Below are 128073 nucleotides of genomic sequence, written 5' to 3'. Positions count from 1 at the left end.
ACGCGTGCGTGCGTGTGGGTGTGCACCTGCGTGCATGCATCCACGCGTGCGTGTGTGTGTGTGCGCATGCGTGCATGCATCCGCGTGTGTGCGTGTGGGTGTGCACATGTGTGCATGCATCCGTGTGTGTGCGTGCGTGTGGGTGTGCGCGTGCGTGCATGCATCCATGTGTGTGCGTGTGGGTGTGCACGTGTGTGCATGCATCCATGTGCATGCGTGCGTGTGAGTGTGCGTGCATGCATCCGTGCGTGTGGGTGTGCGTGTGTGCATGCATCCGTGTGCATGCGTGCGTGTGAGTGTGCGTGCGTGCATCCACGTGTGTGTGCGTGTGTGGGTGGGTGTGCATGTGTGTGCGTGCATCCACGTGTGGGTGTGCATGTGTGGGTGTGCATGTGTGTGCGTGCATCCACGTGTGCGTGCATGCATGTGTGGGTGTGCATGTGTGTGCGTGCACGCTGCACAGTGTGCTCGTGCTCCTGAGTTCTGTCTTTTCTGAAGCACAAGGTGTGAGAGGCTCTGGACAGGAACCCCCCGCCCCCGGGCCGTGGGGGGCTGGGGCAGGTGCCGGACATCCGGACATCCGCAGGTCCCTTGCTCTGTGTGACCGGCCTGGTGCTCTCGCCCCTCCCGCAGGCAAGGTGCCGGGCGACGACTGCCCCCTGGTGTGGGGCCAGTGCTCCCACTGCTTCCACATGCACTGCATCCTGAAGTGGCTGAACGCGCAGCAGGTGCAGCAGCACTGTCCCATGTGCCGCCAGGAGTGGAAGTTCAAGGAGTGAGGCGCCCAAGCCCCGGCCGCGGACTGGCCGGCCGCACTCTCCCCTGGCGACATTCCCCTCTGGGCCGCGACAGGGTTGACACGAGGACTGGAGCTGCATTTGTTTTCCTTCAAATGGTGACGCTTTTATCCAATAAGTAGAACTCATTAAATTACCTGAACCTTGCTGGAGGCCTCTGGTTGCCTGTTTTCTTGGGCCTGGTGCGGCCTGGCAGTGCGTTGCTAGGAAAACTCGCGAGTAAACATCCCGGTGCGATGCCGCCAAGGCTCTGAGTCACAGCCCTGGGAGGAGAAGGAGCGCAGGATCAGCCAGAAGAGCCCGGGGCAAGAGTGACTGGCTTTGGGGGCTGGAAGGCCTGGTGGGGCACATACCCTGGGAGGTGCATGTTTGCCAGCAGGAGAAGCGAAGCGACAGTGGCGCAAAGGCCTGGGGCCCGTCATCTCGCCTCTCACCTGCTCGAAGCTGGGGGCCGCCTCGCAGACGAGGCCATGGGACTCTGATTCGGCGCTCCTGCTGCCGGTGGTCTCAGTCCCTTCTCCCTTGTTCCAGCTAGAGGCCAGCTTGAGCATCTGGGCTGTGACGTACCCAGTGTGGGCCACGTCAGGGACATCTGTGTCCCCAGGTATCTGAGGTCCTCTGCTTAGAGAAGAACAGCCCGTGGGAGGCTCCTTCGGACACCTCTGTTAGTCCACAGCTCCAGGTTGGGGGTGGCCCTGGGGGCCATGGTCCCAGCCCTGGGAGTCTGGGCTACTTCTGGACAGACCGCTGCAGGCGGCATGTCCCTGGGAGCTGCAAGGAGTCACTTGGCACTAGCGCTTTCCTCTCTGTTCCCAAGGGACACCCCTTGGGGGTCACTGCCCTGTGCCTCGCGGGTGGCTAGCTGTCGAGCACTCTGACACTGCTTGTCCTCAGCGCATGGCGGAGGGGGGGCAGACCAGGGAGTTCACTCAGGCTGGCCTCCTGGTCCGTCACTGCCGTGGCACTCTACTTCCTGTCTGGATGTTGTCCCCAGAGGGAAGGAAGCTTTGAGGACCACCACCCTTCCCCAAGCTGGAGGGCCTATGTCCCGTGTCCAGAAACCCAGCTGCCAGGGCGCCCGTGCCGGTGTCTGTCCGGGGGAGGACACGCCTAAAGGAAGACACGTTGTGACCAGGGTGTTTAGGGAGCACACTTCCCTGCCACTTGGACTCTTTGCACTGTGTTTCCTGGGCTCCAGCCTGCTGATCCCTGGGCCTGCTTGGCCTCAAGCTGGCCACGCACTTGCCTACCAGGTCCTGTCCGCATCCAGCCCTCTGTCCCCTCCAGGAAGCTCGGGGCCCCTGCGAGGTCCTCTCAGGCCTGCGGAACCTCAGCCTGCTCTCCTCCCCCCCCCCGCCCCACGCACAGGCTCACACCACCTGCCTTGGCAAACACTCCCCTGCCCCCCCCCCCCCCCCCCACGCAGAGCTCCCCGATCTTCCTGCAGTGGGCTGCGCTGCTTGCCCTCCGGCCAGCTCTGTTTTCCCATTTGGCTGTGGCTTGAGTCAGGGACTGGGTCTGATTCATCTGTTGAACACAGGTGCTCCCGAGAGAAGGCCTGAGGCTCCTGAGGGCACCCACCCCAAGGGCCGAGCTGGGTGGGAGAGGCCTCTGGGTTCCTGTCAACTGTCCCTTGGTGCCATTTCCAGAGGTCAGGCCTGGCCTTGCTGCCCTCTTCTTCCTAAAGGACCCCACCAGTAGTAGCCCTGTGAGTAGAAGCTTCCCCCATGGGTGTGAAACAACGTGGCCCCAGGCCCGCCCAGACTTTGATGTCCCCTCAAGAAGCCCTGGCCCTGGGGTCAGTTTCCCTTTAGGGCAGGAGAAAGCGTCCCCTGGGCACAGTCGTCTCTCCCCAGTCTCCTGAGCACTGAGCACCGAGGACCTCTGGGGGGTAACTGTTAGGGCTGGGACGCCCTGGGCTAGTTGGGGGCTCGGTGCTGCCGCGCTGGCCCGCTGCTCGCACTGAGGCCCTCTCCAGGCAGGACGACGGGCAGGGGGCGCGGCCCGGGCTCCCCTCCCCGAAGGAGCAGGCAGGGGCGGGGAGGGTGGGGGCGCTGGCCCCCGCGCGGGAGGCACGGCTTCTTGCTGCGGGCGGGGGGGCCCCGATGGCTGCTCTGCTCCCGCCCCCGCGCCCCGCGCCGCAGATATAAGGCGGCCGCCGCCGAGGCTCTGAGCCCCGCCGCCCGCCCGCCGCCCGCGTCCCCATGGCCCGGTCCGCGACGCTGGTGGCCGCCGCCCTGGCGCTGTGCCTGCTGCTGGCGCCGCCCGGCCTCGCGTGGTACAAGCCGGCGGCGGGGCCCAGCTCCTACTCCGTGGGCCGCGCGGCGGGGCTGCTGTCCGGCTTCCGCAGGTCCCCGCACGCGCGCCGCTCCGAGCCCCCCGGGAGCGCGGGACCCCCGGGCCGGGCGGGCGCCGTCGTCGAGCCGCGTCCCCGCCTGCGGAGCCTCGTGAGTGCGGCGGGCGGGGCCGGGGGGAGGGTGGCGGGGCGCGGGGTCGGGGCGCGGGGCGACCCCTCAGCCTCCTCCCGCCCCCAGGCCGCGTGTGTCAAGGACGTGTCCCCGAAGCTGCGGAGCTGCGAGCGACTCCCCGACGGCCGCGCCACCTTCCCGTGCCAGGCGGACGTGTTCCTGTCGCTCCGCGCGGCCGACTGTCGCGGCGCCTGAGCCCCGACCCCGGGACCCGACCTCGCCTGGCCCCCGCCGCCCACGCCCAGCGCCTCCCCCACCCCCGCGCCGATCGGCTCCCTGAATAAACGAGAAGCGCAGCTGGACTCCGAGTGGGGGTGGGCGGGGCGCGTAGAGGCTGCGGGGCGGGCAGGGACCGCCAGTCCCCGGAGCCCCTGTGCCCCCGGACACTCCCGAAACAGCCGGCACAGGGGCACCCCAACCCACCCACGCCGTCTGCCCTCCTGGGGCCCCCCAGCCCCCCGGGGCGGGCAGAGGTGGTCTCCTGTCTGGCTTCCGCGCCTGTCCACACCGCTCCGGGGGTCCCCAGGGTCATCCAGGCCAGTTCCATGTTTGCCCTTGGAGGGGCCCCTGACCGCCCCACCCCAGGAGGCCCTCCGGCTGGGAGAGTCCCACTCTGGCCCTGCCTTGCTCACGGGGTTTCCTGAGGACAAAGCTCTTCCTTACTGGGGGGGCCGCTCCTGGGGTCACTCCCTCTTGGGTGTCCCCCCAAACACCTCAAAGTCCCAGGCACAGGGCAGTGAATCCATCTGTGAAGGAGGGAGTGAGTAGGCCAGGCAGGGATGGGGGCGCGGGAGGCAGCCAGACACACGGCTCCGGCTCCGGCTCCGGCTCCGGGGTGACAGGGGGCTGCTCCCCGGCTGGGCACAGCCTCTCCTGAGGCCAGAGCTCTGCACTCACCTCTCCTCTGACCGCAGTGAAGAAGCAGGAGCTGCCCACAGCCATGAGTGCTGAGGCGCGGCCGTGAGGGACCATGGCTTGCCCGCAGTGGCCTCCCCTGCCCCACACTCAGGCTTAATTACCTACTTTGTCCGAGTCTGGGTTCATTCCTGCCCCCCCGCCCCGCTGAGGCTGACCTTGAGTTCCCTTCAGAGCATGAACTGGGGCCTCTGGCAGGGCTAGGTTCCAGAGGGCAGGAAGGCAAAATGAGGTCTGGAGCCTGTCTTGGGGGTGTCCCCCACCCCATGGGGAATGGCTGGCCAGCTGGGCCTCAGGGAGGCCAGGGGAGTTAGACCCACTGGCCCTCTACTCAGAGGCCATCAGGGGGACGCACAATCCCATTGCACCTGAGTGGACCTGTCTCCAGGGGCACTGACTTCCCAGACCCCCAGGCTCTGGGCCTCCTCCAGCCGTGTCCCAGCGGGCTCCCTGGCTGCTGCAGTCCCCACTTAGAAGGACGCCCAGCAGGGGACCCTGGGCAGGGGTAGGGCTGACTCCAGAGTCAGCAGGAACCCCTGGCTGCCCCAGTGTCCTCCTCCTGCTGAGTCAATGCAGAGGCTGGCTGGTCCCTCTTTGTCCCCCTGCTCAGGGGGCCCTGCAGCCCAGGGGTCCAGGAGTCTGAAGTGTGGCAAAGCCCGACAACACCGCGCCCCTGAAGCTGGGGGCCCGGGTGGGGTGGGGGTCCAGGGAGGGCCCTGTGACTCTCAACTTACTACCCCAACTTGGGGAGGGACGGAAGGAAAGCTGGTGGCCAGCCCAGGGTGGGAGGGGGCGCGTTGAGCTTCCACGGTTGTTTCCCTTCCGTTTCCTGCACGGGCTCTTAAGTTAGGCCTCATGAGGAGTTCCATCGGAAGGAAGGAAAGGACAGGCCCACCCACTAGAGGAAAAGGGTGCCAGCCCTCCGCTTCCGCGGGGCCCGGCTACAGGTGCAGGGCCTCACCTGGGTCAGCAGCTGAAGGACGGCAGGGGCTGAAAACACCCCATCGCAGTCCTCACCTTTGGACAAAACCAACCAAACTATTGCCCCCACCCCGTCCAAAACGAAGAGGTCACCAGGGTCAGCAGCCTGCAGCTGCTGGGCTGCTCTCAGGGGGCCCTGCTTCGGGTGCAGCAGACCCTGAGATTCTCTGGACCCAGTCGGGGAGCCTGAGCCAATTCCTTCCCAGAGGCCGGGCAGAGGCTGTGCAGGGCCGGGGGAGCCGGCCTCCCACGGGCCTCGTGACAGACTCTGGGGCCAAGAGCTCACTGGGCTCTTGCCGCCCTCCCTCCCTCCCTCATCAGAGGCTCTAGGGGAGGCAGCTTGAAGCGTCTGGAGGTCCTCGCTGCCAGGCTGCCTGCTTCCCCCTGGCCTCCCCACTGTGTGGACCGCGGGGAGCAGGGCCAAGAGCCGGACACGGACCACCTCCCACCAGGTTTATTTGGTTGCATACCAGCCAGTCAGATAGAAAATCGAAAACAGTCTGTGGGGAGAGCAGCAAGGCTGGCTCGGGAAGTGGGGGGCACAGTGCCCAAGAGCCAGGCCCAGGGCACCAGGGAGCCCACAAAGGAGGTGGCATGGTCTGTGCCCTGAGGAGGAAAGGGGGTGCCCCTTCAGGTCACTGCTCCCCTGAAGCTGGCTTCCAATGAGGCTGGGAAGGCAGAAAGTGCCAGGCGGTAGGGGGCGTCCTGGGTCTGCAGGGGGGGAGGGGAGCAGAAGCCGGGCCTTCGCTGGCACGCAGGGTGACGCCCCCTCTGGCTGAAGGCGCCCACTTCTCCTCTCACCCCCTGGGCTGCTCCGCTCCGCTGTGCCGGACGCCTTCTCTGCCCTCTCTGTGTGGCTTAGTGGGAAGGCCACCTGGTGGGTAGGGTGGGGGGCAGCACCCTCCACTAACCCTTCTGAGACCAGGCCAGGTAGAGAGGGAGCACTGCAGCTTTGTTAAAAACCAGGGAAACCAAACCCTCAAGGCGTGGGAAGCAGAGCAGGGAGGGGGCTGGCCCGTGGGCACGCTGGGTGACCTTCCTCTGCTCAGAAGTCCCAGTCGCTCTCCCTCTCGCGGGGTACCTCCTGCCGCCTCCGGGCCTCCAGGAAAGCCAGCTCCTTGGCCTCTTTCTTCTGGTTCCGGGCCTCATACTCTAGCCTGGGGGCCAGGCTGTGATGAGCTGTGTGCCCAGGCCTGGGGCCTCAGTGGCCGTCTGTGCCCCCGCCAAGCCCAGCCAGGACCTCCCTCACCTGTTCTTGATGATCCGCTGGACGATGAGGTCCGTGGTAAGGTCACTCCCGCTGTCGATCTGGCAGAAGATGCCCCTTCTCTTGGGCTCCTGGAGGCCAGAGGGTAGGGGAGGTGGGGGCCCTCCTCAGGACCCTGAGCTGCCCGGACCTGGAGAGTCCTCACCCCAGGAGGACCAGGACACCGGTACAGTCACTCCTGCTGCTTAGCAACCCGCCTCCTCCTCCTGGGAGACCACTGGACTGGCCGTTACCCCCTCACCCCGGCCTAGCTCCCAGACAGGCACGGTGAGCCCGGGGCGGCGGGGGGGGGGGGGGCACCTGGCTGGGGAACATCACACACAACCATGTCGTGCTCAGCAAAGGCCCAGCACGACCCACCTGGTAAGGATCTGAGCCGTCCTTGTCAGGCACGATTTCGGTCTTCCCGTGACATACCAGGTCCACCTGGGGAGGGAGCAGGGGTCAGGGAGCCTGGCGGCCTGCACTCAGAGGGCCCTCCCTACGACCTGGCCCACCAGGAGCCTCACCTTAAAGTGGTCCAGGAGCTCTGCTGTGACTGCATACGGGGCCCCGATCACCACTTCTGACACATACTATGGGGAGAGGGAGCACAGGTGGTTAGCCAGGACCCTGTTAGGCCAGAAGATGGTGGGGGAAGACCCTAACCCTCCCTGTCCCCTCCAACCCCCCCAGCCTGGGCGGGAGACCCCAGCCAGTGCACCCGCCTCGGCACGTACCCGGCAGGCCAGCACGCTCAGGGTCCGCTCGTGCAGGTTCATGATGGGGTAGTTCTTCCCCTTGTAGTGGTTGACCTCCTAGGGCCAGAGTGAGCTCACGTGGGCAGGCAGCCTCAGGCAGGCGGGGCTGTAATCTCCCCCACAGTCCCTCACGGGTGCCCCGCAGTGTGGGGAAGCCCCGGTCCCCAAGAAGAGGCCTTGGTGTGTCTCCTCTGCCTCCATCAGCACCCCAGGCCTTGCCCCTGTGGGCCACCGGTGCCCAACCTCAACCCCAGGAGCCCCTCAAGGGCCCCCACACCCTTTCAGCAGGCCTGGGAGCGAGACCTGGTCAAAGTGCAAGCCGGCGATGACGTACGGCTTCTCTGCCAGGCCGTGCACCTTCTCCAGGAAGTCCACGTGGCCAATGTCTGCGCCCACATTAAGAAGCAAGTAACAGGAGGAGGAGCGGCCCGCAGAACCAGGGGCTCCGGCAGATTCCCTGGAACTCTGCCCCAGTCCGGGGGCCACGAGGAGTCAGTGAAGCCCCTCCAGGCCCCACGATGGAGGTGCACACAGGGCCAGGGCAGGGGCCACCCTCCCACTCGTTCCCAGAGGATACGGAACAGGTCGAAGGCGCCGGCCACGTAGATGACTGTCTCTCCTGGCTGGGGTTCCTTCCCAGAAGCAAACTGGATGATCTTCTGAGATGTCTGCAGAAACTGCGACACCCCCGTCCAAGGGTTCCGCCCCCCAGGACACTGGAAGCCGAGAGCGCTTTGGTCAGCGACCGATGCCTCACAGGCACGACCTTGACCTGCTCCCACCCCACAGCCCCTCTTCTGGGCCCAGGCCTGCCTGCTTGTCTGGGAGCAGGTATGGGGGTGATGGACCAGAACTCCAAACCCCCAGCTGCAGCCTGCCAGCTCGCTTGGTCCCTTGTGTGCTCTTACCAGGCACACCCCTCTGGCAGGGACACCGTGGGCTAGCCAGCAGGGGCTGGTCCACATTAGGGCCAGGCTGGGGAGCGCCCCGGTGACCAGCGGGTTGTGTGGCTCCGCCCTGTGGCCACAGTGGGCACTGCAGCCTGACAACGGGCCCAGAGGCGGACACTGCCCTTGTGGGGACCCAGCACCGTGAGCCACCTTCTGGTCACCTGGGAGGAGCCTTCTGAGCAAAGTGTCTCCCTGGCGGGTGTCAGGTGAGGGGGCTACAAAGGGAGAGAGGACCAGGCCACCTGGTTAGAGGCCACCTGCTCAAAGGCCGTCCTCGGTCCTCCTCCAGTGGCCATGGTGACTGGCCGGCTTGCCGAGCCTGGTGGGCAGTGCCCCAGCAGTGCTCAGAAGGCAGGGAGCTGGCCGAGGGTCCCTGCCAGCCTTCCCCCAGGGGCAGCGTGGGGGGCATCAGGTATTGGCCCGGCCAGTAAGGGCAACACTCACCTTGCCGAAGCTGTCTGCGTATTCCCGGTACTCGGAGGATATCTCCTGAACGGAAGGGCGGAGGGCGTTGAGAAGCCTCGCCCCCAGGCATGGTCAACCCCAGGGCCTCCAAACTCGCTGTCCTGGAGCCCACAGAGAGGCAAGGACAGGGCGGATCGGGTGCTCCCTCCCTCCCCGCAGTGTCCTTAGCCCGGGACCTCGGGGATCCCGCCCCCGTCCCCCGCAGACTCACGTGCCCACTGTGATGGGCCTTGGTCACCAGCAACATCCGCCCGACGAGGTCCGTGGTGGACACGCCCTGCGTGCGCCTGCACTCTCTGGGGACAGAGGTGGGGTCAGGGCTCACGTCCTGGATATACTCCAAAGTCCCCACCTCCGGCTCATCCCACCTGGGGGCAGCCCTGCTGCGGGCCGGCCCCCCGCCGCGCTGTGTGCACACCAGGCGGCTCCGCGCTGCGCTCGGCCGTGACCGAAAACCAGGACCAGGAGCGTGGGGAAGGCCGCTGAGCTTTTATCCACTGAAGGAAATGACAGAATAGAGGAGAAGCGTTGCGAAGCCCCAGGTGTGCAGTGCTGGGTGGGCGGGCCAGACCCAGGGCGGCAGCAGCTCTGGTCCCCACTGCCCCCGCTGCCCCCACTGCCAGGGGAACGCCAGGCTGCGCTGGCCCAGGCAGGAGCGGCCAGCCACCATGGCTTTCTGAGTTACACAGACCTGCTCCCCGGCCACCACCCCCCCCGCCCCCGTTCTTACCGCTCACCAGCCACCCGCGGCCTGTCACTACCACACAGGACGGCGCGGGTCTAGGTCACACCAAGCCCCACCCCGCGGCACGCCCGCCCCGCTCTGGTCCCGGCCTAGAAGCCGGCCTCAGCCCATTTTCCTCGCAGGCAGTAAGAGCCTGGGGGGAGCTCTGAGCCCCGTTCCTTGACAAGGTGGGACCCTCATGGGGCTCACCTGTACCTCCCGGCCTGCTTCACTTCCTCGTAGGTGTCGCGGCCGTCTACGGTCAGCGTGATGTCATCTAAGGAGCGACACACGTGTGACAATGAGGATTCACCAGACCACATAGGCCTACGGGGCCCTCAACCCTCACCCCAGGCTGGTCCCGGTGCACACGGACTCTTTCTGGAAAAGGATCCAAGGCCTTCTCAGATCCCCGAAAGGCTCGGTGCCGCTCCTCAGAGTGTGAGGAGGCCCCGGCACCCCACTGCCCTCCGGCCCGCCCAGAGGCCCCGGCACTCCGGGCCCCAGCCCCACCCACTCACTGCCATGGACACAGAAGTCGCAGCTGTACTTGTCCAGCGTCTCCAGCGTGGTAACGTAGGGGGCTGCCGGCACCACCTCGTCCACCCACTTGATGGCCTGCACCATCTTGTACCTCTCCTCCTGAGTGAACACCGGGGGCCCCTTGTGCTTGGAGATCTCCTCTAGAGCCAGAGGAGAGAGCAAGGACAAGACAGGTGACCTCTGTAGGGCTGGACCACAGCCCCGAGGACCTCAGGAGTCCCCTCCCAGCACCAGGCAGGGTCTGTAACCACACGTGAGCCCGTGGCGGGCAGCTGTCTCTCTCCCTGGGCCCTCGGCCTGTCACAAGGGCAGAAACACACCCGCGCGGACACCGCCCTGTCTCTATGGGCCAGTACAGGTGCTCGGGATGTGTTTGCTGGATAACTGCATGGTCCCCTCACCCAACCAGCATTCCAGGTAAAGTCCCTTGACAACCAGGAGCTCCATTCTCGAAGGTCCCGGGAACCAGGTTGTGGGGGGAGGGGAAGTGGGCAGCACTGCTCAACCTGAGCTGCCCACCGGGTGGGCTCGGCCGGGTCTGCAGGCGAACCCGCTCAGCTGTGCTCTTTGGAAGGACGGCCTTGGGCCTGGCCTAACCCCTTGCAGGGCCCTGGAAGGTCAGTCCAAGGCAGCAGCCCAGCTTACCGTCGGTGTGCACTCCTACGATGAGGTAGTCGCCCATGGCCCGTGCCTGGCGCAGCTGGTTAGAGTGGCCGTAGTGCACCATGTCATAGCTGTGGAAAACACAGGATGGTGAGTCCCTGTGCAGAGGGTGGGACTGAGCAGCTGGGAGCTGGTGTGTGCGGCGGTGGAGCCTTGCTCCTCTGGGGCTTCCTTAGGAGCCTTTGGAGATGCTGCCACCGGAAATTGCTCCTCAGGGCCTGGCTGAACCTGGGCTTTCAGAGGGGAAGTGGGCACTCTGCTCCCCACACCACTGGTCCCTGGGCCACACTTAACAAGCACGACAGGGGCTGGGCTGTGCCCAGGAACAAGGCCTGCTGGTCCCAAGGGCCGGTGAGCACACAGAACAGCCTCAGCTCCCCGCATGTGCCATGGAGCTCTGCCCTCTGCCCTCAGCCCCTCCTCTCACCAAATGCAAACAGTGGGGGACAGGCCCTTTAATCTGTAAACTGACATTAATTTAAGGGTGGGCTGGACTCTGTGCTACCCTGAGGCAGGTGGACAGTCTTTGGGACCAACAAGAAACAAAGTCCGACAATGAGCTTTGGAAACCCTGCTCATTCCCCCATGGCCTCCAGAAACTCAGCAAGGCTTTGCGCTCTGGGGCCAACAACCGTGCCGGCTGCTTCTACAGCTCTTCTTCTCAAATCTGGGCCTGATTAAGGAGTAACTTCTCAGCTAGAGACCCACTTGCTCCCCGTGTGTGCCGTACAGGGCCCCAAGGTAGCCCCATACCCGCTCTGTTTCCTTCCAAAGCCTAACGTTTTCTCCTGAGGTGACAGTACCCCTGCTTCTCCAGGTGACCCAGGCCCTGTTCCACTCCCTGACACCTGTTACTCCCACCACAGCACACCCAGCACACAAGCCTGTGTGGTCACATGGTTCAGGCCCTGGGGTGAGAGAAGAGGAAAGTCCAAATCCAGCAGCCTGGCTGGCCCTTGAGCTCACTGGATGGGCGGGGCTGGGGGTGCACAGTTCGGACTGCAGGGTGGTGCTCTGTCTGGGGTGTATGCTAGCCACTGTGGTTTTGTGGCCATGGGTGGCCTGCTGGGGTAGGGGCCTGGCCAGACCAGGGCCAAGGTCAGAGTCCACCAACACGAAGCCATGCTCCCTCTCTCCAAGGTGACTCAGGCACACTTGCAAAGGTATGGCAGCCCCCTTCTCTACACCCTTGCTCTCTTCTGAAGCCGTAGCTAGCTAGATAAGGACTGTTCTTTCTCTGATTCCAACGAGCGAAGGTATGAGAAAGCATCACAGGTGGCAAGCTATCAGTGGGAGGTCAGTTTTCCTCTTATCTGCTGACAACCCCAAACTTATCTGGAAACAACTCCAGGTCTTGGCTGGCCAGAGGAGAGAACAGATGGGCACTGTGGCCCTCCTGGGAGGGACACAGGAGCCCGGGGGCTTCACTGGGGGTCGTGGACAGAGGCAATTCCTGCTCCAACGCTTGCCCCGACACCCAGGAGAATCCCTCCGACCTTGCGATAGGCAGGCTGGGGAGCCAGACACGGAGACCGCCGGGAGGACGCGGGCCGGTCGCACGGCTTCCCCGGTACGAGTGATACCGCTCGTCGGGACTCGCGCCACCACTGGCTAGACTCCTGCGGTCCGGCCAGGCGGGCGGCCCAGTGGCTGACCCCGGAGCAGGAGCGCCCGCGTCCCCAGGAGCTCGCCGGGGTCCGGAGCCGCAGGCCCGGCCCGCGTCCGGAAGCCGGCCGCCGCTCCCGACACACGGCCGCCCTGGGGCCCCGGGCGCAGGCCGGTCCACGACGCTTCTCTGGGCGGCGGCGCAGCGGGCCTCGCGGCTCCCGGCCCGGTCGTCCCCGCCCGCCGCCCACCGCCGCCGCGCTCACCAGCCGTCGCACCACACTCGCACGGCGCGCCTGCCCTCCGGAGCCGGCGGCTCTGCGCCGCCTGCCGCCCCGTGCCCGTTCCGGATCATGGCCCCGCAGCGGCGGCGCGGCTCGGCCGGCTCCCCGACTCCCAGCGGCCGCCGCCCGCCCGGCCCCAAACACGCCCCGCCCCGCCCGGCGCACGCGCCGTCACGCGGGCCTCACCCGCCGCGCGCGGCCAATGGCGAGCCCCTGGAGCCCCGCCCTCCACCCGCCGCCAATGGCGTGAGCCGCCAGAGCCGAGCCCCACCCCCTCCCCGTCTGGCGGCCTACCGCGTGCCCCAGGGACCCCGCCCCCCGGCGCGCGGGGCCAGTAGCGCGCGCGCACCTGGCCGAGGGAGCGCGGCAGGACCACATGGGGCTCCGCCCGCTTCCCGCGAGGAGCCTAAGCTGGGCGCTCGCTCCCGCCCCCGTGCCAGCAGGGCAGTCATTCGAGGACACGAGCGAGACAGTGCAGAGATGTTTAATAACAATAAAAAGGCTTGCTGAGAGCCCAGGCTCAAAACCACCCCTCTGCCGCAAACCCAATTCAGAAAAAGGATGCTATAAAGTTACTATGTTTTAGTAAGAAGCAGTAGAAATAGGGTTGAGGCCCCTGAGACTAGCCCGGTGAACGAGGTAAGGCAGCCGTGTGCTTCCTCCTGGCGGGCCAGTTGTGAAATAACCCGAGTTCTGTTCTCGCAGAAAGGCATGGCTGCCACCTCTCTGAGAGGACAGGCGAGGTGTCCTCCAAAGGCCCACACCCGAGGCAGCCACAGCAGTGCAAGGGGGCTCCGCTAGGATGAAAGGCTAAGCAGTCATCCCAGGAGGATGCTCACGGGACCCTGGGGCAGTCCTGGCCTTGCCCCCGAATCAGAGTTCCGTCATCTGCAAAGTGCCAAGCGTTCTAGTCCAGCACCAGGTTACGTTATTTTCCTCCTTTTTGTGCGTTTAGTGCAGCCCCTGCCAAACCAACCACCTAGGATGGGGGCTGAGCTAAGTGGTGCACCCCGGTCTCCAGGCGGAGGTTCCTCTTGGCTTCTGCACAGCGACTTCCGAGTGTGGCTACCTTCTTCACCTGCACGCAGGGGAGTCGCCAGGGAGAAGATGGGGTCCTGCCACCTACCGAAAAGGGAAAGCTAGGTCAGACATGCCTGGGAGCCTCAGTCACAACCTGCCCCAGGGCGGGAAAGCTGACTGAGGAGGTCACCCTGCTTCCCTCCCCCTTGGCCTAACTGGCCAGGCTTTGCTGAGTGGCAGCTCCACTGTTTCTGAGCTACAGAACAACAAGAGAGGGGTAAGTTCCCCAAGTAACTCAAAGGTCAGCACTCACACTAGCTCGGCCTCCGCAGAACTCAGTGTCCTTGCTGGCGATCGAGCAGGCCGTGTATGCCCAGGGTGGGGCGGCAGTAGCCCCAAGAGGGATGAATCACTAGCAACTCTGGGTCCCACCTTTCGCTTGTATGGCCAGGGGCAGGTGGACCAGACCCTCTCCCTCTTCCCAGACTGCAAGACTTGATGGGGGGGGGCGGGGGGGAGGCCAGCTGACTAGGGAGGTGTGGCCTATAGACTACACCATGAAGAGATCATGTGTCTGACTGAGATGTAGAACCACATATTATAAACTTAACATACAGATAAGCACTGATAAAATGAGCTAAGTTAATGTAAAAAAAAAAAAAAATACAGTACACAATAGGCCCACATTACAGAACACCACAAACATAACATACAAGAATTGCCAGGCCCAGAAGGTGAAGGGATCCTTAATTCTTGAACCCTTTGATTAAAAGAAGTTATTGATTTCCCCTATAAGACCCTGAAAATTCACAGAGAAAGAAAGTGTAAACTTTTTACTCAATACATACACCATGTCTAAATTATCACAAATTCTGTATTAAGGTACAGTTTAAGCTTCCCCGAAGTATGCCAGCTCCCCAAACCAAGTGCGCCAAGATTCTGTTTCACTGGAATTGCCGAGACCATGTCCCTTCAAGGCACCTTCCCGTCCAGGCTGTCTGAGGTAGAAGGGGGGCTCTCCAGGCGCACACTGGCACATTCCCTCTCCCCGCAGGGAGTCACACCAGCCAGGGCGCCTTAGCTGATGCCTCAGCCACTCCCTGCAGAGGCCACCAGCCTGCAGTCACACCTCAGACACCATTTGCAACAACTCAGAGCATTCTCTATGCTCAGTTCACGAGAAAAGACAGACACGGCCCATCCACACAGGGGCAAAAAGGGGGGAATGCACCCATGCCCCCCTCACCTGCTATAGAGGGGGATCTCCAGGCCCAACTCATCCATGAGGAGCCGCATGACGTCGTCACACTTCCCGTGAAGCTTCAGGGCAGCCCAGTCATCCTTCGGGGTCCACTGGGGACAGGGGAAGGTGAGTGAGGACACTTCACCTCCTCCCAATGGTCCTTTCTCAGCCGGACCTCTGTGGCCCATGAGTTCAGGATACAAACGTCCCAGGGACTCTCTGGTTCTCCTGTTCTAAGGTCCAGATCTGAGGAGGTCTCTCTCAGTGCACAACGTACCTGCAAGTTCACAATGTAGAGCTTGGGCCGCCGGCTGGGGGGCTTGGTCATGCACCACAGGCGAGGATACTTCTTTAGAACCTGTAGGAATGGACAGACAGACAGAAAGACCACACGCACAATAGGAAGCTAGGGTCTAACACTGAACTGGCAAGATGCTAGCAGGCTCGCTCTCCTCCCATCCCATCCGCCGTGCTGTTCACGTACCTTTAAGCTGGAACCTAAACACAGGATTGTGTCTGCTTTGCTGGCAGCCTCAGTGGCTGCCTCCCAGTTCAGAGGCTGCCCCAGTGTCCCCCTCTCGCCAAAGTGCACAATGGTGTCCCGGAGCTGGGCGCCACACTTGTGGCAGGCCCGGCCTGTCTGGTGCCGGTGCAGGGCAGTGCGCTCAGTCACGTCAAACACTCTCACGTACTCCCTATTGGGAGTGCAGGCTGTACAGACCTGCGGAGGAGAGGGCACTGTGAGCAGGAGCCGCTGGCCCGCACAGGCCCCCGAATCCCAGCGGGACCGCTCACCTCAATGTACATGTTCCCATGCAGCTCCGAGATGGCCGTGCGAGGCAGCCCACTCCGCAGGTGGAGCCCGTCACAGTTCTGAGACACCACATGCTGCACCTGGAGGGGAGGCAAAGGCGAGTCAGCAGGGGGGCAGGCTCTGGGGGACTGTGTTCAGCAGTGACACCATCCTTAACCCTTCCCAGGGCCCCCAAACCGGGGGCGACTCCAACCCTGCATGAAGCCTCAAAGGCAAAACCAGAGGGGCAGGCCGCTCCCAGCAGGACTCAGGAGGGCCCTGGGTGGGAAGGGCCCCAGGCCGCCCACAACAGCTCTGAAGCACTTGGCGAGCAAGGAGGGCAGGTGTTTGCTCTCAGCTGGGAGGGGCCCAGACGGACGCTCCCTTGGCTCTTTATGTTTCAAGTCACTGAAGGACTAGGAGGATGGACCCTTCCCCACTTGGCTGAAATGCTCAGCAGAGGGTCTCCAGAGGTTTCCCACGAGCTTATCCTTTACTTAGGTGGCTTCTGAGATCTGTGGGGACAATGTGATAGAAACACAGAGGGGAAAGAGCCACCAGCAGCTCTGGGCCTGAGGCAGGCCTTATACATGATTACCGAGAGAGACTCAAGCCAGGAGTCTAAAACACTCGGCGGGCGCTCATCCCACAGGTCCAGTAGCTGACAGAGGCACGATGCAGAAGGTGGCCCTCCAGGTTCTGCACCAGGGACCCAGCAAGGACACTAGCTATCCACACCAGGTTCTTACCAGCTTTTGCTCGTGTAAGCGGGCGATGCTCATGTGGGTGAGGGTTGGCTCTGCCTCACTCAGGTCAGCAGCACTGCCAGGTGGAAGGGAAGCACAGGTGTGGGGAGCTGTGAGGTCAGGCCCATGCTGCCTCTGCTCGACTGAGTGGGAAGGCTGCCCTGGGCTGCTTACCTAACGCTTCTCCCTTTCTGAAGCAGTGTCCATACTCCATTAGGGCCCCGGTAATCTGGGATAGAGGCTGCCTGCACGTTCAGAAAGAAAATAAACCCAGTGACAATGCATCACTGTAGGAACTGGCAAAATTTGCAAAAGCGAAAAGCAAGTGTTTCTCTTGATGTTTTCCAGGCTTGTCCATACACTAGCCTCTATTCGTTCCAGAGGCTCAGCACTTCTTGTGTAACCTGCCTGAACCCAGATGGAGTGGCTCCTTCCCTCTGCCCGGACAACTGCTCCCACCCAGTCTAGCTCATCCCTCTAGGTTCCAAGGAGTCCTGCCGCCTCTGGGAACCTCTGCAGCGACACCTGTCCTCTAAACTGACGGAGAGGACTGGTCAGGCTCATCTGTGGGCCCCAGGGCCTAGCCAGTGTTCAGGGAAGGGTGAGCAAATGATGAAACCCTAGGTAGGAGCAAGCATCCCTACCGATTCTTACATCTTGATAGTGTTTCCTGCCCTACCTTCACAAAGATAGCCCATATCTCCACATGAGATAAACGTCACTGAATCTCTCTAGCTCTCAACCCAGTGAAACAAAGTCACCAAGAGAGAACACAGGTGTGCCAGGATCAAGGAATCTTGCGTGCCCCAGGCTGTGAGTGACCTGCCTTCCGAGGAGCCCTGTCTCCTCCCTGCAGCTTAAGCCCGGAAAAATGCCCACCCTGAACAGCGTGGTTCTGAATCACATTGAAGAGAAATGTCGAACAGTAATGCTCAGAGCAAACTACAGAACAGCACTCCCACAGACGACAGGAACACACATGTGACTGCAGGAAGGAGACCCCACTACCAAGGTTCCAGGGTCTGCAAGTCAGGGCAGTCAGTGCCCCTTACACGATGTCACTGCTGGGCCTCTGAGCTCATCCCTGTTTCGAGGGTCGTAGTCTCACCCTTGCCTGTAAAACCTTACTCAGTTTTTAAGGCCTGGCCTCAATGCTGCCTCACACACAAAGGCAACTGGACGGATTTCCAGCTCTGAGGCCAGGGTGTGTGTGTCTGCATTTCCAGTCTAGCAACATAGCACAGCCAGCTTTACCTTAGCTATCTGCTTCCGTGCCATATTCTCATTGCCCATGGGCTTCTTGAGGACAGAGGTCCTCAGTGTTCACCTCTGCGGGGCCTACACATGGGTCGCACTCGATACGCACCCATTACTTAGACGAACGACACTCTCAAAGCTAACCATATTCCACGGCCCAAGACAGCCTCTCAATAAAACGCGCCCAAACCCAACGCATTTCTCTCCTTCACCTGCTGCACTCTAATTCTTACTGCCTTGCTTTCTACTTTTCTTTCAACGTTTAGAAAACACAATAAATGGAGACTCAGGAGATAGTTCTGGGCTCAGCTCTGCCCACATAACCTTGGGATAGTGATGAACTGTCTTGACTTTAAATGAGGAGGTGCCCGCAAATACTGAGGTATTATGTCCTGTTTTATCCCTCTTCCTTTCTTGTATCTAAATAGGTATCACAAAAACTGCAAATATTTAAAAAGGTTTATCTCCCCACTGAAGTTTCAAGTGGAGTCATTTCGAGTTTCTCTAAGAGAGAACACTGGGGGAGAGGGACGCCTGGGTGGCACGGACAGTTAAGCCTCAGACTCTCGGTTTCAGCTGAGGTCCTGATCTCAGCGTGCTGGGATCGAGCCCCGCCTGGCGTCGGGCTCCGCACTCAGCCGGCAGTCCGCTTGAGATTCTCTCCCCCTCTCCCCTGGGCTCCGCACGCTCTCTCTCTTTCAAATAAGTCAAAAAAGAAAGAAAAGAGAAGAATAGAATAGAAAAGAAAAAAAAACCCCAAAACATTAAGGGGGCGCCTGGCCACGTCAATCGGAAGAACGTGAGACCCTAATCTCAGGGTCGTGAGTTCCAGCCCCATACTGGCTGTAGAAATTACTTTAAAAAATAAACAAGTAACTTGAAGAACGAACAGCAGGGCTGTTCGTAAGGTGAGTTTTTAGCGAATCAGTACCTACACTCAAAGGAACCCGCTCGGTCCTGGGGTGAGTCACCCAGAAGGGGGCGCCCCACGTCCGCCCCCTGCGCCTGCGGTCAGCCAGGGAGCCCAGGCGGGGGCGCGGCCGCCCACGCCCGGCGGCCTTACCGTGCTGATCCCAGCGCCGGTGTAGACCACCAGGTACTTGGCGTTCCGGACGGCGCCGGCCAGCTCCCGGACTTTCCTCCGCAGCTCCTCCGGGTCGTCGCACACCTGCCGAGACGCCGAGGCCGGTCGTAAGCCCCGCCCCCGCGCGGCGAGAGGCCCGGCCCGGGCTGTGCGCGGACCGAACCCCACACCGACCAAGCCCCGGGCGCGCCGCGGGACTCGCCTCCTCCTGCCGCCGCTTCAGGCCTTCGCGCCGCCTGCTCCGGCCCTGCAACTCGGTCACCAGGTCCTCGCTCTCGGCCAGGAGCCGGCCCTCCTCGGCGCTGCGCTCGGCTGCCGCCTTCCTCAGGATGCGCGACACCTGCGGGCGCGGGGCGGGCGGTGAGGGCGGCGCGGGCCGAGGGCGCGGCGCGGGGCGGGCGGCGGCGTACCTGGCGGAGGCGCTCCCGTTGCTGCTCCTCCCGCAGCCTCCGGACCCGCTCCGCCGCCTTGCGCTCCGAGCGGCTGGGACCCCCAGCTGCCATCGCTCCCGGGAGACCCACGCTTCCGCTTCCGCCTCCCGGCAGGCCGCGTACCAGCGCATGCGCGCGGAGCCCGCCCCGCCCTTCCGGCCCCGCCTGCGCAGCGCGCAAAGGAAGCACCTGACAGTCTCTTTAAAAGGTGTTTATTGATCATATACAAAATAAAGAAAACCTTATATATCACAAACATACACTATGTACAGCAATAAATACCCGGGGTACGGCCCAGTGCCGCCCCCCCTGGACAATAATTTAGCAATAAATACTGCACAGGGCAGGGTGGGCACTGAGGCCGAGGCCCGCCCCAGGGAGGCCCGTCCTCACCTGGATCTTCAACCACCCTGCCAGCCCTGGCAGGTCCCAGGGAACCTCCCCGGCCCCCCTGGTTTCAGCCCTAGGCAGGACAGGCAGGGTCTGATCAACTCTGCTTGGACCCAGCCTCTCAGCGCCAGGAGAGCACCAGAGCTGGACACACTGGGCAGCCCTTGTCCTGTTGCCCTAAGATGCCAGGAGAAGGCTTTCTGTACCCACTCCCGTTTGGTTAAAGGCTTCAGGGAGTAGCAAAGTGAGGGGATGGGGAGAAGGGAGGGGCTGGGACACAAGGTTGCTGGAGGGGCTGTCCCCTCGCAGTTCATCGGGGGCACACTCTCCTACACTCCAGCTCAGGCTCGCCAGACACCCACGCACCAGGGCTGCTGCTCCAGCGTGGGGCGGAAATGTGCGTGACTGGCCCAAAGGAACAGCACATGCTCAAAACACACAGGCCTGAAGCAGGACAGGCCATACCCCTGCCTCTGTGTGTCCTCCACTTCTCCCCACCTGCTCCAAAACTAGACAGCCAACAGGAAGGCAATAACGTGCCAAAAAGAATTATTCAGTGGCTTCTGGGGGGAAAAAATCGTTACTGTGTTGGTTCCTTTCACCAAACCACAGCCTAAAAAAGTAACTTACAAGATCCCAGAGCGGAAATGGTGCTGCAGGCTGTGGCTTGGGCTTCCCAGCTGTGGACGGGAGCTTTAGCCAACTGGCCACCTCAGAGGGAGGCAACAGGCACAGGAGGGGGCTTGACCACCTTCCCAAAGCAGGCTGCAGCCGGTCAGAGCCATGGGCTCAGGCACTGACCACAAAGCCTGCTACTGACCGTCAGAGTTGCACACACAGACCTGAAGCGTGGACCAAGAGCAGAAGAGCCTCCAGGGGAGACCTGGCATCCAGCAGAAACCAGCACATCACACGGCTAAGCAGCCGTGTCTTCTCACCTGTACAAACAGCAGTGCCACCCAGAGCAGCAGCCAGGGCCATGGGGAGGTCCCTCTGGGGTCACACTCAGGGCAGGAGCTGACCTGTTCCCACAGGGTTCTCCTCTGAAATCTGAGTGTCCGTGTTGGGATGAGGGAGGAGTGTGAGCAAGGGCAAGATGGGAAGGAAGGTGCACATCATGGTTTACTTAGCGGACAAGTTTGGGAGACTTGGCTTCCGCCAAAGCCTTCGATTCGCTGTGTCAGAAAAGTCGAGGAAAAAAAGAACACCACACCCTCACAGTAGGAAAACTGAATTAACAAGAATCAGAAAGACACCAAACCAGTCACGTGTGGACACAGGCTCTACTGTCAAGAAACCAAGGTGAAGGGGGAAAGGGGCAGAGTGCAGAGTGGCCCCAGGGGCCGGCTTGATGGGAACGGGATGTTCCCCCAGACCCGAGGGACAGTTGCTCCAAGTCCAAAAACCGTGGAAGGAAGCATGGCCTCACTAACTCCGAAGCTTTTCCTATTACCTAAACCAGACCTGCAATTTCTCTTCTACCTGTGCCCACCCTCCAACTTGCCTCTCACTTTCCAAACTTGCCTCCTTCCTCTGCTCTCCGGGTCTCCAGCCTGGCAGATGGCCGACTACCTCCCAGCCAGCACCAAAGTGGGGACCGTAAATGGATATGGATGTCACGGGCTTCTCCCCTCTTCAGGGAGGGGTTCTTACGATGCGATTCCAGCTCACTGCTGCTACAACTAGCATCAACAACTTTCGTCTAGACCCTAGGTAGACAAAGCCACACGGCAGGGAGGGGCAGGAAGCCACTAAGTATTGAGTATCAACGGTCAAAACCTCCACTGCAGGCCGACCCGGTACAACCAGGAATGGTGGGGCATCTAGAGCCAAGAGAAGACCATCAACACGACAGAAATTGACAGCACGTCCCTGCTCCTATCCCACGGGCACCCTGGGTCAGACTCGGGGATGAAAACCCCGCTGCCCACGAAGTTATACCCTGTCAGGCCACACTGAGTTTCTCTTCCCCAGCCCACACATCTGTGCTTTACAGGGGTTCGGGGCCTCCAGAGAAGCCAACCAGCGACCTCCAGGAGAAGCCGAGGCCCATGTGGCCAGACACAGGGCAGTGGCCTCTTGAGGGCCGGCACCGCAGGCAGCTCCTGTCCCATGCATAGGAGGAGCTTCCGGAGCCAAGTCTGGAAGACTAGCTGCCTCTGCTGAGGGGCCATGGGGAGGCGGGCTCAGCCCCAGAGAGAAGCACCTCCATGAGCTGAGCAGTGCATCCCTGGAAGACACAGATCCCAAAGGGAGGCAAAGGAAGGCCCGAAGCCAAGTGCTGGAGCATGTTCGGGGCAAGGTGAGGGACAGGACCTGGCCCTGCAGACTCTAGCCCTTGTCTGGCACTGGGGGAAGACCCCCCACCCCGGCCCTCAGGCAGAGTTAGAAGGGGACACCCCAGATGAGCCCCAAGACCACCTGGCTTTGCCTGGGAAGCATTTCTTCACGGCATGGAAGCACTGCTGGGATAAGGAGGCAGCAGGCCTGGAAACTCCCACGTGGGCCCTGGGGTTCCCCTGATGAGGCCCACGTGAAGCCTACAGGAACAAAGCTGGGGTCGGAGGCCACGGCCCACACGTGTTGACTAGAGGCCAAAAGGAAGACACCTGGGGGCACCTAGTGACTCCGTGGTCCCTGCAAATCCGCCGGCCATGGCCAGAGGCAGTGGGCGTAGAAGCAGAGGGGGTGCTCTGGGATGGCCCCTCATTTCACCTACCCTGCCACCGGATCAGCCCAAGCCTTACACAGACATGCGAAACCAAGGCTGTGCGGAGGTGAGAGCGGCAGAGCCCCGTATCTGATCCTCTGGGGTCCTGGGTCAGGCACCGGGGCAGAAGGAGCTGGGCTGGTGGGCAGATCCCCAAGCAGGGGCTGCCCCGCGCCCCAGTCCAGGCCCAGCAAGCCGGCAGAAGCAAAAACACAACCAAATCCAAAAAACAAACACGGGATTAACAGACACAAGAAGTGACACCCACAGGTCAAAGGTCACCAGAAGCACCAGCACGTGACGCGCACAAGACCTCACCAGGCACAGACGACACCACGGCACCGGCAAGAGACGGAAGCAGGAAGGGCAAAGGAGTAAGTCACTTTCGGTACAATTGCAAGAGAGATAGCAAAGAGGACGCCAGGATGCGCCTGTGGTCGCTCGCGGCTTGGCTTTTTTTTTTTTTTTTTTTTGTCTTTTTTAAAACTAAGTTTTATAAATAACGTCTGATAACTCTGTGTATATAAAAAACTAAACTCCAACAGCCACAAAGACTTGTCCATAAGTTTACAAGAAAGGGATTTTTTTTGTTTGCTTTTTTTCTTTTGTTAAACTAGCAAAGTTTCTATTATACTTTCCTTCCTTGTCCATATATACGGTCAAATGTTCTTGCTTTTTTTTTTTTTTTAAAAAGACAGTTTTATAAATACTCTGCAGCTCTTTTTTCTTTAGCTTTTAAACATATAATTTAATAACTTCGTAAAAGGAACTCCTCTCTTTTAAATAAAGGGCTATGTAACCACACAAATAGGTCATGTAAACAGTGACACGGGACCATCGCAGGACACTGGACACACCCTTCACGTATGCTCACAACCAGTGATTTGGTCTTGTTCAGTGCAATGCGTCAGGCCCGAGCTCCATGGCCCCTGGCCCAAAGCCACGGAATGCCCCATCCCTCCCAGCGCCTGTAGCGCCCAGGCTGGTGGCCCGCCCACCCAGGGCCCTCAAGGACACCCTACGCATAGCAGCAGAGCCCATCGATGCCTGCTGGCCGCACTGAGAGTGAATCACAAACCCCTGCCAGCTAGCAGCTGTCAAGGCCTGTGGGCCACCCAGGAGTGCACAGCGGCCCCTCCTGCCCTGGAGCCCTCCCTGCTCAAACACACGAGCCCCAGAGTGCTCATTCGATCTTTCTCTGTTCCCACAGGGCCAACTATGGACTCTAAGCCTGCATGGCCTTGGTACAAAGGGGACTGGGGCAACCCCACGTCACCGCCGAACTGACCAATCCCAACGTACAAAACACACGATGACAACGACGAGATCAAAGGGGCTCAGCCCGGCGCCCCTGGGGTGCAGGTTGTGCTTTGCAGGGAAGGGAGGAGGCAGGAGAGGAAGAAGAGGAGAGGAGAAAGAAGGGGATAGGGCTGCCAAACTCGCCATGCGCCTAATGGCCCCTTGCAGACCCGCCCGGGCAAGCGCGCGTCCCTACGACCGGGCGTCCGTCTTGGACTTTACTATCGTGATGACGCTGGTGGCAGCCACCTTGCCAGGGACAAGGGGCCCCAAGCCAGCAGCGAGGGGGCCCCGGGCCGGCGCCACGGGGCTGCGGGCCACGGTCCTGGCGAAGTTCTGCAGGGCCTCGTACTTGGAGCGCAGGGCGTCGAGCTCCAGCTTCATGCTGGCGTTCTCTGAGGCCAGCTTCTCCACCTCCTGCTGCAGCTCCGCCTTCTGCTTCTCCAGCTCCTCCTTCTGCGTCACGCGCTTGACGCGGCAGCTGGCGGCGTAGCCCCGGTTCTTGAGCGTGCGCCGCCGCTGCTTCAGCTGGACGATCTCCTCCTTGGACAGGCCCCGCAGGTGCTGGTTCAGCTCCCGCACCGACATGGTCACCAGCTCCTCGTCAGTCAGGCTGGTGCCATTCTCCCCCGGCTCCCGCTTCACCTGGGGGCAGCACGGTGCATGAGGTCACGGCTTAGCGGGGGCCCGCCCGCCCGTGCCACCCCCAGCTCGAAACGCGGCCCACTCTGTCCGCTCACCTTCAAGGCCTTGTTTCCTTTATTGGGGGTCGTCATAACCCGGGGGCACAGCAAGCAGGCACTCTGTGAGAAGGGAGCAGAGGTCAGGACCCCGGAGACCACTCCCCTCTCCCTCTCCAGGCCACAGAGAGCCTGGCGAAGGGGCCCAGCGCCCAGCCTTGCCTCTCACCTCACCATTCCCAATACCTGGCCCCAAGGACCACCTGCCACCCTCCGGCTAGGCTGCTCCCTGTCCACCTGGTCCCTAGGGAACCCAGTGGATCTGATCGGGGAAGGGGAACGGAAGGGCTGTTAGAAAGGCAGAGACCAGAAAAGGGCCTTGGGAAGAGATGAGAGGGATGCAGGAAGGGCCAGCATAGAAGGAAGCCAGGAGCTTTAAAAATAACCCCAGTGTGTGCCCCAGACTGTGGCTGTTCCTGGCGAGTCACGCTGACTCAGCACATCGCTCCCGCTCCCGCTCCCTCACCAGCCTGGCCTGGCACTCCCCAAGGCTGCCAGCCAACACAGCCCCAGGGGACCCGCAGCCTAAGCAGAGCACTGCTGGGGCCAGAAAGGCCAGCCTGGCCAAGAGGAGGTGAGGGCTGGGGCCAGTGACCCTGTACCTGTGTACTCCAGGGCCCTACCTCCTACAGCCTCCTCCCCTTAGTGGGCCCTGTCCCCACGAAGGCTTAGGGGCCAGTGGGGACTCAGGCCAAGAGGAGGATGCAGGAGAGTCCTGATTCTCCAGCAGACTTTCCACTTTGAAGAGCTGGACTGTTTTCAGCATTGGTGGAGCTCCCCCCCCCAGGTGGTAGGCACTCCAGCAGAGGCTGGGCTCAGCCCACCTCCACCGCTGATGGAGCAACCTTCCTGTGGTTTTGGATTGCGGCATCCCATGCCCCTGCCCCACCCCATCCATGCTATTTCCTAAGAGTACCCGGTTGGTCACCCGGGGGGCCTGCTCAGGCCGCTCCGGCCCCCCACCAGGGGCCACTGACCATAGCGCAGGGAACAACAACAAAAGGGCTTGGGGGAAGAGTGGACCAAAGGGCCCCCTCGCACCCATTCAGTTGCCCTTCCCACACCGGCCCGTCTGCTTCCTCAAGCCCTGCCAAGGACATTTCTGTGCACCTAATCCAGCCCCTACCACACCCTCAGGCAAGGACACTCCTCTGTCCCCTACTTTCCAGGTTCGGTGCAGAAAGGTTAATGGCTGGAGGGAAAGTTGGACCACGGCCTCCCTGTTGCAGGAGGTCATAGCCCTGCAGGCTTTCTGGGCTGGGGGGGGGGGGGGCTTCTGACGCTCACCGGGAAGATAAAGCACCGGTTAGGGAGGTGGCCGTGCAAGGTGGCTCCAGGGTAAAGCTGCCACTCCCCCCAGCCTTGCCCCGGGACATGCCGGACCACAGCCAGCTAGGTCACCCAGGGCTCTCAGGCAGGCCCTGAGGCAGGAGTCCCAGGATTGTTCCAGAGCAGAGGATGGAGAAGACAGTAGCTAGAGGTTAGAGGATCCTCAGGGTCCCAAACCCACCCTGGGGGCCAGGATCTCACGGCCGAGCTACAGGGGCTCCCCCAGCCTCGCATCTGAGTTGGGTGCAGGGATGATCCCCTGGGTCCTTCCATTGTCAGCTCAAGGGAAAAGCCCTGGCACCAGCTCTTCTCACCAGCCATCCTCCCACCACCCCCAAATGCTGAGCACAACGGTGACTTCCTGAAGAGATCACACAGAAAAGTGCCGAGCGTGGAGGCTGGGAGCTGAAAAGTGCCTCCTCGACAGATTTCACCCTCTGCAGAAGGCCTGAACTCAGCACAAGTGCAGCCACTCGCCTCCTAATCAAAGGTGTAGTGTACATGTGCATGCAGTGGGGGAGGGGCAGGGCTCAGCAAAGCCAGCACTTCCGCCTCCTGACCTGGCGCCCGCCCACCTGGGAACACACACAGATGTGACAGTGATAGCCTTTGGGGATGGACTGTTAAGAGATTGCCCAGGGCACCTCTAGAAGCCAGAAGGAGGGTATCCAGGAGGCTGGATTAAGGAAAAGCTTCCTCTTCTCTGTGTCCCAAAGACGGGGCCAGAGCTGGGGCCCGGTCATCCTTCTCAAGAGGCTGAGCCCCACTTGCAGAGAAGGCATGGACAGTCCCGTGGGCCTCAAGTCACCAAGGTACCCTGGGCCCCCCACTCAGGCTGACAGCCAGCTGGGAAGGGAAAACAGGTTCAGACAGCTCCATCCCCTCTATCTGGGCCCAAACTCTGGGATGTGGACACTTGGCAAGAGGCAAGACAGTGAACCCCTACTCCTTTTCCTGGCCTGCAAACTCCAGTGGCCAAACCTCCCCAACAGCACGGCCCCAGCCTAGCCTGGTCTTCCTCCCACCCTGCCCATCAGAACCACCGCCTCCAAAATCCCTCACCAGTGAAAGCCATTCTGAAAAAAGTTGAAAACTTAATTTCCACCTAAGAATAAATGAGAAGACTGAAAGAAGTACCCCCTTTAGGAATCTGCACTTTCCTAAGGTATAAAATTCCAGGCAAAAGATCAGCTTAAGTGTTAAACGTCTGGCATCTATAAGCCCAAGGCTAAGTCTGTGTGCATACATACAAGAGCGTGTGTGGGCTGGGGGGAAGGGGTATCCCTGAAGACAAACCACAAGGCCAGCCTGACCTAGCCACGAGCCCCTAGGCAAGAATGGTCAGCTCTGGTTGAGACAAAATACCCCCACCCATGGAGGCCAGAACCACCCACACGTTCAGGAAAGGTAGCTCAGGCCACACCACTCTCAGGCTGTCCCCCTCAAGAGGCCTGACACCCACCAGGGCCACAGTGTGTGTTAACACCCACACAGAACGGAGCCCCAACCTCAAGTGGGTCAGGAACTGCATTTCTCCTCTTCATGCCTTCCAAGCCAGCCCACTGGCTGCGCCCCAAAGGCCAGGCACCCTCAAAGCCACCACCACCTGCAGCTTCGCCCCAAACCCCAAGGCCAGGCGGCAAAAGGGGCAGGGTCTGCTCACCAGACACCTCACTCCCCAGATGTCAAAGTCCTGCTGCTTCGTCTCATGGGCCGTTTCCTGGTAGAGCTGCACCTGCGTCCCCTGCCCTGTCCACTGTCCTCCAGGGCTTGAGTACAGGCACCCCTCTTTCTCCCACTGACTCCCTCTCTTGCCCGCCCAGGGGCTGCCCAGCCTAGCCAACCAGACCAGTCACAGGGAAAGCCTGCTTCCCAGCCTGGCAAGCACGGCCCCCCTAAGCTCCTCCCCTCCTCTCACTCAGAGAACTATTTCCCAGTTTGGGGAACTGTCCCAGACGCTGGTCAGGGACCGGCTGCCTGAGAAGATCATGCCTGGGAGGGGATGGGCAGGCCAGGGGCTTCACATTGTGCCCGAAAAGAAAACCTGCACCAAGGCCCCTCCACCTTCTCGCCCACCCTGCCTTCAACTCACACACCAGTCCAAACTTGAAACCGGTGCCCCAGGCCGTGGGGCCTGGCCCCTTCCCCAGTTTTCCTCCTCCTATCTCCGGCCTTTCAGACCCCAGGCCCCCAGCTCAAATCCCCCCTCTACCAGACATTAGAATGAGCATCGAGTGACCTCATGCTGATGACTCAGCAAGTCTCCCTCTGGGCTCTGGCACGCGTGTGACGGAGCGAAGCCGGCGCAAGCAGGGTCTTCCCGGCCCCGCCACGTGCCGCCCCCTCCCCCCAGCCCGCCGAGGACCCCCGCGCCCGGGAAGGCGGACACAGACACCTGATGAATCAGCAGCTAAAGCCGGGGCCCCGAGGCTCTTCCGCGGAGCCCTAGACGCCCCGCTCGACCCCACCCTTTCCTCCCGCCACCACGGCCGCCCCTCCCACCAGGATGCCCGGGGCTCCACCGAGCGAGCCCCGCGTACGCCCCGCCCCGCCCTCCTCCATCCCCCGCGACCCAACCCCAGCACCCCCGGCGCAAGGGCCAGAAGCTGCTCCTGACCCGCGGGGAAACCGAGGCACGGGCCGCCAGGAGGAGCCGGGGCAAACCCGAAGCCAGGAGCGCGCGGCCCGCCCCGCCCCCGGCCCGCCAGGAGGAGCCGCGGCCCCGCCCGCCCCCACCCTGGGCCCAGACCCCCCCGCCTGCCCTCCGCCCGCCCGGCCCGCCGCCGCACTCACCCACCACACTGCGGGCCCGGGCGGGCCGAGGCCGGGGCGGGCGGGCGGGCGCTCCGAGGCCGCGCGGGGGCTCCGGGCCCGGGGTGGGGGCTCGCCGCCTGCGCGGGCCGGGCCGAGCGCACTGGGAAGGCCGGGCCGGACCAGGCTCGGGATCCGCCGCCGCCGCCGCCGCCGCTCTTCCACAGACGTCACATGATGTTTGGTCACGTGGGCTCCATTCATGAAGCGGCGACGCGGCCGGCCGGGGCTTAAAGGGGAAGGAGCGGCGGCGGCGGCGGCGGCGGCGGCCGCGGCGGCGGCGGCGGGGCGCGCCCGCACTGCGCCTGCGCGCCCGGAGCCGTCGCCCGGGCAATGCGCGCCGCGCCCTGCCCTAGCGGGGTCTCGCGGGACTGACCGGGCGCGCGCTCCTCGACGGGCCAAGCTCCGGGCCGCGAGGGGGGGGCTCCGGGGGTCCCGGGAGGTCCGGGGGTCCCGTCTCCCGCTTTCCTGACCCACAGGACCGGCGCGGCCCTAAGGTCCCCGTGCGTCGCGGAGAGGGTCCTCGAGGTGCTTCCGATGCTGCATGGCGGGTACTGCGCGCGTTGGTTACCTCGTGGTAATCGCGGAGCCAAGCTCGGCCCTGCCCGGCAGCCGTGGCCTGGTTCACCGACGGCCCGACGCTTTGTCCAGGATTCAAAGTGAGGACTGGCCAAGGCCACCGCCAAGGTCCTGCGAGGACTGGGGTGTGTCCTCACCACCGCCCCAGACCGCACGTTAGTGACGAGCACTGGCGCAGCTCTAGTGCCCACGCCGTGAACATCTGTTGAATAGCTGATGTATCCGCGGCACCTTTCCTGTTTCATCCACATCTGTCTGGGACTCGGCTCCCACGAGCCCTGGTCTGCGCCTGCCTCTTCTGTCGGGACTTCTCGCTGCTGCTCAAAATTCCCGGGGAAAGAGGCAACCAAGGGGAAGAAGGGGCACTGGAGGGTTCCCATTCGTCCTCCCAAGTCCTGGACTTGCCTTCTCAGGTGTAGAGCCAAGAAGGGTGCGTCACCCCGCGAGGCAGGTCAGTGGGACTCAGGTGGGCCCGCAGAGAGAGCCGTGAGGGACAGGCTGCAGCCGAGTCTGTGGGAATTCAGTGCCACTGACATGAAGGCCGTCCGCGGAGGCCCCCAAAGCCAGGGGCATAAGGGCCCCCGCAGGACCCCCTGCCTGCCTCCAGAAACTTCTCTCTGAATCCCACTGTACCCTGCTTTGTAGGGTTGTGTGTGGTTGTCTATCCCAAGGTGCTCTTTACCGGCAGGGCGTGACGTTGTACTCCAGGGCCTTCATATATCTAGGGCAGGACTCAATTTTTTTTTTTTTTTTTAAGATTTGTAGGGGCGCCTGGGCGGTTCAGTCTGTGAAGCATCTGCCTTCGGCTCACATCGTGATCCCAGGGTCCTGGGCTCTGAGCCCTGCATCCGGCTCCCTGCTCAGCAGGGAGTCTGCTTCTCCCTCTCTCTCTCCCCCAGCTTGTGCTCTCTCTCTCTCTCACCTGCTCACTCTCTCAAATAAATAAATAAAATCTTTTAAAAAATAAAGATTTGATTTGTAAGTCATCTTTACACCTAAGGTGGGGCTTGAACTCACAACCCCAAGATCCCATGCTCTACCCACTGAGCCAGGCAGGTGCCCTGGGGGCATGACTTTTAAAGTCAACTAGATATACAGAATGACAAAGGCTTGCTCCTGAGGGCAAAAATGCAGTCCTGTGGGCTTCAGCTCCTCCAGCCTCGGCCATCACCACACTTCGTTCTCCTGGTCACACTTGGTAGGGCTGTGGGGCCTGAGTTACTGCCGGGCCTCAAGAGCCACTCCACGCAGCAGGACCCTGGCAGCCACATGGGGTTGACTTGGTGCCATGCAGCTCAGGCCAGAACCACGACGCCATCAGGAAACACAGGTGATCGGCCCCGGCGTTGGGGGCCACCATGGATGGAAGGTCACTGACTAGTCCCCTCACGCCCCCACACCCCTGACTCCTCAATCCTCACAGGATGGAGTGTGGCTGCCACTTATACACGGGAGGTGACTGAGTGGCTGATGGATCAGTGGTGGGTCTGCTCTGCTCCTTCTCCCCAAGGAGGCTCCTACTCTCAGGAAGCGTTCTCCTCCTCCTCCTCCCCACTGGGAACACACCTGGCCACTTCTTCCATCTTGGAAGAGGGGACAGGCAGCAGGGGAGATCACCCAGGGCCACCAGAGAGATCTATGGGAAGTGAAATGGAGCCCAATTCACCTGGAGGCCGGTGAGAGTGTGGATGGGAGGACTGCTTCCTACAAAGCGATAGTCTCAGGCCCTAAGGTCAGCCCTCTGGATACGTGATGGGGGTGCAGGGTTGCCCACCTTCTAATCTCCGGGACCTGTGGGGAGGGGAATGTTCCAGGACATAACCCAGGCTCCTTTGTTGCCCCCTCACTCCAGACTCTTCTTCAGAGGTATGGGGAGAGTACACGAACTTGCCCTGATCACCTGCAGAGTAACAGGTATGGGTTTGTTTGCAAGTCTGGGGGAGGCCATCAGGGAAAGGATGCGCCATGTTGAAGCACCCAAGACAGCCAAGCCTCCAGGATCTGTCTCTGGGTCCAGCTAGAGAGCCCAAGAGAGTCTATGGTTGGTCTCGCCTGCCCTAAGTCTGGCTGGCCCCCACCCAGGGTCCAGGACATGTGTCCCTGCGAACAGCACTGCTGCCTTGCTTGGGAGTGATACTGCAAGGAAAGAGGCCCGCAGGTCTCAGCATCCCTGCTGGTCCACGCAGCATCACCATGACCAGCTTCCAGCGCTGCCTCTTGGGGGCAGACGCTGAGACCCAGCTCTCTGGTCCAGCCTGGCCTTCTCTGGGCCTCCAGCACACTGCTTCCCGCTGTAGCTGTCTGCTGCTCTCCTGCTGGCACCTCCTACATGTCCCCCTTCAGCTTGTACCTGTCATGGGCAGATCTGGGGACCCCGCTGGCTTCTCCTGGAGTTCAGCAGGCCCCAACCTGACATTGCAAGGAGGTTCAGGGCACACAGGATGTGGTTGGTGTCCAAAGAGACTGACCAGCCCTGCTGCCACGGGGGTCCAGGCAGGAAGATGGGCCCATGCCAGGGCCTTCCTGGGATGGACTTCTCCCTTCTCTGCCTGGCCAAGGGCTGCTGACCTGTTCGTTCTGGAGTCCCCATGCGAGCTGGGCCCAGGCTCCACACTGGTACAGGAAAGGACTGGCAGAGAGAAGCAGGGCAAGGGCCCTATCTAGGCAGGCAGGAGCCTAGGGCAAAGTTCCAATTAGGAAACTGAGGCAGAAGCTGGATCAAGCAGAGGTAGCTGGTTCTTCCACCAGGCTCACCTGGCCCCCTGGGCAAAGGGCACTAAGTTCATTCCAGCCACTGCCCCATTTGGGGACATCCAGGGCATGGTGGGTGTCGGAGTTCACAGTGACAAGCGCAGGAAGGCATGCCAAACTGACTCTCCCCAGTGGGATCCCTGTGACGGCTTCCCTAATGGTAGCAGTGCAATGCCACCCAGCCGGCATCTGTGGGCCCCGGTCCTCAAGGCCCATCTCTGTGCTCGGCCTGTCCTGGACCCGCGTAAAACAGGTCCCCGTTCCCCCACACGCTGTGCTCATGCTTACAGTGCCGCAGTCAGAGAGGGCGTGGTTCTGGCTGCTCACTGCCCACCCTCATGCCCACCTCTGCCCACACAGAAGAGGGGACACAGGCACTCCAGGCCCAGATACATACACATCTCCTGGTTGTGTGTCTCTGGAGAGCCCTAATACACCTCCCTAGATCCCTCCCCAGACGCCTCACCGGCCCCTGCCTGTGCGACTGGAGGAGACATCTGCCCCCGCTAAGCTCGGAGGTGTGGAGGGTACGGAGGCCGGTGTCCCTCCCCCAGCAGGGCACGCCAAGCCCAGCCTAGGGTGCCAGCTTCTGGTCACGCCTCTAGTGACTGAGGCCCAAAGCACCACTCTCTTCCCCAGAAGCTCCTTCTGCCTTTGCTCACTGAGACTCAGCCCCCTGCAGCCAGAATGCCTTGTGGAAAACGGCTCCAGGACCTGTGGGGCTGGGAGTAGCGTCTAAGATGACACTCAACAAGGACCCTCTAGGGCCGCTGGGGCCCTCCCTCCACACATGCTGATGAAGTTAGAAACAAGGCACCAGGTTGCAAACCAATGTATTTCAGCTAAAGGGTTGGGGAGAGAAGTGACAGGCTCTGTAAGCTGGGTGGGGAATGGGAGATAACGACCTCAAAAGTTGGGACTTTCCAAGAAGCCCTTTTCTCAGATGCCAAACGGAGACAAGGGGGAGTTGGCAGCCATGGTCCTGCCTGCTGGACTCAGGATGCTTGGGACCCTCTGGTCCTTCTCACGCTGAAGAGGCACCCCCCCCCCCAAGTAGAGATTGGAGAAGGGGCAGGGGTGGGATGCGGTTTCCTCCTTGGCTGGGCCTTCATGGGAGTGGGGTTGCAGGGGGGGAACCTTGACCTTTGTACTCAGGAAAAGGCCAAGCCCCAAGCCAGCTGACCATGGGGAGTTAAGACCCCCGGACCTCCTGAACTCCAGAAGAAGAGGTCCTGACCTGGTCTGGGGGCAGAGGAAGGGGGACGTGGAGGTCGGAGAGTCCATCTCTGTTCTGGGCCAGGAAGCACTCAGTGACTGCAGATTCCCACTCAGAAGGGACGTGGCACCTCCCTGGTTACAACCCTCACTGACCCCGGAGTTGACCAGAGTCACGGGCAGTGGGCTGCTGTGGAGCCTGGGGCTGAGGACAGCCAACACAGGAGTTCCAAGGCCAGCAGGGAGGTGGCGGACAGCAGCCTGGTGAGCACGTTGGACAGCTCAGTTTTCCTTGCCTGCTGGGGCCAGGCTTTGGGGGAATGGCTTGGAGTGGCCAGAAGGGGTCTGTGAGGGCCCTGCAGAGGACTCCAGCTTCACCTTGTCCAGGACGGTCTTCTTGATGGAGGCTGGGGAGACCTTCTCCTGGTCAGCCATGGACTGCAGCTCCCTGGGGAGTCAGTGAGAAGGGTTGGCTCCGAGGCTCTGCCTCCCTCGAGACTAGCTGCCCACCAGGGAAGAGGAAGCACCTGCCAGCCTGGGTGCTGCTGCGCTGGGACTCCCATCTCAGCTCCTTCTGCCGGCCACCCCTCCCCCAGACGCCCATCTGCCTGCCTCTCACCTCATTCAGACCAGCTCAGGGTCACCAAATCTACTAGCAGTCCCCAGCCCCTGAACCCATCATCGCCCCAAGTGGGGGCCATGTGCCTCATCTGTATCCCCTGCAGGGTGGGGCCAGGAGGGTGGCTCTGCCTCCCAGCCTTGCTCTCCTGTCGTGGCACTCAGAGACGTTCTGGGTTTCAACTGGGGGCAGGCAGGGAGGTGAGAGAGATGCCTGTCCGTCCTGCAGACCTGAGCTGCAGGGATGACGGCTCCAAGCCAAGCCACCAAATCCTGCCGTCCCTCCTCTGATTTCCTCTCTGCTGTCACGGAGCTGGCGTGAGTGCACTGGGCACAGTGGAGCACTGCTGGCTGATGCGCCGGATCTCCCCAGGAGGAGGAGGGCGGGGAGGAAGGTGTGACCCGGCCCACAGGGGCTGCCTCTGGCCCCCATTGGCCTGCCTCCCCAGCTTGGATGATCACCCTGGTCTGTGGGCTGCAGGTGGTGACACTGGGGAGCACAGCGTGGGCCCAAAGGGCAGCCCGTCCTCACAGGACAACAGCTGGTGAGAGGTGCTACAAGCCACGACCCTAGGGCACCACTGCCAGGCCTCAGGAAACATCTACTCTGGGGACGGCAGAGCAGAATGCGTGAGGGCTCTGGCGAGCTGGGGCGCACAGCCAGGAGCACGCAGCATTGGGGGCCCACCGTGTGCGGGTGCAGGAGGCCTCCACAGCGTTGATGAGAAGGGAGCGGAATCCCCCGCTCTCCAGGACATGCAAGGCATGGATGGTGGCCCCACCAGGAGAGCAGACATTGTCCTTGAGCTGGCCTGGGTGCTTTTCCGAGTCCAGTAGCATCTTGGAGGCCCCCTATAGCCAGAGACAGCAGCTGACTTCTGTGGGGCCCCTCTCCTCCCTGCAGGCTACTGCCCCCAGACCCAGCTACCGCCCACCCCGGTTCTCCATCCATCCACCCCCCACTATAACAGCATCAGGCCCGGCAAGGAGTGGCCCCCACCAAAGGATCAGGAAAAGCACTGACCAGCAGAGCCTGGGCCCCGAGGCGGACTGCCAGGCGCCTGGGAAGCCCCATCTTCACACCTCCGTCAGCCAGGGCCTCCAGGGCTGTGAATGCCTGCAGGGAGAAGGCACCTAAGCCACACTCCTAGGCCCTTCCTCCTTATCCTCCAGGCAACAGTGGGTCCAGCAGCTCTGCCCACAGCAGCCAGAGCAGGGAGGAGGGTGGGGGATACACCCCAAGGTCCTGGGAAGTGTCCACCTCCACCAGCGGCCACCCAACCCCAGTCCTCACATAGGCTGGGCCGCTGCCACTGAGCCCCGTGACAGCATCAATCAGGTCCTCCTCCACCTCTGTGCAGAAGCCCACGCTGCCCATGAGCTGCTCCAGGAGCCTGCCGTCCTCCACCTGGGCGTGGGTGCCCGTGGCATACACGGTGGCCCCCTCCCGCACCACGACTGGCGTATTGGTCATGCAGCGGATGACTTTGGGGGCTGGCTGGAACGCCGTCAGCTTCTGGAGGAGAAACCAGCTGCGTGTCTGTCCTGCCCCTTGCCCAGCAGAGTGTGCTGGGCACAAGTGTGAATGCATTGGCCCAACTAAGCATTTCGTGGCTTCTCGCTGTGGGCTGGGCCCACGTGCCCATTTCACAGTCAGAGCTCCTGACCAGTGTGCAGCACACACTTCCACCCCCTCTTCAGATCCCACTGGCTTGGACCCCCAGTGCTCACTTTCTCGATGGAGCTGATGGTGACCCCCGCCGCGCAGGACACCACGATGTGCCGGCCCTCAATGTCGGCACCAATCTCGTCCAGGATAAAGGGGATGATGTGTGGTTTCACCGCCAGGAAGAGCACATCACTATGCCGCACGGTTTCCTTGTTGTGGGGTGTCAGGTTCACTCCCATCTTCTGCAGGGAGCACCAACGTGGGCTCAGCCTGCCGATGTCTCTGGCTGCCCCCCCGAGTATCCTCCCCAAGCTAAGAGCCCCACGTGTAGAAGACAAAGATTGCTGAGAATGTGGACAGTCAGGGTGGGGGGCTCGGGGCATGGAGCTCTGATAGCACCCAGCCCCCCTTCCCACCCCGGAGTCGAAGAAGCACTCTGCTCTGGAATACGTCCCTTTTGCAAACAGAAAAGGGACATGTATCCGTGCCACGGCCCTGATCCACCCCACCGTGGGCGGCAGTCCTCTGGGGGTGAGTGGTACTGTGGGTGGAGCCTGACCCATCCTTGCACCTGGAGCCCCAATTCAGCTGTGGCAAACTACAGCTACGTGCAGTCCCCAGATGCGTCTGACCTGGCCCCCACACTGGGGTCCCATCTGCCTGGCTCCCACAGCCCCTGTGGAGGCTCCATTTGGGGAACCCCATTCCAGTCCCAGCACACCCTCCCCACCAGCTGCACATGTGTCTGTCACCCAGGTCCCAAGAGCCGAGCAAGGGGAGCTACCAGCAGGCCAGGAGGCAGGGTCTGTGGGATGCTACAGCCCAGGTCCCTCCTCTCATGAGGGGGGTTGGTCACATGGTGTCTCCCACTGGGGCCTTTACACCTGGGGCCCTCAGGGTCAAGGCTATCACACGCTCTCCCCAGACACACTGACTAGCCCCTTCAGGGACTGCCTCCCTGTCCCCCTCCACCCTGCACCTACCCTGAGGGCAGAAACCGTGACCAGGTCCATGTCTGGGGAGCTGGCCATGATCCTGTGGGCAGCCAGGATGCCTGAGGGTAACAGAGATCCTTCCTCAAGGCCTGTCCTGGCCTCCCCCCTCCCACATTCCCAGGAAGGTAAGTGGAAATCCCACCACCCAGCAACTCCTGTCCCACCCCTTACGTCCCAAGGCCGCCCTTTCCCACAGGACTCAAACAGGGTAAGTTTTCCAGACCCTAACCTTCACCGCCACCCGCCCCCCCCCCCCGCCGGCAGAAGGGTAACGGCCCACCCCTCTGCCCACTCCACGCCCTCCAGGCTGCAGGGCCTACCTGCTGCTGTGAAGCCCTTGGCCAAGGCCAAGGCCAGCTGGCCAGCTCCGATAAAGCCCACGCTCATGTTGTCTGAGGACCCGCCCACAGCCCTCACAGCTGGCGCCGGCGCTGCAAGGGCAACTGCGGGACGAGATGGGGCAGGATCCAGAGCAAGAAGTTGGGCGGGCAGTGCCAGGCCTGGCCACTCGGCCGCCGGCCCGGCGCCCACCTCCTCGCTCCCACCGCCATCCCAGCCGGTCCAACTTTCCCCAGTGCCGCCCGCCAGCTCCGACGTGGGATTGCTCCAGGCCCCCTGTCCAGTTTGACTGCTCCCGACGGTCCGGGACAGAGGACACAGGGAGCGGCGTGCCGGCCTCCGGAAGGGCTCGGAGAGCCGCGGGGGGCGACGGCTCGGAGCCCGGAGGCCCCCCACGTCCAAGCCCTCCACCCCACCCCCAGGCCCGAGCCGGTGTGCGGATGCGCATCTCCCCCTGCACCGTCCCCATCCACACCGGACCCCAGCTCCGCTCCCACTCACCCACTTACCGCGCGCAGGTCGCCCGGGATCCGCGGAGCCGCGCCCGCCACGCGGCACCCGAGCCTCGTCGGCCCCGCCCGCGCCGTTCCAGCCAATGGGCGGCGCGGCCGCCAGGCGCCGGCCAATCGAGGGGCGCGGGAGGTGCCGAGGGGCGGTTGCATCATCCGCTCGCCCCGCGCCCACGCCCCCCGCCGCCTCCGCCCGGCCTCCCGCGCCCCCGGGTCCGCGCCCCCGCGACCGCGCGTGGGGACAGAGCTCTCCGGTGCTGCGGCTGGCGCGGGCCTCCGAGGAGCGGCCGGGGCGGAGGCTCCCCGCGCGGGGCCTGCTAGTGGGCCCCGCGGACACGGGCACGCAGGGCTGGTGTCCTCGCTCGCGTGGCCGATGCCTGCTGGTACTTGATCCAACTGTTGGGAGAAGCCCAAACAGTATAATATTTTTGCTTGCTTGCTTTTCTTTTCTTCTTTTTCTTTGTGGGAGAATTGAGAACAATTTGCAAAATGGAAACATTTGAAATATTACACTATTTTGATACTGTGTTTTGTCGCTTTAAAATTTGTTTATTGTATCAAGAAGCTTGAAAACTGGAGAGGATAGCCTAAGCCTTTTCAGAATCTCAAAATCGGGGGGCACCTGGGAGGTCTAAGTCAATCCCCTCTGAGATCCAGACCCCCTTTTTCCCAACTGGGGTCCTCTCTGCAAGTCTTTTCAGGGCTCAAGCGTGACGGAGGCCGTAAGCCTGTACCATGTAAACCTTCCCAGACGGGTTTGGGGTGGGTAGTGATCAACCAGTAAATGGAAGGCGAGATCCCATAGTGCCCCCAGCTCCGGTGGAGCACCCCCATGTCTCCTGACATCTTGTTTGCAGTGTCCATGGAAATTTTTGGCCCTGCATTTGGAGAAAAGTCATTTTTTGCCTGAGGACATGCTCAGGGCTCCTGTGAGTTGACTCTGCATTTGGGCTTTAGGGTAGTCCAGGGTCCCTGTCAGCAACAGGATTAAGGGCAAAGTGAGAAGTAATAGTCATTGGCAACCCATCCACCCCCACCTCGCCCTGCCCCAGGGGAAGGGGTGACCTGCTTTATTTTTTCAGTTCTGCATCTTAAATGGTAACAAGCTGTTCTCAAACATGATCCAGCATTACCCTGATGTTTGTGCCCCAGAAGCAGGGCTGTGAGCTCTTGTGGGCACGGTGGTGGCCACCAACACCATGGGACCGCTGTGTAGTGAGGGTGCGTGCAAGGTGGATTTCCTGGTGCCTGCCACGTGGGCGCATCCGAGCGTTTAGTCCTTACCCTCTGAGGGAGGGGCCGTGGCAAGAGGCCCTTCTCCGGGTGCCAACTGGAGAACCTCAAACCTCCCGACCCGAGTGCCCTGGGAGACCCCTGCCCACCAGCGTCTGCCCCTGACCCCCCCCCATTTGTCCAAAGCGGACTGTCTGGGGAGTGGCCAGCGAGCCCACAGGCATAAGGCCCAGCAATCGCGCTGAAGATTGACTGGACGTAATCAAAGGACAGAACCCCTTCCTTTAAAAAATACTGTTTTCCAGTGATAAGAACAAATAACTCTTCTCCAAAAAGGAAGAGTCCTCTGACCCAGGGAGTGACTGTCGGCAGGAATACCCCAATGCAAGCCTCCTGGAGGACTGCTGCCCTGTTTATCTTGAGCCCTGGATCCCCCCCTCCTTTGTCTCCCCCACGGGACCTTTGAAATTTAGGGTAGGTGGACCACTGGGGGCGCAAGGCCACCGGACAATGAGGAGACTGGGCAGCGGGTGACAGAGAACCGTTTCAGAAGTTTGGCTAGAAAAGGAGGAAGACTGGTGGGCATCTAGGTCTCGCTGTGAGCTGGGAAGGACGTGGCCCACATGCTCCTTGTCACCTGGACATGCACCTCCGTCCCCCGCTCTCCCCAGCCAGTGAGGGCTGTCAGGACACCTCAGGACAAACTGGCTGCTCGTCCCTTTGGGGATCTGCTGTTGAGCCAATAACACCTGCCCCTGCAGATAAAGGACCCCTGTTAGTACGCCCTCCCTATCGCGTCATGCTCTGCGTGGCGTCAGCGCAAGGGAGCCCTCGGAACCCACGCCTAAAAGCTGCTTAGGCTCAGCTGCCATGGGTGCCGCAGCCCCTCTCCCCATAGCTATGCCCAGGGCCCCTCCCCTGGCAATCCCCCGCAGGAGTGTGGGGTGCTGGCGATGCTGAGCACCTCTGGAAGGGGGGAGACAAGCTCAGCATCGCCTCATCTCCCCACCCCCACTGCCCACAGAGCAAGAGGACGATGCCTGTTTCTTCCTCGGGGGGCTGCCTCTCAGCCCCAGGGGTACCTCTTCCCTGTCTGGCCCAGTCTCGGCCCTTCTCCTGACTCACCCTGGGAGGATGGCCCAGGAGGTGCCGTTGCCACTGCCCCCTGGGCGAGACTGCTCACCAGAGCCAGGAGGCAAAACAACATTGGCGTTTATTTCCTGCTCAAGGCCCAGGGACGGGTCACAGGGCTGATGTACTCGGGGGCGGCCAGCGGGTCGATCCAGGGTGCCCCAGTCTGGGCTCTTGAGCAGGAGAAGCTGGCTGCGGCGTGGAGGGTGACAGCCCCAGTGGGTTCTGGTGGTCAGCGGCCAGGTGAACAGATACTTGAGTAGAGGTCATGGGCCTGTGAAGTATTGGGGAGGTCACCCAGTGGCTGCCCCAGGCTGGGCCCTCTCCCTGGGTCAGGGCTGCCCCAGACTAGCCTCCCTGGGGCCCATGGCGGGCACTGCAGAAGCTGCTGCGTTGGGGCTGATGGTGGGGGCCTGGTGGGCACTCCCTCAGCTTCCCCCTGCATTCTGCACTCACTGTGGTGCTGCCGGCCCCCCTGCGGACCCCCCCCCCCCCGCACTGTCTCCAGCCTGCTGAAGCTGTCCTGTGTGATCACACCAGGATTCCTGTTCTTCTTACAGCCACTCGGAGGTGGGCAGGGTGGGGTCCCCAGGCCTGGCTCCTTCTCTTTGAGCTGGTACAGAGCCCCCCAGCAGAGCCCTGCTGAGACAGCTGACCTTCCCACACCTCTGGGAAACGTCCCCTTTTCAACTCTACTTAGGTCACAGCCTGAATGTGGTCTGCAGACACTGACGGGCACATGGGGCTGCCTCCAAGCCCTAGCCTCGGTGTGCCCATCTATAAAGTGGGTCACAACAGCATCTGTTTCAAAGGCTTCTCATGTTACAGTGGGTAGCACTGAGCCAGGGAGGGCCAGGAAATGGAGAGAGACAGAAAGAGAGATACAGACGGAGATAAGAGATATACACAGAGAGATAGAGAGACAAAGAGACAGAGAGGGGGGCTGGGAGCTGCCTGGAGGAGGATCCTTGCCTGTGTCCTGCTCAGGGACTTCGGCCCCTCTGTCCACCTGCCCCCACCAAGCCCGGCCAGAAATCCAGGAGTGCTCTGTTGGCTGTCTCCCTCCAGCTTGCTCCCTGGGGGTCTGGGTTCACCTGGGTCACCCTCACGGTGCCTGGAGCCCCCGGAGAGCCCTGGTGAGCAGGCAGCTACAGGCTGGGCACGAAGCGGATCCTCTGGGAGTAGGCGAGGTCAGCGACGTACAGGAGCAAGTTGACGTAGGTGAAGGTGGCCACCACCAGCTGGCTGTCCCAGGAGCAGCTGCCTCGAGGGCAGTCGGGGGGCCGCCCGGGCTCACCGTACTTGGGGTCGAAGCAGAAGACGGGCCAGATCACAGCCGCACTGAGGTAGAGGAGCACAGCCAGGAAGGTGTACACCACAACCAGACGGTCGAACGGGCAGCCCAGGCCCCCCGTGTGGCCCGTCACACTCAGGGCCACCACGGCCACGGTGGCCAGGAAGCACAGGCTGTAGACGGCCACACACCACTGGGTGGCCACGTAGCGCCCGTAGCGGCTGTCGTAGACGAGTGCCCCAAAGATGATGCAGGCCACGAAGGCCTGGACGATCTTGAGGAGCCCTGAGACCGTGGCCATGTAGCTGGCCACCTGGCCTGGCCGGGCCCGGGTCAGGGCCACCTCCGCAGCGTAGGCCAGGAAGAGGAGGCCGGCAAAGACGCTGGCTGCCAGGCGGAAGTCCCTGGCTGCACAGCCCGCGGGCTCGGGGGGGCACTCCAGCCGGGTGAAGTATAGGGGGTAGATGACAGCGGCCGTGGCGGACAGCAGCGTGGCCAGCATGGCGAAGGCCGCCGTGAAGTTGCCCCAGGACAGGTGCAGGCAGCTGTGCAGCCGGGTGAACTCACAGGCCACCACGAGGCCAGAGACGGCGAAGCAGAAGCCCCACGCAGCCATGCAGAAGGTGCCTTGGACGCCCGCGAAGCCGCCCCGGTGGGCCACCAGGCTGAAGGTGGTGCAGCCGAAGGCCAGCTGCAGTACTCGGGCCGTGCCCACGGGGGACGTCACAGCGCCCAGGTGCAGGTACCCACCCCCGGGGGGCTCCATGGTGCTGCCCATCTGGCCGGCCTGGTCCTTGCCTCACGCGGTGCCTGGCGGCCCTGGCGGCCCTGCCCGGCCGCGGCCCCTCTGCGGTGGTGGCTGTGACAGGTGCCGGCAGCCTGCAGTACGGTGGTGTGGTGGTGACGGTGACGCCGCCTGACTTTGCAGCAGGGCAGCCTCTGCCGTGTGCGGCAGGCCCAGCACCCCCCAGCACTATAAATAGGTGGTCACGATTTGAGCCCCAGAATAGCAGCGGGGTGTGTCTGTCCCTATCCCTGAGGGTCATCTGACCCCTGCGTCCTGCCGCCAAGCCCCTGCCAGGACCGTTAACCCCTTGGCTGCTGGCACCGCCCCACCTCCGAAGCACCTGCCTCTGTCGGTCAGTTGGCTCCACCGCCTGCAGGGGAGGGGGAGGGAGAGGAGCACAGAGGGAAGGGGGGCTCAGAAGCCTCCAGGACCACCCCTGCTGAGGAGGGAGGAGGATCTCAGGGAGGCCAGGGGAGCAGTGGGGGCTGGGATGGTTTCCGGACCCTACCACCCAGTCCCTGGGGCTCTCCCTCAGCCTCATGTCCTGGAGGTGCTGGGACTGACCCCAGGGCATGAGTTGTAGTTATCGTCTGGGGGTTCCTTAAGGAACTCTTCACTTGTCTTTCCTCAACTTATAATAACGCCTAGAAAAAACTCCGTTCTCCCCTCTTTAGGCTGAAATATTAACAGTATAGGAAATGATTTTGAAAATGAAAAACAATTCTCTGACTGTAAAGGTTGTCCATGTGAAGGCCCAGTCAACACGGGAAAAGACAAAGAAAACTGCCTGTAATCCTGCTGCCCAGCTGGGCTGCTGGGAATGCTGTGCGTACGATATATATCCTTCTGCATATTTCTCTTGACTTTTCATTTAGAGAATTTCAAATTTACAGAACAGTTGCAAGATAACACAATGAACACTCAGATATCCTTTACCTAGATTCAGTAATAATAATAATTATTATTTTTATTTTATTTTATTTTTTTAAAAGATTATATTTATTTATGTGGCAGAGAGACAGCCACCAAGGGAGGTAATACAGCAGGGGAGTGGGAGAGGAAGAAGCAGGCTCCCAGCGGAGGAGTCCGATGTGGGACTCGATCCCGGAACGCCGGGATCACGCCCTGAGCTGAAGGCAGACGCTTAACGACTGTGCCACCCAGGCGCCCCAATAATTATTATTTTTAAAGATTTTATTTATTTATCAGAGAGTGAGAGTGCACACAAGCAGGCCCTTGCAAGGAGCCTGACGCGGGGCTCGATCCTGGGGCCCCGGATCGTGACCTGAGCCGAAGGCAGACGCTTCACCCGCTGAGCCACCCAGGTGTCCCTAGATTCAAGAATTATTAATGTTTTGCCCTATTCGTGTTCTCTCTCCCCCACACTATTAATAATTAATAATAATAATTAATTCTGGGGACGTCTGGGTGGCTGGGTCGGTTAAGGGTCTGCCTTCAGCTTGAGTCATGATCTCCAAGGTCCTGGGATCGAGTCCCGTGTCGGACTCCCTGCTGCGGGGGGGAGCCTGCTTCTCCCTCTCCTGCTCCCCTGGCCTGTGCTCTCTCTCTCTTGCTCTCTCAAATAATAAATACATAAAGTCTTAAAAAAAAAAAAAGAATGATCACCTGATACATGGTCGTTACTCAATTTTGTCCATCTACCCCAAAATACATTTTATACCTTTTAATTAATTAATTAATTAATTAATTAATTTTGTTATTATTTTTTTAAGTAGGCTCCAAGCCTAGCATGGAGCCCAATGAGGGGCCTGAACTCAGGACCCAGAGATCAAGACCTGAGTTGAGATCAAGTGTCAGACGCTCAACCAGCTGAGCCACCCAGGCGCCCCGCACTTTGTATCTGCCTCCGATTGGGATTATGTGTTGCATTGGTCTGTCATGTCTTTCAGTTTCCTTTATTCTGGAATAGTCTCTACTCTCCCTCCCCGCAACACTGTCTTTTTGAAGAGTCCAGGCCAGTGGCTTTATAGACCGACTTTCAATGTGTTTTTCTGTCCAACTGTTTCCTGCTGGTTAGATTCTGCTCAACGCTTTTGGCGGGAAAACCGGTGGGTCTATCCGGAGAATCATGACAGGGAGAGTCCAGAGTGTGGGAGGTGGGCCGTCTGCTTGGAGTGACGTCCCCGGGTCACGTCTCCACGGCTCCATTTCCTGCTGTCCTCCCGGGGTCTCAGCAGCCGAGGGGGCCTCTTGGGGACAGTGTTCTTGGCACACACACACAACCCCCTCTAACAGTGGAAAAGCAGCGGTCATCTGACCTGACGTGCCTGTTTACGGCTTCTCCGGAACAGTTAATATAACTGTAAAATAAGGGATTCTTGTTGGTTCTCAGTCTTCAATCCTCTGAGATAGCGTCTGGCCGCTGCAGGGGGGTAGGAAGGCCTCGCAAGGCAACCCGTTCACGGAGAGCCCTCTTCCCGCTCGCTGGGGAGCCTGGACGCTCACTGCACTCGGAGGGGCCTCTGTCCCTGGGCAGCACCTTCTCTGCTTCTTGCCTCCAGGCATCCACAGCATGTGCTCCTGACCCTGGGCAAGGGAGCGAGGGGGACACGGGCCTCCGGCTTGGGGTGCAGGGAAGATGGTTTCAGCTCCCGCTGCCTTGCCACCACAGCAAGCTGGAAGGAAATCGTCTCAATCGGAGAATTTTCATTTATCTCAGGCGGACATGAGCCATGCTTCAGCCAAAGTGCGTCGCTCAACACGTCCTAGCAGTGAACAGAGCCGTGTTTCTCAACTACACACGCGCTTGCTGGGGCACCATCCTCCACGCCCTCATCAAAGGGTCCAGCTTGCAGCTCCTGAAACCTTGGGCATCTCGGGAAGACAGGGCTCAGCGTTGCCAGCGCTGGGGGGTGTCCCTGGGCGCCCGGGGATGGCCCGCACAAACGTGCAGGGAGAAGGCAGCCCCCCAGGCGCCCTGCAGCAGGTGTGGGGAGGGAGGGGGCCTCCCTTCCCGAAGAGCAGACACCGCACAGACCCGGGGCCTCCAGCTGTCGGCACGGAGATGCCTGGAAATCAGGTAAACATGGAGCGGGAAGGCTGGGGGGGGGGGACATGGCGTGTCGGCACGGGCTTCGCCACTCTAGCTCTGCCTGCCCACAGCACCCATGGGGAGCCTCGGGGTCCTACCACGGTCTGCTTGCCCGCCCTACCCTGGGAATGGAGGCCAGGCTGGGCCAGTGCTTCGTGGCTGGGACAGTGGTGTGGACCCCTGGGGGCCTGACCCCTGGGGGCCTGACACGGGACATGCTCCAGATTCCCGACCCCGACTCCCCAGTGCTTGGTGCAAGGCTGCTTGTCCTCGAGCCCTCACTAGCCGGTCACCATAGAAAAACACCCAGATTCTAGCTGCTCACAGTGTGGAAACAGCAACAAATTTTGAAAGAATTTTGGCTTTTCGGGGCAGTCGGTGAAAGCAGCCATGAAGATGGAACAGCGGGGCTGTGAGCTCAGGGACAACTGAGGCAGCTGGAGGGCAGTGTGGGCACAGGTGTCCGCGGCTGCTCTGGGTGCTCAGGGGACGCACAGGCCAGGTAGCCAGAATTTGGGGTGTGAGGGCCGATGGCGCAGGCAGGACAGCGGGCGGGGCCTGGAGGTCATGGCCACTCTGATGGCCCTGCGTTCGTCCTGCCCAGGCAGTGGGATCTTTTGTTTTTAACAGCATTTTTTCGGGGGGGGGGAGTGCACTCATGCTTGCAAGCAGGGGTGGGGTGGGTGTGGGAGGGGCAGGGGCAGACAGAGAGAGAGAATCCTAAGCAGGCTCCATGCCCAGCGTGGAGCCCGATGGGGCTCGAACTCAGGACCCTGGGATCATGATCTGAGCCGAAACCAAGAGTCGGATGCTTTGCAGACTGCGCCCTCCCAGGTGTCCCCCTCCTTTTAAACTCTGTCCTGAGCATTTTTGCTCCTGCAGGAATCACATGATAGGGGGAGTATAAAGTAGCAACATTTCTGGAGAAGCTGTGGACTCAGTGCGGAGAGCGCACGTCACGTGGGCGGCCTTGCCGAGTCCCACAGGTTAGGCGGCCGCCGCTGTCCTGGCGTGCCCTGGGCTCGCTTTGTCACTGGTCTGGCACTGGGGACACGTGGAGAGAGGGTTTATTCCTTTGGTGGAAGAAGCCCCATCAGGGCTAAGCCACAGGTGTAATGCCCAGGGGACCTGGCGCCCCTGAGGCACACAGAGCTGCCCGCTGCCCCCTTGGGCCGGCCGCAGATGGTGCGAGACGTTGGCCTGTCGCACCGCCCTTCTCTGCACAGAGCAGCACCCGAGTCCCCGGCCCAGCTCGACGGCGGTGGGCCCTTCCCGTGAAGTCTCCCCTTTGGGGCCCTCCCCACCCCCTTTCCCAGGGGGAGTGCACCACCCCGGGGTCTCCAGGGGGCCGAGGAAGGGGCTGCCCCCCACCAAGCCAGCAGTCAGTCACCCCTGGCTACACATCGTTTCATCTCCAGCCTTTGGCCACCCCATCCCTGACCTCACTGTCGCCCTTGGCCGTTGGGACTGCATGGGTTCTCACAGGGACCCATGGAGCAGTGGCCCGTGGAGGAGACCACAGGTGGGCCACTCAGGGCCACCTGGGGAAGCTAACACGGGTGACGAGGGGGCCGAAGGTGGGGCGGGAGGAGGCCCCAGCACCCTCAGGTTCTGCTCAGGTTCCTCTCCGGCCCACGGTGGCCCTGATGTGTGGGCAGAGCTGGTCAGACCCCAGGGCATGTCCCTGACCTTTCTGGGAGTGAGGGTGTGGGGTCTCTGAGATTCTCCCCGTTCTGTGGACAGGTCTGCCCGCTCCTGACATCTGTGCTGGGAGACTGGGTGCGGAGCCCAGGCCGACCTGGCAAGGATCCTCCCTCTGTCGCACGGCCTCTCCAGGCCTCAGCTCCTGCACCTGTCCGTTGGGGCTTTAATGAAACCTGCCTGAGGGCCGCTAGGGGCCACGCGGGGGGTGCCCGAAGCAGGGAGCCCTCAGGAAGCCCTGCTCCTGCTGGCGGGGCAGCCCCGTGCTGGCTGGCGGGGAGCATCGCGCCGACACGCGGCTCACTGTGGGCCGCAGACTCAGAGGTGCACCCGCGGAGTGTGGGCGCACGCGTGTGCTTGGACGCCGCCCCCTCGCCCAGGGCCACCCGCAGCAAGACGGATGCCTGTGTCTGGGAAGCAGAGTGGGGGCTGGGCCAGAGGGGATTTTCGCCCTAATCTGCATCCTCACATGTGCCTGGGGGGCCTCCTGAGAACAGATACAACGCAAACTTCTAAGAAAATGTTGGCCGGCTTGGGAGCCTTTCTCTGGGCTGAGGTTTCCGATGGTGGTGCAGGACCCACAGCGCGGGGCGTGGCGCTCTTAGTGGCTCAGCGTGCGCTGCGTGAGTGTCCCCAGATGGAGAAGAGTCAGCTGTGACCACTGTGTCGGGGCCTGGGCCATGCCCGTGACCCGTGCTTGCTGAGTGCATGAATGGAAGAAGGGTCTGGAACGGGACACAAGGTGGGCTGGGGGCCATGAGCTGGATCTGTGCGTCCAGTGGCTGCCCCCCCATCCCTGCTGCCCTGGGGTGGGGGTCAGGGGCTGGGAAGTGGGCAAACAACCCATTCAAATAAAGACGTCTGCAGGGTGAGGCTCTTTTGTTGTCTTTTTTTTTTTTTCATTATTTAAAAAAAATATGTTACAAAACAATATCATTAATCATATATTTCTTATTTTCCTTTTTAAAAAAATTAAAGTCATAAAAAAGTCACTTTATAAAATAATACAAAAGGCCAGGAGAGGCTGAGGCTGGGGCTGGGCCAGGGGCCTGCTGGGCTGGTGGGCCGGAACCCAGCGCTGAGGGCTCCCCGGCACGGGCAGGAGGCCAGGGCTGGGGCTCTGCCTGGGCCTCCCGAAGGCAGTGGTAGAGGGGCAGGGAAGACAGCTGTGGGGACAGCCGGGGCCCTGCGTGTCTTAGGCGGGGCAGGGGAGCCCACAGCGGTGGCCAGCCCGCAGTGCCAGCCCCCGGGGCAGGAGCTCTAGCTCCCACTGCTCAGCATGCCCAGCAGCTTACTGGGCTCTAGGCCCTGCTGCTGTGCCACCGTCTGCACGTCAAACCCCATGTGCATGAGGAACTGGGCCACATTCATCTCCTGCCCGGTGAACTGGTCCCGGATGGTGGGGCAGGAGGGGTTGCAGTGTGGCCAAGGGCAGCTGTCCACCAGGTGGACAGGGCAGCCCTTCAGGGGGGCTTTGCTGGCCTTGTGGCTGTCGTGCAGGCTTCTGTCCCAGCAGTGCAGTGCCCGGGGCAGCGAGGTCCCCTTCACCTGGACGTCCGTCCAGTGGCTGCAGACAGAAATCCAGGTGGGGGTCACTCGGTGTGGCCAAAGCAGGCAATGGCATTGCTACCGTGGGAGGTGGGCTGGGGCTGCTTTCTGGCCACAGAGTTGGTTGTGTAAGCGGCATTGACAGCCCTTACACAGAGCCACGGGAGGCAGGGGCCAGCGGGGGTGGGGGTGGGGCAGTGGGTGTTTGGAGCGCGAGCCAGGGATGCGATCCATCCAGGACCTGGGGTCACCGACCTTCGGATGATGATCTCGTGGGAGAGGCAGGCGGGCGCGAAGCTGGCCCTGTTGGGGAGGAGACAGCTGGCTTACAGCGACCACCTGGGCCTCCTCCCCTTGGAACCTATCCTCTGCCCGGCTCCCACCTCCCTCCTGTAGCTGTGCCTGGCCAGCGGCTCCTCTGGACCGGGCCTTGTCCCTGCCAGCCCACATGCTCCCCACTAACCCTTGTCTCTTCCTGCCTCCAAACCCTGCTCCCAGTCCACCCCTTCCAGGCACGGCCAGCTGGGCAGTGATGGGAGACTGACCTGGACATGTGAGTATTTGCTTTTTTTTGTTTCATAGACTTTATTCCTAGAGCAGTTTTAGGTTCACATCAAAACTGAGTGGGAGGTACGGAGATTGCCCGTGCACTGCCTCCCCCGTCAACATCCCACCAGACGGTGTGTGTGTCCCACTGATGAGCCCACACGGACACACCGCTGTCACCCAGAGCCCGTGCAGCGCGTCGCGGCCCGCTCCCGCTGCTGTGCGTTCTGCGGGTCTGCACGAACGTATCGTGACACGTGGCCACCACCGTGGTCTCACACAGACTAGTCCCCCTGTGCCGAGATTCCTCTGTGCTCTGTGCACCCTTCCCCTTTCCAGCTCTGTCCTCGGTACCAGCTGATCTTACTGCCCCACAGCTCTGCCTTTGCCCCCGAACGTCACGGAGCTGGAACCGTGCGCCACGTGGCCTTTTCCAGACTGGCTCCCTTCTTTCTAGCGCTGGCTGACACCCCTTGTCTGGATGGCTGGATGGCTGCTTCTTGTTCTGCCATCTGTGAGACCACTCCCTTTAAGCCCAATGGCTTACTGCACGTCTAGAGGGCCGCGTCGGGGGCGGGGCCCCCAGTACACTCACGGCACATCCTTGAGCGTGTTCCGGAGCTCGCGGCCCAGGTTCTGGATATACAGCCACTGTCCCTCCTGCACAGGCTGCCCCGTGAGGTGCACGTTGTCCACAGTCAGCTGGGCCTCATCGAACAGCCACTGCACCACAAACACTGGGCCTGGGGGGCACAGCTCAGCTGGGCCTTGCCTCAGCACTCGGCCCCCACCCCAGGCTAAGGGCCTCTGAGGTCCCAGCCAGTTCCACGGTAGGCTCACAGACCAGCTGGGCTCTCCCCTCAGAGTGCTGGCCACCAGCCCACCGCAGCACCCTTGTTTGAGGAAGAACCTTGTGATCCTCCCCCCAGCCTGGCTCCCAGGGTCTCCGCTTTGACCAAAACTTGGTGATGATGTCCCTTCGAGGGTGGAGCGGAGGAGGGATAGCCAAGGTCCCATCAAGGGCAGCACTGGGACTCATTCCTAATGGTCACTGTGGACAGGGTGACCAACTGTCTGGGTCTGCCTGGGACCAAGTGGACTTTAGGTGCTGAGACCAGGAAGGCAGACCTGGATGGCTCAGGTACCCCGCTCCCATGTAGGCAGGCCGCGGTCTCCGGACCAACCTCTAGACTCCGGGCTGAAGGAAGCCTAGACCAACACTCCCTGCCCCCCGCCTGCCAGTGTGTCCCACCGCAGCCGGCCCCTCACAGCGCAGTGTTGGGTAGACTTTGTAGCCGAAGAAGCAGTTCCACTCCTCGCCATCCTTGAACTGGTGCCGACAGCGCTCCGGAACCACCCCGTTCCAGTACCTGGGTACATGCTGTGGGTCAGGCGATCCCCGGCCCCTCCCCCACCGGCTCCCCCCGACCCCCCCCGCCCCAGGCGCTCAGCACAGGAGCTGGCCAGCCCAGCCCGCACCCCAGCGTTTGGCACCTGATGCCACGGCGTATGGCCTCCGTGGGCGCACAGGTGACCGTGTCGATGCAGTCCGTACGGCGGTACTGCTTGTTGTCCAGGAACCAGCCCGAATCCGCCAGGCCCCGCACCTGGATGGCTGGGTAGCCCAGCTCCTCCAGCTGCTCGGCCACGCGGTCCACGTTCAGCAGCACCCCTGTGCCCCCCGCGCTGTAGAGAAGGCAGCACGTGAGGCCAGGTGGCTGGGGCGGGTACTCATGGCCCCAGACCCCCCCCCCCCCCGCCCCAAGCCCAGCCCCGAGGCCGGGCAGGGATCCTGATGCATTCCAAACTGCCAACGTGCTCCATGTCATGGGTAAGACCCACAGGCCTTTTGGGGTCCCAGAGGCACTGACCCAAGGCATCGAGCTAAGGGGCAGGCCATCCCACTTCCTCCCACTCCTTTTTCCCTTCTCTCTCACTCCCTGAGTCAGTTTCCTTATCGCCAAATGAAGGCGTAATATGTGGCCTCAGGCCCTGTCATCTATTCTATAGATGTCCTCTGGGCCCCGTGCATGGCTGCAACCGGGTGTGAGCCCACTTACGGGGACCCCGGCCCTTGGAGAAGGCGCTCTGGTCCACAGCTGAGCCCTCACCGGCTGCCTGGGTCACGACAGCCCGAGGCTTCTTTGGCTTCCAGCAGCCGCAAAGCCCGGAGCATCCTCTGGCACTCTGGAGCTGACCCTTTGCAACCTCCCGCTGCCTGCCTAGGCTTGGTGAGGCCGGAGCCCTCTAGAGTCCCAGGCCCAGCCCCTCCTTGCCCTCCAATCCCCACGCCCACCACACCCCCTGTGCACTCATGCCCTCCCTGCCCAGCTCACCTGCTCCCTGCCAGCAGCAGCACCTTGGCCCCGCTCAGCCCTTTGCCCAGGAGCTCTCGGACCACCTCCTGGATGATGAGGGCACCCATGAAGGCATACTCGTCTGCATGAGGGAAGGGTGGCTTCAAGAGGGAGCCTGGACATAGAGCAAGGCCTCCTGCCTCCAGTCTGGGAGGAGGAGGAGTTCCAACCGGGGGTCTGGAGGCTTGTCCAGGGACCGGGGCAGGGGCTGGGGTCAACTGGAGGGAGGTGGTCAGGTGCCCGAGGCTACACCAGGGGCCCCTCCCCAGGAAACATCCAGGAGTGAGGACCCCTGCAGGGACCAAGCCAGCCGTGGACAACCGGCAGGGGGTGCTTGGGGCAGGCACCCTGGGACACACTATCAGGGCATTAGAAGGAGTTACAAGACCGGCCTCCCTGCCTTGACTTTTGGGGGCAGGGAATCGAGAGAGGAAGGCAAGGGACTCACTCTTCTCAGACTTGGATGAAGCCCCACTCCAGACATCGCTGGAGCAGTAGGGGATGAAGCTGTGACACAAGGGTAGGGTGAGCTGGCCACCATATGCCTCCGCTGCCTGAGGCCCTCAGGAAGGACCCCTCCCCAGGAAGGATCCTGAGGACAGGACCGCCCAGGAAGGACCACTCTGAGGACAAGACCCTCCCAAGGACAGGACCGCCCAGGAAGGACTCCGCCCCCCCAATAAGGGCCCTCCCCAAGGAGGACCCCCCCATGGAACTCCCCAGAAAAGAACCCCCTCACAGAGAAGACCCCCAGGAAGCACTCCTCTGCTCCCTCTTACACCATGTTGGCATTCCACCAGTGGGGGTTTTCCTCTGGCTGGGAGGACAGGATCCCTGTGCCTGCCATGGGGGAGGACAGAGGCAGCGGTCTGTCTGGTGGGAAGGGGTGTGCAGCAATGGGGACTACAGGAAGGTGTGGGATGTGGGTGATCCTACTTGGCCACAACAAGGCGGGTGGGCCAGGCTGGTCACTTGGATATGACCCTGGACCTCTCCCACTCTCCACTGGCTGCTTTGGCCTAGGGATGAGTGGAGGACGGAGCAGCCATGGTTAACCCCCGGAGGTTACCTGCAGAGTAAGAACGAAGGATGATAGGTGGGTGCCCCTGACCTTAGGAGGGCCAGAGAACTGGGCGGTGGGCAGGGTGGGGGCCTCCCCAGGGCTCTAGAAAGGGAGGAGGGCAGGAGTTCTTCCAGAACTCGGAACTGGGAGCCCCACACTGGCCTGCCCTACCCCGGGCAGGAGCCCTGGGCAGTCTGAGACTGGAGACTTGCTGACCTGTGCGGGTGCGTGGCCAGTCCCTGGAGCTCATGAGGCGCCGCATGGTGTCATACCGGGAATCGCAGTTCTCCCGGTTGAAGCAGTACCAGCCACCTGCAGGCACAGCCACCATGTCAGGGCCCGCGCACCCAGGGGCCTCCGCCCGCCTCGCCGCCTCGGCTCCTGGGACGCACCTTCCAGAAAAAGGAGCCACCGCCGACTGCCCTTGGATTCCTTCAGGTAGTAGCTGCAAGGAGGGAGGGAAGGGCGGGCGGAGCGGGTGGTCAGCTGGGGCTGCAGGACCCAGCTCTGGGGAGGAAAGGGTCATTCCACCTGTCGCCCGGCGCACGCGCAGGCCGCACGGGGGCGCCAGCGCCCAGGCCCCGCAGAGCGCGCGCGGACCCGCCAGCTGTGGCCGGTCCCGGGAGGTGGCGCTCGTGGGGCGGGAAGGGCCGCGAGGGACTGTGTGGTCCGTGGAAAATCCCCACGGCCCGCCCCGCGCGGGACCCGCTGTAACCTTGGCGCCGGAGGCCGGACGGGAGGGGGGGGCGGTCTTCGCCGGGCTCGGGATCTCCTGGGACGCGCGGTGGTGCTTGGAGACTGAAAAGCGCCCTCTCTAGAGGAGTGTGCGTCGGGCGGTGGCCCTTGGACCCACCAGGAGGCCGTGGAAGGGCACGGGTGTCACCGGGGCCCGACCTAACATCTGGTCCTCCGGCTGTCGACTAGCTGAGGGTGTGGGGGCCCCTGACCCCTCCCCAGCCCTCAGGCTTACATCTTTCCTTCATATGCTTCGGGGCTAGAGAGGGGTGAATGCCGCACCCCAGTTCCTTCTGTCCCATCTGCGCCCCTTCCCTGTCCCTCTGCCTGGCTGGGATCCCAGGCAGTCCAGGCAGCAGCAGGGAGCAGACAGGGTCGGAGTGGAGCTGGGGTGGGGGTGGGGGTACATCAGGACTCTCCCCGCCCCGCTGCGTCGCCTCCTCCTGCTGGAGTCAGGGCCACTCGAGGTCTGCCATCTCCCCGCCCAGAGACCGAAGGACGCTAGCAGAGGTGCTGGGCACCAGTGACCGAGGGGTCAGTGCCCGGCCTGTCTGCACACCAGCTCTCCGAGCGCTGCCCCACCCCACCCCACCCCCGCTGTGTGTCCCTGAGCCGGGCCCTCCCCAGGGCTGGCTCCTCTCCCCCGGGGGCGACCAGCGCAGAGACTCCGTGCGTCCGAGGGGGCACGAAGGCGGATGGCGCGAGCGCCGCTGGTGACCGGGGGGCCGGAGCCCGGTGGGGCCGCCTGCAGGGGCGCTCCGGTCTCGGCGGGCGGGTGCAGGCCTTACCCCGCGGGGCTGCCGTCGTTGCAGGTCACCGACGTGTTGAGCAAGAGGTGCAGCCGCAAGTCCTCGTTGAGCTGCTGAGCCGAGCAGGGGTACAGGGACTGAGCCAGGCTTTTGACCTGTGCCATGAAGCTGTCCATGTTGCCCTCCACGGCGGTGAAGTCCAGCGGGAAGCTCTCCACCGGCTGCACGGCCGCGGGTGCGGCCTCGGCACGAGGCGGGGGCGGCGGCGGGGGCTGCTGCTGGCCGCGGCGCCGCCAGGTCTTCCTGCCTTCGCCGCCCCCGGCCCAGTGCAACAGGCCCAGCAGCAGCAGCACGCGCACCCCTCGGCCCATGGCCGCGCCGCTCGGGCCCGCGGCCACCTGCGGAGAGCGGGCGGCCTTGAGGCGGCGGCGGCGGGGGCGCCGGGCCGGGGGCGCCGGGCCGCGGGGCGCCGGCCGCGCCTGCTCGCTCGCCCGGCTCCCCGCACTGGGCCCGGCAGAGGAAGCGCGGGCGGCTCGGCGTCGAGGCTCCGGGGGCCGGGCGCCGTCGGCCTGGGCAGCTCGGGCTCCGCGCGCGGCCGGCGAGGGCAGCGCAGGGTCTGGGTGCGCTGGCTCCGGCCCGCGCCAATAAGCGGCGGGGGCCGAGCCTGGGCGTAGTTTGCGGGGGCCGCGGCGGCCCGGGTGCCCGGGCGTTAGATGTGCCGCCGCCGCCGCCCGGCTCGGCGGAGGGGGAGGGGGCCGCGCTCGCTCTTTTCTTGGCGGAGGCATCGCCTTTTCTTCCCAAACCGCAAGCCTGACGGAGGGGCCTGGCCTACCCCGCCGCGGCCGCCGGAGGCGCTCCCGGCCCGGCTCCGTGGGGGGCAGCGCGGCCCCGCGGTCCCGGCAGCTCCATTCCCCGCGGCCGGCCCGGCGCCGCCGCCCCCGCCCCCGGGAGGCTGGAAGGGGCGGCGGGCGGGGGGCTGGCGCGGGCAGGAGCGGGCTTTTCCGCGCCGGGACTCCGCCTGCCGTGCAGCGGCCGGGCCCGACGGGCTGGGGGCGCAGGGCGGGCGCGCTCACCTGAGCCGCCGGGGGCCCCCCCTCACGCCGCTGCCCAGGCCCAGAGCAGCCCGCCGGCGACCCGGACCCCGGCCCGCACCCCCCACTCCCGCCCCGAACGGGCCCGAGCCCCGCGCTCACCGCGGCCGGCCGCGCGGCCCCAGCTCCTCGGCGTCGCTCGCCCTGCGCCAGCCCGCTGGGACGCCGGCTCGGCTGCGCTCCCCCTCTGGCGCTGGCGCGGAGCCGCCCGGGACTTTTATCCAGCGGGGCCCCCGGGATCAAAGCGACGGCGGACACAGGGCCCCGCGCTGAGGGGCCGGCAGCAGCGGCGCCGGGGCCTCCAGGAGGAGCGGACAGGTGTGGCGCGGGCCCCCGGCGCCCTCGGTGACCTGCGGGAGGCACCGGCCGCCCCGACACGGCGCCACGGGGGAGTCGCCCGATCCGCCGCCGGGATGGACAGATTCTGGGCGGCTCTGGGAAGCAGTGGGGCGCTGCAGCCTACCGAGGTCGGTGGGCCTCGGGTGGACTCCTGGATCCTCTCTGCGTGAGCCCTGGCTGAGCGCTCCACCCCAAGGATCCCCAAGAATCTCTCCCTGCCCCAGCCGCCCCTGGAAGGTCGGGGGCCGGGATGATGAGCGCCCGCCCCACCCCCCCGCTTGGTCTCCCCTCAGTGACCTCCACCCCACCTGGTTCATCTGCCCCAGCAGCTCACCTTCCCCGTGAACCTCACTGAGGACAGAACGAGATTCTTTCTCAGAAATCAAAACGGTGGGCGTGGGGGGGGGCAGGTGTTTGCTTAGGAGGCTTCTAGCGGGTGGGTGGGGAGGAAAAAAAAGGCATTTATTCACCCTGCACTCCCACGAAGTGCCATGGACGGCTCTAGCAGACCTTTTCTCCTTAACCTCTCCCATCTACAGTCCAGCGGATGCCAGTACACCCATTTTAAAGACAGGCCTTGCCATTTGGGACAGGGGTCCAGAACTGGGGCAGGGCTTCCTGAGCCCCTCTCCTAATTCAGGGCAATGGGGACGCTGTGTGCTCTGGGAAGCCCCTCGTGGGGGCAGATTCGAGGCTTCAGGGGTTCCCCCACCACCACTGCCGCTGGCCCTGAGTGCTGTCTGTCCTCACCAGGCCCGGGGCTGAGGGCTGAGTTGCACGCACAGCAGACAACTCTGGCTGGTCTCCCAGGAAGACCAAGCGGGGCCCTGAACAGCTGGTTTGGGCACTGGAGGGGTGTGAGATGCTGTGGCAGAGCCCTTGAACCCTAGGATGAGTCTGAGGTGCCCCGGAGCTTGGCCTGGGCTGGGGTCACTTAACCAAGGAGAGGGCAGGCTGTGTCACAAGGGCAGGTCCCTCCCACAGGCACCCTCAGGGCGGCCGTGTGCCCACCTTCTGGATGAGGGGAGCGGAGCACGGGCTCTGTTTGTTCAGCGACCCGCACCGGCCGTCCCCCTGTTGTCGGGTCACTTTAAAGGCCGTGCTTGGGACTGGCCAGCCAGAGGCGGTAGCTTCAAACTTCGGCTCCAGCCAGAGGTGTTCCAGCTTCCCACCCGGCCCCGGCTGACCTCGGCTCTGGGGAGAACCTGCCCAAGGAGCCCTCTTCCTCTAACAGCCTGTTATTCCCAGTCCCAGGCAGGGGAGCTCCACTTGCAGCTGGACGGCATGGCCGAGTGGGGCCGTGCTTCACACTGGCCTGGCTCTGAGCCATTTCCTGGCTGGGAGATTCAGGGCAAGTCCTGTGCCCTCTCTCTGTGCCCCCGTTTCCTCTTCTTTAAAGTGGGGTAATGACCATACCTCTATCCGAGGTTCTTTGGTGGGATTATGGAGCCCATATGTGAAAGTGCCCAGCGTGGTGCGGGGCAGGGATGGCCGTCACGACTGCCAGCGGAGTCCCAGGACGAGGGAAGAGCACGCGCTTTGTACTTGCTGCGGTCGGCCGCAGTGCGTCGTAGCCTGCACACTGAACCGAAACGAGTTCCTGTTTTGCTTTGATCGACACAATTAGCGAAAGCAAAAAGCTTTCCCCAGAATGTCCCCGTCCACCCGTCTGTCCAGCTTCCCCCTTGCTGCCCCTTCCGAGACGCAGCCCTGACTCCGTCGTGGTTATTGGCTGCTCACCCGTGTCCTCCCGTGGACTCAGACACGGCTCCGTCCTTGCGTTCCCGCCCGCCAGAGGCCCGCTTGACGTTCTGTACCTCAGACTCTTTAGCTCCCGAAAGCTGGTGGGGCCTCCAGGGGCAGCCGGGCTTTCGAGCCGCCCAGCACTGGGCCTCTGCTTCCAGGCTGCCCTCACCCAGTCCAGCAGCGGCTGTGGCCCTGGCAGGTGGAGGAGGGAAGTCCCTCAGCCGAGCAGCGATGGGTAGGATACCACCTGACAGCCAGTAGGATGGCCGTGGCCAGAAACGGAGAAGAACAGGTGTTGGCGAGGGCGTGGAGAGCCCGCAGCCTGCTTACTGCTGGTGGGAACGTAGAATGGGGCCGCTGCCGGGGGAGACGGTCCGGTGGCTCTCAGCAGTTGAACAGAATTACCATGCGATCTAGCGACTCCACTTCTAGGTATAGTCTCAAAAGAATTGAGAGCAGGTCCCAGCAGAAGCTTGTACATGACTGTTCACAGCAACATTGTGTACAATCGTCAGAAGTTGGAAAACCCAAATATCCGTCACCAAATGAATGGATAAAACAAAAGTGGTCTATACGTGTAAAGAATAGTCTTCAGACGTAGAAAGGAATGAGGCAGTGACTCGCTCCAAAATGGATAGGACTTAGAAGCATCGCATGAGTGGGAGAGGCCGGGTACAGAAGGCCACATATTTTATGATTCCACTTGGATGTGATGTCCGGAATAGGTAAACCCATACAGATAGGAAGCAGACTGCTGGTTGCCGGGGGGGCAGGGAGGAATGGGAAATGAGTGCTAATGGGTACAAGGTTTCTTTTGGGGGTGATGAAAATGTTCTAAAATTGCTTGTGGCGGTAATTGTGCAACATTGCGAATGAACTAAACAATTTTAAGTGGTTAGTTTTATGTTATGTGAATTTTGCCTGAAAACTCCCCCCCAAGAGCGCCAAGGAGTCTGGCCCTCGGTAGTCACCGGGTTGGACCCCAGGTGGCTGAAGACGTTGCCGGGTAAACTGAGTGCCTGAGTTGGAACAGAGCGGGCTGCTCAAGCTCTGGAAATTCTCCTCACACACGTGATGTGCATACCCCCCATTTGCTCGTTAGACAGACGTCCAGGGGACCCGCATGTTGGGGAATACAGCAGCAGGACTGCGTGCCTGATTTCCCAGCCTGTGGCCCGGTCTCTGATCTTTAGGTTTCTTATCTATGAAGCGGAGACAAGAACAGTACCTGCCTCCCAGGGTCGTGGGAGCATGAGGCGAGGCAGGACCTGCAGAGGCCAGCAAGCACGTGGAGTATCACTGTTACTATTCGGGCATGGCCATCTCTCAGCCACCAAGGTAGACTGAAGTCCTGGGCGCAAAGGGCTCATGAAATGTCTGGAGGGCAGACACTTAGGTTTGGGGACAAGGAGCAGGAACAATGATCCAACTCACCTCGCTGCAGTGGCCCGCAGACCAGGGACACCACAGATGCTGGGCATGGGGCTCGCACTTCTCTGCCCCCCCCCCCGCCCCCGACACATGTGCTAGACTGCACATTATTCCTGCCTCTTGGCTTCCTGGCTCCATTCAGGTTGGCAGCAGGTGCTTCTGGCTAAGCTTGGATCGGCAAGGAAGCTGGGGAAATGAGAACCCAGAGGAGGGCTCTGTTTCCTTAGGAGGGGTATTAGCAGATATGGTTTGGGAGTGCAGGGGGGCTGGCCCCTGGGGAGGAAGACATGGGGGAGGGAGCCAGCGACCTCAGATGAGCACACAGTTAACTGATGGGGGTTGAGATCCATGTGTGGACATGTGCTCAGTTCCTGGGAAAAGGCCATCAGAGACGGAACATTTCAGGAAAAAAAGAGCTAGGGCCCAAGTTGGGGCAGGTTCAGGGCCCAGGCTGGCTGAAGGCACTTGGGGGAGGGAGGACGGCATGGTGGAGGGCCGTCCACGGTGCAGGGGATCCCACCTGAAACCCTGCGTGAGGCCCTTTCAGACCAATAATCTGGCCAGAGGGCTGGGCCTGTGGGACCTCAGGCCATCTAGCAGCTACGGACCCAGTGCCCTTGCCCAGATGTGGGAAGCCCTGTACCACATGGCTGGCTCCCTCCTGGGGCCCCTTGAGGGACGGGTTCAGTTGCAGGAGGGCTGCTCTGAGCTCCAGCTGTGGCCTGCCGTCTGGGGCCCAGCTGCCGCCTGCCAGCCTCTGTCGCCTGGCCTCATACAGCCACCTGGGCCACTCTGCACCCCAGCTGCTGGCCTCTGAGGCCCAAGAGGGCAGGGAAGCGGGACAGACAACCCCCCCCCACCCCCAGCAGCTTGCTCTGAGAGGAGGCTCTGCTCCCCAGCCAGCCAGAAACACATGTCCAGCTGTGAGGCAGGGAAGGGACCTCAAGGCTAGAGCCTGTAATCACGGAATTTGAACCCCCTTTTGGTTTCCCCAGAGCCCTCCACCCCCATCCATTAGCAGGAAATCCCCCTTGGCCTCATATCCTGGGACCTTGATTAGCAAAACCCTTTGCTTGGTGCGGGCGGGCGGGTGGGGGGGGCGGTGTCTAGGCCCCTTATGGACACTTCTAGGTCTGTTGCTGGGACGTCCTCTCCTGGGAATCAGGTGGCCATTCGCAGCCCTGGCCTGAGCAGCTGGGATCACCTGGCAGAAGGGACCATATATACCCTAGGACTGAGAGCACCCGGGAGTTAGAGCCCCCCTAGTTTAGGGGGAGAACCTCCAGGACTGCAGGAGGAAGCTGGGTCCTAGTGCTCAGGCATCCTGCTTTGATCTTCCCTCCCCACCCCCATGCGAGTTAACAGGGGATCCTGTAGGGTTTTCTGGCCCCAAGCTCAACCCTTTGGGTCCCACTGGTCATTTGGCAGGACCTGCCTGGCTCTCAGCACACCTGTCCCATCCTGCTCTCCCCACAAAGCGTCGGCTGGTGGTGGATGGCCCTGGCTGAAGGACCCTCCTGCGTGCTGACCTGCAGCTGACCTGGGCTGGCCGGGGAGTGTCGGGGGTCCACCTGGGAATGGCCACATTCCAAAGCTGGGAGGAGGAAGGGTATGGGGATGGGAGGTGCTTCCTAAAAATCTGTGGTGACGGGGCTCTTTGGGGTGTCACAGGAGTGTCTCCAATGTGCCCACCAGTGCTCCTCACTGGACAGGTGAGGAAGGGCATCGGGGAGGTCAGGCTGCCCCAGGCCTTGTGGGGAGAGCCAGAGACAGCTCCTCATAAGCTCTCCCAGCTGCTGGTTCCTTCGCACCCTAATGAGCTCTGGGCCAGCTGGTCCCCATCCACGGCCTGTGGGTCCCCTTGCCTGCAATAGTGGCTGCAGGCCCCGAGGCCGGCCATGTGACCTTCGGCCCGTCCTCCCTCCCACCCTGTGATCTGCACGTGGCCCCTGGGGAGGCAGAAACAAACCCTCAGATCTCCTCGCTGGGAACCTCTCAGCGCCAGGGACATCAAAGGGGGCAGCGGGGCGCGGGGGCGGCAGATGCTTCTCTTAAAGGGCCACACCACTGTTTAATTCAAAGCAGATCCTGGGAACAGCTGTCTAGCTACCGCCTGGGAGGGAGGACGAGGGCCAGAAGGAGCGGGGAAGGCAGCGGTCCCTGTCCTCCCCAGACCGTGCACATTTGCTGCTCAGGGCTGGTGAGAGGCTAGGCTGAGGCAGTGTTGGGAGACACCACCAGCCCCCACCTAGCCTGCCGCTCCGTGTCTCAGAGGAGGGCACTGAGGGCCGAGCAAGCACTCACTGGTCATTCTGCCGGTCAGGAGGATGGGAACTTAGAGACTCCACTTGTTTCATGAAATCAATATCATGATCATTCTAGTGAGCGCTGAGGCTCTGCCCTGCCTGGGGGCTGCCAGCCCCAGCTCCCTGCCCTGAGCCCTGTCCCCAGGCTGTCTTCTGGGGCAGGGAGGGTCCAGCTGCTGGAGGACCTGCAGGACATGATGTCAGAGGTAAGAAAAAAGAAAGCGGACCAGCGCTGCAAGGTGTGGTTCTCTTTGGCAGTGGGCAGTCACTGCCTTAATGATAATACAGGTAATTTCCAGAAAGTTCTGTGTTGGAAAGTAGATTAGGCTGGGTAAGTCAAAAGTGCAATGTTACTATAATCATATCCATATATGTATGTAAACGCACATATACACATATGTATCTTTTAAATGCATTTTGCTGAATCGTAAGTATGGTATGGGGCAGGGCCATTTCAGGGCCGTGCCAGGGCCGTGCCTCCCCTGGCCACTTGCTCTTTGAGGTAGTAGGAGCTTCGCTCCCCAGGCCAGCCAGGAGCTTTTTACCTGTAACGTATGACCTGAGGTCCTAATAGAACCACAGTTCAGGGCATCATTTCTTTGGAAAATACAGCCTTAGCCCCATCTGCAATGCCCAGGAAGATAACTCCCATTGACCTCCTCCTTCCTCTGCTTTCGGGTTGGGCCGGTGCAGCCTGAGGAGATTCTGTGCAGCCCGGGGCAAGGACCCTAACCTAGTCTTCTGGCCAGGCTCAGGGCCAGCAGGCGCCCAGTGTGGGGCCCTCACTGCCTGTGATGTTCTTTGTGGCTCAGCAGCACCGAGCCTCTGTCTCCTGGGTCCTGCTGCTGCTGCTCCTTTTATAACTGGAGAACCAAGACCCAGGCAGCCAGGGCTTCATGCCCCGACCACGCCCCAGGCTGCCCATATGCTGAGACACCCCATATAGCATCCAACTGGGGACACTTGGTGCTCTGGGTGCAGTGTAAGGGGGTAGAGGTGGTCCTGGAGTAGGGTCATGGGGGCCACGGTGAGAACAGAAGAGGGTCCGCCGTGCAAGAAGGAAGGAGAGAAAGAAGTTATGCCTGTGTCCCCTCGGTCTGATACATGCACTTGCTTGTCTTTGCAAAAAGACACGCGGGAAGGCTGCCCCAGAGCTGAAAGAGGATGGTTTTCTGTGGGGTGCGTAGGAACGGACCAAGAGGGAGAGACCCTTTCTGGCTGTCTTGTTTTATCCTTGTAACATTTGAATCACATAAATATTTTGCATAACCAAGTATAATCTTCAATCAAAAAAGATGAAAAAAAGACCCCCAAATTCAGAAATAAATGAACCTATGTATCGGATGAATGTAACTACACAGAGAAAGAGATTTAATTCAAATAAAATTTGAACACAGTACCCTGTATTATTTATTTATTTAAAGATTTTATTTATTTGTCAGAGATGGGGGGAGCGCAAAAGCTGGAGTAGCAGAGGGAGAGGGAGAAGCAGACTCCCCACTGAGCAGGGAACCAGATGTGAGACTTGATTCCAGGACCCTGGGATCATGACCTGAGCGGAAGGCAGAGACTTAATCAATTGAGCCACCCAGGTATCTCTGTATTTCTTCTTTTTTAAAGATTTATTGATTTATTTGAAAGAGAGAGTTTGCAAGTGGGGGGAGGGGCAGAGGGAGAAAATCTCCAAGCCGACCCCCCACGGAGTGCGGAGCCTGACTTCCCACTTCCCACAACCCGACCCGTGAGATCATGACCTGAGCTGAAATCAAGAATCAGACACTTAACCAACTGAGGCACCTAGGTGCCCCCAAATTATCTGTATTTCTTTAGTGGTTTATATTCTGGGAACAAAAACAACTACAAAGAGATCTTGAAATTTCCTTAGTAGGTCTGTAATTAATAGATTGCTGTAGTAATTCCAACGCTGTTGGGAGGGAATTTTGGAACAGAGAATGTTAGTAAATATACTGATGTGACTGAAAATGAGCATTCTCATTGTGGAGGAAGGGATATTTGCTTGAACCATGTAGATTTGCTTTTTTTTTTTTTTAGAACAAAAATGGTTGAATATTGGCAATTTCTTATGATTCAACCACACATAAATACGGAATGAGGGAGGGGGAAGAAGCCTGAGGCATTCGATGCCTTTGGGATGCTGGCTGTGTCCCTGCAGGACAGAGGCACTCCGCAGCCCTGAGCTCACTCAGCTCCAGCCTTGGTTTCTAAATCCCATTCCCCTCCGTGGGAGACTGGGGCTTCCTTGAGAAATGGTGGATTCAGGGCTGCGACAGGGAACATCCTGGGTGAGCTTCGAACATCGTAAGTGACAGAAGTGAAGGAGTGCTCAGAGAAGAGTGGAAACACGTCGAAAGGATGCAGGAAAGATGTCACTGGGCAAGGCGCTGCAGACTCGCTGAGGATGGTATCGATGCTGGATTTCCCCACGGCGCACAGCAGTGCAGTGGTGTGTAAGAGGATGGCTTTGCTCTTGGGAAACACACACAAGTTCTGAGTGGTGGAGGTGCGCAGTGTCCCCAGCTGACTCTTAAATGGCTCAGAGAGAATCTCGGTGTATATATGGAGAGAAAGTGATAAAGTAAATGGGCAACATGTTACAGCTGGTGAGTCTAAGAGACACCCAGGGACTCCTGGTACTGTTCTTGCAACTTTCTTCTAAGTTTGAAATGATAGAAAAATAAAAATCACTCCTCTCCGAAATGAAGGGAGCGTAGGAGCCGGCTTGAAGGGGGTCTCATTGGCCAAATTTGGATCAGTTTGAGCATGAAAAAGAATCTATGAGTTCTTAGGAACATTTAAGAATTTTTTTTTTAAAAGGAGGGAAAGCATTTCTCAACCAAAAAGATGCCTGTTACATGTAAAGGAAATGATAAAATTAGAAAGTCATGACTCTGTAATCGAATGTGATGAAGGATTCAGTCAACAACCCTCAACGGATGCTAAAGCTCCTGGGTAAACGGCTATCGGAGAAACGTACTTACAGTGTGCAAGAACCGTCCCACACGTGGCTTACTCACTCCGTGAAGGACCTGGACCGAGGAGCGATCTGGCAGACCCCACCCTGACCATGTGTCCCGAGTTCCCTCCCCGCTAGCAGGACAAGCTCAGGCCCTGGATCTCCCGATGGGCTGTCCCCAGCACTGCTTCCCTGCTCCGAACGCTTAGCCCCAGAAGGCAGAGCCAGGCTACGGAAACAGTCTACAGAAAATGGGTCTGGGTTCGTCAGAAAATGCGAGTGTCATGAAAAATTAAAACGAGCAAAACAGAAGATGGAGGGTCTGTCGCAGATTAAAGGAGCACAACAGATGTGACGGCCAAATGCAATGTGACGACCAGCCGGGAAGGACCCCTTGGGACGAGGGCAATTCTGCAGTCAGGTGTGTTCGGTAATATCCTGCATCCATGACTGTATGCTTGTTGGGTGCAGGGGTGGGTTACAATGAAGTAGGAGAAGGTCCTGGTTCTTACGAGGTGCGGCTGGGTTATTTGGAGGGAAAGTGCCAGGATATGGTCAACAGACTTTCAAATAGAAATACACGTGCAAATATAAGGGTACAGAGAGAAGGCAAATGTGACAAGACATTAACAGTGGTCATCTAGAAGAAAGTATGGAGAAGTGTTGGAAAGTGGTAGTTTAGTTTTCTCTAAAAGGCATTTTTTTAAGGTTTTGTTTTTTTTTTTTTTTTAATTTGTCAGAAAGAGAGAGAAAGAGAACACAAGCTGGGGGAGCAGCAGGCAGAGGGAGAAGCAGGCTCCCCTGCTGAGCAGAGAGCCTGATGCCAGGCTCGATCCCAGGACCCTGGGATCATGACCTGAGCCGAAGGCAGCCGCTTAATGATTGAGCCCCCCAGGTGCCCTAAAGGTTTTATTTAAATAATCTCTACACTGAACGTGGGGTTCAAACTCAGGATCCTGAGATTCAGGGCCTCACACTACTCTGAAAGCCATCAGGACGCCCCTGTAGATGCCCTTTTTTAATTGAAAAATTTGTTGAGATAATTATAGAATCATGTGATCACGTGGAATCGTAAGAAATGATGGGGAGCCGGCTTTTCCACAATCCTAATATTTGGCAAAACTATGGACAATATCACAACCAGGACAGTGATTTGGATACAGTGTACCCGCCTGCATGTTTTCCTGAGGGTCCCTGGCATTGCCCTCCTGTAGCTCCAGCGGCTTCACTCCCTCCCCCAAACCACTGCCGCCAACATCTGGCAACCCTTCATTGGTGCGCCCTTTCTAATGCTGCCATTCCCGTAGGCTGTAGAAATGCAGCTCTGCAGCATGCCTGTGGCCTCTGGGGACCGGCTCTTTCTGCCTCGGTGCACTTCCCTGGGGAGCCACCGAGGTGGCTGTACCCGTGGCTTGTTCTTTTGTCTTGCTGAGCGCGTTCCACGGGGTGACTGTGCCACGATGTGTCCAAGCACTCACCGTTGAAGGACATCTGGGCTCATTCCAGATTTGGGCTAACACAAATAAGGCCACTGTGAACATTAATGTGCAGACCCGCCCTTTTCTGAGATACCAGATTGGGCAAGAAAACCGCGAGCTGCACAAAGACGCTGAACAAAGCACCGAGGTAAAGACTCCCCTTCCTGGCCTTGCAAACCTCCCAAAGATGACCTTTGACCCCCCAGTCTCCGCTGGCCTCTGCAGCCATGCTCCTGGAATCTGGGTAGCTCGAGGCTGTGTCTGAAATGCCTGCGGGACGTGATGGAGCCCGAAATGAAAATGCTGAGTGGCAGAAAGGAGCCGAGGAAGGCCCGCATCGGGCAGCAGCCTCTTGGGAGAGCAAACACACGGTCCCACTGTGTGTGTTCAACGCCCGGTGTGCAGTCACCAAAGGCAGGTGAGGGGCCTTCCCACTATGGCGGGGAGCTGGCACGCCCAGGATCTGCGTGTTTGGCTCTGGCCTGAAATCAACCCCTGTCCAAGGCGGAGCCACTTCTGGGTGTTTCTTGCCTTAGGAGGCTTGTCAGGCTGTGGGTCCAGCACCCCAGGGCCCCAAGACAGCATGCGGTGGTTGTCTCTGGGCTGTGTCCACAGGTGCCCCACTGTGTCCTGGTCCAGCCCAGACAGGCCACGAAGGGGAGGTGCTTCTGCCCTGACTCGTCCACCTCCCACCGCCAGTGTCCCAACGCAGATCCCACAGAGTTTGGGGCACCCGGCCTCGGCCAGGTGCGAATCAGCAGCAGGAGGGGAAGGCCCAGTCGGGGGGACCCTGTGTTTGTCGTACCAGCAACGGTCAAACAGATGTTTGCAAACACTTGCCCCATGCCAGGCTATGCTCTGCTTACTCTGCTCTGCGTACCGGCACAGCAAAGGGCCCCACGGATGGAAAGAGCAGTAAACAAGTGAGCGAGCATTAAAGGCCTGTCCTTGTGGGGATGAGGCTCTGAGGGAACTCGCGCAGGCCGACCTGCCGAAATGGCTGGGCCGGGGACAACCTGGGGTGCAGGGGCCTGTCTGCCACAGAACTGCCTGTGGGGGCCTGATGGGTGGAAGGGTGGGGTGGGAGACCTTGACCTGGCAGAGACCACAAATGCCCCAAGAACGTCTGCTCCAAGCCCCAGTGTGCCCAGCTACACACAGACGGTGAGACCCATGTGAGCAGGCAGCAGTGGACAAGGTGATAGCAAGGAAGGGACAGGGCAGCAGGCATTATCTCTGAGCCAGTGAAGACCTGGCAGTGGCTGCTATTGGGGCTTGACCAGATGACCTCTCAAGTGCCTCCCATGTGATATCTCCAATGTCCTGTGATGCTCTGTGGCCTCAGGGGAGGGGCTCACCGATGGTGAGAGGGCTCAGTGGGACACTCAGGTCACACTGAGCATTGCACTGGTGCCTGGACCCTGGACCATGAGGCCGGACTATGAGGGTGTCCCTAGAGCTGCAGCTACCCTGAGCCTTTCCCCAGTTTCCCTCCATATGCATGCAGGTGTCTGTGTTTTCCAGTACGTGGGTACGCGAGAGGTGAGGTGAGACAGCACCCACGCAGGAGGGTAGTCGGATCCCACGCGCCCCTCCCTCCCGACCTTCCACAGACTACCACTGCGGCGGGCTGGAATCGCGAACAAGTTCTGGCTCAGGGTACAGCCGCTGGTTACAGCGAGCCCAGCACCGAGCGTGTGGACGCTGGTCTCAGGCTTTCACCGAATGCACTCTCTCTGGTCTGGAGCCTGTGGCCGGCCTTTACCCTGAGCCGGTCCCTGACCTTCACACCACCCCCCAGGGCCGAAGGCGGAGGTGACCACTGGGGACTGAGGGACAGCAGGCAGGAAAGGGGGGGCAGCTGGGCGGGCGCTGGAGCCGGGGGTGAAGGGCAAGCGAGGCCCAGGCCGGCGAGGCGCGGTGGCCCGGCGGGGACCCGGAGCCCAGGCCTCGCGAGCTCGCGGCCCGCAGCCACGCGGCTCTCGTTGGGATGTCCGCGCCCGGCCACGCGAGCCACTGGCGCTCTGCGGATCCGCAAACGCGTGGGGGCGGGGCCCGGGCCGGGGGCGGGGTCCGGACGCCGGGGCGGGCCCGGAAGCGCGCGCGAGCTCCGCCCCCAGGCCCCGCCCCGCCCCCGCGTGGCTGTGCGTCCCGGCTGTTAGAGAGAAGGTGGTTTGACGCCGAGCCGGCGGCGGCGGGTCACGTGAGCGGAAGATGGCGGCCCCGGCTGGCGGCGGTGGCTCCGCGGTGTCGGTGCTGGCCCCGAACGGGCGGCGCCACACGGTGAAGGTGACGCCGAGCACCGTGCTGCTGCAGGTGCGGCGGCGGCGACGGCGGCGGCCGGGCGAGCGGCGGCGGGCGGGCGGGCTGCGGTGGGGGCGCGGCGCCGAGTCCGCGCCTGCGGTTGGCTCCGGAGGGCCACGGGGGCGGGACCTGAGGGGGTGGGGCCCTCGGCGGCCAATGAGCGGTCTCCTGGTACGGCGGGCCCGCCCCCTTCCCGCGCCGGGCTCCTGGCTCAGGGACTCCGTGGGTCCCTATGGGGCTGGGGTCGGGCTGGCGGGAGTCGGGGGGCGGCACCTCCTTCCTCCTTACGGAGTCCACGGCAGAGCCCCGAGCCGTGTTCCCGTCCCGGGGCGTCCTCCGGCCGGGTGTCCCCCGGGTGTGCGGCCTTGGCGCCTGGAAACTGATTTGCTGAGTCACGCGCTGCACTTTCTCCGGGACAGCTGTTGCATGAGAAAGGCTTCTCGAGCCCCGCTGTCCAGGGGCGGGTGCGCGTACCGGGAGGGTACGCCGGGGTGTGCCGGGAGGCGCCCCCAGGGTGGGGCGGTGGCGGACTGAGCAGTGTGCTCGCCGGGCCCAGAAGCGGGGAGCCGTCTGTGCCGGCGGCTCGTGGAGAGGACGGTGAAGCCCTACAGGCGGTGGGGCCCGAGTTTGAACTCTGTTCCCAAAGCGTGTAGCAAGAGGTCTGTGGTGGTGGGCTGTCCCGCAGGCCGGCGACAGACGAGGCAGGCCCAGTGAGGAGAGGCAGGGCGAGGAGGAGGTGCAGGCGAGGTGTGTGGATCTGCCGAGTGGACAGTCCATCGTGGGGTCTGTACTAAGCTCTGTCTGGCAAAGCCAGTTAGTTCATCGAGAGATGGACTGTGTGCCTGCCAACCCAGCCACCAGGCCGGACCCAGTGGCTCACAGGCCTGTCGTCTGACTCCTAGGTTCTGGAGGACACATGCCGGCGACAGGACTTCAACCCCAGCGAATACGATCTGAAGTGAGTTTGCTCGGGTCCAAGTCCGTCCACGCCTCCCCAGTGCCCTGCCTGGGGGCTGGAGCCCACACGCTCATTTTCTCAGAGAAACCCAAAATCAAGGCGTGGGCAGGGCCACACTCCCTGCGAGACTGTAGGCGAGAAGCCTCCCTTATCTCTCCCAGCTTCTGGTGGCTCCCGGGCTCCTTGGCTTGTGGCTGCCCTCAGCCTCTGCCTCCTCCTCATATGGCCTTCTTCCTCTGTGTTGTGTGTCTTTTCCTCTTCTGTTTCCTATAAGGACACTTGTCATTGGATTTAGGGGCCCACCCCAATCCAGGATGACCTCATCTTGAGATCCCTAACTCAGTTATATCTGCAAGGTCCTTATTTTCAAGTAAGGTCACATTCCTGGGCTCTGGGGGTTAGGATGTGGCTGTGTCTTTTTAGGGGTCTCTGCAGAGGGTTTTTGTGCATTTGGTTGTGTTAAGTTCCTGGTGGGGCTCTCAGGGCAAGAGGAAGTTGCATGGGTCTCTTGTGTGGGCATTTTTCTAGAGAGAGGGCTTCCACCGTATTCACAAGTGGTCTTAAACAACAAAAGGGTCAGAACCCCGTCTTGGTAGGGTATGGCTTTCTGTCCCACCTGAGGAGTTTTTCACCTTAGCAGCATGTCTTAATGGTACGGCTGTCTTCACATCAGGGACAGAGAGGAGCCTGTGGTGCGGGAGACTGCTTTCTTGGGCCTTGCCCCTGCTGCTGAGAATCCCAGGGCTGTGCTCCATGCTGGCTGTCCCCTGGCATGCTGTTACAGAGCCCTGTGCTTTTTTTGTCCCCCCCCCCCCAAACACACACACCTGCCAGAAGCAATTTGGAACTTTCCGAGCAGAGCTAGGTGCATACCTGTCAGTCACCCCTGAGTGTGTGTTTATTTTCTGAGCCTGTATTTCAGCCTGTTGCTGCTTTACATGGGGGAGGGGGGAGGGCAGTCCCTTGGTCTGCCTCAGAGGGTGACCCGTTTCTGGTTTCTCCCTCTCTTTCTGTCCTTGTATGCACAAAGCTGAGTCAGTGCCCATTTCTCTTTCCATTGGAAGACCCACTGCAGACAGGGACCTGCTCTGTCCCTGCAAGCTTGCAGACTGTACCTCTGTTCCTACAGCCTTGGGGGCACTGGCTGGGGAGTTGCCGCATGGACATGCACATCACCTGGCTTGTCCCCTGCTCCTAGCACGGCTGTGCCGGGCACTGTATGGAAGCTGGACTGTGTTAGGGTCTGCAGGCAGCCCATGAGCTGTGGCCTGTTTTGCAGGTTTCAGAGGAACGTGCTTGACCTCTCTCTCCAGTGGAGATTTGCCAATCTGCCCAACAATGCCAAGCTGGAGATGGTGCCCATCTCCCGGATCCGCCAGGGGCCCGAGAACACGGTAGGTGGCTCTCAGGGAGTGGCCAGCGGTACAGTTTCTGGCTTCAGGCTGTTGGGGCTGCAGGATGCGTCGGCATGCTGAGCAGAGGGGACGGTCTGTTGCAGCCGTCAGAGGAGCGTGAGGGTAAATGGAGGGCAGTGTGCTGGGCACGGCCCGTGTCCCCACACCTGCGCTGCTGTTCGGGGCTCAGCTGTGGATTGGAAATGGGCCTTTTCAGTCTTTGCTCTGAGTTTGTACTTGTTCTGTGTCTGGCAGCAGCACTTGCCCAGCCTGATGACTCTAGTCGCCAAGCGGTTGGAGCCTGGAGCGTTCTGTGGCATGTCGAGCAGCCTAGTTTTGGAAGGAGGACCGTGGCCCAGGGCCTCAGGCTTCACCCCTGGACCATGGCCCGAGTCTCTGACCACGGCCTGCAGCTTTCTATCAGATCAGTAACTTTTAGGTTCTGAGGTTGAGTGGCCGACCCCACGGTTATCGTGGGTGGAGACCACCACAGTGCCGGTAGCCCACTTCTGTGTGTCTGTGTGGGTCCTGCAGACACCGCAGGGAGGGCGGCCTCCGTCCCTGTCAAGAGGTGAGGAAGCTTGGGCCCCGAGGACGTCAGTTAGCTCTCCGGAGCCCACCAGGACTTGGGCGGTGGGGACCGGCCCCAGCATCCTTCTTTTCCTTTATGCCTGTGGTTGTCCAGCTTTCGAGTGGAAGGAACTCTGACTTCCCTTGGATTGGTGAGGTTGCTAGGGTTGAAGGGAGATTCTCTTGCCCCTGCACACAGAGCACTCCCCCTTTGTGATTGGGATTCAGTGCAGATGCGCACTTGACCGCGTGTCTGGCCAGAGCGGCAGTGTAGTGGGACTGGGGACCCAGCACTTGGCTGTGACAGGTGGGGCTGAGGGAGGTGCTCGCAGGTGTCAGACACACGCTCGCCTCCGGGCTCTGTGCACGCATGCCCTAGTGTGTCTGTCACTCGGCAGAGGGACCAGAGAGGAATTTCTTTTCTTTTGGATTATAGACCCAAGTCCCTCCTCCCGGATGTAGTTGTTAGCCACAAAGCTGCAAGAGCAGGTCGTTTGTGAAGAAAGCTCAGCAGACATAGCACACTGCTAACTGCTGCTACCTGACGGGTTAACCCCCAGGACGGTAACTTACAAGACAGCGGCAAACAGACATTTGCAGAGTGTTCAGGGGGCCGTGCTCACCCCCAGGAGCCAGCTTCCCACGTGCCCACAGATCCCAGGAGCCCCGAAGGACAGGGCTCTCTTCCCTGTGGTCTGAGACTCGGATGTGGGTCCAGGGTGGGACAGCTGCTTTTCTTCCTAACCTGGTTTTGTTTTGTTTTGTTTTTTTTTTTGAAGATTTTATTTATTTATTTGACACAAAGAGAGAGACAGCCAGCGAGAGAGGGAACACAAGCGGCGGAGTGGGAGAGGGAGAAGCAGGCTTCCCAGTGGAGCAGGGAGCCCGATGCGGGGCTCGATCCCAGGACTCTATGATCACGCCCTGAGCTGAAGGCAGACGCTTAACGACTGAGCACCCAGGCGCCCCCCTAACCTGGTTTCCTATGCCTGCACCCCCAGGTTCGCATTGCTCTGCAGCTGGATGATGGCTCTAGGTTGCAAGACACTTTCTGCTCGGGCCAGACGCTCTGGGAGCTTCTCAGCCATTTTGCACAGACCAGGTGAGCGTTGGCGAGCAGGTTCTGGGCCCTGCCCCGCTGTGTAGAGAGGATGCTGCTGGGTCAGTGGGGCTGGTCCAGAGCCACAGCCCTGAGGTTTGCTGTGGCCCGAGGCCATGGCTTTTGGGCTCTGCGATCCTGGTGAGAGGACTGGTTTGAGACGAGGCCGCTTGTTCATTAGCTGCCCCCAGCAGGTGCTGGCTTCCCACAGCTCATCTTTTTTACTGGGTTTCCTGTCCTGACAGTGGGGCCGTGTCTCCTGGAAGGGCAGAGCTGTGTTTCTATCATTATGGGGGTCTCGGTGAGCAGTGGGGGGAACGGGGCCCTGGGCTCCTTCCGTGGACCAGTGCTTTAGGTATAAAACTTCCTTATTGTGAAAACAGGTCACGTTTAAAAAGAAAATCTTAATGGTGTTTAACGTGTCAGTTTCTGTCTGGTAGTTAATGGTTTAAATATTAATCCTGAGGGCGTCAGAATGGCAGCGCTTTTCTTTTCGGTCTGTCATTTTGGCACGGAAGTCTTCATCCAGTTGTGAAAGTCTTGGCCCGCGGACTGGAAGGGACCGTGGGAGGGTGTGGTGGTCACTGGGTGGCTCTGGGCTGCTAGTCTGCTGTCTGTGGGCCTCCCAAGGGTGATGTGAGAGTGGGGTGAGTGACTGTGTCTCCAGTCCTGAGAACAGGCCCTGCCCTGAGGTTTGTCTTTGTGGAAGAGGGGACTCCGGGTAGGGCCCTCCTGCCTCGCCATAGGACATCTGACCGGGTCTGATCGTGGTGCCCACGGCCCCTGCTGCCCCAGCAGCCGACTCCTGCCCTCCCACCTGAATTGTCCTGTTGGGGGTTCCTCTTCCCGTTTCTGATGTGCTGGTCCCTTTAATGAGTGGCTGTTGGGGCTGCTGTGCCAAGACCAGGTGGCTCCCTTCTGCTCCCCCGTGCCTGGGCCCTGGCAGCCAGGGCTGCCTCTCCTTTAGCCAGCCTCTGCTTCCTCCTCTGGCGCCCCCAGGGAGGACGTGGAAGCCCCCGCTTTGGTGGTCGTCAGCAGTGGTGGCCTCCCTGTGCTGCTGGTGGTGCCTGTCGTCTAACCTGGGCTTCCCTCCCGTCAGCTGGGTGAGGCCGGGCTTCTGTTACCCTCATTTTCGGAAGAAGGATAGGACAGCCGGAGGAGGAGGTGCTCCTCGAAGCTCAGGCTCCAGGGCTGTGAGTGCCTGCCCTCAGCGGCTGGGTCTGTTTGTCCTTCTTTCGTCTGGGCCTGTCAGGCCAGGTGGGGCTGCAGTAGGCAGCCAGGGCCTGGCCTCCCCGAGCTCCCCGAGCCAGGCACAGGAGCTGATTGGCAGGTGTACAGAGCTACAAGACGATGTCACAGAGAAGGGATGGCACCCTGGGAGGCCATGGGGCAACATTTTCTGGGTGGCGGGGGAGGTCTCGGCTGTACCAAGATCTGGGAAGGAGCCTTCTGGGCCAAGGGGACAGCAAGTGCAAAGGCCTTGCAGCGGAAACGAGAAGCAGGAAGAATTTACGGAGTACAGTGTGTCATTCGTCTTCCTCCGAAAAGGTGGCTAGACCGACACTGAAGGATTTCATGAAGATACAACTCAGAGCCCAGGCAGTGGCCGCACCGGATCTGGGTGGGGTGGGCGATGGCTGGGCAAGGAGGCAAGAGGGGGAAGATGGGTGATAGATAAGGCGTAAGCAGGCAGGAGGCCTTAGTTCCCCTCAGGCTTGGTGCTGCTGGCCCTGGAGATGGTTTTCTGGGGACGGTGAGCCTCAGGGCTCTCTGGACTGGGGGTGCTGTTTCAAGAACGGGGGGGATTACGTGAGCATGAACCCCCCCGCCGCCCCCGGGGCTTCCACAGGCAAGTGAGCAGGACAGCAGGTCCTCAGACCTGTGAACTTCAGCACACACGACTGGGCTTGTGGCACTTGACCCACAGCTGTGGCTGACTGATCCCTGCCCCACCGTGAAGCGCCGGGGCTGGGGTTGAAGGGTCTGTTCCTGACGCTCAGAAACATGGCAGGCCCGCAGAAGGGCCTTGGGCTCTCAGCCACAGCACCGGGAAGGTGGCTGACCAGTGCCTTCAAAAACTGTAGGAGAAGTGTTTATTCTAGAATTATCTATTTGTCAAAGTATCAGAGGTGAGGATGGAACAAAGCCATTCTATGCCTGGAAAGTCACACGTTTACCCCTTGCCTGTGCTCTGAGGAAGCTGCAGAGATGGGTCCACCAAAGGGCAGGCAGGGTCCACCAGGAGGAGCTGGATGGGAATGCAGGCCAGGAATCCTGCCTGGGGGAGGGAACATACCAGGCCCCTGCTCTCGAAGCTGGGCCTGGCTGGTGAGATGAGCCTGGAGGCAGGGCATTGGCCGCCGTGCTGTGAGGACGCCCTCTCCCTCCAGAGGGGGCACCAGTAGGTACAAGTAGAAATGAAATGAGCCGCACTGGAAACTGAAATCCTAAAGGAATCCGTGTCCCCTGTGTCGACGCTCAGGACCTGGTCCCTGGTCAGTCGGGGGACAGAGCTAGATGTGGAAACGGTTGAGGAGCCTCTCAGGAGGGGCCTTTCCGGACCGGCCAGCCGGGGAAACTGCTGACGGAGTGTCGGGAACCGAACGGGGTGGAGACAAACCCTGGGAGAAGCTGGCTTGCACCAGGAGGGGCTGGGCAGCTGTGGTTGGCCACGGGGCGTCCACAAACGTGCCGGCGTGGAATTTACGTCCTCTCTGCGTGGCTCTCTCTAGACGCGTCCTCCCAGCGCCTGTCTGCAGCTTTGCGGCTGTGGTGTGCGGATACGGTCTCAGCCGTGCCGCCGGCTCCAGGCAGTTGGGGGCTGCCCCGTAGAGAGCGGGAGCAGGCTGGCCGGCTGCCTGTCTGGGCTCCCAGTCCCCACCGACGGTGCATTCTAGGGGGAGAATGCAAGGTCAGCAGATAGGCCCTGTGCTGAGTTTCATCTCAAAGGTTGTGTGCCTTTTCGTGGGAGCTGGTGTTCACCAACCACACAGTGGGATTCCTGCGAGGAAGGGCAGGTGGCGTCTTCGGCCCTGGGTCACGGCTGATGAGCTGGTGATGCGCACTGGGGCCATGCGGGGGTGGCCCGCCACCGTAGGGACACTGCAGATGTGGACACGTGCGTGGCCAGATGGATCCTCACGGGGGGACGACACACCATGACCCACAGCGGCTCCCGTGCTGGCGGGGGGCTGGCAGCTCTGAATTCCAAGTCCGCGCAGAGTGGGATAAGCAGGAAGCTGGTTTTTCTGATGCGTTCAGGAAGCGTCTGAGAGCAGCGGGGGTGCTGTGCTTGGCAGGGAGCCGTCAGAGGGGAGCACAGCCTCCCGGGCCCACCGTTGGGCAGGTGGCGGCTCCTTTGCACGGTGGCCCTGCCCTGACCACCAGCATCTGGATCAACTAAGTGGCCACTGGACATGCCGCCTGTGCCCCACGTGTGGGCCACAGAGGTAATTCGGACCTTTGGGTAGCGACATCAAAAGAACAGTGAGAACAGGTGCAATTAATTTTAGGATTATGATTGACTTGACTCAGTGTGTCCAAAACGTTAGGCTTTGAAAATGTGATTAACAGGAAAATGAGATATTTTTACATTCTTTGTTGGATGGAGGGCTTTGAAATCTGGCGTGTCTCACCCTTGGAGCGGCCTCCCTGTGGGCTGCAGCCGTGCACGTGCTTAGCGCCCACATGGGGCTGGGAGCCGCAGATGGTGCTGGCCTCCACGTGGACTCTCAGCTGTCTGCTGCAGGGAGGGCCGCTGGGAGAGGGGCTCTGGGCCTGCGACTCCCGGGCTAGGCTCTTCCTTGGTGCTCGGGGTCCCGGCTTCGCGGCCGAGCCCGCGCTGTCTCAGCGCCATCTATCTCACTGGGACGAAACAGGGCTTCGGACGTCCCTGGGAAGGGCAGGCTGTCCGCGTGCTTCCCTCAGGGTGTGTGACCCTGGGGCACAGTGGGCTGCAGAGCGGGCTGCCTGTGAGCTTGGGGACCAGCCCATGGTCACGCTGAGGAGGGTGTTCACTCAGAGTTCTCGGCCACCGTGCCCCATCTTTCCTTGGGAAGGAAAGGAAACTTCCCTCTTGAAACTGCCCCTGCTCAGTCCTCCCTGGAGGAGGGGACCCTGTGGCTCCCTCCAGTCGTAACCTCATCTCTGTGTTGGGGTACGTGTCGCCTGGCCCCTCGGGCTGGGCCTCCCGGTGGCAGCTGAGACTGAAGCCGCAGCTCTGTTGCTTGGGTTGGTTTCTGTTCCGGTGTGGGGACTCAGAGGCACCAGGCTTGTGTAGGCAGCACCTGTGGTTGTAGCGGCCTGTCCTGGCCGGGCCCAGATAGGTGAGGTAAATAGAACGGTCTCCAGATACCTGGCTTGCCCCCCCGGCACACGGCCCTGCCGGGAGCTGGCCCCAGGTGGACGGACGTCTCACGCCCGTGGGGGCGGCACGTTTGTGGTGAGGGAAGAGCATCCGGACAGCCGACAGCAGCAGCACCTCGGCCCTGCCCGGCGTCCCCACTGGCCTCGGGCCTGACCAGAGGAGCAGGTCTGCTGGCATCATCCTGCCGGTTTGGGGTGACGTCTGACGAGGGGCGGGCGGGCACCCACGGAGGCTCCGCAGGAGGCCCGGCCTTGAGTGACGCCTGCGGCTCAGCCTGGGCCATGGGAGCAGGTCGGGTCACAGGGGTCGTCCTCAGGAGGCCCTTGGCCCAGCTCCCTCCAAGAGTCTTGGGGCTTTGGTGAGGTCTCCGTTGCAGGGAGCTCTGGCAGGCTGAAGCTCTGGACCACCCCCAGTCCGCTGTTCTTGGAGGGAGAGCTCTGCTCATTGGCTGGGAAGGTCTGGAAGCCATTGCGGGCACCCCTCCCCTGGCTTGTTTACAGGCCTTCCCTCAGATCCCCACACAGGGAATCTGATCCCTCTGGAGGAGACGCACATCAAAGCCGGGCTGGCGTTTGATGTCCAGGGGCCTGGAGGGCACCGAGGCAGGCAGGCCTTCCCGGGCGCTGCTCTGCTCGTCTGCTCGTCTGTAGGTGTGTGGTCTGTGGTCCCCATCACGGTATCAGGTGCCCAGAGAAGGACTTGGAGAAAGCACGCCCGGCCAGAGGTCCTGAGAGCGCACAGAGGGCCACTCGAGCGTGGTGGCTGTCAGCTCAGCCAGCGTGTGCTCAGCTAGCTCTCTGAGTCTAGGTGGTTCCAGGACCCCCCTCTTTCTCTCTGGCCCCAGGATCTTGTCTGCTGGACACATCTCCCTTGACTGAGGTTCCTTCATTTCCCTCTGTCTGGTCTTCAGTAGAAGAGTGTAGGGCCGGGGACCCCTTTTGGGGTCCTCTCTTTTCCTGAGGCCTGGGCTCAGGGGGTCTTGGTGGGCGCTCCCACGCTCCGCTGTGCCCGCAAGGTCATGCCTTCCATGGCCAGCCCGCTGCATGGCTCTGGTCGCGGCGGGCGGCCTTGTCTGGGGGGCAGCTGCTTCGTAGGCGTGGGTGTGAGGAGAGCACGGGGTGAGCTCCACGGGGGGATGTTAGCCGACGGGCCCCCCCACCTTCCTGTGGGGGTGTTGGGAGGCAACAGGGCTGCCCCTCCTCCACGGGTCCCGGTAGCTAGCTCTGGATTGTGGGTCTCCACTCTGGGCAGCACGCAAAAGCAAGCCCTGCAAGCAAATGGGCGGGGGGGGGGGAATACCATGCCGAACCGAGCCGGAGGACTGGGTTCCCGGGTCCCCGGGGGTGGGGTGGGGGAGGGGCCCCGGCAGCCGCTTGTCCAGGGTATCTGTGTGCGGCTGGAGGCCCTGCTGCTTCTGGTCACCAGCTCAGCTCTGAGCATTCTGGTCCCAGCCCGGTCTGCGTGTTAAGCTGCGAGTCCTGATGGGGCAGCGCCGCGTGGCTTGACGTCACTCCAGGCCTCCCGCTCAGGTGGGTCCTGCCCCTCAGGTCCGCCCTGCTTGGAGGAGGGGGACCGGATGCGGCCCTCCAGGTGTGGTCTCGAATGGGCGTTTCCGGGGGCTGATGTTACAGTGACGTGTTAGGAAACACGGGTGATCGTCCCCTCCCTGTGGCACCCGCAGTTGAAGGGCTTCAAGGCCAGGGTCAGCCGGCCTGCACCCTGTGACCTCCACGGTCAGCACAGGGCCACGGATCAGGGGTTGGGGTCAGGTTGTGTGGGCGTGTATGGGAGCAGGTGTGTGTGCGAGCGTGCGTGTACCCGGTCTCCTCCCTGTCCAGCTGCGCTTCCGGGGGGCTCTTCCCTTGCGTCTCGGGGTCCTGCTTATGAGGCGAGCATGACCTCCAGGAGAAGAGGGAAGGTGCTATGGCCCGTGGTGACCTGGATGACGGTGTTGAGGCGTGGGGACATCCAGTCTGTGTGGTGTCTCCGGATGATGGGGACATGTCTTTGTGGAGCATCCGTGGTGTTTCCTGTCCGTCTGCCCCCGCGTTGCCCTGGTGCCCGGCCTGTGTGAGCGTACTGCCTGCCACGCCAACGCCCATGTCTGCCACAGCCTTTACTTTGACTTCCTGGTGACGCTGATTTCAGCCGCTGTTGGGAGCCCTGTGCTGCTCGACCGTGTGGACGTGCTGCCCGAGGGGCATCACCGCTGTCCTCATGCATCACGGCCCGTCTTGCCCCGGGTGCAGGCTGCAGGCCGACATGCCCCCGTGCGGCTCGGGTCTTCAGGAAGACCAGTGCTCTCTGCCCCCGGCACAGCCCCAGTGGGGTGCGGGGTGTCCTGTGCTTGTGGCCTCATGGACCCAGCCTGTCCCCCCGGAGTCCGCGTAATGGATGCCTGCCCCGAGCTGCTCCTGGCGCTGCAGCGGTCAGCAGCGCTCTTGGGGGATGGCTTCAGATAGAAGCCTCGATCCCAGGGCTCCGGGCTTCTTTCTCATGGTTGACCCCCGCTCTTGACCGTGAGCCCAGGCGCATCTGGGAGGTGGCTGGTGCCGCTCTGAGCCGCGAGGCTGGGAAACACCAAGCCCTTTGGGCAGGTGGCTCCCCGCCAGTGGCTGGCCGCTGCCTCCTGGTGGCCCTGAGATGGCTAGGGTGGGCCTGGCCCCGCTGTCCTGCCAGGCCGCCCTGGGGGTGCTCTCTGAGGGCACCCGCAGCGGCCTGTGAGGTTTCCTTGCCCCCCGCAGGGAGTGCCTGGAGCGGCCGTGCGAGGCGAGCCCGGTCTGTGTGTACATGAGGGACGAGGTAGGTGAGCGGCCCGGCCCCGCCCGCCTGGCCCGCGCCCCACCGCCCGCCCCCAAGTCACCACACGGCCCGGCCCCGCTTTCCAATCTGGAAAATTCACTCTCTCAGACCCGCCTTCAAAGCAGCGGCCGGGAGACCGCCTCTGAAAGCGTGATGTGTTTCATGGAAAAAAGCAGAGTGCCGGCTCCGTTGGCGCTAACCACGGGCTGCCCGGGCTGCTCCCCAAACCTCCTCGACGCCCTGTTTGTTTTCCCAGCGTCTCTCAAAGCCTGAGAGGCACAAAAGTGGTTTCATTTTAATAAATATTTGCTTTTTGCTCATGTTTTGATCTTTTTCAAAACCGAGTGCAGCACGGTGCGGGCGTCGCCTGTCCCCACCCGCCCGCCCGTGATGGGGACCCTCCTGGCGCTGGGTCCCCTATCTCACAGGGGCTTTTTGTTTTGACCCTGGCCAAGTGCCCTTCCCTGGCCCTGGGTGGCCACTGTCCCCAAGGGGCCCTGGTGTGGACGGGACCTGCCCATCTATTTATCCCTGCTCGAGGTTAGCCGACACAGGGCTGTGAGGGGCAGGGGTCCCAGGGCTGTTGGTGGGGGGGACCTGGCGGGACACCTCTTCCCCCAGAGGAGACAGACGCTGGGCCTGGGGCACGTGGGCCTGGATCGAGGCCATCGTGGTCAGGTCAGCCCACAGAGGTGGTCAGCGGGCCAGATGTGACTAACTCGGTCCTGAGCCGTGCCCGCCCAGGCCGTGAGTGGAGTGGGGGAGGTGGCTGCAGACCAGCCAACAAATGCTCGGGTGCAGGTTGGGGTGCGGGAGGCAGGACCCGAGCCTGTTAGGAGCCGGTGTCCACCCCGGGGGCCAGCGGTGACCGTGCTCAGGCCGAGGGAGCCAGCGTGAGGTGCCCTTGTCTGGGGCGGCCGGGTGGGGGAATGCTGTCCACGAGGGGTCAGCCGTGTGTCCTGTTCCCTCCTCACAGGTGGCTGGCAGAGCCTCCTTGCAGGCCACGACGCTCAAGTCCCTAGGCCTCACGGGGGGCAGTGCCATCATCAGGTGGGGGAACCTCGGACTCATGTTGCGTGGGGAAACGGGGTCTGAAGGGAAACAGGGAAGAGTGACAGAGGAAATGTGCCCCACCGTGGCCTTCTCCCCTCGATCAGGGGCCCTAGCCTGCCCAGGGGCCTGTGCCATGGTGGCCGGCTGGTGGGGCAGGGGCTGGCAGCGCCTTTGGGGGGCTGCGGTTGGTGTGGTCGTTGCCAGAGGAGGGGCCGTGAGACCCAGGCAGGGGGCACTCTGTCGGGGTCACTCGCCTTCTGCATCCGCACTCTCAGGTTTGCCATGAAGCCATGCAGCTCTGCTGGGGTCTCCCGGAGCAAAGCCCCAGGAAGCCCAACCTCCTCCCTGTCGGCCGACCAGGCAGCCGGCAGCCCTCTGCTTCCGCTGGACTCCGCAGGGCTCAGCCAGGGGGACGTGAGCCATCAGGATGAAGCCGGCATCTCCGGGGCCAGCCGTGTGGACGCTCAAGCCAAGCAGATCTCCAAGGAGCCTGCCCCCGCCCCCTTTGTTCCTTTCTCAGGTGGGGGGCAGCGCCTGGGGGGCTCCTCCGGGTTGGCCAAGTCTCTGATGTCGCCCTCAGTCAAATTGCCCAAGTCCTTCTCCAGCCCCGGAGGCCCCTCCAAGCCGAAGAAGTCGAAGCCTGGCCAGGAGCCCCGGCCAGAGCCAGAGCCGGTAAGGAGCGGGCTGGGTGTGGGGGGTCCTTCCTCCTGAGCGCAGGTAGCCTGGGGATGTGGCAGGTGGGTGGGTGCGTGTTCATCTTCTCTGGGAAGTGATTGTTTTGTCTTAATTTCATTGAGGCATCGTTTGAGACGTAGTGTGATGGGTTTTGATGAACTCATGTGTCCCTGTGAGCACAATCACAGCCAGGAGGGCCCACCTGTGTCTGTGTGGGCTCTGAGCGCCCCTGTTCCAGGCAGTGCCTCGGAGCTGTCGCCCTCCACCCTTGTGCCTGGGCCAGCCTGTTGACCAGCTTTTGACTCGAAGGTCGCTTTGGCATCGCTTGTCCCGTGCTGTCCGTATTCCTGAGCTGAGGTCCCTGCATCTGGTTGGCGGTCTCCTGCGGCTAGCTAGTGGGTGTGCAGGTCAGGCCGCTTTCCTTCAGTTCATTCAGCTGGTGAGGTTTTGGGTAGACACCACCCCCCCCCCCCCGCCATCGCGCCATCCTTGCATTCCAGGGAGCAATCCAGTTTGGGTGACGTACGTCCTCTAACAGCCTCACTGTAAGTCGGAGGGAACGGTTCAGTTGCGCGTTGTGCGTCTGTAGTTCATGAGGAAAGCAGCCTGTCTTGGTGCGGGGGCATGCCCACTTGCATCCCGTCTATCTCGGGTCCTTGCTTCCAGGTTGCACGTCTGGGGAGGGTGGAGGGTCGGGGCACCTGCGGGGGCGGTGGGTGGGGAAGGCCCGGCCGTGGACAGCCTGCGTGCTGTCAGAGGGGCGGGGCGGTGGGTGGGGAAGGCCCCGCCGTGGACAGCCTGCGTGCTGTCAGAGGGGCGGGGCGGTGGGTGGGGAAGGCCCGGCCGTGGACAGCCTGCGTGCTGTCAGAGGGGCGCACGGCTGGGACTTGCCCCCTGCCCCCTTGCTGAACCACCCTCGGCGTGTCCTTGCTGAGCAGATGGGGCAGGGGCTGGGGAAGGCGGCGGGGGGCTGAGCCAGTCCCGAGCCTCATGACCGTCCGTCCTGGGGAGGTGGTGGTGGTGGTGTCCTGGCCCCCATGCTGGTGTGTGGCCCGTGTCAGAAACTCAGCCGCAGTTCCCACTGTCCTGGCTTCTGTGACCTGGGCCCAGAATCAGTGGCCGAAAGCAGGCCTGCGTGCTGGGGTGAGCCCATCCTGGGGGTGTGACTCCATCCGGGCCTGCTCTTCCTGGGAATTCCTGTATTTGGGGCCTGGGCCCCAGGGCCAGGGCTGGCTGTCCCTTCTCCCACCCTGAAGGCACTGAGGACTCAGGGCATGTGGCTTGTGGGCCATTGGCTCCTGCTGGCCCGGGCAGGCCCTGGCTCTCTGGATCTCTTGGCAAGCTGCCTACAGCCCCGTGGACATTTGGGGAGGGTCTGGGCTTGTGCTGTCTCATAGGTGGTTGCTATCTGGGCATAGGATCCCAGTGCCTCCCCGGGCTCTGAACCTGGGCCCCCGGGCAGGAGGGGTCCCAGGGAGGGGCCGCCTGGCCGCCAGCAGCGTGTGCCTTTGATCTGGGCGCCCCAGCAGCTGGTTGATTGTGGAGCGTCCCCCGCCCGCCCGCCTGCCTGCCTGCCTCGTGCCTCTTGTCACTAACAGCCCCACACCCGGAGGGCTCGCCGGCCACATGGTGTCTGCTTTGTGTCCCTTTTCAGCCCTGGGGGGGAGGGAAGAAGGGAACAAAAACGGAACTTTTGGGGGAACTTCAAAGGTACACTTTGGTAATCAAAAGGAGTTTCCAAGTTTCCCATTAATGTTTCGCCTGTGTGTGGTTTGGGGTTTAAATAAAGAGTCAGAAGAGACAGGATAAAATACAGGCAGGTCCTCGGCTGAGAACTGGGATGGTTTACAGACCCAGGCGGCTCTTGCCTTTGATGTCAAAACATTAATTATTAGAAGGTAGTTTTACTGGCCATCAGAGCCGGGTGCGGGGAGAGGCTGGGGCTGCCCGGCGGCCCCTGGCCTGCCCTTTGAAGTCCTTCCGTCGGCCCAGGAGGCCACCCTGCAGCCCTGTGCGCTCTGTGCGCGGCTGGGCCGCAATCCCAGCAGGCACCACCCCCCCCAAGCCGGTATGGGGGTCTCTGATCAAAGGCCCCGATGCCCGGAGTGGGGCAGGTGGCTGACGGCAGTGCCCCCTGCCTGCCCCTCACCCTGCAGGGCTTGGCCTTAGACACAGGCCTGGGACCTCCTTGGTGCTTCTATCTCAAGGCAGGTGTCAGCCTGGCCTCTGGCCATCCCTGCTCCCTGGTTTGCGGGCAGGTTTAGAGCACATGGGGCCAGGGCCTGGGGGTCAGAGCAGATTGTGAGCGGTGCCCCTTGCTGCCCTCCTCCTCTCGTCCTGGGGCACCTCTCATAACATCCTTCCGTGAGCATGCCCTGCTGTCCCCCATGTGTGGGCTCAGGGCACGCTTCAAACTGGCCCTTGTCATATGTGGTCCGTGTTTATGGCTGCCCCCAGGCTCCAGCAGCCCAAGAGGCACAGCCGTGGCCTTGATCGGAATGCCACCAAGGCCGGGTGGCAGATAGGTCGTGGCTCGGAAGGTGCTGGTTGAGTCACATGGCAGGTGCCCTCCAGCTGTCTCTGCCCCGGCCGGATTTGGGGGAGACGTGCCCAGCCTGCACACCGTAGTGGAGAATGAGCACGCGGGGTGCGTTGGATGCCCAGAGCTGGCCAGGCAGGGCCAGGCGGCCTTGTGTCGGTGGGGCCTGGAGGGCTTTGTCTTCAGGCCCCCGCCCTGATTGGACCCAAGGGCTCTCTGGGGCTGTTCCCACCACGTGGGTGTCCTCCCCTCCGTGGCTTGCTGACCTCATGCTGTGTGTCTCTCTGGGCTCCTCAGGGCAGTTGCCAGGCCTGTGAGTGAGGAGGCCCCGTGCCACACCTCGCACTTGCTGATTTCAGTACTTTGTGGAGCTCACGTGTCTCGTCCACGCCGCGGGTGTGTGGGGGCCTCAGCTTCGCCCTGTGCTGGTGCTCAGCTCCCCCGTTCTCCCGTTTCCTCTGCTCGGTGTTCTCGGTAGTTCGCGGGACCCGGCCTGGCCTCGCCCTCTGGCTCAGCCCTGCGGAGGGCGCCGGGCGCCGGCCCTGTGAGTAAGTCGGAGGGTTTGGCCTGCGGCCCTCGCGTCCTGATTCATTTAAGCTCCAAGCCTCAAGGGGAAACGCTTCACATTCCCTCTGACCAAAGACCATTGTCAGAGGACAGTCTGGGCTGGGAGCGGGGGAGAAAAACAAGAGCCCTCACAGGAAAGCTGGAAAATCTGGGGTTGAGGTCACCCCCAAATCGTTTTTACATTTTTTTCTCTGTGTGTCATCACGTCCCGGAAAATTACTGTCAAGAAAATGAACCCTTAGCAGCGGTGAGGCCACTTCCGACAGGAGGGGACCCGGGTGCCCGCTGGATGCTTGGCCACTCGCGAGGCTGCTGCAGGCTGGTGTCGGCCCAGCGCCCGGCCTGCTTGGCCTTCCTGACCCTCCACACCGGTGCCAAGCTTTGCCTTCGGCCGCACCAAGCCTGGTGTGGGGCCAAGGGCAGTCAAGACCCCACAGCCTCCTCTGCGGTTTCCCTCCCGTGTCCCATCGTGGCGAAACAGGGCATCTTCCGCCGGCTGGCCACAGCCGGTGCTCGGGGTCCGTGTCCCTATCTCTGAATGGGCTGTGTGTCTTCCAGCATCTGTCCAGCCTTGGCCCGTCATCACCCACAGAGGGTGCTCCTGCCCCTCTCATATGCCCCCGGGGCTCCTGGTCAGTGTTGCCCACTTTGCAGACAGCGTTATGACCGTTGACCTGTCCTGCTCACTCTCTGTCCACCTGTCCTCTGTTCCGCCATAGCTCTCCCTCACGGCTGCCACCACATGTGCTCTCTTTCTCTGCGGATGCTGTGCTCTCCATCCAGAAACTTCTCCCTAAACCTGCCTAGGGCGGGAGCTGTGTGTAGGGACTGCCGGGACCAGGAACGGCGGGAGAAGGAACGGCAGAAGAGGGCGGGTTGCTGGCAGAGCGTGGGCATGAGCAGGACCAGGGCTCAGCCTGGCGGCTGCCTGGCTCTAACCTCCCCAGCTCCCTCCCCACCCCAGCCCCTCTTCTCTGCTGTGGAAATGCTCTCCTGGGGAAGGCCAAGCGGAGGTGTTTGAAGCTGCCTGCCTTCTTCCTCCATCATTGGGCAGTAGGGTGGTACTTCTAGCAGCCCAGCCGCGGACTTTGGTCTGTTCCTTTGGGACAGGGCCTGCCTGGGGCCAGGACATCAGGTGGTCTGACCCCGGGCTCTGCTGGTGGCTGTTTCCCAGCCCTCTGGTTCCTGCATGGGGCCCAGCTCTTGGCTTCTGTGTGACAGACAGGTTTCTGGAACAGAGTGAGACACAGGAGGAGAGAAGGAGTCAAAAGTAGATCCAAACCCAGAAGGATTTTGTCTGTTCTGTTTTCTGACCGAGAGTCCATGGCCCCTGAGCAGCGTGGAGACGGTGGGTCCTGTGTCCCCTGTTGTGGAAATGACCTGGGGAGCAGGCCGTGGGCCTTGGGGTCATCGGCACTGCTGGCAGCCTGCAGCCCTCTGGCCACCCCAGGCCGGGCCCTGGAAGTGCCCAAGAGGACCGCGAAAACCCAGTGGGCAGCACTCCCTGGGACTGGCTTCGCCAGCCAGGTCTGAGCGCTCAGACTCCGTGCAGTGCCAGGGACTGCACGCCACTGGCTGGCTGGGTTCTCAGGGCGACTCGTGCGCCCGCGGCCGGGTCCTCCAAGGTAGAGACCGTGACGGGGTGGCCTCAGCTGCGCGTTAGCCTGCGGGCTTCGTGCTTGAGTGCCCGGGGGCCTGGCACTCGTGAACACGGCCGTTCCCAGTCAGGCACATCCATGTCCTGCCCTCGCTCCCCCAACACCCCGCCCCAGGCGCCCAGGCCAGCTCTTGGCCTTTCTGGAATGCAGGCGCCGTGGCTGTGGGGGGCAGCCTGGCGCCTGGCATCTTGTCATAAAAAGCTCTGGTGTAGACTGCCCGCAGTAGTGCAGGAGCCTTGTGGCTTCGAAGGGGCAGCCCCCAGGGGCCTCTGCCGGCCACCTACAGGCCCTGCTGCTGGAGCTTCAGCCAGCCCCTTGCGGCTGCTCTGCCCCCGTGCCTCCAGGTCCGAGGGGCTTCCTGACAAGAGCCCACCTCCCTTCACTGGGGGAGAGCTGCATTGTGAGGCCTGGTGCTGCTGGGCGCTTGCTGGACCGCAGGGACCTAAGCCCTGCCAGGGTGGGCGGTCCAGGCCTCGGGTGTGGCTGGGGAGTTAGCCCTGGAGACCCCAGCAGGTGTGTCATCCCCAGGGCAGTGAGTCTGCCTGCAGAGCAGGACGGGCTGTGGGGACGGCTGTAGGAGGGTCCACTGGGGAAGGACGCTCCCCGAGCCTGCTAGGCCCGCAGCCTGGTACAGAGAGGAGGAGGTGGACAGTGGAGGGCAGAGGGGGGCCTCTTGGGCCAGAACTTGCATATCTCGGTCAGGCCCAGCCCCATGGCAGCCATGGTGCCAAGAGGTGTCCCATCCCCTTGGTCGCGCGACTCACGCTGGCAATCGCCCCCCCCCCCCGCCCCCGAGGCGCCTTGGGCCAAGCAAGCCCTGCCTCTCAATTTCCTTCATCCTCCTCGTCCTCATCACTGCCAATTAGGAGTGATGCTGTCCCTTTCTGCATCCCTGGGGGATGGTCAGAGGGTGGACTGGGGACAGCCAGGCCGTGGGGCTAGTGGCTGGCAGGTTTCTGCCAAACCTCTAATTTGGGGGCTCTTGCTTCCCCTGCCGTCTTGGGTAGCCCCTGACGTGGCCTCAACCAGGGTGCTGCTCTCCGAGTTTGCTCTCTGTTTGGGGGACCCTGATAATAGGCAGCTCCTTAGGCCTCTTAGTGGGAGACTCCCGTGGAGACAGGAAGTGAGCACAGGAGCTGCTGGTGAAGGCTGGCCCTGCCAGGCTGTCCCTCAGCCCACTCCCCAAGCCCCCCAACAGCGAGGGTGCCTGGCTGGCCTGGCCTGGCTGCACTGAGCCCTCTGGGCCCCGTGTCCTGCTGGGGAGTGAGGGTCTCTGTGTCTGTGTGGCTGAGCAGTATGCATGGAAGGAGGGTTTCCAGTCCTGGCCACCTGGCCCTGGCCATGGGCTGACGGGGGCAGCCAGTGAGGGTACAGGCTTGGCCTTGGGGGTCTGTGTGGCCTCTCCAGCTGTGAGGCCTGGGCGACCCAGCCCCCAGTCAGGAGCCTGGGCTCCGGGGGGCCTGTGTCAGCCGAGCCCTCTGCCCACCCAGCCAGTGGATCGGGACCCCGTGGTGTGCCACCCCGACCTGGAAGAGCTGCTTCAGGCCTGGCCTGCAGAGCTGCCGGACGAGTTCTTCGAAGTGACCGTGGATGATGTGAGGAGACGCTTGGCCCAGCTCAAGAGTGAGCGGTGGGTGTGCCCGTCAGTGTCCCTGTCGGCGTCTCCCTGCTCCCACGTTTTCAGTAGCACATCTCGGGGTACAGGGGTTTAGGCAGGGTACCCCCGTCCCATCTGGCCCTGTGTGGGGGAGCAGCCCACAGATCCCAGGGTGGGTGTGTGGGGGCCCCCACTTGGGTTGGCCACGGAGACCGCAGACCTTCACGCCCCAACCCACTGCCCCTGCAGGAAGCGCCTGGAGGAAGCACCCTTAGTGACCAAGGCTTTCAGGGAGGCTCAGATGAGGGAGAAGCTGGAGCGCTACCCTAAGGTAGGGAGACTGAGTGTGGCTCCTGCAACGAACGCAGGCCTCGTCCCGCGCCCCTGGCTGGGGTACCTGTGCTTCCCGCCAGGCCTGCGCAGCCATGGTTATCACCAGTGCGCCTGGTCTCATGACAGACACAGACGATGTGTTTTCACAAACGCGCCCGGCGATACTTGACCAGCCCCCCGTGTCCAGCAGGGCAGGGAGCAGGCCAGGGATGGCCGGGGCCAGGTGGTGTCTGGCCCTCTGCCCCAGCATCTTCTGGCCTGGGTCAGGGGGCCTGCCCATCGTGGGCCTAGGGGTACGGTGGGACCGGGCTTTGGCCATTCGTGCTGACACGTTGCCTCCTTGTGGCCCAGGTGGTCCTGAGGGTCCTGTTCCCTGACCGCTACATCCTGCAGGGTTTCTTCCGCCCTAACGAGACAGGTAAACAGCCCCGCGTGGGCGTCTGGAGTGGGGGGCTCTCTGAGCCCCTCCTGGCTTCTTTCTTCCCGACCACGGGACTGCGGCTGCCTGGCCTTTGGGGGTCACGGGTGTTCTGGGTTGTTGCCGTCTCTGTGGGGCAGGCCGTGAGCTTGCAGAGCATGTCGGGGGGTTGGGCACAGGGCTGGGGAGCCCAGGTGCTGGGTGCCCCCATGCGTCCACCTGTTCAGGGCACAGGTGAGACAGAGGAATGCCCAGAGGACGGGTAGGCCCAACACTCTCCCATCCCGGCCGCCCCCCCAACAGCAGGGGTCTCAGGCTTGTGGTGGCAGCCCAGAAGGAACGCGGCAGTGCCGTCAGTCCTGAATGAGGTCCTTCGTGATCTGTGCCCAAGACTACGAGGGCCTCCCTAGGGCAGAGCTCAGGATAGGATAGTGGGCAGGGTAAGAGGCAAAGGGAAGGACACTCCTGCAGCAGGGTGGGGGCCTAGCCAGGCCGAGCATCTCGGAAGACTGTGGAAGGAACAAGCTTGGATTTTTGCCCCTGGGGCCTTGATTTGGCCTGAGGGTGGGTGCGCTGTCCTGTACTAAGAGGCGGTAAGCTGCCCGGGGCGGCCCGGGCCTGTAGGGTAGCGGGGGTTTGTGCAGGGGTGGGCCCCAGCTTGTCCCATCCCAGAATGTGGCCAGCCCTGGAGTGGGTCTGGGGGGCCGCGCCGGTCCGCGGAGCTCTGCTTACCCGCCCCTGCTCCTGCAGTGGGGGATCTGCACGCCTTCGTGAGAAGCCACCTGGGGAACCCCAAGCTGCCCTTCTGCCTGTGTGAGTTCTCCTGGGCCTGCTGCACACAGCTGGGTGGCGTCCGGGCGTCAGGGACCCCCACCCCTCCCAGCTGGGGCTTGAAGCCGCTTTCCCCCTAGAAACATCGTGGTGGGCAGGTCCCAACCATGTGAGTCCTGCTGGTGTCTGAGGACAAGTCCACGGACCGTGGGAATTGGGAAGGGAGGTTGGCTTTTGCCCCACCTCAGCACCCCTGCACCCTCTGTGTGCAGCCTGGCTCCTCTCTCCCGGGCTCCTGGGACCTTCCGCCTCCAAGGGAGTCGGGCCCCTGGGCTGCACAGGGAACTGGGTGGGGCCCGGGCTCCCTGTGGGTCTGTCCGTCCCAGGCCCTAAGCCCCCTGCCAGGGTTTTTGTAGCAGCAGAGAGGTGGGCAGAGGGCTGTGAGCTGAGGGGGCTCCTTGGAAACACCCCAGCTGAGGCTGTGGGCCCTGGGCCTCCCCTTCCACCTCAGGCCTGTCTTCCCTGGGGATTGTGGGCAAGGGGTGGGGGGCAAGGTGCTTCCTGGCCCAGACAAGTTATCTCTTTGCAGTCATCACTCCTCCAAAAATCGTCCTGGATGACCCCACGCTGACTCTCTTTCAGGTACCGGCACTCTGGTGGGGTGCGGGGGGACGGGGGTACAGGTGCTGGAGGGTGTGCCTCGGTCGAAAGGATAATGATGCCTTGTAGCCGGGTGGCCCCAGGGGGCTGGGGGGCAGAGCACCTCTGAAGCTGATGCTGGGGCTTTCCAGCCTGCTCCGCTTCCTGCCCCGGCGGGGAGGGGCCTACCCGGCTGGCTGCCAGCCTTCCTGAGCCAGACGGCCCGCAGGCCGCAAAGCGCCCTGCCTGGGGTCCGGGCGAGAGGGGCCCCCGGAGGCCTCACCTGCAGGTGTCTGGCTGCCTGCAGGGCCCTGGGGTGGCAGCTGGAGGCTAGTTTGGCCCCAGGCTCCAAGGGCTGCTGCTCGGCCTACTTCCCTCTCTCTGCCTTTTCCCCGGACCCCGAGGCCTCTGCCAGGAATGCGTGCTGCACCCCCCCACTAGCTGGTGTCTGCTTCTGCCCGACCCTCCCTGTGGCCCCCAGAGCTTGTGAAGGTGAGGCGCCCTGCCCTGCCGGGGCTACCTTCCAGATCCAGGAGGAATGTCCTGTCCCTTTGCCCCTGGGAGGGTAGCCTGGGGCCTCCCCAGCCCTCTGGCCTAAGGGTTTCCTCTTCAAAGTCTTCTCAGATATTTTAATTAGTACCAGAGGCTGGGCCTTGTTAACTGGCTGGCGGGCCCTGCATAGGTCTGAGCGGGGGCGAGGGGGTCTGCCTCCTGCCTGGGGCTGCCACCATTGTGGGGTCATGGGGCAAGATCCCGCAGAGGCTGGAAGCTCACCAAGGAAAGGAGTCAGAGTGGGCAGGAGCAGGGCGCTGCCCCCCCCCCGCCCCCCTGCCACGAGCTACCCCTTCTCAGCCCCTGGGAGCCCCAGAGGCACTGGGCCTCTTCCTCCATCCTGCCCTGCCTCCTTCCCTCCCTTCCTCGCTGGCCAGCCTTTTGATAAACATTGAATTTAGGAGATGCTTTGCGATGGAGGGGGACCAGTGCCCAGCCCCACCCCCCCCCCCATTAGGAGCCCTGGGGTGCCGCCTGTCCTCCTGCCCGACCGGCCTGATTCCTGGGGACACTCTGCCCCTTGCTACCAGCAGCTGTCTCCCTTCATCTGTCAGCTCCGCCTGGAGCTGCGGGGGCCCCGCGCGGGGTGGCGTCCCCGCCCGCTCGCGATCAGAGAGCTGGCAGGGCTCGGGGAAGGAAGCCTTCCTCCCTGTGTGGGTGAGCAGGCGTGGGCGCGGAAGCCGCCGGCTTTCATGTCCCTGGCAGGGCTGTTCTCTGGCTGCTGGCTGCCCGGGAGGCTGTCAGGGGGCCAGTCCTGAGCCCCAGAGAGTGACAGCTTGGGGTAGGTGTGAGGGACGGCGGCCCAGCTGCCCCTTTTGGCCACTGGACCAGGAAAGGGAGTGCTGGGGATGGTGGGACTGCGGACAAGGGTGTGGAGGGAGGTGGGGGTGCAGTTGGTGGGCACAGGCACCCCCGGTGCCTGTCAGGTCTGCTTCCTTCATTGCTGGTGCTGTCCTGAGCCTCAGGGACACCCCTGTCCTCGGCCTCATGAAGGGTCCAGGGGTCAGCCAGAGCAGGTCCTAAAGATGGCCACAATCTGCATAGATCTTCTCTGCCTGAACAGAGGGGTAGAGTCTCCTTCCTGGGGGTTACGGCGGCCTGCTGTGCTGCCACTCCCCCCTTGTTTGGGTGGAATCCCGAAGATGCCAGCAAGCGAGTGGGGTAGTTCTAGTGGGAGTCTGGGGTCCAGAGGAGGTGCCCCAAGGGCCCCGGAGGACTCCTGGCTGGTGAGAGGGGTCCTTCGAGGCTTGAAGCCCTGCAGCCCCCAGGCTGCCCTGCCAGGCAGAACATTCTGGTACTCTCTGAGAGTGGCTGTCGTGCCCGGAGGGTCAGCCAACCTGGGGCTCCCGGGGAGAGTCGGGCACTGTGGTCCCTGTGCCCCCTTCCTGCTCCCCGGCATCTGGTGCCTTCAGGGCCCTGGTGCAGGCAGTGCCTCTGAATGAGGCTTTGATCCCAGGATGGGGTGTGGGGTTTTCAGATCTGCCCTGTTCCCGGCCTTGGTCTCCATGCTCCTGGGCTTGGCCTTTGAAGCTTCCTCCAAGAGAGCGGAGCGGAAGGGTTCACCTGGTGGCTGCCCCTTCCACTGAGGGCAGAGGACGGGGACCCTCTGGCCAGCTTTAGGGCTTGCGGCCATGGTCCCCCTCAGGTGCAGAGGCGAGAGGGGTGGACTCTGGGGTCCCTGCCTGCAGCCTTGATTCTGCAGCCCAGTTTAGCCCCCTGCTGGGTGGGCCTCCAGGGCACATGAGGACCCATCCTTGACCCACATCTGAGCAGGAACCCTGCTTCCCCCGCTCCCGCCAGGGAAGGAGACTCAGGAGAGGCAGTTCCTGGCCTCGTGGGGTGGGGAGCGTGGTCCCCAGTGCAGCGGCAACACCGCCACCACCCTAATCCTCGTCCTGTGGGCGGAGCTTCATACCGCCTGGCCCTGGCTCTTCCCTACCACGTCACTACCAGGAGTGCAGTCAGGGAACTCCAGTGTGGGCTCTCGGGGTCTTGGGTAGCAAGCTCTCAAGGTTGCTGACCTGGGTAGCACCTCCCTGCCCAGGACTCTCAAAGCCCTGTGGCTCCAGGAGCCGCCCCACTCCCCACGCCTGGGCCTGGGCAGCCAAGGGGCCCTGAGCCTGCAGGCAGACCCTCGCTCTCTGTTCTTTGATCCGCACTGCCCGTTTTTCCTCTCTGTACCTCCCTGGCCCCCCTCCCCACGTTCTCTGTGCCCACTTTCATCTCTGACCTGTCGGCCTCTCGCAGTTTCTGCTGAGGGTGGGGGCTTGCAGGCCTGGCTCCCCTAGGAGCCGAGCAGGCAGGAGAAGAGGTCATTAGAAGCCAGCGTGCACACAGTACAGGAGCTTCCTGTTTATCTGGTGCTTGGGGCTGGCTCCTGGAGGGTCCCTTGTGGTCTCCCAGCCGCCCTGGCTTGCACTGGGATTGGTGCCAGAGGGTGGACTGGTAGAGCTGGGCTGGGGGCAGCTCATGGGGGCACTGCGCAGCAGACTGCACTTGCTGAAGGGACCTGGCTGGGGCTGTGACCCTCGTCCGTGGAGCCCTGCTCCCCGTGAGTGCCCCTAGCTTCACGTGCAGTCCACAAAGGCCACCACAAAAGTGGAGTGCAGCGCCCCCATCCATCCCATGTGTCCTTTGCCCATCCATGGTGCCCGCCTGGGGCCCTGAGCTGCCTCCTGTTCTCCCTATAGGCAAATCTCTTCCCTGCAGCCCTTGTGCACTTTGGAGCAGAGGAACCAACAGGTGGGTGGGGGCCCTTCTCTTTGCCCATGGTTGGCCGGCCCTGGGCCATGTCCTGGCTCATCATATACCCTAGAATAGCTGCTTCCAGTCTGGGGGGAGATCTCTGCCCGATACCCTAGTGCCAGGACAGCCACCTGCTGGGACCCCATCCCCTCTCAGAGCAGAGCAACAGTGGGCGGGGGGGCCCCCACCATGGCCTGAGGGTGGGCTCGGTGTCTCACAGGCCTCTTCCTGGAGCCTCGGCTGCTGGAACATACGGTCCCCCCATCTGCAGCTGATGTGCTGGTGGCCAGGTGAGTGCCGGCAGTGGGGAGGGAGAGCCCCTGCCAGAGTGCGTCAGCCATCCTGGACCCCGGCCTTCTGTCCGCAGGTGCATGTCCAGGGCTGCTGGAACCCCACCCCTGATGCCAGCCCCTGACCCTGCACCCCTTGAGTTGGAGCCAACGGCCGAGGCTGAGGCAGTGGGGCTCCCTGAACCCAGCACCGGGATGGCCCCGCCGGTCAGGAGGGATCTGGGCAAGGTGCCCAAGTGGCTGAAGCTGCCAGGTACCATAGCAGGGCACAGCAGAGGGAGGGGCTGCCGACGCAGGGACCCTGAGGTCATCCTGGTGTTTGCATTGCAGCCAGCAAGAGGTGAGTGCCACCAGCCTGGATGTGCCCTCTCTGCCGGCCACAGGACCCCTCTCCACCCTGAGCAAGAATAAAGGTGTGAGCTGCTCGAGATACTCCTGTCGTCCTTTCTCCAGAAAGGGGTCCCGCTGTCCCCTGGGCCCATTGATCCTGCAGCTGGTCTGGACCTGGGGGGGTGCCGCTCACGGGGATCTCGCGCTTATGAATAAAGGCACAGGTGTCCTCCCTGAGGACACTTAATTGACAGCACAAATTATCTCTCCTGTGAGGACCCAAGTGTGAGAAAGGCCCCAGGCGTTAGCGCCTGGCTGTGTGTAGGCAGGGCTGCCCTAGCCCAGGGCACCAGGACCGGAAGGACTGGGAGGACACCTGTGGAGGGCAGGCTGGTGCCCCCGCACCCCCTGATCTGAGCAGACTTCTCAGTGGCTGTGGGGCACAGGTTCTTGCCAGCCTTCCCTTCAGGTCTAATCACTTCCACATGCCCCCAGCGCTTTGAAGCCCCGAGACTCCCCGAGGAGAGGGGTGGGAGAGGAGAGTTGGGGGGCCAGCATGGGAAGGGGTGCAGGAAGGAGCCAGTGGGGCTAAATCTGGGAGGGCAGTCTTGCTCCCCAGCCGTGCCCTGCTCAGCTGTGGGCGAGGCTGCCCCCGGAGGTCCTCCAAGGTCCCTCCCGATCCCTGTGGTCGGTGGGGCGGCTGTTTTCCCTCCCCAGGGGACATTCTGCAGCTCTGTGTGCCCTGACTGCAGAGTCACTGGGCAGGTGTCAGAGCTAAAGCAAGGTGGGTGCTGCAGGGTGGAGAGGGTGGGGCTGGGGGGGAGGTGAGGCCATCCAAGGGCAAGGGCATCCATACCACCCGACCAAGCTCCTGACAGGTCCCATGCAGCTCTAGGGGCCCGGCAGCCGGTCTCCACCAGCAGGCTCTGCCCACAGCGACATTTCCGGGCCAGTGGCCGCCGCACAGCCATGGATCCCGTGGCAGGAGCATCGTCCGTGCTCCCAGTGAGCAGCCACATGTGCGAGGGCTCAGGTTTCACTGGCCCTCGCTGTGGCCCTCGGCAGGGCGCTCACACATGCAGTCTGGTGTTGGCCCTGCTCGGAGCTGCGCTTCCCTTCGGCAGCATGGATGGGGGCAGGCCAGGAGGCTTTGAGGCAACTTGACTTTGGGTGATTAATGGCAACAGGGAGGCGTGCCTGAGAGGCGGCTTTGATTTATTGACGTTGCCTCGTGAGAACAAATTTAAAGCATCAGGGAAGCATCTTCTGACGGGGTATCAAATGGTTAAAAGGTTGCAAGGAGCTTTGATGTCGGGGTGTCAGGCCTGTGTGCAGCTTTGCTTATCTGTAGACGGCACAGGCCACCTGCTCGGGCGGGCGGGCGGGCCCCCTCAGCTTCTCAGCACCTGCCTCCCCAGGACCCTGCGCTTCTCTCAACACCAGTGGGTGTGAGGGGAAGGCACCTCCCCCCCCCCCCGAGCAACCCTCCCACCTGCTGTGTCCGGGCGGTCAGCAGCAGGACAGAGAGGGACACCAGGAGGAGTGGGGCCTTTGTCAGGACTTCGCTGGGTCTTGGGGGCTGGAGAAGAGTCTCAGCGGCTCCTTCCTTGTCTGAAGCCAGAGGCCACAGAAGTGCGGGCGCGGGGCCTGGCCTTGGCTTGGACGGGGGCTGCAGTAGGGGTAGAGGCCCTAGAAGTCCAGGAGCTGTGGGGGAGAGCAGCACTCAGAACCCGTGGGTGCCAGCCCTGCTCCCGGGAGGGCAGGACGCAGGATGAGGCCACCTACCAGCTGAGGCAGCACCTTCTCCAGCTGGTCCACGTCCACGAGAGCCAGGTCCTCTGCCTGGGCCTGCCGGATGCTGCGGACGGCTGTTTCTGCCACCACGTAGGAGGACAGTGAGGTTGGAGAGGCCGGGTGGGGGTGCTTGGGCTGCCTCCCCCACCCCCGTGCTGGCTGGCAGCTCAGAAGACCGAGCCAGTGGACACAGAGCTTAAGGGCTGGTGGGAAGATGGGTAAGAGGTGTGTGTGGGTCCCCCCGGTGGGAAAACACAAGGGGGACAGAGTCATGACCAGCCCGGTGGGGCACCAGAGGACACTGCTGGGGCCCTTTGGCTCACCCACAACAAAGATGGTCAGCAGCTCCGCCATGAGCCACAGCGCGTCCCCGCTGACTGCAAGGGGGAGGGGAGCGAGTTACAGAACGCGCGCTCTGCCCTCCCCTGGCATCCCGGCCACCCCGCTGCTCTCACTACTTCTGACCTGACAACTCCTCATGCAGGTGGCCCCCTGCCCTCCCCGAGGCCTCGGCCCCCCCAGAGCAGCAGTTTGGGTCACGGTGCCTGGCAGCCCCCCAGTCTGGCCCTGCCCACCAGCTGGTGCCCGCGAACCTTTGGTCTTGCCGTCCGTGAAGTGCAGCTGCAGCAGCTTGCTCACCAGGTCCTGGGGGGCAGGGGGACGGGTCAGGCGCCCGGCACTGCACCCTGCCTGCCACAGACCCCCTGGGCGCCGAGTTCCGCATGCTGGCGAGCCCCTCTCCCAGGGCGGGGGACTGGGCAGTGAGGAGCCCCCAATGCCTCCAGGAGTCACACACGCGGTGGACAGGCGGGAGCAGCCCCGGTGGCCACCCGCTGCTCTCTGGGCTCCAGTCCTCACGGGATCAAGGGCGGTCTTGCACTCCCGTCCCCGGGGCTGAGGCTCTCTCCTTGAGTGGGCCCCTTGGCAGGTGTGTCCACACCGCCAACACTGTCTAGCTTGTGCCAGACCCTGGTCAAGGCACCAGGTCAGCTCCCTCTAAGGGCCCTCCCTGGAGTCAGCCACGAGCAGGGCCTGGGATGGCCACTGTGGGAAGCCCAGAGCTGGGCAGAGGCTGGGCTGCTGTGGCGACGGGCGGTCAGGGTGAATGTGGGAGGAGGGGAGGCAGAGCCTGAGCATGTCTACGGGGCCTCCGGATAGACAAGGGTGGGTCCAAGCCGAGACGCCTCAAGGTGGGGGCTTGAGCCCCTAAAGGACAGCACCGCTCTGCAGAGCTGGGGGGCTGTGGGTGAAAGATGGATTCCAGGGGCCAGGAGCTCAGCTTGGAACACGCTGAGTGAGGGACAGGCATGAGGCACTCGAGCCAAGCAGCTGGGTAGGTGGCTGGAGCTGAGAGAAGAGCCTTCCAGAAGGTCGAAGGATGAGGAGGATTTGGGGGGTGGACCAAGGGAGGTTACAGAGAGCAGGGTCCAGCCAGAAGAGGCTGTGAACGAGGAGCCAGCAGGGAGGCAGGAGGAGGGCAGCAGGAGCCCAGAAACGGGGTGTCACACAGGGAAGGTGAGCTGGGGACTGACCACGCCTCCAGCTGTAGCCGCGGGAGGTTTCGCTGCCTCACCCAGTGCAGCTTGGCAAAGCCCAGGAGCAGAGCAGAGGGGCAGGGGAGGGAGTGGGCACCATTGGGGCCACGGCTCAGGAGGGTAAGAACTTGCCCCCGGTGGCTCCAGACACAGCCTCGCCCTCCTGGCGTTGACTGTGAGAGCTTGGCGCCACCTGCTGGTCCTTCTTGCTGCTTATGAGAAGCTGCTGGGAGAGGCGGGGAAGGCTGCTGCCCCACCTGCTCCCGGACCCCAGGGAGCGCGACAAGAGCAGGGCGGCTGCACCCGGCCTGGCGAGACTAAAGGAGTCAGCACCAGCTGTGTGTGGTTGTGGTTCCCTAAACAGACAAGTGACTCAAACTTGAGGAGGTCAGGACCTGGGACACATTCAGCCTCTGCTCCACTGCGTGCAGGCCCTACGGCTCCGCTGTCCCTCTCACAGTCACCTGGGGCAGCCCTGCTTAAGGGTAATGATAACCCCAGCTCTGGCCAGAGCCCTTGGGGTGAGGACTCCGGGGCTCTCCAGGTGTGCTGGTTGGTGCTTCTCTCTCCAGCAAATATGGGGGGGTTCTCATGACCACCACTCTGCCAAGTCACCCTAGCCTGTGGTTAACCACTTCTGGGCCAGGGCCGAGCCACCCTGCTGGGTGACAAAGGAGAAGAGGGGGCTGAAGGAGAAGGGGAGCACAGAGAACCCCCGCCCTGCCTCTCTGTAAGGCAGTAACTCCTACTGGGCGGTGGAGCAAGGCCCGTGGGCCTTCCTGGCGCACCGGCCTGACACCGAGGGCTCAGGGCCTCCCAAGCTTCGCACACAGCCATAAAGTGAGACTCAGAAGCCACTCCCAGCCTGCTGGCGTGGAAGCCGGAGGGCCTCCATACCCTCCCAGACACCCAGAACCGCACGCACCAGGGCAGAGCAAACGGTGAGGCTCCGGAGGGGAACCGCCTGAGGTTAATCCTAGCTCTGCCTCGGTTTCTCCACTGGCAAGTGAGGATAGTACTAGTACCCACATTCTAACAGGGTTAATCTATGTCGAGGGCATGCAGGTGTGCCTGCCTGGTGTCCAGCAGGACACGTGCGCAGCCCCTCCCCCGCCCCCAGACTAGCAGGGCCAGTTCCAGCCCTGCTCGGGTGGGACGCGAGCACAGGGCCCCCAGAGAGGCAACAGGCCAAAGGGAAGCTTGACAATCTGCAGGCATGTGGACCCCTCCGCGCCACCTGGTTGAGAGCCTGTCCTGCGGGGTCCCGGGGCGCCCGGGGGACCGGGCCGTTAGGGCGGTGGGGGGTCCCGGGCTCCTGTCGGAGCGCGCCCCCCCCGCCCGGTTTCTGCACACCCCTCCCTCTTGCGGCAAACCCGGCTGCCTGCTCGACCTCCGGCGACTCGGGTGCAGGACCCCACCCGCGGAGGGCCGAGGGCGCGGTTCTGGGAACGTGAATCAAGTGTGGGGCCCGCCCGCCCGGCCTGCCTGCCCTCTCACTTTCCGGAAGCCGCCACCAGTTTCTTCCATGACAGCCGCCCCGGCGCGTGCCCTCCAGAGCTCCGGGAAGCCTCCAGCCAGTCCGCCCTGAGCGCGCCCTCCGGAGCCCCGCCCCCGCCCCTCCAACCAATCAGCCCGGAGCGCGCCTTCCGAAGCCCCGCCCCACCTCGCCCCGCGGGCCCGCAGTGCGTGCCCGCCCCTTCGTCCCTATTGGCCCGGGGAGAGCAAAGCCTCCTGGGAGTTGCAGTTTGCGCCCGCCCTTCCCGGCGCGCCTTGCTCTTCCTGGATACTGAGGCTTCGCGGAGTCCGCGCGGCCCCGCGGCCGGCGACTGAGGGTCCAAAGCGCGCGGGCTGGGGGCCTGGGGTCCCGTCCCGCCGCGGGAGGGCCAGTCTGCGAGGAGCCCTCATCCCCGTCGGCTGGTCGACGCCCCACTCCCCGGGTCCCTGCCGGAGCGGTACCCTGCCCACCTCCCCCGCCCTCATGGGGTCTCCCTCCTGGAGAACCAACTCGGTTTGTCCCTCGTTGCTCGGCTGCTGAGGATTTAGGAGTCTTTGTGCTCCACCCTTAGCTGCCCGGCGCCGTAGGCCCCCACGGGAGAGGCCCTGCCCTATTGCAATTAGGGAGAGGAGCCAGGTAGCCTGAGCGAGCACTCGGCTTCCCTCCGCCTGCCAGCCCGAGCTGGCTCATGGTGAGGCCCATCTCTGGGAGCGTGCCATGGAGGAGTTCCGGCACTCCTACAGGCGGCTGTGCAAGGAAAGTGGGGCTGAGCCCCAGGAAACTGTCCTGCAGCAACTGCAGGAGCTGCCGCGGGGCCGGCTGGACCTGGCCACCCAGAGCCTGACTGTGGAGACCTGCAGGGCCTTGGGCAAGCTGCTGCAGAAGGAGGCACTGCTGACGGAGCTCATCCTGAGTGACTGCATGTTGAGCGAGGAAGGTGGGCACTGGAGCGCTGGCAGGGGCAAGGACAGCCCTTGCAACTTCAGAGTTGGGGTTGGGGTCAAGTCCTTTGCCTCAGGGCAGCCTGGCCTTGCTCTGTTTGCCCTGGTTTGCTGCACGTGGTCCTCGTTCCTTGACAGCCCTGGCAGAGAGCTCTTCCATCCCACCGGACCTCATCTTTGTGGGGTTACTGTTCTGTACTGCATGTAGTTCAAGGAAGCAGCAGCAGCGTCCCTGGCAGCGGAGGGCAATTGCTCTTTGTGACGGAGACCCTTCCCTTCCCCTGACTTAGGAGGGACCCAGTATGCTGGTGAGCATATGAGGTCAGCAGCTTGGCTCTGTGCCTAACAGATGTTTGAAACCTGGCAGTGATCAGGGCAACTCATTCCTGGCATGAAACCTGATGGTTGGGGGCCACTGGGACAGTCATCTGCCCCCTATGTCTGGGGAGCTGCTCCAAACTGGAGCCCACAGGGAGGAGCTCAAGGGCCCAGAGTGACGCCCTACCCCCTTACAGGGGCCACACTGCTGCTCCAGGGGCTGTGTGCCAACACCGTTGTGCGGTTTCTGGATCTAAAGGTGAGCGGGTCTGCACTCAGGGGCGTACTACTTGAGACAGGGGGGTGGGTGGGGGGCGGTTTGAGTGTCCTGGCAGCGTGAAGATCTGGATGGTGGTCAGAGACAGTGTCTGTAAGTACTCTCGGCACACAGGGCTCCACACCGATTTCTGATGGTCTTGATGGGGGTGGGTGGGTGGAGATTGGAGGTCAGGAATGTGATTTCCAGAGTGTTCCCATGAACAAACATGAGCCTGCACCGGGAGGCCCACCGCGGTCAGGGAAAGCAATATCTGAAAGGAGCCGCGCCTGCCGAGAGCAGGCCACCTGGCCTCATCCGCTGCCTAACCAGGGCCCTGCGGGGTGTGGACGTGGCATTTGGAGCCCAGCCTGTATCGATGGGGAATTAAGCAACCTGCCCCTTCCTGACCTAGGGCAACAACCTTCAGGCTGCCGGCGCTGAGGCTCTGGGACAACTGCTCCGACAGAACAAGTCCATTCAGAGGTGAAGCGTCCTGGCCCCTGCCCTCTCCGCCAGCCCCCAGCACCCCTCCCACCCCCACGAATGGTTCGGGGTTGGCTCAGAGGGCACATTCTGCAGCCTGGGAGCATGGTCTCCTGGCCGGTTGTCGGTGTCTCCCATCCGTTGGTAGGGAGTTGGCCAGTACAAGTTACCACGTGGCCCCAGCCTTTCTGCCAGAGACCCCGAAGGCTGCACCTCTCCTCTGGCCCCTATGACAACAGGGTGCTCCTTGGGGCCACACCTCACGTCCACCTTCCGTGCAGTCTCACCCTGGAGTGGAACAACCTAGGCCCGTGGGAAGATGCGTTTGCTGCCTTCTGCGGGGCGCTGGCGGGCAATGGCGCTCTCCGGCAGCTTGACCTCCGCAACAACCAGATCAGCCACAAGGGCGCAGAGGAGCTGGCCTTGGCCCTGACACGCAACGCCCACCTCCAGCAGCTGGGTGAGGCCTCCCTGCACTGGCCTTCTCCTCTAGGTCTGCAGTCTGGGGCTCTATCCCCTGCTCCCTTAGCCTTCCTGCTGCTGCTTGCCCTCCTGCCACTGTTGTCCTCTTCCAGAAGCAAGGGGGTGGGAAGGTGTTGTAGGGAGGGCTCGGTGAGCGGGGCTCCTGCTCTGTTGGGGATCACAGGGAGTACCCTTCCCCAAAGAAACCATCCCGGGCTGGGCCAGCCTTGTGCAGGCACATTCCATCTGGTGACAACAGGTTTCCTTCCAGACCTGCGCTGGAACAGCGTCGGCCTCCTGGGGGGCCGGGCCCTGGTGAACTGTCTCCCCCGCAACAGAACCCTGTGGAGACTGGAGCTGGCAGGAAATAACGTCCCAGGCGACATCCTCAGAGCTGTGGGTATGGGCACTCGGGGCCGCTGACGGCGTGTGCTGTTTGGAGCTGGGCACAAAGTGGATTCCCTCTGATGGGGCCAGCCTCTGCAGGAGGGGCTCAGACAGGGCTGTGCACAGGCATTGTGAGGTGGCCTGAATCAGAAACGGGAAGGAGACGGAGAAGGTGTCGAGGGAGGGATATGGTGGCGGTGAGCTTGCGGAGTTCTGCCCTCTCCTGCTCTGAGCCCTCCTCAGTGTGCACACTCACTTCTCAGGCCCGTGAGGTGGGGGGTCACCTCTTGCACATAGGAAGAAGCGGAGGCACTGTGGCTTGAGGCTTTGCCCCGAGGGCCATGCTTATGCCTTGGTGGCTCAGCCACAGCTGGAAAGGGGCTTCTTGGCATGTGCCCCAGCACCCCAGAGTTTGTGGGTGTGGGGCACCTCGGGTCCATGGTCCCCTCCCATCGGTGACCCCAACAGCTCAGCCCCAGCCAAGCTCAGTGGAACGCTTTGCCACTCCCCGTGACTACTTGTCTTACCAGTAGCGCCAGCCACCCAGGGGCCACCGCCTCTTGCCGGGCCTGCCCCGCCTGTGTCGTCGTCCCTGACTTCTACTGCCCCAACTTTTGGCTGGCCCCCCTCCAATGCTGTCTGAATCTTTCCCTAACACAGGAGTTGAGCGTGATGTTCATTTCTTAAAAGTCATACAGTGGACTCTGACCTTTGGGCCAGAGGCTAACATCCGTCTCTGGCAGCTGAGTGTCTCCCCTGCCTCCCCATGTGCGTGCCCCCTGCACAGGTGCCTTCTGCGCTGCTGGCCCCACCGTTCCCGCCATCCCTACCCCTACTAAAGCCCTTCGCCTCCTAGCGCACTCTGATTTGCAGGGTGAGACTGCCGACACGGTGTGGATTCTCCGATGACTAGCTTCTGGGCCGGGCTAACTGTTGGCCACTCCGCGGGGCTGGGCAGTCCCCTTGGTGGATAATGGGGTTCTTTCCCGTAGAGCAAGCCATGGACCACAACCAGGAGCGGCAGACCACTTCCCGAGAGAACCGGGCCCGCACCCACGTGCTCAGCAAGGAGGTACAGCACCTCCAGGAAGAGAAATCCAGGCAGGTGGGGACAGCACTGCCTCTGACCCTGAGCCTCACTCCAGCTGCATGGACACAGGGCCCGCCTTGGTCCCCATGCCCTGGCCATCTTCCCTTCCCCTGGACCCTAGAGCTTCTCTGGGTGGCCAACACTCAGGCGCCAGGGGCAGCCTTTTGGTCTGAGCTCCTCTTTCTGGATGGGTGGGCAGGTGGGCCTCCCTGTGTGGGAGCCCCATCCCCCTCTTGAATGAGGCGAACGTTTCTCTATTCTGCTGCTTCGGCGGGCATCCGCTCTCCTTCCTGCTCCGGGCCCTGACCAGGGCTCTGGCTGGCTCTGTCCCCAGTTTCTGGACTTGATGGAGACGATTGATAAGCAGCGAAAAGAGATGGCCAGGAGCAGCAGGTGAGCGCAGGACCAGGGGCTCCGGCCCAGTTGGGGTGCCTGAGGTTTGGGTCCTGGCTCTGGCCTCGTGGGGTGACTGACCCTGGGCCTTGTCACCTGCCCGTCGATGAGGTGGTGGCATGTGCTTGCCGAGGACACTGGCTGGTTAGGGGCAGCGCCGAGAGCTTCCCGGCCACACGTGGAACGTTGTAGAAGCAGAGGAGCAGCAGCTGCTACCAGAGCCAAGTGGACCTGGGGGCGCTCTGAGATTTGGGGTTCTCAGACCTTCCTTTCTGCTTATAGGGCATCGGCAGCATGCGTGGGGCAGCTTCAGGAAGCCCTGAATGAGAGACACTCCATCATCAATGCCCTTAAGGCCAAGTAAGTGGGGCAGAGGGCGGGAGAGTGGTGGAGGGGTGGCTTCGGGACATTTTGGAGATGTGCCCATGGGCAGAAAAGAGTGATGCAGACTCATCCCCAGTGTACAAAGTAGAGGTGGGACACAGCTGGGTTGGTAACCCCGGAAGGCTTCTTGGAGGAGGTGAGCTCTAGCTGAGGTGACCAGTGGTTGGCAAGAATGAGAACAGCAGTGCCTTTGCAAGGCTCAGGGGGAAGCTGGGATGGCTTTTCCTTCCTTACAGGCTGCAGATGGCCGAGGCCGCCCTGGCCCTGTCAGAGCAAAAGGCCCAGGGCCTGGGGGAGCTCTTGGCTACGGCAGAGCAGGAGCAGCGAAGCTTGGCGCAGAGGCAGGCGAAGGAGCGCCGGCTAGAGCAGCAGGTGGGCAGGCGGGCAGGCGGGCAGGCGGTGCTTGGCGGGGTGACCAGCGGTGCCCATGCCCCGTCGCACCCTCAGGAGGCTGCCGAGCGGGAGTCTAAGCTCCTCAGAGACTTATCTGCTGCCAACGAGAAGCACCTGCTTCTGCGAAACCAGGTAGGGGGGTGTGGGGCCAGGGCCCCAGGGCAGGGGCTGGGGCTGAAGCCGAAGCTTCCCGTCCACGGTGCTGGCTTCCCAGGTGGACGAGCTGGAGCGGAAGGTGAGATCTCAGCAGGAGCAGCTGTTCCTGGCCAGGCAGGAGCTGACCAACACGGCGGCTGAGCTGAAGATACGGGCCGTCCAGGCTGAGGGTGGGCGCACGCAGGCCCACAGCTGAGGGGCCCAGAGGGGGGAGGACAGGGAGCGAGGGCCCCCCAGGGAATCCCACCCATGCTCTCCCCCCCCCCCCGGGCTTCCAGAGCGTCTGGAACTGGAGAAGAAACGGTCCCGACAGAGCTTGGAGGACGTGGAGCAGCTGCGAGCCAAGGAGGTGGTTGTTGGTTACACTGTCCGGCCTCCTGCTGTCCCTACTGTCCGCCCAGGGTGGCATGGTGTCCCTAGCGCACACCCCTGGCTGTGCTCTCCTTGACAGCCTTGGGGTGCTGGGCAGTAGTTCTTTGCCTGCCCCGGCAGATGACAGACCCAGAAGCTCCTAACCAGCCTCTCGAAAGGATCCTAGCACCAGCTGCCGCCTGGGTGTGACACTGGGATATGTCCTCCATCCTCACTTCCTGCAAAGCCATGAGGGGCAGCCCCTTCTGGGAAGAAAGCGTCCCCAAGATTTGCCTGCCACGGGGTGGGGATTCCATGGGGGGATGCAAGCTGGGGAGACCGTCTTCCAGCCCCGTTCCTGCCCTTCACCTGGGCAGGTGGAACACATGACTCGTCACCTGGAAGAGAGTGAGAGGGCCATGCAGGAGAGGGTACAGAGGCTGGAGGCCTCACGGCTATCCCTGGAGGAGGTGAGCGTGTGCTGGTTGGGTGCTAGGCTGTGCTCTTCCCTGGGGCACCCCTTCTGTGGTTTCAGAACCTCATCAGGACCCACCCGCCAATATCCCTGTGAGGCCAGAGGGACTTAATGAGGTGGGACATGGGATCCCTTGGCTGTGGCAACCCTGCCTAGTGAGCGAAGCTCTCAGGAGGCTGGTGCAGGGGTACCCCCTGGCTCAGCAGCTGGGTGGGCCCAGAGGAGTCCCTGGCCGGGGCCAGGAGAACTATGGGTCACTGTCCGCGGTGCAGGAGCTGAGCCGAGTGAAGGCGGCAGCTCTCAGTGAGCGTGGCCAGGCCGAAGAGGAGCTCATTAAGGCCAAGAACCAAGTCCGTCTGGAGGAGGTGAGCCCATGGCCAGGCAAGGCTGGAGCCCACTGCTTGCGGTGCCCACCAGGAAGCAAGGCCTGGGAGGCAGAAGTGCACAGGCCAGACCCAGGCTGTCTTTCAGCTCTGTAGAGAGAGGTGGGGGACAGGAGCGCCAAGGGTACAGGGGCAGATAGGAGTCAGAGCAAGACAGGTCCAGGATCCCATCTGACCCCCCTACAAAGAGCCCCTGATGTCCAGCCCTGGGATGGGGGAGGGGTTTGCATGGCCAAAGCCAGGAACCAGAGGCAGAATGGTCAGCCTGGGAGACGGGTACTCGCTATAGGCTAGTTCAGGTTGAGCCTGTTTGGAATATACATACACAGTAACCTGAGTTATGAGGCCGTTTCCACATTGCAGTGAAAGCCCCCCTGTGGCTGAGCAGGGCGATCAATGCCACCCCCGGAGCTCAGGACCACCTGCAGGGAAGCAGTAGGCAGGCCGCAGCCCTCCCCCTTGCTCACCAGCCCCTCCCCCATGCCCACAGCAGCAGCGCCTGGCTCACCTGGAGGAGAAGCTGCGGCTGCTCGCGCAGGCTCGGGACGAGGCTCAGAGCGCCTGCCTGCAGCAGAGGCAGACGGTGGCCGATGCCCAGGCCCGCGCCAGCCAGCTGAGCCTGCAGGTGGAAGGCCTGAGGCGGCGTCTGGAGGAGCTGCAGCAGGTACCTGGACGTGAAGGGACCCCCCCGCCCCCCGCCCCCCGCCACGTTCTCACCCCCGTGTCTGGCAGGAACTGAGCAACAAGGACCAAGAAAAGGTGGCCGAGGTGACCAGGGTGCGGGTGGAGCTGCGGGAGCAGAACGGCCGCCTGCAGGCAGAACTGACCGCCCAGGAGGCGCTGAAAGAGAAGGTGGCAGCCCTGGAACGCCAGCTCAAAGGTGAGCTGAGCCCCAGCCCCGCGCCGTCGCGGCAGGACCTTTGCTCCCCGGATTATCTGACGGGCGGCTGGGCTGCAGAGCTGGGCTCGGCCGGGGTGTGCGCTCCGGGCGGCGCCAGGTGGTGTCTGCACCCCCAGGGGACCCCGCACCAGCCCCACCAGGCCCCTCTGCGGACCTCCGGATTGGCTGGTGCCCAGGCAGCGCCCTGAACCTGGCGCCGTCTCCACCCCGTTCCTTGTCCTGCAGTGATGGCAGGTGACCACCGGGAGGCGCTGCTGGACAGGGAGAGTGAGAACGCATCTCTCCGGGAGAAGCTCCGGCTCAAGGAGGCCGAGATCGCCCGCATCCGGGAAGAGGAGGCCCAGAGGGCCAGCTTCCTGCAAAACGCTGTCCTTGCTTATGTGCAGGGGTCTCCTCTGAGGGCTCTGAGCCCCCAGAAGTGAAGGGAGGCAGGAGTCTGCAGGAGGGGCAGGAGGCCGGCATCTCCCAGATATCCGTGTCCCCGTTCCCGCCGGACGCTGCCTCTCGGGACGCAGCGGGCAGGGTCTGCAGCTGGGGACTCGGACAGTCGGTGCCCAGCCGGATCAGTGAGGGGGATCGCCGCGCACACCCCCGGGGACCCGGCTAGGCGAGCCCAGGGCTGCTGGCCTCCACGTCTGGAGTGGGCACCCCGGGCCCTTCCCAGTCCTTCTCCCCAGTCCCAGGGCACGTACCTAACATGCATCTGAGGAAAAGCCCCCACGCGGGAAGGAAGTCCAGAAGACCCGTGCCCCCCCTACCCCCCCGCTCCAGCCCCTTCTCGCAACAGCTCGTGCCGTGTGACGAGAGCGCCCCGCGGGGCTGGGCCCTGTCTCCCGGACCTTTGCAAATACAGAACTTGTACACTTTGTGATACATTTCGGGCCGGTGTCTTCCCGCATCAGTCTGTGCTCCCAGCCCTGCAAGGAAGCCCCCCCGGTGCAGCTGGGTGGTCCTTCCCTACCGCCGGCGCTGCGAGCGCCAGCTGTCTCCTGGCCGGAGGGCCCTGGGCGTGCTCTCCCTCGAAGAGGCCACGGCACGGAGACCACCCCGGCGCACGGCCTCGTGGGGGTGGGAGTCGTCTGCCCGCGCTGCCCCCCGGCCCGTGGCTGGGATCCCGGGGGCGCTGGGGAGCCCCCCCGGGCTTGGGGACTGGCTGGGGGTCGCCGTGTCCCCACCCCTCCGCGGAGTTCTCCGCGAACCGCGAGGGCCGGGTTCGGGGCGGGCCCGCGCCCCCCGCGCCCCCCGCCGGCCGCGCTCGGCTGTCTCCGCGCCCGGCGCTCGGCGGCGCTCGGCTGTCTCCGGCCGCTCGGCTCGGCTCGGGTCCGCGGCCGCTGCGGCGCCGGGCATTTCTCCGCAGCTCGGCTCGCGGCCGCGCCCGCCCGGCCCGCGCCCATGCAGGCCATCAAGTGCGTGGTGGTCGGCGACGGGTGAGTGCGCGGCGCGGAGGCCGCGGGGACCCTGCCCCGGCCGAGCGCGCGGCTCCGGGGCGGCGGGGCGGGGTCGGGTGGGGCGGCCCTGTCGCCCCGACGCCCCTACCGCGCGCGCCCTGGGGCCGGGCTGGGGCCGGAGGGCGCGCCGGGGCGGGGTCCCCGCGGGCCGCGCGGCGCGGGCCTGCCGCCCAGGCCCACCTGATGCTCCCGGGCCGCCGCCTGGCCTCCTGGTGGGTGGGGCCAGGCCTCTCACCTGGACCGAGCCCTCCGCCGGTCCCACCCTCCCGGGAGCCGCGATCTGGGAGCCCGCTCGCCCCCCGCCCTGCAGCTCTGCTGGGCCGGGACCCCCGTCCCCGCCTGCGGGTCCCCGGGAGGGGGCTGCCCTTGCTGGGCAGAGGGCCGAGCCTTGGCGCGGGAGCAACGTGGGCTCGCCCTGTGTCCGCAGCGCCGTGGGGAAGACCTGCTTGCTGATCAGCTACACGACCAACGCCTTCCCGGGAGAGTACATCCCCACCGTGTGAGCGCTCGGGCGGGCGTGTCTGGGCCGGCCCGTCTCAGGGCTCCCCTGGGCGTCGGGGCCAGCCTCCCTGGGGCGGGGGCAGGGTGCCGCCCCAGAGCTGGCTGACAGTGCTGCTCTGCCGGGCAGTTTCGACAACTATTCCGCCAACGTGATGGTGGACGGGAAGCCGGTCAACCTGGGGCTGTGGGACACGGCCGGGCAGGAAGACTACGACCGCCTGAGGCCGCTCTCCTACCCCCAAACTGTAGGTGACAATGGCGGCGGCCGGGGAGCTGGGGGGCTTGGGCGGGGTCCTTGAGGTCCTCCTGTAGGGGTGGGGGAGCAGGGGCCGCTCGGAGGTCCCTGACCACTCCCACCTGGGCCCCCTCACCCTTCCTCCCCAGGACGTCTTTCTGATCTGCTTCTCCCTGGTGAGCCCGGCGTCCTTTGAGAATGTGCGAGCCAAGGTAGGCTGTGCTGCCGGGAGGGCCTGTCTGCAGGAGAGGGGATTGTCCAGAGGACTGTCCCTGGGGGTGGGGGATCTCTTGCCTGAAGACCTTAGGTCATTTGCCCTTTGGAGGCAGAGAGGGTCCCTGTGTTGCTTGGGTCTGAAGGTGACCCAGGGGAGGGATAAAGGAGCAGAGGTGGGGTAGGGATGCTGAGTGAGGCTCTCAGAGCAGGGAGGGCTGATAGGCCCTTGAAACTTCCTGGTAGGTATTTCTGTCCTCGGTCGTTTTCCCACCAAGCCCACTGGCCGCTTCCTGAAGCAGGAAGGGCTCGGTGTGGATCCAGGGACTGAGATGAAGGGACCCTTAGGAGCCATGGCCTGCTGCGGGCATGGCTTCAGGGGAAGCCCCCAGGTGTAGGGGTCAGAGCCTCCGTCCCCACAGTGGTACCCAGAGGTGCGACACCACTGCCCCCACACGCCCATCCTCCTGGTGGGCACCAAGCTGGACCTCCGTGACGACAAGGACACCATCGAACGGCTGCGGGACAAGAAGTTGGCACCTATCACCTACCCCCAGGGCCTGGCCATGGCCCGTGAGATTGGTGAGTGGCCACTGTGGGGCCTTCGGGTGGGGGCAGGAAAGAAGGGGCGGAAGGCATGCTCTGGAGGGCCCCCACCCGTGCTGACCCCCTCCTTGCATTCCCCCGACCACCGTCACTGCCCCCTCCCGCACTACCCCCTCCCTTACTGTCCTCCCCCTCGCTGACTCCCATCCTCAGCGTCCCCTACCCTCGCTGCTCCCAGGCTCTGTCAAGTACCTGGAGTGCTCAGCCCTCACTCAGCGGGGCCTGAAGACCGTGTTTGACGAGGCCATCCGGGCTGTGCTCTGCCCACCCCCGGTGAAAAAGCCGGGGAAGAAGTGCACGGTCTTCTAGAGCCTGGTTCTAGAGAAGCAGCCCCGCCCGCCCGTGTTTGCTGTCGTGTTGAGATGTGGTGTCCCTGAGTCTGCTGTGGGGGAGTGGTGTGGGTGGGGAGGGGGAAGAAGCATGGGGACGAGGCCACCACTCCTGGGGACAGGGCTGGGGCAATGGAGTCCTGTCTGCTCTGTCTCCTCTTTCTGGGGGCACAGCTCCAGCTTGACCTGGACCCCACGGGAGGCTGGAAGGGAGCAGGGTCTCCCTCAGGCTGTAGGGGCGGGTCCAGGGCAGCCCCAGGATGGGCTTCCTGATGGGGGAGGTTGGGGGGATGGGTCCTGTTCTTGCGCCCCAGGATGGGGTGGCCCTTACTTCTTTTATACAATAAACATTCTCCACCAACATCTCCTGTTTGGGTACTTGTCTGTCTGGCCTGGGGTGCTTTGCCCCTAACCTCCCCCATAGAGAATAGAGGGGTGAGCTTGACCCTACATGCTGGGCAAAAGGAGAAAAAGACCTTGCTCAACTGTGTCCGTTCCCGAAGGACGGAACCCGGACCAAAGCGGGAGTAAGGGCATGCAGCCCCTTTGGGGTGAAGAAAGCCCCCGTCCTACTGACTCCAGGCCTCTGAGAGGGGCACACCCAGGGAGTGAGGTGGGCTTCGGACCCGCAGCTCCCAGGTGTGGTGAGGGGACAGCCTGCAGTCAGGGCCCACCAAGCCCTAGAGAGCCCCTGGCAGGACTGTCCTAGCAGCCTCTCCCCTAGCGCCCCACCACCCACTAAGGCGGGGTGACACTGAGCCGAGTATTCAGGAAGAGAAGTGGTCAGGAGGAAAGGCATCCAGTGTAGACAGAGTGTAGAGGTCAAGCACGGTTCAGAGAGCAGGGAAGGGGGCAGTCTGTCATGGCTGAAGTCACACATAGTGGGAGGTGAGCCGCGGTCAGCCTGGGAGGGCCCTGGGAGTCACGGTCCAGGAGCTCGGACTTCACCTCCGAAGCCACAGGGCACGCTCCAGGCAGACACGTGCTTAGAAGCCGGTGCCTCCCTGCGGCGTGCAGAGCAGGCCCGAGCTAGCTCGGGAGAGCCGACTGCGAGATCTTTGGGAATTTTGCTAGCCGTTGCTGAACAGCCATTTTGTTGCTGTTGTTGTTTTTTAAATATTTTATTTATTAGAGAGAGAGAGAGAATAAGAGAGAGCATGAGAGGGGGGAGGGTCAGAGGGAGAAGCAGAGGGCCCCATGTGGGACTCGATCCTGGGACTCCAAGATCACGACCTGAGCCAAAGGCAGTCGCTTAACCGACTGAGCCACCCAGGCACCCATTAAATAGCCTTTATTAATTATTATATAAACTTACAATTAGCTATATTAAAAACAAAATCAACAAATACTCCAAACACCCCTAAGTGTTTTTGTGCACAGTGCTATCACCGATGTTTTTGGGGTGTATGCGCACTGTGTGTGTGGTGAGGATGCCACATAAAAGTGGGAGACCTCGGGGCGCGTGGGTGGCTCAGTCCGTTGATCTTCTGACTCTTGGTTTCGGCTCAGGTCACGGTCTCGAGCCCTGTGTCCAGCCCTGTGTCATCAGCTCTGCGCTCAGGAGGGAGTCTGCTTGAGATTCTCTCTCCCCCTCTCTCCCTCCCCCTCTCCTGCTCTCCCGCTTGCACACTGTCTCTCTAAAAATAATCTTAAAAAAAAAAAAAAGGTGGGAGACCGCGCATCTCTCCCCAACTCTGCCCTCAGTGATATCAAATGGGTGGGAGTCTACACCGCGGGAACAAGCAAGTGCCACCACGGGGCTTGATTTACTATTCATCGTCTAGACTTAAAGCAGATTAAACTCACACACGGCAGTCTCGTGCACTCAGTACTTTGTGAATAACTAACTCAAACAGGTGAGAAAATGTTCTTCCAGTATTCGAAAACTATCATCTGATTCAGCAAAGTCTTTCAGATCACTGACAAATAGCCAACCTCCAGCCTCCATCCTTCTGGTTTCCCCTTTGTCTGACCTGTTAACTTTGATGAGAATCAAGCAACACTCATGTCAGGATCACACCCACCAAGCTGGTTGTTAAAAACTCCGTTCTTCTACCCCAACGGCCTCTGGACAGGCCCGAAGGCCACCCTCGGTCAAAGGCACTACCATGCTTAGGAGCTGTGGGAAGGTTCTACCTCCCAGGCCCTGCTAGGGACTTGGCCACGTCTGAAAACCTCAGGCATGGGAGCCAGCCTGCCACCTGGCCTGGGATGTAAGTCGAAGGGCGTCTGCCTACCTGGGACTCCTTCCCACATGCAGCACTGGGCTCTGCATCTCTGGCCACTTGCCAGCCGCCTAGAAATCAGTGTGCCAGCTAGGCAGAAGAATCATGTTTACTGGAGAGATGGGGGGACAGGGGTGGGCTTGGCACAGAGCAGGGGCATGTCAGGTAGAGACTCAGGAAGCCAGGAAGCCCCCATCCACTGGCACAGTGGAACCCGTGGTCATGCTGCTCCGGTCACTCAGCAGGAAAAGGATGATGTCCACCACGTTCTCCACCTCTGCGGGCAGGGCGGAAGGCAGGGCACAGGTGAAGGGGGCTGCCCTTCACCCTTCCCTGCCACTCCTCATGGAGGCAGGCACACGGGCTACCGCAGCGACTCCCCACTGGGCTCTCGCCTGACTCACCAGCAAACTTGCCAAGCGGGATTCGATCCAGCATGGTCTTGGCCTTCTGGGGGTTGCTCCAATTGGTCTGGCCCATGGGGGTCATCACCACCGTGGGGTTCACCGCGTTCACGCGGATCTACACCAGGACAGGCAGGAGGTTAGCAAGGCAAGCTAGGTGCGCAGGGCAGGGGGGCTGAGTGACCGGAGACATCCCAGTGGGGCTCACCTTGTGTGGCCCAAGCTCCAGAGCCATTGCCTTGGTCAACATGTCCATGGCACCCTTGGTGGAGCCTGTGAGGAGAGGCAGGCCTGGAGCCTGAGCTGGCTGCAGGCTTGGGGGTCAGTGGGGTGGGGGCTGGGGTGTAGTTGGGACCTACTCACAGTAGACACTGTGGTTAGTTAGTGCACGCTGTGAGGCCTGGCTGGAGATGTTCACGATGGACCCCGGGGCTCCCCTAGCTATCAAGCCCCTGGCCACGATCTGGAATTGCAGAGGGAGCGTGAGGCAGAACTGGTCACCCACCATTCCCACTCCTGCCCTGAAGGCAGCTCACCTGGGACACTTGGATGACAGCCCGTAGGTTCACGTTGAAGGACCTAGAGGCAGGTGGAGAGACCCTGGTCAGGGACTGCGGCTGCTGCTGCAGGGGGCAGCCCTTGTCCTAGGGTTCCTCCACCCTGGCCGGCTCACGTGTCGTACGCCTCCTTGGTGACCTCCAGGAAGGGCTGCAGCAGCGCCACGCCAGCGTTGTTCACCAGCAGGTCCACAGGGCCCACGTTGCCCAGGGCCTGCTCCGTGGCCTCCCAGTCACCCAGGTCCACACACACGGGTTCCACCCCAGGGCACTGTGTGTAGGGGGGGCACAGCTACCAGAGGCTCCATGCCCAAGGAGGGGCGCAGCTGGGCCTCTGCCACATGAGGCCTTTCAGACCTGCATGGGGAGGGCTTAGAAGTCCCAGAGGGTACAGATCCCTTCTTGGGGTTCAGAATCCGAGGCTGCTGAAGGAGGTGACAGAGGAGCTCACACGGCCCCTGGGCCCCTGGGCTCTTCAGGGCTTAGGGACCTGGAGGCGGCCCCGCTTCTGGCTAGTCCACTTCCTGCACCCTAGCGCCTCATGGGCCTGCAAAGCAGCCATTTCTGCCTCCTTCCAAGCCCAGCGGGCGTCGCCGTTCCTCCGGACGCTGCGCGGCTCAGGGAGGCCGAGGGCCCCGGGAGGGGCTGCTGAGGCCCCTCGGTCAGCCCCAGCACCGGGCGCCTGCGCGTCCGGGCCCAACTGCCCCGCCGCCCCGCCCGCCTCCCGCCGCCCGCTGGGCGGGGACAGGGCGGTGCCTACCTCGCGGACCAGGCTGTCCAGGTCGGCCTGGGTCCGGCTCACGGCCACCACCTGCACACCCGCCGCGTGCAGCGCCTGGACGGTACCGCGCCCGATGCCTGCGGGGAGCGCGGCTCAGTGTGCAGCACCTCACCCCCGCCCCGGGCGCCCGTCGCCCCTGCCCGACCGCTCGCCGCCCCCCCCCGACCGACGGCCACCCCCGGACCCGGCGCCCGCCACCCCCCACCCCGGCCGCCCCGCAGGCCCACCTTTGCCCGCCCCAGTGACGAGCGCCCGGCGGCCCGCGAGCCCCAGCTCCATGGTTAGCTTTCGGTGACTGCGCTCGGCGGCCGCGACACTGCGGGTGGGAGGGCGCGGGGCGGGGCGCGGCGGCCAATCACAGGCGGGTGTCCGGGCTGGGGGCGGGGACATTAAAACAGCCCCTCCCTTAGTGGGGAGACTGGCCTAAGGGCGTGGGGGCGGTGGGGGCGGTGGGGGCGGTGGGGGCGGTGGGGGCGGCGGGTCAACGGGGCGTGAAATCGGGTTAGCAGCCTCCGCGAGCGTTTTTTCCCTGTTTTCCCCAAAGCACAGATGCGGTGGTTAGTGCCAGAATGACCAGTGAAACGGAGAACGCAGCGCTGACGTTACGTGTCTAGTTTCTGAGAAGCGAAGTTTGGTGCGAGGACCGCATGCCTCCCCCCCGCCCCGACCTGGGAGTGGCTCAGGCGGGCTCCCCGGGAGTGCCCCGAGGGGGAGTTTGGACAACTAAATAAGCCCCAAGAAGCCAATGCCAACGAGGTTCCGCTTCAGCCTCGAGGGGGCTGAACCCCGATGTTATCCAGGCCCGCCCACTCGAGCCCACCAGCACTTTACAAAACTTGGGTAGGATAAGAACAGGTAGGATTGGGGTCACCGAGGTGCACAGGGGCCAGCGAGGGCAAGCATTGCTTCCTGAGGCTTTAGGGTCATTTACAGATATATGTGGGAGATACGTATGTGTGCACTGCCTCCCCGTAAGAGCTGGCGAGAAAGCCTAGAGCTGCCTGGAGGGCCTTCTATGGCCAAGAGCGGGGCCTCTGTCACTGGGACTTTGGGCCCCGAGGAATGGACAGGCTGGAGGAGAGGGCAGCCAGGACAGCATAAGGCCCATATCTGAGAAGCCCCTGGAGAATAGCCAAGTTGAGTCCTCCCGCCCAGCCTGGCCCCGCCGTGCTCATCCCCTCTCAGCCCCGCAAACCCTGCCGGAAGCCGAGGAAAGAGCAGCCCCCACCTTAAAGCCCTTCCTGAATTCAAGCACATCTGCTTAGATCCCTGCTGTGGCTTTCCTTTGTGTCCAAATCCTCTAACCTCTCCCGGGATCCCAGTGGGCCAGCTCTGGCACAAACCTTGCTGTGGGAGGCCCTGCAGGCTGGCCGGAAATGCTCTAAGCTGTCCCCACCCCCACCCTGTGCTCTCCGCACCCCCCCCCCCCAGCGGGACCACTGCCTGCAGGACCCCACCCCAGCCCCTCATCTCCTGCGTCCTTGCTCAGGGTTGGAGACTTTTCCAGTCTAGCTGAGTGACCACCTCCGGCCTCATCACGCCCCGGTGCCCTGTAGAGCTCCTGTGCCTGGACTCGGGCCAGGGACACAAGGCAGGGCAGCCGCTGTGGACCCCTTCCCAGCTCGGGCCGCCTTCCCGGGAGCGGTCTTTCGAAGGGAGGTGTTCCTGGAGGTGGAGCTGGATTCCCTTGGGCTGGATAAACTCGACTGGTTCAGCACCCCCTCCCGAACAGCCGGGCTGAGCGCTCCCTCCCATCTTCCCAAGGGATGGCCGACGTCTAGTCCAGATGCCAGACCCCGTAACCTCTCGGACCGGGGGTGGCCGCAGCTGCGCGATGGGGCTGGGCGGCGGGGCCAGCGCCTCCAGGGGAGGGAAGGTGGCTGTAGGCCGCCCTCCGGCCTCTGGCCTCGCCCAGGGCTGACTGGCTGTTTAGGGGAGGGGCTGGACAACAAGGCTGTCTTCTGTGTAAACAAGTCGCAGCCCTCCAGCCACAGGCCCGGGTCGGCGGTGGAATCCGGCTGGCCCTAGGATCCGTCCCCTCACTTCATGGAAAGTGAAATGTGCGCCCCCCACCCCTGGTCCTCCCCTCCCCAGCTTCGCGGCTGCTCCTCCAAAATCCTGGCACGCGTTGGATCCAGGAGAATGGCTTCCATTTATTTTGGCAAATTCAACCAGCACAGCGGAGGACACACCGGGCGGGGGCGACAGGGGCGGGTGGCCAGATACCGGGTCTGGAGGGGAGAGGGGCTGGTGGGGCCGGCAGGGTGAAGGCGTGGTCGGGCGTGGGGCGGAGCCCGGGCGTGGGGCGGGGCCTGGTGGGCCGAGCACCGCCCCCCCGGCTCCCCCGCGCCGGGCGCTCTAGGAGGCCAGGTACCCGGCGTCCACGAGGATGCCCGAGCCGCTGATGGAGGCGCTGCGGTCGCTGAGCAGGAAGAGGATACTGTTGACCACGTCCTCCACCTCTGCGGGGAGCGGCGAGGGTCAGGCGAGCGGGAAGGCGTGGTCAGCGCGGCGCGCCCCGGCCACCCGGGCCGCCCAGGTCGCTCCCGCCGCTCCCGGCAGCCCCTCTGACCTGCAAACTTCTGCAGCGGGTGCCGCTCCTTCAGCTTCCGGGTGAACTCGGGGTCCGTCAAGACTCTCTGGCTCATGGCCGTCGGCACCACCGTGGGGTTCACGGAGTTTACGCGGATCTAGGGCGCGGGGCCGAAGTTGGCCTCAGCAGGTAGATGAGCCCCGCCCCCACAGCCTCTAAGCACCTCCCCCCAACACCTGCGGAATTTGCTGTCCGTGTTCAGTCCGTGGCTGACCCCACTGCCCAGAGCCTGGGGTAGTCCTCAGGCCTGTCCCATACCCTCTGCTGCCCGTTATCGTTGCCAGCCCCAAGCCCTGCTCCACAGCTCCTACCTTGTGCCTGCATCCCCCTTCTGTGACCCCCCCACCCCTGTTCCCCAGGGGCCCCTTCCCATGCCCACCTTGTATGGTCCCAGCTCTGCGGCCATGACTTTGGTGAGTGTGGTCATTGCGCCCTTGGTGGAGCCTGTGGAGGGCAGACAGCACTGAGGATCCCGTAGGGATTCAGCCTCCTTTGCACAGAGGCTAAGCCCAGGAGCCCAGCATCTCCCGCATGGAATGGGGGGTACAGGCTGGGCAGAGGGACTCACTGTAGACAGCTAGGTTGGGAAAGGAGACATGGGCCACCACGCTGGAGACGTTGACAATGGAGCCAGGCACTCCTCGCTGGATCAGCCCCCGGGCCACGATCTAGAAGCCAAGAGAGGGGCAGCGTGACCCCGTGGCACTCCCACCTGGGCCTTGCCCTCCCACTGGCTCACCTGGGATACTTGGAACACGGAGCGCAGGTTCACACTGAGGGTCCTGGGGGAGGGTAGACAGTCAGATGGTCCAAGGCCACATCTGCCCCAGGTCCTCAGCCACCCCTCCCCAGTCCACCTGCTCTCCCACTCCCCACCTGTCCAAGGCCTCTTTGGTGACCTCCAGGAAGGGCTGCTTTATCGCCACAGCAGCGTTGTTCACCAGCAGGTCCACAGGGCCCACGTTGCCCAGGGCCCGCTCCGTGGCCTCCCAGTCACCCAGGTCCACACACACGGTCTCTATCCCGGGGCACTGTGGAGAGGCATTGGTCAGTGATCAAGGAGGTAGTCCCTGCAGGCTCATGAGGCACCAGAGGGTGTGGGGGGCAGGCTTGGGCCACGGCGGGGCTGCATGCCTTACCTCCTTGGAGAGGCTGACCAGGTCAGTGTTGGTGCGGCTCACGGCTATCACTTTGGCTCCCAGAGCATGCAGGGCCTTCACAGTGTCCCTCCCGATCCCTGCAGGGGTGCACCAGGTGAGCAGATGGCCCAGCACATCTGGGTCAAGGCTGAGGACTGAGGCTGCAGCCCCCTCCATTTGGGAAAGGGCAGTGAGAGGGTGCTGGGCAGAGAATGGACACCAAGGGGTAACTGGTGGTCTGAGTCAGAGGCTCGGCCAGCCAGGGTCTGGCCAAGGGAGGCCCCAGAGAGGAGTTCCTTCCCACTGGGCCCAGGGAAGAGGCCCTAGCTGCATCTCTGAGCCTGAGGGCCACCATCTAGGGGCAGGGGTCTTGCACTGACCAGGGAGTGGCCAGTGTCCTGTCCCAGGGCAGCCTGCTGGGTGGTAACATCAGGCTGCGCTCAGGTCCAGGGGTTGTCGGAGGTGTGGTAAGGGGATAATTGCTGGCGGGCTGGTCTGTGACGGGCATGGAGGGACCCAGACCCCAACACAGGCCTGTGAGGCTTCGGGACCCACCTTACTGTCTACCTGGCTCCTCCTGCACCCTCACCTGCCCTGCTCACACCCACCTTTCCCTGCCCCTGTCACCAGGGCCTGCAGGCTGCTGAAATTCAGCTGCATGGTGCTGACTCTGTGCCTCTGTCCAGCGGGAGAGGAGGGCATGGAGGTTTTAAAGGCCTGGGGCGGGCCGTTCTGGGGGTGTCGAGGCAGGGAGGCTGGGGGCACAGGGCAGGGGCGGGGCGTCACACAGCTTCTGTTTCCTTGTTCACAGGGATCTGCCGCTCTCCCCACCCACAATCCAAAGGTGCTGGCCAAAAGCTCCACCCTGAGTTTGGAAAAGGAAATAGAAGTAAACCCTGGACTGGGGGCATGCCCCTCTTTGGCTGCTGGGGACAGATGGCCTGGAGCTGACCCCGGCATGATAGCAAAGGCACACTGGGCTTGAGGCTGGTATCGTGCCCTTGATCCCTGTGGATTCTGATGGTGATTCCACTTCTGGGGATAAGTCCAAGTCCTGAGTGCCGTCCGGTCCTGTGTCACAGGTCTCGCAGGACCAAAGCCACTGTCCAGAGGTCCGGAGTTCAGGGCAGGGCACATGACCCTCCTCCAGGCCCTCCAGGTGGGACCCTGACACGCAGGTGAGCCCTTGCCGCCTCTCCCTCCTCACTCTGGCCTGGCCGGACCCCAGGTGCGGTCCCAGGAAGAGAGGCTCCTGTCCTGGAGCGCATCCTGCCTCTCGGAGACCTCCTCAACTCCCGGAGGCCCAGGTGGGCTTGCCCTCTGGGCACGTCCTTGACCTTCTGAATCACCAGGGAGTAAAATGGAGGAAATCCTTGCCCTGGGCATGACATAGCACATGAAATCCTGGCTTTCTTCCCAGACACATTTTGAAATCCACTCCCAAGAGGGACTCAGGTTGCCGGCTGTGGGGGTGGAACAGTCAGTCCTGTGCACAGCAAGGCCCCCAAAGCGCGTGTTGGAGCCATGCCTGGGAAGCACGGTTGTGCGGCGTAGGGCTGAGCCCTCGTCGTCTACAATGGGACCCGCAGGTCTCGTCCGAGATCCCCAGGATGGAGTGCACCTGCCCCCAGCCGTCCCAGAGCCTTGGGAGCTGGCTTCCACCTGGTCTGGAGGACAGCCCCCAGCCCCGCCCGCCGTTTCGGCCTTGCAGAAGGCCCTTTGGGGAGTGTTCTCCCACAGACCCACATGTCACAAAGAGCCCCTGCTTCCAAATCAAACCCCCCACCATGTGCCCCACCCCTCCAAGGCCACTACCACATTCCTGACACAGTTCAAATGCTACAGATAATTTTTATTTTGAAATAATTCAGAATTGCAAGGATGCTGCAAACTTGTCTCCCCCTGAGCCATTTCAGAGTAAAACTAGCACCCCATCACCCCCAAGTAGCTTCATGTCTGCTTCCTTCCAACACAGACTTTATCCTACACAGGCGCGAGCACGCACAGGCACGCACGCACGCCAGGAGACTAATACCACGTGTCCCCACCATGCGTCCTCGGCTCCGTTCCGGTCTCATAAATTATCCCAGGGATGTTCTTTTCAAAAAGAACAGCTTCGGGGCGCCTGGGTGGCACAGCGGTTAAGCGTCTGCCTTCGGCTCAGGGCGTGATCCCGGCGTTCTGGGATCGAGCCCCACTTCAGGCTCCTCCGCTATGAGCCTGCTGCTTCCTCTCCCACTCCCCCTGCTTGTGTTCCCTCTCTCGCTGGCTGTCTCTATCTCTGTCAAATAAATAAATAAAATCTTAAAAAAAAAAAAAAGAACAGCTTCATTGAGGTATAATTGACATACACGGTCAACAAAAATTCACCTGAGGAAATTTTAAAGATCTAATTGGCTTTCTCAATTTGTGGATTAGGCATCTTCCCATCTAGCGAGTAGAGAGGAACTCCACTGAGCAGCAGAAGAGGAGAGGTTTTTAAAGGAAGAGAGGGACAGGGAAGAAGGAAATTATTAGCAAAGGATGCCTCACGTCAGGCAAGGTGGTTCTCCCAAGGGGAGCAGACACTTCGGAGTGCTGACCGGACATTCCCAGGTTGACTGGTTCAAGGGTCCCTGACATGAGTGACTACTGTTTGGGTCCGTGGTTTTCGTTTTCTTTTCTTTCTTTCTTCTTTCTTTCTTTCTTTCTTTCTTTCTTTCTTTCTTTCTTTCTTTCTTTCTTTCTTTCAAGATTTTATTTATTTATTTGACAGAGACAGAGACAGCCAGCGAGAGAGGGAACACAAGCAGGGGGAGTGGGAGAGGAAGAAGCAGGCTCATAGCGGAGGAGCCTGATGTGGGGCTCGATCCCGTAACGCCGGGATCACGCCCTGAGCCAAAGGCAGACGCTTAACGACTGCGCCACCCAGACGCCCCTCTTTTTTTTTTTTTAAGATTTTATTTATTTATTCATCACAGAGAGAGCAGAAGCAGGGGGAGAGGCAGGCAGAGAGAGAAGCAGACTCCTCGCTGAGCAGGGAGCCCGATGTGGGGCTCGAACCCAAGACCATGGGATCATGACCTGGGTTGAAGGAAGCCGTTTCACTGACTGAGCTGCCCAGGTGTCCCTGGGCCCGTGGTTTTCTTTTTAGCAACACTGAACTGCACAGGTTCAGTGTAGACGACCGGAGGAGTTGGGGCGTAGGCAAACCCCGGGGGAACCACCCCTACAGCGAAGGTCATAAACGCATGCATCACCTCCCGGGTCCCTGGCGTCCCGTCGCTCTGTGTTTGCAGGCAGCGCATGTGGCCGGAGACCCTGCCCCCACAGCGTTCTGGGAGGACTGTCTACACCTCAGGGCATCCCTGGAACTCACTCCTCTTGCCTGAAACTCCCCGTGTCAGTTCTGTGTGGTGAAAGGGTCCAGTCCAGGCTCACCTCCCTCACTCCAGAACACTCCTCAGTCTTTCCTTGACCTTTATGACCTTGGCATTTCCAGAGACTAGAGGCCAGTTCTTTTGCAGAAAGTCCGTCAGCTGGGCCTTGCGCAGTGTTCTCTCGTGGTTAGGTGCTCGTGTCTCCGTCAGGGGCTCCAGAGAAGGGCACCGCGTCTCACAGCACGCGGTCAGCTGGTGCCACGCGGACCCGTCTCACTGCCGGTGATGTTAGCTCTGATCGAGGGGTGAGAGCTTTGACCACCTCAAGCACAGCATTGTCCTTCCCCTTCATATCTGTCCTCTGAACCCCAGGGGCAAAACCGGGTGGCTAGGGTCCACCCAGTGCACCCACCACAGTGCGTTTGACTTAACCTCCAAGTAAAGCCAGTAACAAAATCTAACATCATTCAGCCAACAGCCCACAACAGACACGTGCTCGCCTAGACAGGCTGGAACCACACCAGAAACTTAGCCCCTACCGGCTCGGCTTACGGCAGGCGGGGTGGGAACGGGCAGAGAGGACAGAATGGGCCAGCATGCACACAGACGTGCCCCAGTAACGAGGAGCTGACGACAGCTCCTGGTCTCATGGTCACCACTACCGTTCCCCTTACACCACGGCACACTGCCTTGCACGGCTGGCCCAGGCTTCTCGCCCGCGGGAGGAAGAGCTCTGCCTGCCCGCCTTCTGACTACTGCCACGTGTGGCAATCACCACCAAGCCATCTTTGGGACTGGGTTCCTCCACTGAGCTCAGGAAGCCCAGCTCAGAGGCAGCCGTCCCCACCAAACGCTCTGGCTGCAGAGAAGAGCCCGTCCTGAAGTTATTTCTCAAAAGGGGTGCTGAGCAGTGCACCCCTGGGCTCTCCCGGCTGGGAGAGCGGGGCTCACGGGACCATTCCAACCCCCCTGCGCCCTGGGTGCCCTCCTGCCCAGCAAGCCACGGAGCCTGGCATTTCCAGGTGGTTTGCAGGGCGTCCTTGTGTCCGGGCCCCAGGCTGCGGGGCAAGTGCTTAGGGGGCCCCGCCCGCCGCAGGAGGACCCGCAGCAGCTTCACGGCCCGCTCCGGGAGACTGCTCAGGGCTCTCCCGGAAAAGAGCCGCTGGGCTCCTGGGACCCTTCGTGGAGCCGGGCGCGCGTCACCCTGTCCCGCCCGCACGGAGCTCCAGGACCGAGCTTCAGTGGGTGGTGCAGCCGCTTTCACGAGCGTCCCTGGGGCCTGCAGGGTCGTTCGCACAGTCATTTGGTCATTCGGGGTGAGACTGAGTGAGCGTCTGCAGAGGGTCAGCGCTTCTTCTAGACGGCCACGGATACTCAGGTCCCTTATGCAGGCCCTGGGCTGGGACGTCCCTTCCCCTGTGTCTCCAGCGCCGAGAGAAGCAGCCGGCACCCCTCGCTGCACCGCCGCACCCCTGCCGAGGAGCCCTGGCACTGCTGCGGGGGGCGCGGGATGCACATACAGCCCACCGTGGCCAGCAGAGCAGGCAGCAGCCAGACTCGGGGTCCAGCCTGCTGTGGGGTCCCAGCTGCTGCCTGAGTCTCTCGGAGCCTGGGACCCGCAGGCCCCGCAGGCAAGAGACAGAGCCCGGGCAGAGGGACAGGGCAGCCGGAAGGCCTCCCGCAGCCTCATGCATGCCCCCCAGATGCCCCCGCAGGCACACCACGCTCGCGTGCGCACACATGCACACACACGCGTGTGCACACGTGTACACACAGACGTGCACATGCACACGCCCTCACGTGCCCTGACGTCTACATTACTGACTATTTTCTACCCCTGAGATTCCGGGGTCTTCAGTCTCCCAGATCAGCCCTCCCGGGGCTGCCCTCTGCGCTCTGCTCCAGCAGGCCGTGGAGGCTGCCTTCCCAGGGATACGGCTCCGAGGCAGGAGGGTGAGGTGCTTGCAGCCCCGGGCAGCACGTGAAGGGGTCTGCATGCCCAGATCAGCGCTGTGGGGCAAAGAGTCGCCGAGCGCCAGGGCCCTGACATGGGCTCATCTCCAAAAGGAAGGTCATCTGCTCCTCACTGAACAACACGCGGAAGCCCCACAGGCCGGCTTGCGCTCTGGGCTTGGGATGCGTGGGGTGGACCCACCAGGGAAAGGGGCAATGAAACAGGCACAAGAAGGGTGTGACCCAGGCTGTGGCAGGGCCGCCAGCGCAGGGAGCCCCCGCCCGAGGCTCACCTGCATTGCACTAGCTTGCTCGGCAAAGCCACAGCCCTCTTACGCTGTGTGTGGTGGAGAATTACCTACAGAGGGCTCTGGCCCTTGTCTCCGCTCCTGGGATGGGATCGCCAGGCTCCTGCCATGTCCCACCTGACAGGCACGTCTCGGTTTGCCTGGGGGCCTCGGCCACGGGGTAGTCTCGGGGTGATTTATGCTGGGGGCTTCGGGATGCGTTGTATTGGGCCTGACCTCTGGGGAGGCCTGGAGTCTAAAGGTCGTGCAGCCACACAGGCGGTAGGCGATGGAGCTCCCCAAGCCCCTGGACAACCAAGGCTCCGGCAAGCCTCCCTGGTTGGCAATATTTCACGCCTGTTGTCACAGATCGGGACTCCAGGGGGCAGTGGGAAGGTTGGCCCCTCCTGGGTGCCATCCTCTGTCTCTCCCTTTGGTGATTTTCCATATCCATTTGCTGTAAGAAAACTGTAATCCTAAGAACAGCACCTTCTTGACTTCTGTGGATCATTCTAGCGACTTATGGAAACTGAGGGTGTCTGTGAGGTCCCCTGAATTTGTAGCCAGCTGGTCTGTGGGGAGGGTGGCCCTGGGGACCCCGAACTTGCCACTACTGTCTGAGATGAGGGCAGTCTCCTGGGGCTGCTCCCCGGGGCTGCCCATGGCTAAGCTCTCACAAGCCCCGTAATCTCGGGGGCTGGACGCAAGGACACCTCCCCCACTCCCACTATGGCTCGGGGCCGCTGCGCAGGGACTCAGGCAGGTGCAGGCCCCACCGCTGTGTAGCTGCACCATCCGGAACTTGCGCTTTGCCAGGGGCAGCTCTCACGGCCTGCACCAGCTCTTGGAGCCCGCAGCCTGGAAGTGACGTGCATCCCTCCCCCCCGCAGCCATGGCCGGGGCGAGTCTCCCAGTCCCACCTGCACTCAGAGCCACGGGGCCCGTCAGGGAGCAGCTGAATGCTCTCCACCACACCTGGTCCCCCCAGCTGCTGTGGACCAGACAGCACACACATGTGGTCATCACCCGCTCCCACAAACCGCCCGGCCTCTCTGAGCTCGCCAGTGACCGCCCACGGTTCCCAGTCCTTCTCACCTTCTGTTCTCTCTGGAAACCCTCCACGCCGGCCCTCCTCTCTCTTAGCTAATCGCCTGCATCACACAGCCCCTCGCTGTCTGCTCCCAGCCCTGTGCCCCTTGAAGACCCCCCCCCCCCTTCACGAGTGACCCGTCCCTCCTGGTGTCACCAGAGCCTCCCCAGCAGCCTCTCCCTGCTGCTCCAGGAGCTTGCCATTGTCTCTTCTTAAAAGCAAACCAGGGACACCTGGGTGGCTCAGTTGGTGAAGCGTCTGCCTTCCATTCGGGTCCTGACCCCAGGGTCCTGGGATGGAGCCCTGCATCAGGTCCCTGCTCAGCGGGGAGCCTGCTTCTCCTCTCCTGCTCCCTCTGCTTGTGCTCTCTCTGTCTCTGTCAAATGAATGAATAAAATCTTTAAAAAAACCAAAAAACCAGAAACCCCCCACCTGGCCCCACTGGCTGCCACTCGTGTCTTTGCTCTCACTTATAGAAAAACTCCTTGAGAAAAAGCTGATCTCACCAGCTCCTTCCCCAGGAAACCCATGTGAACGGAGCTCCTTGTGTCCAGCCCAGAGGTGCCCCCAGGGCCTGCCTCACTGATGGCCCATTGCACACAGCCTGGGGGCCGCGTGGGGAGGGCAGCCCCGGCACGCATGTGCACATGCCCACGGGCCAACGAGCACACACTTCTGGCCACGGGGATCGGCCGTTGGAGCAGCAGGGCAGGGAGGACAGTGTGGTCAGGGCGCCGAGGGCCTGGGAGAAGGACTCCAGCTTCAAGGGCACAGCAGGTGGTGTGAGGGGGTGGGGGTGGGGAGGCCTCGGGTGCCCAGGGCCTGCCCGGAAAGGCCTGGGCTGCACCTGAACAAAGGTCCTTCCCAAGCCTCCAAGCTAACTTCTCAGGTTTTCTCCTTAAGAGAGAGGGAGGTTTCATTTGCTTTTCCTGTTTCTCAGGGCAAGGAGAGCACCCTTGTGCAGGCCTGCCCGAAACTGGAACTGGCCAGGGCCAGGCCCCAAAGAGGACACTTGAGCAGGGTGGAATGGAGCTAAGTCAGGGCTGGCTGGGGCCAGGGCCAGGTGGGCTCTGAGGGGAGGAGGCTCCCCACCAAACGGCCAGACCCTGGGCACCCTCCAGAAAAGGCTGGGCTCCAGGCTGCACTCAGGAAGGGCATGGGGGCCTCAGGGAGGCCTGGGCACCCGAAAGGCCTGGGAAGGAGGGCCCCCCCTCAAGCCAGATCCCACCCCACTGCCTGGGCTAGACAGTTTCTCAGTTGGGAAGGCTCGACGCCACCTAGAACATTCTGTGACTGGGAGGTGCTGACAGGTGCGGTCCCACAAGTGTATTCTGTGCACCTGCGGAAGTTGGCCAGGCAGGGAGGGGGTGCACGTGGGCACGGGGCCTGGAGACCAAGCCCGTCTCCCAAGCAACGGCACTTCCGTGCCACAAGAGGTGTGGAGGGGGGCCGCCCCTTGTGCCGTTCAGGCTGAGCAAGTGGCTTCTCTCTGAGTGGCACCTGCCTGCTGTGCGACCCAGAGCCATGGCCCTGTCACCACCCAGAGCCCAGAGCCTGCACTGGTTCCAGACCTTTCCTCATGCTCCACTGGCCACCTGTTGCCCACAAGGTCCCACTGGTGGAGGGGACGAGGATCTGCCTGTCCCCAAGGCCAGGTCACCTGCACTCTCATGGCCCGGCTCCCACCCCCACGGCATCTGCTCCGTGACTCCTGACAGCCTGAACCCCAGGAGGGCAGGTGTGCTGTGCTGTCCGCCTCTGTTCCCCCGGCACTGGGCAGAGTGCGCCTCCAATGTGTCTGTGGAGTGAGGAATGAATGAAGGAATGAATGAATGAACGGTGCATTATCTTATTTATTTTTTTAAAGATTTTATTTATTTATTGGGATGCCTGGGTGGCTCAGTCGGTGAAGCGTCTGCCTTTGGCTCAGGTCATGATCCCGGGGTCCTGGGGTCGAGTCCCCGCATTGGGATCCCTGCTCAGTGGGGGAGCCTGCTTCTCCCTCTGCCTGCTGCTCCCCCTGCTTGTGTACTCTCTCTCTCTCTCCCTGACAAATAAAATCACATGAGACACTCCAGGTCAGGCCCCCCCCCCCCCGGCCCCGGGTGTTTGTGCTCCTGGCAGGGAGTGGGATCCTGGGCTTGCACCATCCCAGGAGTTCAGTTTGGAGAGGGCTTTGCTCTGGGTTGTCTGTGAGTCAGTGCCAGGCCTTTCCTGCTTTGAACACCCCCTCTGTGGACAGGTCTGTAGGCTCGTGGGCACCACAGAGAAAGGGCTCCTGCAAAGTTTCCTTTGAGGACCCGGGAGCCAGTCCCTGCATGCTGCCTTCATCAGGCCGCGTGGGACACGCTGCCGTGGTTGGCGTGTTAGCCGCAAACCACAGCTTGTCGATTCTTTTTTTCACCCGCGGCAGCCGCCGGGCGGAGCCTCAGAGGGAGAACGCTGGAGGTGTGTGGAGGGGCTCCGCCCGCCCTGGCTGAGCCTGCGGGGCGCGGAGGCCAGAGCCACGGTGGAGGTTCTGGCCCGCTCGGGGACTCCCACCCCTGCCTGCCTGCACCATCTCCTGAAGGCCCTTGGCCCCACTCTGTCTCAGAAGCTGACTGCTTCACAGCCTGGCGCCGGGGCTTGGAGAATTCCAGGGAGACCTCGGGTATCAGGGTTATTGGGCAGCGGCCCCTTCCTGGAAGCTCCTGGGTCTTTGGGACTGAGCCTGCCGCTAGCTGACAACTTCTCTGGTGGGAAAAGGCCTGAAGCCCCTGCTCCCAACATTATTGGATGATAGCAGAAGGGATACAGTGTAGGGAGAGGGCCTGCCGGCAGGTCTGCTTCGCCAAGAGCCTAGTAAGCTCTTTCCTGAGCTAGCCTGAGGCACAAGGGCTCTGTGTGGGTGAGCGTAAGGCAATGCCCCTGGGAAAAGCCGACTCAGCTACTCCCAGGATTAGGCCTAGGTGGGGGGGCAGGGATGCTGAGCTAGGGAGGTGGCATCAAGCTTCCTGCCTGCGAGCCGCCTCCCTGTGCCTGTCGCCGCACCCTTTGGGAGTTGACCCCAGCCTGCAGGCACAAGGCCCTAAGCACTGAGTCTGGAAGCTGAGGGCCCAGCTATTGGGTCCAGGGTAACTTTCTGGGGTGAGTTTTCTAGGGGTTTCTTGTCCATAGGCCAAGTCACTGGGTTCTCCCATCCCTTGGCCTCTCTCCGTGCCTGGAGAGGACGGTCCCTTCCTCCAGCATTACGGTGTGTCTGCGGAGTCCGACCACCCCCTGGGGAGCTGGCCCAGCTTAGATAAACTTCTGTCTTCTTAGACTGCACTAGACCCTTCCACCAGCTAGTGCTTCCTCAGGAGCAATCATAACTTGGCCCTTGGATCAGAGTGGAACAAGTGAAAACAGACTGAGATTTACAACACACTGTCCTCCCCATAGACTAAAAATCATGCACATTTGCTTCCTGTGGTGATGTTTTCACCGGTTCCCAAACTAGCCTTCCCATTGTGAGTAACTGTGGAGCCTGACAAATATACCCAGTAATTGTGTTCTGGAAATGGTAATAGGCAGCATAAGACTTCCGTCCTTGGTGGATAGAAACCCCTGAGGTTAGACCAACAGATGCTCTGCCTGGGATAACACGTCCCCTGAGGGGCAGGAAGCCAGGATCCAAGCAGAACATGTGGTCCTGCCAAGTGGCCGAGGCAGATCAGGGTCTGAGGCAACTGAAGGGGCTGGAATCTGCAGGGAAAAGAGGAGGCTGTGCCCAGAAGTCTGTGTGTGGTCTCTGCCTGGTTCCTTTCTAGTCCATGGCTGAGAATTGGCTGAACACGTGCAGGATGAGATCACCCAAGAGTGGCTCAGGACAGAACAGAACATCAGTCATGGCCCAGTGCTGGAGACCTGGGAGCTCTGGCCCAGCCACAGTGGACACAGCTCATCAAGGCTGGGCATCCAGCTATGACCTGGAAAGTCTCTATGAGTCAGGGCCACCAGAGGTAGGCTCACTCTCGCTTCTCTCTCAAAAGCCCTAATAAAACACACAGGGGAGACAGTTAGGAGGCTGAGTCACAGTAAGTTAGAGGGCAGGGGAAACACCAGAAGTTTTCTGCAGATAGCCCTAATAAAGCACAAAACAAACTTAAACAAGTTCGAAATGATTAGTCAGTAATTGAGCTGCCTACCAGGACAAGATCCAACACCCTTCAGAGGAAGATAACAAAATCCAGACTGTCTATAGCGTATCGTCTGTAATATCCAGTACACAATGAAAATTTTCTAGGAATGACAAGAAACAGGAAAACATTACCCAGATTCGAGGAAAAAGCAGCCAACTAAAACAAAAATTGTCTTGATTTACTAAACAAGACTTTAAAGCACCTATTATATATGTGTTAAAAAAATTAAAGGAAAATAACATTTTGATGAGTAAACAGAAAATTTTATCATAGAAACAGAAACTATAAAAAAGAATCAAATGGAAATTGTGACTTTAAAAGCACAATAACTAAAAGAAATTCGCTGGGTAGGTTTAACAGCAGATCGTAGGTGTCAGAAAACAGTCTTTAAACTTGAAGGCAGATCAATAGAAACGATACAATCCGAAGAAAGAGAAGAAAACACGAAAGAAAAATGAATAGACCCTCAAGGGTCCGCTGGCTAAGGGGAGGGTCAGATAAATGGCCTAACATGGGGGTAACTGACGTCCCAGCAGAAGAAAATGAGAAGAGAGCTGAAGAACTAACGCCCCAAGTTCCCAAAACTTTGATTAAAGTAATCAACATACAGACCCCAGAGCTCACCGAACCCCAAGCGGGATAAGTGTAAAAAGAATGACACCAAAGTGCATCGTTATCAATCTGATTAAACTAAAGATAAAAGGAGGACGTGGAAAGAGGCCCGAGAAGGAGCATTCATTGCCCAGAGGGAAGTGGGAGCGTGAACGTCACCTCTTCGTAAGCCAACCAGGAGGCCAGGAGGCAGCAAAATGACATCTCCAAAGTGTTAAAAGAAAAAAAAAATCTGTCCATCCAGAAATTCTAGATGCAGCAAAAATATCTCTCAACAATGAGGTGAGGGGCGCCCGGCAGACTCAGTCGGTGGAGCGTGACTCTTGATCTCGGGGTTGTGAGTTCGAGCCCCATGTTGGGTGTAGAGATGACATTTCCAGGTCAACAAAAGCTGAGAGATTCTGTCGCCAGTAGACCTGCAATATAAGAAAGCTAAAGGATGTTCTTTAGCTTGAAGAGAAATGATTCCAGATGATTCCTTGCAGCTACCAGAAGGAGGGAAGAATGTTGGAAATAATACACGCGTTGGAAAATACTCAATACAATTTTTCTTGTCAAAAATTCCTTTAGAAACACTTGACTCTTTAAAATAAAAATAAGAGGGGTGCCTGGCCGGGACAGTCGGGGGAGGAAGCGACTCTTGAGCTCAGGGTCGTGAGTTTGAGCCCCACATTGGGTGTAGAGATGCCTTATTAGGTAAATAAATATTTTAACAACACCCTTGTGAAGTGGCGTATGTAAAAGTACAGAGGAAACAACAGCCCAAAGGGTAACGAGGGTGAAAGAAATTCTACTCTTGCAAGCTTAGTACGTTTGCCAAGTGGTTAATATTGACCCCAAACCCATTTTGATAAATTCAGGACGCATACCGGTAACCATGCCATGCCAACAAAATACTTCTTAGACGCGGCGAAGAAGCCAGACAAGGAAATGAAGTAAAGCATTAAAGCTGCTTGCTTGCCAGCCCCACCCCAGGGAACGTGGGCAAGGATCAATAGAACAAAAAGCAGAAAGAACAAATAGAAAACAGGGCTAACTGGGGAACTTGGACCCAGCTAGACCAACAGCAACATGAGACCTGACCGGACCACACGCGTCCGAGGCAGAGATCGGGACGCCCAGTACAGAAGCAAGAGCACACTCTGTCTACAGACGCCTGACAATCGTCACGGGTGGGTGGAAAGGAAAGACACACTGTGCAGACAGTAAGCACAGAGATGTCTGCCTACA

At 62.0% G+C, this 128073-nt stretch overlaps 14 protein-coding genes across 57 annotated transcripts in view; 5 read left to right on the top strand and 9 right to left on the bottom strand.

The window, feature by feature from the left end:
* The window catches only part of ANAPC11 (anaphase promoting complex subunit 11), a 5848-nt gene extending 4904 nt beyond the window's left edge, over nucleotides 1–944 (top strand). For all 3 annotated transcript variants that reach the window (XM_045774996.2, XM_045774994.2, XM_045774997.2), the window contains exon 3: nucleotides 634–944. In XM_045774996.2, the coding sequence (XP_045630952.1) occupies nucleotides 634–779 (146 nt within the window). In that variant the 3' untranslated portion in view covers nucleotides 780–944. The remainder of the gene's footprint in view (nucleotides 1–633) is intronic.
* A 1950-nt stretch (nucleotides 945–2894) lies between these two features.
* NPB (neuropeptide B) lies at nucleotides 2895–3561 on the top strand. Its single transcript, XM_045774921.2, has 2 exons — nucleotides 2895–3244; nucleotides 3332–3561. The coding sequence occupies exons 1-2, from the start codon at nucleotides 3002–3004 to the stop codon at nucleotides 3458–3460; spliced, it is 372 nt and encodes a 123-aa protein (XP_045630877.1). The 5' UTR covers nucleotides 2895–3001; the 3' UTR covers nucleotides 3461–3561.
* A 2039-nt stretch (nucleotides 3562–5600) lies between these two features.
* Nucleotides 5601–12548, bottom strand: PCYT2 (phosphate cytidylyltransferase 2, ethanolamine). Of its 2 annotated transcripts, XM_045774906.2 has the most exons (14): nucleotides 12385–12548; nucleotides 10496–10584; nucleotides 9829–9990; nucleotides 9518–9584; nucleotides 8795–8879; nucleotides 8563–8607; nucleotides 8280–8333; nucleotides 7746–7884; nucleotides 7472–7554; nucleotides 7148–7225; nucleotides 6938–7003; nucleotides 6789–6854; nucleotides 6411–6499; nucleotides 5601–6318 (listed from the first exon to the last, which is right to left on the bottom strand). In XM_045774906.2, the coding sequence occupies exons 1-14, from the start codon at nucleotides 12471–12473 to the stop codon at nucleotides 6207–6209; spliced, it is 1224 nt and encodes a 407-aa protein (XP_045630862.1). In that variant the 5' UTR covers nucleotides 12474–12548; the 3' UTR covers nucleotides 5601–6206. The 2 variants fall into 2 exon arrangements, with proteins under 2 accessions (XP_045630862.1, XP_045630863.1); XM_045774907.2 differs by lacking the exon at nucleotides 8280–8333.
* Nucleotides 12549–12870: 322 nt separating this feature from the next.
* Nucleotides 12871–19160, bottom strand: SIRT7 (sirtuin 7). 2 transcript variants are annotated; one of them, XR_006775748.2, is made up of 11 exons: nucleotides 18956–19160; nucleotides 18748–18885; nucleotides 18525–18629; nucleotides 16379–16449; nucleotides 16208–16280; nucleotides 15461–15559; nucleotides 15150–15386; nucleotides 14943–15023; nucleotides 14669–14775; nucleotides 14136–14221; nucleotides 13385–13524 (listed from the first exon to the last, which is right to left on the bottom strand). XR_006775748.2 is itself a non-coding variant. In XM_045774909.2 (10 exons), exons 1-10 carry the CDS (start codon nucleotides 19046–19048, stop codon nucleotides 13326–13328), a joined length of 1203 nt encoding a protein of 400 aa, XP_045630865.1. In that variant the 5' UTR covers nucleotides 19049–19115; the 3' UTR covers nucleotides 12871–13325. The 2 variants fall into 2 exon arrangements, 1 of the variants encoding a protein (XP_045630865.1); XM_045774909.2 differs by lacking the exon at nucleotides 14136–14221 and having other exon boundaries at nucleotides 12871–13524; nucleotides 18956–19115.
* Nucleotides 19161–19172: 12 nt separating this feature from the next.
* On the bottom strand, nucleotides 19173–28399 carry MAFG (MAF bZIP transcription factor G). Of its 11 annotated transcripts, none has more exons than XM_045774916.2 (3): nucleotides 28238–28399; nucleotides 24116–24178; nucleotides 19173–24020 (listed from the first exon to the last, which is right to left on the bottom strand). In XM_045774916.2, the coding sequence occupies exons 2-3, from the start codon at nucleotides 24149–24151 to the stop codon at nucleotides 23568–23570; spliced, it is 489 nt and encodes a 162-aa protein (XP_045630872.1). In that variant the 5' UTR covers nucleotides 24152–24178; nucleotides 28238–28399; the 3' UTR covers nucleotides 19173–23567. The 11 variants fall into 11 exon arrangements, with proteins under 11 accessions (XP_045630872.1, XP_087710125.1, XP_045630873.1 ...); XM_087853999.1 differs by lacking the exon at nucleotides 28238–28399 and adding an exon at nucleotides 28062–28101; XM_045774917.2 differs by lacking the exon at nucleotides 28238–28399 and adding an exon at nucleotides 27840–27910.
* A 4002-nt stretch (nucleotides 28400–32401) lies between these two features.
* Nucleotides 32402–37071, bottom strand: PYCR1 (pyrroline-5-carboxylate reductase 1). The gene is made up of 8 exons (XM_045775036.2): nucleotides 36931–37071; nucleotides 36403–36525; nucleotides 36071–36141; nucleotides 35150–35329; nucleotides 34713–34934; nucleotides 34443–34535; nucleotides 34107–34270; nucleotides 32402–33248 (listed from the first exon to the last, which is right to left on the bottom strand). Exons 2-8 carry the CDS (start codon nucleotides 36467–36469, stop codon nucleotides 33083–33085), a joined length of 963 nt encoding a protein of 320 aa, XP_045630992.1. The 5' UTR covers nucleotides 36470–36525; nucleotides 36931–37071; the 3' UTR covers nucleotides 32402–33082.
* A 2287-nt stretch (nucleotides 37072–39358) lies between these two features.
* Nucleotides 39359–41555, bottom strand: MYADML2 (myeloid associated differentiation marker like 2). 2 transcript variants are annotated; one of them, XM_087853998.1, is made up of 2 exons: nucleotides 40267–41555; nucleotides 39359–39568 (listed from the first exon to the last, which is right to left on the bottom strand). In XM_087853998.1, the coding sequence occupies exon 1, from the start codon at nucleotides 41364–41366 to the stop codon at nucleotides 40443–40445; it is 924 nt and encodes a 307-aa protein (XP_087710124.1). In that variant the 5' UTR covers nucleotides 41367–41555; the 3' UTR covers nucleotides 39359–39568; nucleotides 40267–40442. The 2 variants fall into 2 exon arrangements, with proteins under 2 accessions (XP_087710124.1, XP_045631005.2); XM_045775049.2 differs by having other exon boundaries at nucleotides 40389–41554.
* A 5504-nt stretch (nucleotides 41556–47059) lies between these two features.
* On the bottom strand, nucleotides 47060–53528 carry NOTUM (notum, palmitoleoyl-protein carboxylesterase). The gene is made up of 11 exons (XM_045775034.2): nucleotides 53166–53528; nucleotides 52035–52087; nucleotides 51859–51954; nucleotides 51359–51419; nucleotides 51028–51086; nucleotides 50559–50661; nucleotides 49717–49908; nucleotides 49492–49592; nucleotides 48818–48965; nucleotides 47932–47979; nucleotides 47060–47695 (listed from the first exon to the last, which is right to left on the bottom strand). The coding sequence occupies exons 1-11, from the start codon at nucleotides 53495–53497 to the stop codon at nucleotides 47389–47391; spliced, it is 1500 nt and encodes a 499-aa protein (XP_045630990.1). The 5' UTR covers nucleotides 53498–53528; the 3' UTR covers nucleotides 47060–47388.
* Nucleotides 53529–66627: 13099 nt separating this feature from the next.
* On the top strand, nucleotides 66628–92249 carry ASPSCR1 (ASPSCR1 tether for SLC2A4, UBX domain containing). 11 transcript variants are annotated; one of them, XM_045775059.2, is made up of 17 exons: nucleotides 66966–67276; nucleotides 67698–67753; nucleotides 68028–68123; nucleotides 69033–69147; nucleotides 70719–70819; nucleotides 77927–77984; nucleotides 78961–79034; nucleotides 79313–79709; nucleotides 85967–86106; nucleotides 86323–86404; nucleotides 86758–86824; nucleotides 87575–87637; nucleotides 88185–88237; nucleotides 91477–91528; nucleotides 91752–91821; nucleotides 91899–92074; nucleotides 92152–92249. In XM_045775059.2, exons 4-17 carry the CDS (start codon nucleotides 69106–69108, stop codon nucleotides 92163–92165), a joined length of 1389 nt encoding a protein of 462 aa, XP_045631015.2. In that variant the 5' UTR covers nucleotides 66966–67276; nucleotides 67698–67753; nucleotides 68028–68123; nucleotides 69033–69105; the 3' UTR covers nucleotides 92166–92249. The 11 variants fall into 11 exon arrangements, with proteins under 11 accessions (XP_045631013.2, XP_087710117.1, XP_045631011.2 ...); XM_087853992.1 differs by having other exon boundaries at nucleotides 67000–67017; XM_087853993.1 differs by lacking the exon at nucleotides 66966–67276 and adding an exon at nucleotides 67283–67542.
* Nucleotides 92250–93349: 1100 nt separating this feature from the next.
* Nucleotides 93350–97227, bottom strand: CENPX (centromere protein X). 2 transcript variants are annotated; one of them, XM_045775063.2, is made up of 5 exons: nucleotides 96978–97227; nucleotides 94539–94590; nucleotides 94269–94322; nucleotides 93937–94025; nucleotides 93350–93855 (listed from the first exon to the last, which is right to left on the bottom strand). In XM_045775063.2, the coding sequence occupies exons 1-5, from the start codon at nucleotides 97005–97007 to the stop codon at nucleotides 93841–93843; spliced, it is 240 nt and encodes a 79-aa protein (XP_045631019.2). In that variant the 5' UTR covers nucleotides 97008–97227; the 3' UTR covers nucleotides 93350–93840. The 2 variants fall into 2 exon arrangements, with proteins under 2 accessions (XP_045631019.2, XP_087710123.1); XM_087853997.1 differs by having other exon boundaries at nucleotides 93937–94019.
* Nucleotides 97228–97250: 23 nt separating this feature from the next.
* LRRC45 (leucine rich repeat containing 45) lies at nucleotides 97251–105224 on the top strand. 16 transcript variants are annotated; one of them, XM_045775053.2, is made up of 17 exons: nucleotides 97264–97912; nucleotides 98432–98493; nucleotides 98906–98976; nucleotides 99258–99436; nucleotides 99710–99838; nucleotides 100818–100930; nucleotides 101250–101308; nucleotides 101591–101668; nucleotides 101929–102064; nucleotides 102140–102217; nucleotides 102300–102411; nucleotides 102520–102590; nucleotides 102970–103062; nucleotides 103340–103432; nucleotides 103941–104114; nucleotides 104183–104330; nucleotides 104577–105224. In XM_045775053.2, exons 1-17 carry the CDS (start codon nucleotides 97693–97695, stop codon nucleotides 104771–104773), a joined length of 2013 nt encoding a protein of 670 aa, XP_045631009.2. In that variant the 5' UTR covers nucleotides 97264–97692; the 3' UTR covers nucleotides 104774–105224. The 16 variants fall into 16 exon arrangements, 15 of the variants coding, with proteins under 15 accessions (XP_087710115.1, XP_087710116.1, XP_087710104.1 ...); XM_087853982.1 differs by having other exon boundaries at nucleotides 97259–97912; nucleotides 99258–99838; nucleotides 101226–101308; XM_087853986.1 differs by having other exon boundaries at nucleotides 97260–97912; nucleotides 99258–99838.
* Nucleotides 105225–105620: 396 nt separating this feature from the next.
* RAC3 (Rac family small GTPase 3) lies at nucleotides 105621–108046 on the top strand. 3 transcript variants are annotated; one of them, XM_045775066.2, is made up of 6 exons: nucleotides 105621–105778; nucleotides 106227–106298; nucleotides 106428–106545; nucleotides 106685–106747; nucleotides 107171–107330; nucleotides 107533–108046. In XM_045775066.2, exons 1-6 carry the CDS (start codon nucleotides 105744–105746, stop codon nucleotides 107661–107663), a joined length of 579 nt encoding a protein of 192 aa, XP_045631022.1. In that variant the 5' UTR covers nucleotides 105621–105743; the 3' UTR covers nucleotides 107664–108046. The 3 variants fall into 3 exon arrangements, with proteins under 3 accessions (XP_045631022.1, XP_045631021.1, XP_087710121.1); XM_045775065.2 differs by having other exon boundaries at nucleotides 105624–105778; nucleotides 107508–108046; XM_087853995.1 differs by lacking the exon at nucleotides 105621–105778 and adding an exon at nucleotides 105968–106011.
* Nucleotides 108047–108959: 913 nt separating this feature from the next.
* LOC123777924 (L-xylulose reductase) lies at nucleotides 108960–112024 on the bottom strand. Its single transcript, XM_045774970.2, has 8 exons — nucleotides 111878–112024; nucleotides 111630–111727; nucleotides 110986–111140; nucleotides 110849–110891; nucleotides 110676–110775; nucleotides 110521–110585; nucleotides 110313–110430; nucleotides 108960–110185 (listed from the first exon to the last, which is right to left on the bottom strand). The coding sequence occupies exons 1-8, from the start codon at nucleotides 111927–111929 to the stop codon at nucleotides 110082–110084; spliced, it is 735 nt and encodes a 244-aa protein (XP_045630926.1). The 5' UTR covers nucleotides 111930–112024; the 3' UTR covers nucleotides 108960–110081.
* A 1759-nt stretch (nucleotides 112025–113783) lies between these two features.
* Nucleotides 113784–116139, bottom strand: LOC123777923 (carbonyl reductase [NADPH] 2-like). Its single transcript, XM_045774969.2, has 8 exons — nucleotides 115991–116139; nucleotides 115383–115480; nucleotides 115120–115274; nucleotides 114983–115025; nucleotides 114812–114911; nucleotides 114623–114687; nucleotides 114223–114340; nucleotides 113784–114112 (listed from the first exon to the last, which is right to left on the bottom strand). The coding sequence occupies exons 1-8, from the start codon at nucleotides 116082–116084 to the stop codon at nucleotides 114009–114011; spliced, it is 777 nt and encodes a 258-aa protein (XP_045630925.2). The 5' UTR covers nucleotides 116085–116139; the 3' UTR covers nucleotides 113784–114008.
* Between the last annotated feature and the right edge of the window lie 11934 nt (nucleotides 116140–128073).

Source organism: Ursus americanus, chromosome 23 (assembly GCF_024610735.1).
Source record: "Ursus americanus isolate L20-20 chromosome 23, mUrsAme1.1.p, whole genome shotgun sequence".
Taxonomy (NCBI): Eukaryota; Metazoa; Chordata; class Mammalia; order Carnivora; family Ursidae; genus Ursus; species Ursus americanus.
Note: the sequence above shows the minus strand (reverse complement) of the source record. Positions and strands in the feature narration are given on the sequence as shown.

What these genes read in the sequence shown, in the direction of transcription:
- LOC123777924 (XM_045774970.2), bottom strand. Translation starts at nt 111,929, where the DNA reads ATGGAGCTGGGGCTCGCGGGCCGCCGGGCGCTCGTCACTGGGGCGGGC. An exon ending in AACTAACCACAGTGTCTACT is followed by an intron (nt 110,586 to 110,675) that starts GTGAGTAGGTCC and finishes CTCTCCTCACAG; the next exon opens with GCTCCACCAAGGGTGCCATG. An exon ending in TGGAGCTTGGGCCACACAAG is followed by an intron (nt 110,431 to 110,520) that starts GTGAGCCCCACT and finishes GTCCTGGTGTAG; the next exon opens with ATCCGCGTGAACGCGGTGAA.
- MYADML2 (XM_087853998.1), bottom strand. Translation starts at nt 41,366, where the DNA reads ATGGGCAGCACCATGGAGCCCCCCGGGGGTGGGTACCTGCACCTGGGC.
- SIRT7 (XM_045774909.2), bottom strand. Translation starts at nt 19,048, where the DNA reads ATGGCAGCTGGGGGTCCCAGCCGCTCGGAGCGCAAGGCGGCGGAGCGG. An exon ending in AACGGGAGCGCCTCCGCCAG is followed by an intron (nt 18,886 to 18,955) that starts GTACGCCGCCGC and finishes CCGCGCCCGCAG; the next exon opens with GTGTCGCGCATCCTGAGGAA. An exon ending in GAGATCCCCCTCTATAGCAG is followed by an intron (nt 13,525 to 14,668) that starts GTGAGGGGGGCA and finishes CCTTTTCGGTAG; the next exon opens with GTGGCAGGACCCCATCTTCT.
- LRRC45 (XM_087853977.1), top strand. Translation starts at nt 97,693, where the DNA reads ATGGAGGAGTTCCGGCACTCCTACAGGCGGCTGTGCAAGGAAAGTGGG. An exon ending in ACCTGCTTCTGCGAAACCAG is followed by an intron (nt 102,218 to 102,299) that starts GTAGGGGGGTGT and finishes CTGGCTTCCCAG; the next exon opens with GTGGACGAGCTGGAGCGGAA. An exon ending in CACGGCTATCCCTGGAGGAG is followed by an intron (nt 103,063 to 103,339) that starts GTGAGCGTGTGC and finishes TCCGCGGTGCAG; the next exon opens with GAGCTGAGCCGAGTGAAGGC.
- ASPSCR1 (XM_045775055.2), top strand. Translation starts at nt 66,706, where the DNA reads ATGGCGGCCCCGGCTGGCGGCGGTGGCTCCGCGGTGTCGGTGCTGGCC. An exon ending in TGGAGCAGAGGAACCAACAG is followed by an intron (nt 91,529 to 91,751) that starts GTGGGTGGGGGC and finishes GGTGTCTCACAG; the next exon opens with GCCTCTTCCTGGAGCCTCGG. An exon ending in GCTGATGTGCTGGTGGCCAG is followed by an intron (nt 91,822 to 91,898) that starts GTGAGTGCCGGC and finishes TTCTGTCCGCAG; the next exon opens with GTGCATGTCCAGGGCTGCTG.
- NPB (XM_045774921.2), top strand. Translation starts at nt 3,002, where the DNA reads ATGGCCCGGTCCGCGACGCTGGTGGCCGCCGCCCTGGCGCTGTGCCTG. An exon ending in GTCCCCGCCTGCGGAGCCTC is followed by an intron (nt 3,245 to 3,331) that starts GTGAGTGCGGCG and finishes TCCCGCCCCCAG; the next exon opens with GCCGCGTGTGTCAAGGACGT.
- RAC3 (XM_045775066.2), top strand. Translation starts at nt 105,744, where the DNA reads ATGCAGGCCATCAAGTGCGTGGTGGTCGGCGACGG. An exon ending in TTGAGAATGTGCGAGCCAAG is followed by an intron (nt 106,748 to 107,170) that starts GTAGGCTGTGCT and finishes CCGTCCCCACAG; the next exon opens with TGGTACCCAGAGGTGCGACA. An exon ending in GGCCATGGCCCGTGAGATTG is followed by an intron (nt 107,331 to 107,532) that starts GTGAGTGGCCAC and finishes CGCTGCTCCCAG; the next exon opens with GCTCTGTCAAGTACCTGGAG.
- LOC123777923 (XM_045774969.2), bottom strand. Translation starts at nt 116,084, where the DNA reads ATGCCCTCCTCTCCCGCTGGACAGAGGCACAGAGTCAGCACCATGCAG. An exon ending in GGTGACAGGGGCAGGGAAAG is followed by an intron (nt 115,481 to 115,990) that starts GTGGGTGTGAGC and finishes GCACCCCTGCAG; the next exon opens with GGATCGGGAGGGACACTGTG. An exon ending in TGGTCAGCCTCTCCAAGGAG is followed by an intron (nt 115,275 to 115,382) that starts GTAAGGCATGCA and finishes GCCTCTCCACAG; the next exon opens with TGCCCCGGGATAGAGACCGT.
- CENPX (XM_045775063.2), bottom strand. Translation starts at nt 97,007, where the DNA reads ATGGAAGAAACTGGTGGCGGCTTCCGGAAA. An exon ending in CTGGTGGCGGCTTCCGGAAA is followed by an intron (nt 94,591 to 96,977) that starts GTGAGAGGGCAG and finishes CCTGCCCCCCAG; the next exon opens with GACCTGGTGAGCAAGCTGCT. An exon ending in CACGGACGGCAAGACCAAAG is followed by an intron (nt 94,323 to 94,538) that starts GTTCGCGGGCAC and finishes TCCCCCTTGCAG; the next exon opens with TCAGCGGGGACGCGCTGTGG.
- PYCR1 (XM_045775036.2), bottom strand. Translation starts at nt 36,469, where the DNA reads ATGAGCGTGGGCTTTATCGGAGCTGGCCAGCTGGCCTTGGCCTTGGCC. An exon ending in GTGGCAGCGGCCCAGCCTAT is followed by an intron (nt 34,536 to 34,712) that starts GTGAGGACTGGG and finishes TTCTCCCTGCAG; the next exon opens with GCATTCACAGCCCTGGAGGC. An exon ending in GCCTCCTGCACCCGCACACG is followed by an intron (nt 33,249 to 34,106) that starts GTGGGCCCCCAA and finishes CTGACTCCCCAG; the next exon opens with GGAGCTGCAGTCCATGGCTG.
- NOTUM (XM_045775034.2), bottom strand. Translation starts at nt 53,497, where the DNA reads ATGGGCCGAGGGGTGCGCGTGCTGCTGCTGCTGGGCCTGTTGCACTGG. An exon ending in CTGGCCACGCACCCGCACAG is followed by an intron (nt 51,420 to 51,858) that starts GTCAGCAAGTCT and finishes CCCCCATGGCAG; the next exon opens with GCACAGGGATCCTGTCCTCC. An exon ending in AACACGCTCAAGGATGTGCC is followed by an intron (nt 47,980 to 48,817) that starts GTGAGTGTACTG and finishes CCTCCCCAACAG; the next exon opens with GGCCAGCTTCGCGCCCGCCT.
- MAFG (XM_045774911.2), bottom strand. Translation starts at nt 26,988, where the DNA reads ATGAAGAGGAGAAATGCAGTTCCTGACCCACTTGAG. An exon ending in CAGTTCCTGACCCACTTGAG is followed by an intron (nt 24,179 to 26,952) that starts GTTGGGGCTCCG and finishes CCCTTCTCACAG; the next exon opens with AGTGCCTGCTTGCTGTGCCC. An exon ending in AAGGAAACAAGGCCTTGAAG is followed by an intron (nt 24,021 to 24,115) that starts GTGAGCGGACAG and finishes TGCTGCCCCCAG; the next exon opens with GTGAAGCGGGAGCCGGGGGA.
- PCYT2 (XM_045774906.2), bottom strand. Translation starts at nt 12,473, where the DNA reads ATGATCCGGAACGGGCACGGGGCGGCAGGCGGCGCAGAGCCGCCGGCT. An exon ending in CGAGTGTGGTGCGACGGCTG is followed by an intron (nt 10,585 to 12,384) that starts GTGAGCGCGGCG and finishes TGTTTTCCACAG; the next exon opens with CTATGACATGGTGCACTACG. An exon ending in AAGCAGGCCGGGAGGTACAG is followed by an intron (nt 8,880 to 9,517) that starts GTGAGCCCCATG and finishes CTCTGTCCCCAG; the next exon opens with AGAGTGCAGGCGCACGCAGG.